General features: G+C 37.1%; 4 protein-coding genes across 7 annotated transcripts; 2 read left to right on the top strand and 2 right to left on the bottom strand.

Annotated features, from left to right (window-relative positions):
- The first annotated feature begins 14,099 nt into the window (after nucleotides 1–14,099).
- LOC114454972 (uncharacterized) lies at nucleotides 14,100–16,758 on the top strand. Its single transcript, XM_028435948.1, has 2 exons — nucleotides 14,100–14,314; nucleotides 16,051–16,758. Exons 1-2 carry the CDS (start codon nucleotides 14,286–14,288, stop codon nucleotides 16,736–16,738), a joined length of 717 nt encoding a protein of 238 aa, XP_028291749.1. The 5' UTR covers nucleotides 14,100–14,285; the 3' UTR covers nucleotides 16,739–16,758.
- A 21,322-nt stretch (nucleotides 16,759–38,080) lies between these two features.
- LOC114455697 (protein BTG3-like) lies at nucleotides 38,081–40,475 on the top strand. Its single transcript, XM_028437076.1, has 5 exons — nucleotides 38,081–38,142; nucleotides 38,764–38,949; nucleotides 39,294–39,431; nucleotides 40,063–40,210; nucleotides 40,311–40,475. The coding sequence occupies exons 2-5, from the start codon at nucleotides 38,774–38,776 to the stop codon at nucleotides 40,473–40,475; spliced, it is 627 nt and encodes a 208-aa protein (XP_028292877.1). The 5' UTR covers nucleotides 38,081–38,142; nucleotides 38,764–38,773.
- Nucleotides 40,476–65,124: 24,649 nt separating this feature from the next.
- LOC114454945 (signal transducer and activator of transcription 1-like) lies at nucleotides 65,125–95,001 on the bottom strand. 3 transcript variants are annotated; one of them, XM_028435897.1, is made up of 24 exons: nucleotides 94,943–95,001; nucleotides 94,484–94,676; nucleotides 91,280–91,424; nucleotides 90,408–90,503; nucleotides 90,099–90,176; nucleotides 89,927–90,005; nucleotides 89,756–89,847; nucleotides 84,627–84,778; nucleotides 84,403–84,543; nucleotides 84,224–84,316; nucleotides 72,500–72,559; nucleotides 72,382–72,411; nucleotides 72,200–72,290; nucleotides 72,064–72,105; nucleotides 70,682–70,765; nucleotides 70,490–70,591; nucleotides 70,277–70,412; nucleotides 68,976–69,019; nucleotides 68,417–68,493; nucleotides 68,186–68,325; nucleotides 67,308–67,484; nucleotides 67,144–67,204; nucleotides 67,001–67,070; nucleotides 65,125–66,271 (listed from the first exon to the last, which is right to left on the bottom strand). In XM_028435897.1, exons 2-24 carry the CDS (start codon nucleotides 94,612–94,614, stop codon nucleotides 66,149–66,151), a joined length of 2,244 nt encoding a protein of 747 aa, XP_028291698.1. In that variant the 5' UTR covers nucleotides 94,615–94,676; nucleotides 94,943–95,001; the 3' UTR covers nucleotides 65,125–66,148. The 3 variants fall into 3 exon arrangements, with proteins under 3 accessions (XP_028291698.1, XP_028291700.1, XP_028291699.1); XM_028435899.1 differs by having other exon boundaries at nucleotides 90,408–90,500; XM_028435898.1 differs by having other exon boundaries at nucleotides 94,484–94,673; nucleotides 94,943–94,988.
- Nucleotides 95,002–98,715: 3,714 nt separating this feature from the next.
- On the bottom strand, nucleotides 98,716–123,768 carry stat4 (signal transducer and activator of transcription 4). Of its 2 annotated transcripts, none has more exons than XM_028435904.1 (23): nucleotides 123,389–123,768; nucleotides 122,044–122,179; nucleotides 118,536–118,634; nucleotides 114,607–114,699; nucleotides 113,982–114,060; nucleotides 113,403–113,488; nucleotides 113,177–113,328; nucleotides 111,536–111,694; nucleotides 111,273–111,365; nucleotides 111,125–111,184; nucleotides 111,025–111,045; nucleotides 109,732–109,825; nucleotides 109,604–109,645; nucleotides 109,417–109,500; nucleotides 109,237–109,335; nucleotides 107,226–107,361; nucleotides 107,109–107,161; nucleotides 105,904–105,998; nucleotides 104,618–104,754; nucleotides 102,059–102,250; nucleotides 101,908–101,953; nucleotides 100,331–100,439; nucleotides 98,716–99,598 (listed from the first exon to the last, which is right to left on the bottom strand). In XM_028435904.1, the coding sequence occupies exons 1-23, from the start codon at nucleotides 123,514–123,516 to the stop codon at nucleotides 99,575–99,577; spliced, it is 2,217 nt and encodes a 738-aa protein (XP_028291705.1). In that variant the 5' UTR covers nucleotides 123,517–123,768; the 3' UTR covers nucleotides 98,716–99,574. The 2 variants fall into 2 exon arrangements, with proteins under 2 accessions (XP_028291705.1, XP_028291703.1); XM_028435902.1 differs by having other exon boundaries at nucleotides 109,604–109,648; nucleotides 123,389–123,767.
- Nucleotides 123,769–123,978: the final 210 nt, after the last annotated feature.

Here is a 123,978-nt window from a genome sequence, read left to right as displayed (position 1 = left end):
TATAATTAAGGAGACAAAATGTGGGATTAAAAATTTTAAAAAATGTTCAGTACGTTGCTAACAGAGTTTACATGAGACCAGAATTCAGAAATGATTTGACAATCCCAAAACATGTGTAAGAATCTCCCAAGTGACGCAGTTCCACATATATGGCAGTTTTTTGTAGATTGTAATTTCATTTGGAATCTCTTATAGGGTGTAATGTAAGCTCTATGTATGGCATGAAGTGAATTAGTTAGGGCGCTAGATTTTTGGAAGTCAAAGTGAGGTTGCACCAGATCTTCCTCCAATCTAAACTGCCCAGTTCCTTATTCCACACGGATTCAGTTGGTAGAACTTTAGCGCTATGCTCTGTCAGTTCATGGTATATTAAGAAACAGAGGGTCTATCCAGTAACTTAGAGATCAATTTTAGCATGGGATGTGCCTAAAGGGGAGAGTTCCAGGGAACTCCATAAGCTTTTAGGGCTGATCTTAGCTGAAATAAACAAAGTAAGTGAAAGCAGTAAGTGAGAAATGTGTTTTTAAATCCTGTATCGGTCGAAGACCGTGAATGTTGTAAATATCACCCAGTGTGTGTACTCCTCGTGATGACCAAGATGGTGGATTAAATGGTTTGTGACCACATAATAACCTTGGATTGTGCCATAATGGTGTGTTCTTAAAAGGGCCGCCCATCCAACGTTCTACTTTCTTCCACACCTGTATGGAATTTGCAATGATGGGCCCGAAGTTATTTTTGATTGTTTTGTTCGATAAGCTGGAGAACAGAATATCTTGTAGCCTGTGTGGTAATATTTTAACAGATTCTATCATTTTACAAGCAGTATTGGATTGTGTATCAACCCATCTGCTTAATGCTCTGATCTGAAATGACCAATAGTAAAGTTCGAAGTTTGGGACCACCAGACCGCCTAGCAGTTTGGGTCGTTGCAATGTCTTCAGACGAATCCTAGGCTGTCTTCCTTCCCAAATAAACCTTGAAACCATGGAGTGGATGTCTTTAAAGTAATTTGGAGGAGGGCAGAGTGGTAACAGAAAAAAGGAAGTTGAGAGTACATTCATTTTTACTGTGTTAATCCTACCTTGAAGAGAGGTTCTTAAACTCTCTCATCTTTGAATATCTGACTTTATGTTGCTAGCATAGCGTTGAAATTGTCTTGATTACGTTTATGAAGTTTTTCTGAATTGTAATGCCCAGATAGTTAAATATTTTTCAGGTTGAATACCTACTGGAATAACAGCGTTCCATCTATATTATTTAAAGGCATGAGCGCAGATTTTGTCCAATTATATTTGTAAGTTGCTAAATGATCAAATACCTTAATAAGTGGTTGGATAGAAGTGGCACAGTTATTTAAGAACAAGATTATATCATCTGCATACAATGATATTATATTTATGGTCGCCTATTTTAATAGGGGATGCTGTAGATTGTCTAATGGCTCGTTCTAGATGTTCCCGAGAGAGACAAAATAAAAGTGGCGAAAGTGGACCACCCTGTCTTGTTCCCCGCTGTAAGGTAATAGGGGAAGAGATTATGTCACCTGTTAAACGCATACTAAGGGAGAATGGTAATGCTTCATCATGTTATAAAATATTTATAAATCCAAAACGTTGCAGTACCACCCACATATATTCCCACTCTCTCGATCAAAGGCCTTCTCTGCATTAAGCGAGAATAAAGCACAGGGGGTGATGTGTTCGGCCATATCTATGATGTGTAGTAGTCTCCTCATGCTAACCGATGCATAGCGCCCCCTTTATGAAGCCTGTTTGATCTTCGTGACTAAAGATTGAATAACGTTCTCAAGGCAAAGAGCAAGTGCTTTAGCATATATCTTAGATCACTTTATAGTAAGGATATTGGTTTAAAACTGGAGCATTCCAAAGGATCTTTTCCTTTTTTCAAGAGGAAGGTTATGATGCTGTTTATTGATCTCTATGAAAGGTACCCACCTCTTAATCACAATGTTAAATGACTTAAGTGTTAGGGTGCCCACTATATCCCAGAGTTCCAAATACAGCTCTGGTGGGGAGACCATCCAGGCAGGTGATTTACCTTTGTTGAGACCTTTCAAAGCCCTATGCAACTCATCCAACTTTAACTCAGTCTACAAATCAGCTTGAACTTCTTGCTGTAGAGTGGGAAGCTCTAAATGTTAAGAAATTGTGTACATGTAGTATCATCATGAATAATCTCAGATTTATATAACTTTTCATAAAAGGATAAAAATGTTGTACTAATGACCTATGGATTTGTTGAGGTTTTGCCATCAGGTTTATTTATTGCTGAGATATTAGTTTTTATTTCACATTCCTGCAGCATAAGCGCCTGCAGGTGACGAGGTCTCTCTGATTCAAAGTAGTATTTTGGCATACTTCTATGCAGGATAAATTCTGCCCTTGACAGGGACAGAGTGTTGTATTCATTTTTAAAGATGTCAGTAGTTTGGCCTGAACCTCTGTGAAGTTATTTTTTTGTAAAGTCTCTACTGATTGTATTTTGTTTTCAAGATTTGTTATTTGTCGAACTCTTGTCTTTGCTAGACTTGAAGAGAATGAGATACAGAAACACGGATAAAATACTTTGTGGCCTCCCATAATATCTGTGGGTTAGATCACTCTTGTGCATTAATGACCAAAAACTCTTTTAATTGGGTTTTAAGTGAAATGATGAGTTAATTAGTAAGGACGTATTTAGTCGCCACCTTGGTGCTTTTATTTTAATATTGGGTAAATCAATGTTGCACAGTAGTGCAGAGTGATCGGACAGTGGTCTCGGTAAAATAGTGATGAATATATTTGTGTTAATTTGTATTATTCTGTAATTAAAGCTGGGCTGAGAAAAATATAATCTATCCGGGAGAATGTCTTGTGTCTAGCAGAGAAAAATGTATAATCTCTTGCATTAGCATTTTGTATATGCCAAAGATCATGCAAAGCAAGATCTTTAATAAGTGTATTCAGCAGGTTAGATAATAGATTGGCAGTAGCATCTGAATTTGATCTATCAAGAGATGGATTAAGGACTGCATTCAAATCGCCCCCCACTACAAGGGAACAATCATTTTGTTCTAATAGTGTGTCTCCAATGAAATTAAAAGGTCTCTATCAGGCTCATTTGGACAATATATGGATGTAAAAGCTAATTTATGATTAAGAATGTTAACACGGGCAAAAGCAAGTCTTTCTTTCCCATCATTTCCAGTGACGTGTCTTTCAATGATGTAAGTACTCAAGAACACGAGTTTTTCACATTAAGTGATAATATATTTAATACACGAGTACACAAATTATTCAGCAACCAAGATGTATTAGTGCTAACGTAAGATGAAGCTTAACTGCATAATCGCCCTGCCAAATGCTGTATATTTGTCCAAATACTGCTGCAATATAGAGTAAAAATATGTCTGTAAAGAAGAGGGGGTGGGGAAAACTATATACAAAAACTAACAGACCGTACAAGAACATAAACTCAACAAATTGTGCCAGATAGCCACACAGTTATTTAAACACAAAAAATAAATACATTCGATAATACAAGAACCAGCAAAGTCAATCTGGATTGTACGTTAATGCTAACCCATCAATAGAGCCTGTTTAGAAGAACAGAAGTACTGGACTGGCAAATATATATTTAATATTGCCATTAAAATAATACAATTATTATTATTTATTATTTATTCAGTTCATTTCCGACATGGTTGCATTCACAGAAATTCATTTGACATTCAGAGCAAAATCACATCATTGTTTTTTTTTTTTTTTTGTCCTTTTGCATGCCGGAAAGGCCAATGTTACCCGCTCACCAAAAAAATGAAAATAAAAAATTGCTTAAACACTAACTGCTTAAACTTGAAGAACTTGTTTATGTCAGGTAAGATTCGAAGACTCATCCGTCCATGTCCGTCAGGTTACCCTCTCTGTCATCCTGGAGATCTGCGTGGGCCACTGTTAAAAGGCCTGGGGTTGTAACCATGGTGACCACTTCACTCTCTTCAGGACAGAGCTGCAGCTCTTCCTCCTGGCTGTCATTGCTGGGCTGAAGTCGGTTGTTTTCGGGGTGGCTCCGTTGGATTTATACTTCACTGGGAGGACATTCCGTGCGCCGTTAAGGATTGCCGCTCTGTCCTGCCAACAGAGCAGTCTGAAGATGAGAGTTCGTGGTTTGTTGGAATTAGCCTGGCCTCCGTCATACACCCGATGCGCCCGTTCAATATCGATGTCACGGCCATCCAACGAAGGGATCCATTTAGATAGATTCTTTTTCAGGTAGCCAACTGCATCTGAACACTCCATTGATTCTGGTAAGCCCACCAGCCTTATGTTATTCCTTCGCCCCCTGTCCTCCAGGTCCGTCAACTTTGTGGTAAGGAGGTCAAGCTGTGACTTTAGCTCGCTAAGCGAACGCCTATATTCCCATGCCGCGGCCTGCACAGCATCCATTCGGTCCTGGATCCTCTTAGCAGACTTGCTCAATTTATCGAGTTCATTGGTAATGCCATTCACGGCTTCAGCATTCTTTTGTATTTCTGTTCGCATGTCATGTAAAGCTGGTACCAGGATCGAATCCATAGCGTCCCTAATGGCGGAGGCAACAGCTGAATCCAGTACACCGCGTTGTTCTTTGAGCGCTAGCTTAATGCCGTTAGCAATGGCTGCATCCAGTTCTTCCTTCGAGATGGCAGATTCTTTAGTTTTTCTTTATAGGCAACTGTTCAGCCTCCCTTTTCCAAGCGTCTTTGGTTGAGGAAGTACTCATGATGAGATGGACGTTGAAGTATTTGTTGTATAATATCGGATTATTGAAAAAAAATGACTATGCTAGGCAGAGATAGACACTACGCTGGCATCGCAGTCGAGGGATCACGTGATCCCAGCAGGAATGTCTCTTGTTTAATAAATTTACTGGTAATGTCTTGGAAACTCATGGCAAAAAATGGCAGATGGATTATAACTGTATTCAAACTAGACAATTCTCTTTTCATACTATGCAATGTATATGGTCACAATGGAGTAACTCAAGCTAAAAATATGTTTCATCAGATTTATTCCAAAATTGAGTATCGACAAGGAAAACATAAAGATGCACAACTAATTATTGGAGGTGACTATAATGATGCTCCAAATGATTCAATAGATAGAATCCTGGAAAAAAAACTCCCAAAACTTCTGTTTTAAAGCTACATCTTACCTCACTGAAAAACTTCTTGTGACAGACATCGCGAATGACATTGAGTTTTTTAACCCTCGCTGTAAGGAATTTACCTGGTGTAATGCTAGACGCACTCAACACTCTAGAATAGACTCATGGTTAACATCTTCATCTTGTATACAATTTATATCTGAGGTTTCACATTTACATGCTCCATTATCTGATCACAAAATGATTTTGATTCTCGTTTCTGGTTCCAAAGACAATAATAATCTAAGAGGATACTGGAAGCTAAATAAAAACTTACTTAAAGATACAATCTTTCAACACTTTGTGAAACAAAATGCACTAAATATTTTCAATAATGAAAAGGAAAATAATATTCAAAAATGGGAGTATTTCAAATTCAAAATGAGAGAAACTGCTATTCATCGTAGCAAATAAATAAAGAAAATTAACATTGCAAAAGAAAGAGGAGTTATGAATAGTTTAAAGCCCTTATTAAATAAAGAGAATCTTTCTATAAGTGAGCAAACAAAAATAATACAACTCTAAAAAGAAATAGATAAATTATATAATGATGCAGTCAAATTATAAACGATCTAGAGCTAAATGGCTGGAAAATGGAGAACAAAATTTGACTTATTTTTTTGCACTTGAAAAACGTAATAAAAAAGAATGAATATGTCGGCACTAAAAATAAACGACAACTTAAACACTAATCCTAAAGAAATTTCAGAATATGTTTGTTCATTATATAAAAAAAATATATGAATCTAAATTCAATTCAGAACACTGTGAGGAATTTTTTAATACAATCAAAGAATTTATCCCTACTATTTCAGATCATTTCAAGAAGAATTGTGATAAACCTCTCTCAAACATTGAACTTATTGAAGCCCTAAAACATTAGAAAAAAGGTAAATATCCTGGAATTGATGGTTTAGTCACAGAGTTTTATCTATTTTTCTGGGAGATTATTGAATTCCCATTAATAAATATGTACACAGATTGCATTGCTAATCAAGAAATGACAGCCACTCTGAAACAAGGATTAATAAGCTTGATTCCCAAACCAAACAATGATTCTTTATGCATAGAACATTGGAGGCCAATTACTCTCCTAAATATTGATTATACATAATTCTCACTTGTTTTCGCCAGACACATAAAAAGAGATCTTGGCGAAATCATGAATGAAACACAGACAGGTTTTATGTCAAATCAACACATAAGTAATAACATTAGACTAATCTTGGATTTGCTTGATAATTCTGAACATTTGGACTCAGAGGTAGTTATAATTTTTCTAGACTTCTACAAAGCATTTGACACTCTGGAACATCCATTTATATACAAGATTTTAGATCTCATGGGTTTTGGGGGAAGTTTCATTTCAATTGTTAAAATGCTTTACAAAGATAACAATAATAACTTAATGATTTACCCGAGCACTTCCAAAAGATTCCCTGTTAATAGATCTGTTTGTCAAGGTTGTCCAATTTCACCAATTCTTTTTCTAATCGCTACAGAATTCCTGTCATTACAAATTTTAAACAGCTCTAAAATTAAAGGTTTATCGATAATTCAAAGAGAAATTTCAATTACGCAATTGGCGGATGATACGGTTTTGTTTTTAAAAGATAAACACCACATTGAACCAGCAATACAATTAATTAAAACATGTTCTAAAGCATCAGGCTTACAACTCAACGTAGGTAAATGTGAAATATTATCCATACATGATACAGATAGTGAGAATGTATGTAATATACCATTCAAGAAAACTGTCAATCACATAAAACGTCATAACTAGACAACAACAAAACTTTCTTCCCCGACTTAAGAAAACACAAAATATTATGAACATGTGACTCCAACGTGATTTGACAATGTTTGGAAGAATTCTCTTAATGAAAGCTGAAGGTATCTCTAGACTAATATATCCTGCTTTATCTCTATTTGTTCAGGTATCAACGTCTAAAGAAATTAACAAAATATTTATCAACTTTACTCGGAAAAATAAAAAACACAAATTAAAAAAAGATAAACATGAATCATCAAACATCAAAACCTCTACTACCATCTCGATAAGCAAAAATCCCAATTTAAATCAAGGACATCACTCATATCCATTGACTGAGTCCAGTGGTCCCATTGGTAACTGGGGTCACCAATAGCCAGAAGAATAGTGGAACCATGGTTAGAACCACCCCACTTGATTGGCGGCATCATGAGTGAAATGACTTTAATTTTAGTTTATTTTAAATACATTTGACGGACAAAAATGGTGCCTGCAAAAAATTAACTAAAATATTAAAACTACTACTGCTACTGATAAATTCACAATTATTCTACATATTTGAAAACAAGATGTTTATGTCAGCTGAATGTGTTTAAAAGCATTTCTGCCAAGAAATAATGATTCTTGATTCTGATTCTTGAGTTGTGCAGGTCAACAGGTCAGAGATTTCACAAGATCATTTTTTAGTTTGAAAAACAGGCCATTTTTATTAATTCACTTAGTTGATATAGTTTAATTTGATTGCTGTAATGTAACTAGGATATTCAATTAACAAAGGTTTCCAGCTGTAACTGTAAAAGTGAAACTTTCTGAAATAAAACTACAAACAAGTTGTCATCAGTGTAAAAAACATAGAGCTATATTAGATATATTAGTAGATGTGAAACTAAATAAAACAAACTCAAACCCTGGAAAAGTCATGTGACAAATCGATCAATAGTTATTGTTGAGAATTATCATGCACCACCTAAGATCTATGAGGATAATCAAGGTGCTATTGCGTTAGCAAAATAATCCAGTGAGCAGGCAAAGGTGTAAGCACGTTGACATAAAATACCATTTTGTTAGGTCAACTGTGAACGATGGAAAAGTGACATTACACTATTGCCCTACAGAGGAGATGTTAGCAGACGTGATGACAAAACCAGCATCACAACACAAGTTGTTCAAGTTTTCAAAACTTATTTTTGGAGTTTAAAATGTTATTTGTGCATTTTTGTTTTGTTTATCCTAGCAAAGGAAGCTGACAATATGAGAGCAAGTGGGGGTGTTAATATATTGTTAACACATGTATGTAAATAATTAATATGCTCTCAATTGTATTTTTACTTTATTATGTTTGACTCCTGACCCCACCTGTTGGCACCGTGTGATGCGATGTATAACTCCGCCTGTTAATAAAAAGTAGTTCCGGTCATGCAACGAGCTTGTACGGTTGTTGATGACTTTTCAAGCCATTTTGTATCATCCCCTCTTTAACCCAATAGTGTACAGGTTGAAGATGAAGGAAATATCCAAACACTTAAAAAGGTTGTTCTGTCAAGTCAAAGTCATTTAATGCATTTAAAACCTTTGTATTGCAGTATGTTTGGTGGCAATAATCAACTCTAGATGCACTGAATGTTGGGATGTATTGAAACAGTTATTGTGTCTATATGAGGTTAGGGTCTTTTTTACATGAGGTTTTATTTCAATCCTTTTTCTTGTTGAAGAGTGTCACCTTTACACGAAAGCTCCAGTTATTTGCTTAATTGCATTTGTCATTAAAATTGTACAACATTAAGATGTGCTTATATTTACCATTTTGTTAAAACATATTTATATTTTGTGTTTATTAATGCCAAAGCCAGTTAGAATTGCTCATCTTTTTTTTTCTTCTTTTTTTTTACAGTCATGGCTATTTGTGTGTAACTGTAATGTAAATGTAATTTTTGAGTTTCTATTAAATGGAAAACCTTGAACACCAGCATGTACACATTGTTGATATTCATTAATGTTCTTTCTTGAATGCACATGAGCTCATCCACAACCTAAATTCTCTGTTAGAATTTCAGCAATACATTTTCTTTTTGCACCTAATTCTATGTAAGATGCTGTCCATAATTTGCCAAATGTACTCTTTATGAAGCTCAACGCTTTAAAGACAGTGGAGATGATAGCAGACTTCAGGAAGAACCCAGCCCCCCTCATCCCCTCACCCTGGGAGACTCTACAGTGAGCTCTGTGGAGTACTTCTGCTTCCTGGGGACCATCATCACCCAGGATCTCAAGTGGGAGCTGAACATCAGCTCCCTTATCAAAAAAGCTCAGCAGAGGATGTACTTCCTGCGGCAGCTGAAGAAGTTCAGTCTGCCAACAAAGATGATGGTGAACTTCTACATCTCCATCATCCAGTCCATCCTCGGCTCCTCCATCACCATCTGGTACGCTGCAGCTACGGCCAAGGACAAGGCCAGACTGCAGCGTATCATCCACTCTTCAGAGAAGCTGCAATCTGCTCTCCCTCCAGGACCTGTACACCTCCAGGATTTTGAGGCGTGCAGGAAAGATTGTGGCCGACCCCTCCCACCCCGGTCATAAACTGTTTCAATTATCATTATTATTATTATTATTATTGTTGCTGGGTTGTTCTTTGTTTTTTTATTTTTTTTGTTGTTTGTTTTGTGCACCAACTACCAACACAAATTCCTTGTACTGTTCTTAAAACTGTACATGGCCATTAAAAACATTTCTGATTCTGATTCTGATGAAATAAACAAGCTACACGCTTTACAACCTCTTTGAAATGAAACATCTCAGCCCTACACTACAAAGCTGGATCTACAGATCCAGGCTGTCTGTTAGTTCACGGGTTTGACCACACCAAACATTTACACTCCCAGAGCGGCTATACAAAGACGTTTACTTTAGCCTGGGGTTTCCAACCTGGATCAGTGAGATGATAAAGGAGAAACCATGCAGAGCAGCCTACTTCACCATCAACAAACAGACAAATATTCTTAAAGAATATGAAGAATTAAACTCCATAATCTGTTGTCACAGCTAAAGCCAGAAAAGAAGGATCACTGACAGAAAATTGCTGACTCTATTAAAGCATAAACTTGTAATATTATACAATAATAATGCATTTGACAATAAATGGACAGATTTACTTTAATACTAAACAGATAATTCCACACCTTGATGACATGAGTAGTTGATTGTTAAATTAATCCATGTTTCAGCAGTTTGTAGTCAAACTCATTTAAGGATTTTAAGCATTGTACATCATATGTACATATATGCATAGACATTATATACATCAATGGTCCCCAATCCTGGTCCTCAATGGCCACTATCCAGCATGTTTTAGATGTTTCCCTCTTCCAACACACCTGATTCAAATGAAAAACTCATCATCAACCTCTGCAGAAGCCTGATAATGATCCTGGTCATTTCAATCAGATGTGTTGGAAGAGGGAAACATCTAAAACATGCTGGACAGTGGCCCTTGAGGACCAGGATTAAGGATCTCTGATATACGTAGACGCTGCATCGCCTGCTGCAGCCCACTAGAGCGGTGCATTAACAGGGTGTGGAAAACTGGGAGCAGGGAACAAAACCTGCAGGACACGAGGAGGTTGACATAAGACATGTAAGACAATGATCTAGCAATCACACTGTGTCCAAGAACTCAGCTAAATAGTGAGGGAAGCTTGATATAGAATGGGCCACACCTGGGTGGAAAACATGAAGTCAGAACCCAAACACACTGACATCACCAGGAGGTGGAGACATGAGCAGGAATACCTGGAAACACAAAGACAAGAGTAAACACAGGAGATACTCGAAAATCAGAATAAACTAAGACTAAATAACTAAAAGAACCACAAGGGCTAAACACAAAGAAAACTAAACAGAACCTGACAGGGTGACCATTTTGGAACGGTGGCAATTTCTCGTACAGTACATTACATCTATAGAGGAATGATGTGCTTACACAAGATGGATAGATAGATAGATAGATAGATAGATAGATAGATAGATAGATAGACTTAAATAAAACAAAAGGAACCCAGAAAACGTTCAAACGTGGTCAGGTTTTTATTGATAACATTGCATACATTGCATTTGACAATTATCATTATTGTATAGATGTACTACTACTGTATTATTGTTGTTATTGCTTTTCTTATAATTATCATTATATTCTCATATTATTGTATTGTTATTTTAATTAATTTTTTAAATTATAGTGACTGGTATTCTCATTGTATCATTATTATTTTTATTGCTATTATTATTATTATTATTATTATTATTATTATTATTATTATTATTATTATTATTATTATAACCATTACTATTAGTATTTTTATTATTATTATTATTATTATTGTCACTAATAATATTATGTCTCTATCATCATCATCTTTATTATTATTGTTGCCAAAGAACTCAAACATTCAAGGAACAAGAACATAAACAATCAAACTATCTACAAGAGTATTTAGTATTTGACTCCCTGTCTCAGCTGAACAGTTTGCCCTGTCCTGTCAAGGTCATCTGTGTTGAAATGCTCACTGCAAAGCATGGACCTCTCAGTTGCCACAAAATCTTCCCGTTTCACTGCCCGTTCCCATTGTCTCCTTAAACCACTGTCTTTGGGAAACTTTAAACATGTGAGCAATGTAGCCAGAGATAAAGAATTGTCAACAACAAAAATAATCCCATCATTATAATTAGGCCTATTATTAGCTTTATTAGATAGCTCAAATACGTTCATCATGTTTTTTTTATTACTATAGACTTATTTTGGTTCTTTTTTCAGACATTAAATTCAAGAGTAGATGTTGCTCTTTACCTTTTTTAGCTTTACAGTTTCGGCAAAAAGTCGCATACGAGTCGACGTCAACTAGTCGATGATGTCACCAAGAGCTGAAGCCGATGCTCACAGGGTGGTGGCCAAGTGGCAGCCGAGTGCCGGCTTTGGTGGAGGAAGCCAAAGCTACCGTAAAAAGAGCCCAAACGCTCTGGCTCTGAGGAAGCCTTAATGTTAAACCCAAATGTTAAATCGGTCGTCACCCCACCACTGACTGAGGCTCAGTCAGTGGTGGGGTGTGTGAAGTGTGGGTTTTAGATTCAGATTTAACATTAGGATTTAATATTTACATTCAGATTTAATATTTACATTTAGATTAGTTTTCCATCAGTACACTTTTTAACAATGATATAGAACATGCTGTTTTTCATGAATTTCTGTCTCAAATAAAAGAAAAAAAATTGCTAAATGTGAGGAAAGTCAGCTAAATGTTCAAAATATGTTGGCTATGAAAAAGTGATCGAGTCTTTACATTCGGCACCCCATACCTAACTGGGGTGAATAGTTGGATGTGTGGGGTGCACACACTGCACCCCACTCAGTGTCTCATCCTCTTGACAACTGTACATGCTGAATTCCCTGGAAATGACAGAAGAGATAAGGTGTGAAACAGCATTAAATTACTGGCCACTGGATACAAGTAGTTAGGATTGGCACATCTGATGGAGCTTTTATGTTCACTGATTCTCTTGACAATAAACCAACAATCATTCTGTGTACAAGCAGTCAGATAGTGGGGAAGGCTTGATTAGGAACGGACCACACCTGAGTGCAAAACATGAGGAAGCTAATGACTCAAAACCCAAACACACTGGCATTACTGGGAGGTGGAGACACGAGCAGGAATACCTGTTAACACAAAGACGAATGTTACGAAATGTTAACAAAACATTTAACAAGAACTAGAATTGAAACTAAACAGAATAAACAAAGACTCACAGAAAAACTAAGAGGACCACAAGAGCTAAAAACAACTAAAACCAAACAGAACCTGACACAAATCCCCCCTTAAGGAGGGGGTCCAACACTCTCCAAACTCTCACCAGGAGCTCAGAACAAACTAAATTTGATAATTTCCAAATCTTGAAAAAGTCCATATTTTGTAAATGAGGTCTTAAATGATATATGTTCATTTTCCGCTTCCTTTGTCACTCCCTTTTTATTTAATTAGTTAGTTAAACAAACTAACTTAAAAAAAATAAAAAAAATCTGAAAAACTAAAAACAAATTACATTTCAAAAAGTATAATGACCCTGACACACACTCATTCACTACATTGTATATACTACATTTGTTCTGCCTTGTTTATGGGTTCTGGGACTGTTTACACACTTCTTAAAGAGACAACGTTCTGAATGTGGTTTAGCAACACTACAGTATTAAATCATACATTTCAGCCTTAATAAAGGAAAAAATCAAAAGTGACACAAAATGTTGATAATGTGCTGCTAGTGGTTAATAAAAGGCTTTTTGTGACATTTTTATCCACTGACTTTCACCCATTATTCTTTCTCTTGTAAAACTATATTGAAAAATAAAATAAAAATAAGTTTATATCATCTATCACCATTTTGAGGAAAAATATAGAGATATGAATATCGGTCTATGTCACCCAGACCTAATGTAAACAAAGCAGTAATGTTTTATCTTGTAAAGCATGTAATTGTCCAAACTGTGGGAAATGAGGGGTCCGAAACACGGCTTAAAGTAGGATTTTATTAACATGAGTGTTACCTCAACAAAAAAATAAAAATAAAAAAATCACTGATATGCTGCCTTGTTATGTAGCAAGTGTTGCTAATGCTACACTTCTTTAGTTAAATTATGTAAAAAGGCTGTGTCACTAAAAATAACTTGTCGACATTTTTGTTTGATGTAAATTGTACATAGAACCAGTTTGATAAATTGCTTACATGATTTTTTATTATCTTGTATCCAATTTTTCCATTTAGGGCAATATTTAAAGTTGGTGAAATAGTTTGTTTAATTGATAAATAACTTTAAAATAGTCTTAATGGTCTGAAAGAAAAAAAAAAAAACAGTGATTGCGATTTTACAAAGAAAAAATTGTGATTTTATTTTTTTTTTCCTTATTGCCCCCCTCCAAAAAAAATTTTTTTATTTGTAAAATCGCAATAACTGCTTTGTTTGTTTGTTTAGAATGAATTATTTGTCATTTTGTTTTCTGAAATGTTTTGTTTTCCTTTAAACGCAATTGTTGAGCTGAAAAAACTGTGTTGACCAATCAGATGAGAGGTTGGGTTGCCTGGGGAACAAGCCTAACTGTCCATTACTAACAGTCCACTTTTATATTCAGTTGCTCATCATCTCTGTGAGTAACAGCACCATTTTTGTGGAGCTCTTCAAACAAATTTTCTACAACTGTGTTGATCAGACGACATCTTGTGGTGAAACCACATTTCTACCAGTGGAAACAGGAAACTGGACGAACTGGATGAAAAAATGACGGCCCAGCAGCCTCAGCTTGAAAGGTAAGACATTTTTAATGAATTCGTTTTTTTAAATTTATATTTATTTCTTGGGAGGGGCTAAAATCAAATATTTATAGCTATTTCCTTCTTAATTTTGTAAATATTTATTTATAAAATGGTCCTGCCTCACTTCCAAATGTTTTGTAGTTTTATGTCAATCAGAAAGACTCCACATGTTGGAGAAATAATGAAAACGTATGGTTTATACCAGTGTTTCTCAAATGGGGGTACGTGTACCCCTAGGGGGGAGGCAATGGCACTACAGGGAGTACTTGAGAGAGATAGAGTAAAATTAACAATAGAAACCATTGAAAATATGGGGTTTTATGAGGTTTATTTCTAGTTAAAAATGATCATACTAAATTTTACCGGAAACTCACAAAACGACATTAAAAACACACAAAATATGAGAAAAATATACAAAAGGACAAACAAACACACACTAAGAGAGAAAATGACTTACTATTACCAGCTAACACACAAAACAACAACAAATACACCAGTGTTTGAAATAACGGCGTTTAAAATAACGGCGTTTGTTTTTCAGTTACAGGGTAATCTAACTAATAACCTTTTTACGCCATTACAACTCCGTTAATGTTAATGAACATTAAATGCGGTGAGTTACATGTATTGATTGAATAAACTGTGATCAGAAAGTTCCCCTGGCTTCATATGCAGCTATAGTGAGGTGGCGATACAAACACTACTTTAATTTAATTGTGGTCAAAGGCAAGAACGTGCATGTGAAGTGTACTTTATATCCAGGAGTGAAGACTTTGTCCACATCCGTTGTAAGTAACTAGAATTTAATGAAGTACCTCACAATGACACACGATTCTTTTTTTTTTTTTTTTTTTTTTTTTTTTAAGTATCGCAAATAGTTACTTTCCTTGTTAATGAGTTACTTTTATTATCGAGTAATTAAGTTACTAACTCCGTTACTTTTTGGATCAAGTAGTGAGTACCTATAACTAATATTAATAGTTATAATTACTATATAATATTACTTTTTTAAAGTAACGTTACCAACACTGAAAGGCACACAAAATAAGAGAAAAATATAGTGTATAATAAAAAAGAACAGACAAACAACAACAAAATAGACACTAAAAAGGCACAAAATGATGTAAGAAATGATATTGAATGGTTATTATTAGTTATTAATATTAATTATTATTATTATTTTCAGTTCATGTTCTAATCTTTAGAACATGAACTGAAAATACAAGGGTCAGTCTTGGTCCCACATGATGAGGGAGATGATCGTAAGTGGTAAAATCTATAGAAATAAATCTATTCAGGAGGCACTAAATACTGTTTCATTCTATTTATTTACAAAATGAGATTCTTTAAAATGTGTGTTATCACTCATTATTTCCATCATTGTGCTTTATAGTTGTTTTTTCACAGACTTCTGAATAAAATGTTATAGTCGGAAAAAAGGGAGTACTTGGATTCAGAAATAAGAGAAAAGGGTACTTGAGTCAAAAAAGTTTGAGAACCACTGGTTTATACTGTATGAAGTAATGACCTGTAGCCATTGGAGAGAAAAAGAATCTCAGAGCTGACTTTTAATTAGAATCTTCAATCTGAAGTGAGGCTTAACTCGTAACTGAAACTACACACTTCCAGCTAATATGATGATAAAACCTGGACAGGCTAAACGACAATGATGAGTACTTTTTTGTATTTATTTTCATGAATCCTAACCTGATTCCATGTCTATGTTACAGATCACAGAAAAAGGACAAAGTGTGGATAATCGGCTCCAGTTACATCCGGCGGGGCGAGGAGGCTGCACTAAAGTTTTTTGGAGATAATTTGGGACTGGATGCCAACGTGCACTGGTTTGGAAAAGGAGGGATGAGGTGGGAAGGAGTTCTGCCTTGTTTTTATGGTCAGCTTTCCACCCAGGGACCCCCTGACATCCTCCTGGTTCACGCTGGAGGAAACACCCTGGGCATAAACAGTGCAAATAGTCTGGCCTACACTATTAAAGAGGACTTTACCAAATTGCACATTAAATTCCCTGTAATGAAGATCATCTTCTCCTCCATTAATGAACGCAGATCCTGGAGGTACGGGAAGCTGTCCCAGATCATCAGGGACAGAAAAACCATCAATCATTTTGTCAAGAGGACGTCTGTCTGTTTCAAAGGAGACGTTGTTGAACATCCTCTCCTGCGATTCTACAAACGATCACTGTTTATTTCAGACGGAGTTCATTTCTCTGATGAGGGAAACCACTTATTCTTGTCAAGCATCCGCTCCACCCTCCAGAACTTTCTAAAGGAGTCAAAAATACCAACAAGGACCATCTCTGGGGCAACGATGCCAATAAGGACATTCTCAGCAACAAAAAGCAGCACAACAACCGTCTCTGGACATAAAAAGAACATTACACCAATCAGCTGGCCTTAAGCATGAGGAGGAGGAGGAGGAGGAGGAGGGGCTGGTTGTGGTCACCTGGTGGCATCCCCCACCCCTTTTCTACAATACTGCTTATCTACTGCCCACCCAAATCTATGAGGTGCCAAGTGTAAAAAATACCCATTATTGTTTTTCTTGTAAAACTATTGAAAAAAAAATAATAATAATGGAATTTATATCACCTATTGCCATATTGAGGAAAAAAATAGAGAGATGAATATTGGTCCATATCACACAGGCCTAATGTAACCAAAGCAGTAACATTTTATCTTGTAAAGAATATGATTGTCTAAACTGTGTGAAATGAGGCGTTCAAACACTGCTTAAAGTAGGATTTTATTAATATGATTGTGTTACCTCAATAACAAATATAAATCACTAGACTGATATGCTGCCTTGTTATGTAGCAAGTGTTGCTAATGCTAATGCTACACCACTTTAGTTAAACAAAGTAAAAACACTGGGACTAAAATAACTTGTTTTGTAATTACCTTGTCCTAAATTATCTTTTATTCCTATTTTTCATTTAGGGCGATGATTTTAGGAAGGTTTTATTAAAATAACTTTAAAATAGTCTAAATGATTTGAGTGAAAAAAATCGTGATAAAATCGCGAGCGTGATTTCACAAAAACAAAAATCGTGATATATTTTTCCCATATCGCCCACCCCTATGTTAAATCTAAATGTTTAAATGTAAATTTAAATGTTATATATCATATCTATATGCTTAATCTTATATCTAAATATTAAATCTAAATCTAAATGTTGAACCTAAATATTTCGCACATATGCTAATTTACCCCACCCCTTGTAACCTCAACCATTACACAAGCAGAGAGACACACAGCCGCTCCCACACACCCTTTCACCAATGCCTGTCTGGGTGATATGCACTCGATCTCCACCGCCGGGAGAGAACCAGCCATACATATCACCCAGGCAGGCATCGGTGAAGAGGTGGGTGGGAGCGGCTGTGTGTGTCTCTGCTTGTGTATTGGTTGAGGTTCCAAGGGGTGTGGTCAATTAGCATATGTGTGAAACATTTAGGTTAAGGTTAGAGTAGTAGTTAGAGCGGGCGGTGTTCAGGGCAGTTTTGTATAGTTGAAGGTGATCGGAGTAGGCTTGGAGATGGACTGGTAAACCGTTTTTTTATGTGGAGACGTTCAAGTTGGCGTTTGTGGGTTGTTAGTTTTCTGAGGTCGGGTGTGTACCAGGGGGCGGTGTGTGTAAATGAGACTAATTTGGTTTTGGAGGGGGCAAGTTGGTCGAGGCAGGAGGAGAGGCAATTATTGTAATGATTAACAAGGTCCGTGGGGTCGTCAGAGAGCGGGGGGGAGGCAGACAGAAGGTTAAGAAGAGAAGTGGAAAAATCATGAGGAGAGATGGATTTCAGGTTTCTAAAACAAATGGTTTGCTTGTCGTTCGAGTGGAGGGTGGGGAGGGGGAGGTGGAGGTCCATGGTGATAGCCAGATGATCGAAGATGCAGAGGTCAGTACTGGAAAGTTACTGGATGGTGAGACCGGTGGAGCAGACTAAATCTAGGGTGTGGCCATGGGTGTGTAAGGGGAAGTTGACTTGCTGAGTGAAGTTGTGGCAGTCCAGTAAAGCAAGGGATTCAGAATGACTGAAAGGATGTTGTGGATATGGTGCTGATGTTGAGGGCTTTTTTATGGACTGAGGCTACGCCACCGCCCCGGCCAGTGAGATGGGGCTGTTCAATGTAAGTGTAACCGGGGGAGTGGCTTGGTTTAGTGAGAAATAGTCCAGAGGTTTATGCCAGGTTTTAGTGATGCAGAGGAAGTCCAGGTTATTGTCTGTTATGAATTAATGTAGGGTAATTGCTTCATTGTTCAGTGAACGGGTGTTAAGGAGAGCCAGTTTCAGTATTTTCAGCGTTGAGGGTGGCTGTGAGGAACGAGGGAGTGGACGGAGGATGGGATTGGGCCGTTTTAGTTTAGCGTTTAGTGTCATTTTTGTAGGGTTTAGGGGGCCTGGCTGTGATTATGGACTGAATGGGAAAGGTGTGAGCAGAGGAATGTAGTAACGGGTGGAGCCTGTAGGGGGAGCTGTGGCTGGAAGAGGCGCTTTGGTGTGACAAAGTAGAGTAAGGTGAAGGAGACGGTGTGTGTTTTGTAAATAGTCAGTCATGTGGGAAATGCTGGACGGCGTGCTGAAGATTGGCTGTTAAAATACTACTGACCAGTTAGTTGGATTTAACATATACTATTTACATTTAGATTTAATATTTGGATTTAGATTTAATATTTAAATTTAGATTTAATATTTATGTTAAATATTTATATTTAATATTTAAATTTATATTTAATATTTGGATTTAATATTTAAATTTAGATTTAATATTTATATTAAATATTTAGATTTAATATTTAATAGTTAGATTTAATATTTAGATTTAATATTTAATATTTAGATTTAATATTTAGATTTAATATTTAGATTTAATATTTAGATTTAAATTTAATATTTAGATTTAAATTTAATATTTAGATTTAAATTTAATATTTAGATTGAGATTGAAATTTAATATTTAGATTGAAATTTAATATTTAAATTTAGATTTAATATTTAGATTTAAATTTAGTATTTAGATTTAATATTTAAATTTAGATTTAATATTTAAATTTAGATTTAATATTTAGATTTAGAATTAATATTTAGATTTAACATTTAGATATAAGATTTTGCGAGTCAACTAGTCTGGAACACTCGGATGGACTATCCTTCTATCCTATTCTGTTTGTGCCTCTGTTCACTAACCCAACCAGTTGAAGCGGATGGCTGCCACCTCTGAACCTGGTTCCGCTGGAGATTTCTTCCTATAAAAAAAGGGAGTTTTTTCTTCCCACTGTCGCTAAATGCTTGTTCATGTGGATCTTGTTGGGTTCTTTCTTCTTTTTTACTATGGACTTTATATTTTGTTCGGCGCTTTGAGATGACTTTGTTGTATTTTGCGCTATATAAATAAAGTTAAGGTTGAGTTGAATTGAATTTAACATTTAGATATAACATATACCATCTATAGATTTAAATATTTAGATTTAATGCTTTTTTTTTTACCTCTAAGTGGTTAAATGTAGGAACATGCTAAATATGAGAAAAGTGAGATAAATGATGAAAATGTGTTAGCTACAACTTTTATACTACATTTTTACACTTGGTACCCCCATACAAATCTACATAACTTTCATCCCTGAGATACAAGACCTCCATTCCATCTTTTGCTCAACATCTGCAGAGGGAACTAAACAGAGGGATGACTCTGATGATGAAATCTCTGAGAAAACTTTATTTACATCTCCTTCATTCTCATTCTTGTGTAAAAAGTTGATTTTCTAATTAGAATTGTTGTTAATAAATATTGTGTAATAAATACAGTGTCTTGCTGGTTTTTTTCAGGTCAGTTTTATCTTTTCAATGAATCTTCTAAACCCCTTCACCACTTTGTTACTGCAATCATTTTAAAAGGTTGTAAATCTAGTGCATGTAAACTTTAGCTTGAATCAGGGTTGGAGTCAATTACATTTTAAAAATACAATTACGCATTCAATTATCCATGTTCAATTACAACACAATTATGATTACATTGATGGGCATTTTTTCCAATTACAATTAAAATTAGAAGCATATTTTCCGCTGAAATTCAATTACATTTATGTTCTGAATTACTAAAGTTAAATTACAATTAATCACAATTACTGAGTCTTTGATAAATAACCCCATAAAACTTCAGTTTTCTGTAACAATCGGTTATGATACCAGGTCGGTTTTGACCCATGTCTTAAGTCAGCTGTAGAATACAGTAAAAAATATTATCTTTTATCTAATTTTCTGTCTCAATACTTGGTTACCTTGTTAGGCTTTGTTATTCATGAAAATATTAGCATTAATATTTTTGGTGTGGGCGTCTGAACATTTTTTGTGTCAGTATATAGCCCTAGATTTTCTTTTTCTTTTAATGGTAAAATGATCCTTAAGAGGACAAGTTATGATATGAAACCTATTTTAACTACATATGTGTAAGCCACACAACTTACTTCCCCAGTTTTGCATTTAGTTAAATTGTAAATGACAGTTTTTATACGCCAATTTTATTTTAATTACAATATTACAACTTTAACAGAGATTGCCCTATCAGAAGATTGTTTAATAATGGCTTTACAGATGATTATCTAAATCCAATCCATATGTGGATTTAAAATGAAGGCGATTTCTAATCACCAAGCTTTTCTGCAGAGTTTAACGCAATAACTATGTTATGTCAAAATACAATTATATTTCCAAAAGTCAACATGGGTACTATATTATTACCTATAAAATTATTAAAAACTGAAAAAAGAAAGCTTTTAAATTGTTTTGGAGGACAATATTTTTTACATGGCCTATTTATATTGATCATATTTATTTATATCAAAGAACATATAGAATAGATGGTCATTTGTCCTGATCGATTTGGTTTCTTCTTATGCAGGTCAGTCTACATTGTATCAAAAGACATTTTCCTAGCTCAGTAAGATGTGTGCTTAGACTGCCACCATGTGGTAAGAAAGGAGAAAGCAGCTTTGTAAGTGTTTTTTTTTTTTTTGTCATTTAGTTTTTCTGCAATCGAACTAGAGAACAACTAAACTTTTTTAACTTGATTAAAACATGTTCAAAGTACCTACCGAGATAATCAGGGCCATTTCTTTCAAATAACAGTACTTCTACTTGAGTAGGATATATCAGTACTCTTTATACCTCTGGTGGCTACATAAGATAAACCTGCCAGATTAAAGAGGAGAAAAGGGAAGCAGGTGGTGTTTTTACAGAAAAAGCTGATCCAGCCATTTCACAACATGGACAAACACGGTGAAAACTCAGCACAATGCTAATATAATATTGTTATTAGTTATTTGTTGACTTATCACTTATTTATATTTTTAAAGAAGCTTTTATCTTATATCTATTTTTTCATTTAAATGTTATTTTTCATGTCCACGTTAATGCCCTGAGACTTCAGTTATTAAAAGGCTCCAACTTTGAATTTGGTTCATGTGGATTTTATTTAGAACTTGTAATTTATGTACTATTAAGACACAGATTGATAAATAGATCTATATATAAATATCACCCATGTTTTTGTCCCATATTTGTATGACAGACTGACAGCAGGTCATTAAGGGGAGAAATGGTACTTGTGTGAGAAGCGTGTTGTTTTGTTATGTCAGTAAAATGCTTTGACCTCATCTTTGCCTCCTTGAGTCCAATTGCACGATACCTACGGTACCCCGCGGTACCACATTATAACGGTTCCTACTATACTAGAAATTCTACACAACGGTTACAGTCACAAACACGAGACAACACATGGCAGAAGCACCAGGCCCCAGCGGCGAGTCTGCCACGGCATCATTAATTTTACTAAAAAATCCAAACTCCAAAAGTCCCATTTGGAACTAATTTGGCTTTAAAAGAAGCAGAGACGATAAAACAATAGGAGATCCACTGTGCAGGCGCTGTCACCGACTATAGGAGCCAAAGGACTTACGCACGGACTCAGAGCGAACTTTTTTCTTCATTTTTTCATTTAATTTACAGAGATATTAACAATGTACAAACAATATTTACAGTTTACATACACACAAAAGAGGGATCACATCTAATGTGACGTCAATAGTTTTTAGTTTGTTTTTTTCTTAAAGAGTGTGGATTTGTTATCATAAGTTGATTATTTATATTAGTTAAACATACATTGATGTGCAAAGGAAACCAAATGGTTATTTTTTAAATTTCAACCATATAAATTCTAATTTCATTTATTAGTTGTTTTTTTTAATTGCTTTTATGCTTTTGTTCATGTACTCTCATCATCCACCAAACAACACTATAAGTAATTAATTACACTGGCTCCAAGTCAGCCTCAGAATAGACTTTAAAGTTCTGCTGCTGGTGTATAAATCTGTGAATGGATTTGGTCCAGAATACATCAGTGACATGTTAGTCAGGTATGAACCCAGCAGGTCTCTCAGATCTATGGACACAGGTCAGATAGTGGAGCCCAGAGCTCACAGTAAACATGGTGATGCTGCGTTTAGTTGTTATGTTGAAAAGAAGTGGAACAAACTGAAGTCAGCATCTAATGTGAACATTTTTAAATCAAAGTTAAAGACACTCTTTTTCTCTACTGCATATGATTGAGAGAGAGATTTTTGGTCATGTTGTTGATGTCATGTGTTTGTTGATGATTTGAATGCCATTTTTTGTAACAATTCTCATTATAATCTATACATTTTTGCAATGGTGATGATTGCTCTTTTCCCTGTGTTCTTCATACTTTTCACATACACCAGGATACTCATAATATCTTATCGAAGCTGCAGAGAAGTCAGGAAAAAAGCTGCACACACACGTTTACCCCACCTGCTAGTGTTGGTCAGTTTCTCTCTTCTGTGCACATATGATGTCGTTATAGTTCAACTCGGGACTGACCTTTCAAAGCTTGTACGGTTGTTGATGACTTTTCAAGCCATTTTGTATCATCCCCTCTTTAACCCAATAGTGTACGGGTTGAAGATGAAGGAAATATCCAAACACTTAAAAAGGTTGTTCTGCCAAGTCAAAGTCATTTAATGCATTTAAAACCTTTGTATTGCAGTATGTTTGGTGGCAATAATCAACTCTAGATGCACTGAATGTTGGGATGTATTGAAACAGTTATTGTGTCTATATGAGGTTAGGGTCTTTTTTACATGAGATTTTATTTCAATCCTTTTTCTTGTTGAAGAGTGTCACCTTTACACAAAAGCTCCAGTTATTTGCTTAATTGCATTTGTCATTAAAATTGTACAACATTAAAATGTGCTTATATTTACCATTTTGTTAAAACATATTTTTATTTTGTGTTTATTAATGCCAAAGCCAGTTAGAATTGCCATATTTTATTTTTATTTTTACAGTCATGGCTTTTTGTGTGTAGTTGAAATGTAAATGTAATTTTTGAGTTTCTATTAAATGGAAAACCTTGAACACCAGCATGTACACATTGTTGATATTCATTAATGTTCTTTCTTGAATGCACATGAGCTCATCCACAACCTAAATTTTCTTTTTGCACTTAATTCTATGTAAGATGCTGTCCATAATTTGCCAAATGTACTCTTTATGAAATAAACAAGCTACACGCTTGACAACCTCTTTGAAATGAAACATCTCAGCCCTACACTACAAAGCTGGATCTACAGATCCAGGCTGTCTGTTAGTTCACGGGTTTGACCAAACCAAACATTTACACTCCCAGAGCGGCTATACAAAGACGTTTACTTTAGCCTGGGGTTTCCAACCTGGATCAGTGAGATGATAAAGGAGAAACCATGCAGAGCAGCCTACTTCACCATCAACAAACAGACAAATATTCTTAAAGAATATGAAGAATTAAACTCCATAATCTGTTGTCACAGCTAAAGCCAGAAAAGAAGGATCACTGACAGAAAATTGCTGACTCTATTAAAGCATAAACTTGTAATATTATACAATAATAATGCATTTGACAATAAATGGACAGCACTCTGATTAGTCAGATTTACTTTAATACTGAACACCTTGATGACATGAGTCGTTGATGGTTACATTAATCCATGTTTCAGCAGTTTGTAGTCAAGTGTATTTAAGGATTTTAAGCATTGTACATTATAAACAAGTATGTACATATATGCATAAACATTATATACATCAATGGTCCCCAATCCTGGTCCTCAGTGGCCACTATCCAGCATGTTTTAGATGTTTCCCTCTTCCAACACACCTGATTCAAATGAAAAACTCATCATCAAGCTCTGCAGAAGCCTGATAATGATCCTGGTCATTTCAATCAGATGTGTTGGAAGAGGGAAACATCTAAAACATGCTGGACAGTGGCCCTTGAGGACCAGGATTAAGGACCTCTGATATACGTAGACGCTGCATCGCCTGCTGCAGCCCACTAGAGCGGTGCATTAACAGGGTGTGGAAAACTGTGAGCAGGGAACAAAACCTGCAGGACACGAGGAGGTTGACATAAGACATGTAAGACAATGATCTAGCAATCACACTGTGTCCAAGAACTCAGATAAATAGTGAGGGAAGCTTGATATAGAATGGGCCACACCTGGGTGGAAAACATGAAGTCAGAACCCAAACACACTGACATCACCAGGAGGTGGAGACATGAGCAGGAATACCTGGAAACACAAAGACAAGAGTAAACACAGGAGATACTCGAAAATCAGGATAAACTAAGACTAAATAACACAAAGAACCACAAGGGCTAAACACAAAGAAAACTAAACAGAACCTGACAGGGTGACCATTTTGGAACGGTGGCAATTTGTCCGATAGTACATTACATCTATAGAGGAATGATGTGCTTACACAAGATAGATGGATGGATGGATGGGTAAGGCAAGGCAAGGCAAGGCCAATTTATTTGTATAGCGCATTTCATACACAAGGCAACTCAATGTGCTTTACATTATAAAACATTCAATTGTTTAAAATGAATTAAAACATTTAAAATCATCAGTAAAATCAATTAAAATCATCAGTAAAATCAATTAAAATCATCAGTAAAATCATCATGACATCAACAACAAGACAAAAAATCTCTCTCAATCATATGCAGTAGAGAAAAAAAGTGCCTTTAACTTTGATTTAAAAATGTTCACATTGGATGCTGACTTCAGCTCTGCTGGCAGTTTGTTCCACTTCTTTGCAGCATAACAACTAAAAGCAGCATCATCATGTTTACTGTGAGCTCTGGGCTCCACTATCTGACCTGTGTCCATAGATCTGAGAGACCTGTGGGTTCATACCTGACTAACATGTCACTGATGTATTTTGGACCAAACCCATTCACAGATTTATACACCAGCAGCAGAACTTTAAAGTCTATTCTGAGGCTGACTGGGAGCCAGTGTAAAGACTTTAAAATTGGAGTAATGTGTTCTGACCTCTTTGTTCTGGTTAAGACCCGAGCAGCAGCGTTCTGAACCAGCTGTAGCTGTTTGATGCTCTTTTGGTGGATTCCTGTCAGAAGACCATTACAATAGTCCAGTCTGCTGGAGATAAAAGTATGGACCAGTTTCTCCTGATCGTTCTGAGCCATTAAACCTTTCACTCTGGAGATGTTCTTTAGGTGGTAGAAGATGTTTTTGTGATAGATTTGATCTGACTGCTGAATGTAAGATCTGAGTCAATCAGAACACCAAGGTTTTTGACTTGGTCTTTAGCTTTTAAAGATCGAGACTCAAGATAATTGCTGACAGCAGTCCTCTTTTCCTTGTTACCAAAGACAATCACCTCCATCTTGTCATGGTTTAGTTGACGGAAGTTTTCACTCATCCAGCAGTTTACTTTTTCTAAGCAGTCACACAACATCTCAATGGGACCATAGTCATCTGGGTTCAGTGATAGATATAGTTGTGTGTCATCTGCATAGCTCTGATAATCAACCTTACAGTTCTGTAAAATTTGTCCTAAAGGAAGCATATAAAGGCTAAACAGAAGGGGTCCAAGAACAGAGCCCTGAGGAACCCCACAGGACATTGGTAATGTCAGATTCAAAGTTTCCAATGCCTACAAAATAACTTCGCTCCTCCAAGTATGACTTAAACCATTGCATTACTTTTCCATTTAGTCCAACCCATGTTTGCAATCTGTGCAACAAAATTGTATGATCTACAGTGTCAAATGCAGCACTTAGATCCACACACACACACACACACACACACACACACACACACACACACACACACACACACACACACACACACACACACACACACACACACACACACACACACACACACACTAAACAAATTTAAGTAGATGTGATAAGTCACTTTAACCCCAGTCTAAATGTAATTAATCCAGCCTCACTCCATTACAGACCAGACTTTATCTTTAAACTATTACCACCATTATGTACATGTCTATATATAACCAATGGGAAGGCAGGGGTTCCCTTTTTGGTGAAGTAAATATCACCGCATTAGTCTGGCAAGAATATGAACAGAGGCCAAGGTGGTAGCAAAATATGTTATTTTATTTATCATCAACAATCGTAATAAAAATACTTCTTTTATTTCATGATGTGGTTTAAAAGCTTGACATAAAAAAAAATATAATGAACTTTCAACACCAACAAAACTTTATCAAACAAGGTTAAGTTTAGAAAATGAAAATATTAACTTAAGGTTAGTAACTCAACCAAAAACAACCCAAACGTTAGACAAAAATGAACAAAATCAAACTAATCAGCTAAACCTCACTTCATTCAGTTAAAGTGCATGGTGCCAAGTTTAGTAAACATGATTTGAGAGCTTATTTAAACATGATTTGAAATTTTAATTAAACATGATTTGAGAGCTTATTTATACATGATTTGTGAGCTTATTTAAACATGATTTGAGAGCTTATTAAAACATGATTTGAGAGCTTATTTAAACATGATTTGAGAGCTTATTTAAACACCAGCGGCCAACTTCCACACTTGGAAGCCCGGTTCCCACAGGGGCTCAGGGCGCCTCACAAGAGCAGCATTTCCCCCTCAATGCAAACTCCATCGATAGCATTTAGCACCTGACAGTACAACCTAGGAGCCCCGAACACGCAGACGCTACGGCGTGCACACCTGCTTATAATCCTTCTAATCAGAGGGTGTGATTAAGAAAGCGTCCGATAAACAGGGATGATGCGTTCACGGGATATATGATGGTGGGAAACGACCACACTTTAACCGCCTGGTTACATATATATAAAGCACATTTAAACCCTGCTTAAGATGATATAATAAAATAAAAAAGTATCACACACACAATCACAGGCGTGAGCGCGCACACACTAACATACACAAACACGCACTTAAACATTCGTGAGCACACACACTAGCATCAGGTTAGCTACCAGAGAGGCTAACGATACGTTTTGTCTCTTCCGAACAGAATAATATTAGGATGTTGCAGTGATTTACCTGCTGCACGTCACAGTCAGTGAAACATAATCACACGACACAGCCAGTTTGTCTGCATGAGAAGAACGTGCTCACAAGAAATTCTCGTGGTGACGTGACTAAAACACATTTAATACGTATCTAATCTGAATTTAGGACAATTTAAGACTTTTTAAAGCTTTTGATTTGTAAAAAAATATTTAACTCTTTTTAAGGACCCGCGGTCACCCTGGGTTTTCTTTGACAAAGTCTTTTGTACTTTAGACTGTTATAGTTTGTATCATCTGTATTTAATTGATGTCCTTTGTGATGAATTGACCTAATTATTTCTAGTAAAGAATGTGATGGAATAAACTTTTTTGAAAATTCCAAGCATTCTATCATTTTGTTCTAGTGTTTTCTTTACTACTACATCTTTGTTTTTTGTGTATTTTTTAGTCTTTTAACTTGTTGGACATTGAAGCAAAACATAAAAAAGGCATAAATTATGATAAAACTTAAGCATAAAACACATGTCTAAAGGTGAATCATAAAACTTAGTTACTAATTTGTTTAAGAAATGTCTTTGGAGTCATTAATCATTATCAACTTTTAGCCCCAAGCAGGTGAAATAATTCATTTACATTTGAACGTCCCCATTTTGAACTAAAAAATCAAAGTAAAGTGCCAGTAACGTAATAATAATAATAATAATAATAATAATAATAATAATAATAATAATAATAATAATTAAAGCCGCGAGCGGCGTCATAGGGTCCGATGAAGCGGCCGGGGGCGGTAACCCACGGTCACGTATACCACTGTTGGGGATTTGAGAATTGGCCTGAGAAAATTTGGTGTAAATTGGTGTAAAAACAACTGAGATATTGCATTTACCAAGAAATGGTGAAAGATTTTCCTGTCATTTTAGGCCCCTCCCACTGATGACGCTAGTGTTTTGAAGTCAACACGACATGTCGTCTTGCCGCTAGAGCTGCTGGCGTAGGACGGCCCAAGAAGCGGCGCCCTCTGAGAGCGCAAGGCATTGTGGGTGTTTTTGGTTATCGTTTGTTGTTTGGGGCTGTACGGTCATCATGTGTATCAAAAATGAAGCACTTTGAACTTTGCATTCTGGAGTTGCAAGCGTTTTCGTATAACGGCGTAGTTATGGCGAAGGATTTTCATGTGTGATTACAGGCCCCTCCCACTGGCCATGATGGGTAATTTGGTCATCGAGCGTTGTTCATGGATGGACAATCATCGTGTGTATCAAATATGAAGCAGTTTGAACTTTGCATTGGAGCGGTATAAGCATTTTCCTATTACAGCGTGTTGATGGCGAAGAATTTTCCAGTGACATTTTAGGCCCCTCCCACTGACCACAGTCTGTTGTTTCTTCAATAGGAATTTGCTCCCCTCTGTGTAGGTTCATCCTACAGTGTTTTGAAGTCAACACGACATATCGTCTGTCCGCTACAGCTGCTCGTGTAGGACGACCACAGAAGCGGCGCCCTCTGAGAACGCAAGGCATTATGGGTAAATTGGTTCTCGAGTTTTGTTTATGGCTGTACGGTCATCATGTGTATCAAATATGAAGCAGTTTGAACTTTGCATTCTAGAGTTAAAAGCTTTTTCCTAGAACGGCGTCCTGTAAATGCTAACCGTGTACATGACCTTAAATGACACCGGTCGAAAACACAAGGCATGATGGGAAATGTTTCAAAGCAGTCATGACCAAGCTTGGGCACATGTCCTTTGTGTGAAATTTGAAGCTGATCATAGTTTGTGTGTCAGAGTTATGGAGATTTGGACATTTCTGCGTGCTAACAAAAATTAGCATTGCATTTTTGTGGCGGCGCCACGACCAAACCGTGACAGATACGCAAATTCTTTCGATAACTTTTTATCTTCAATGGGTCCTAAGTGGTGTTGCCAAGTTTTAAGCGAATCGGATGAATCCCCTCAGACTAGTTCGCACAGATGCGTTTCGAGGGCGAAACGCCATTTTTGACCTTTGACCCAAGATGGCTGACTTCCTGTTTGATTTTGGGCGGGGTCACAATGTAACTTTTTGCTCATTCTGGGCCGAAGACTACATGTGGCGATTTTCGTACATATCGGTCAAACCTGGCGGTCGTGCGGTTCCATCGTTTTCTTGGCGGCGGAAACGCACGCTATGCGTGCGTTTTCTGTCCGTTTTTTTTCACGCCACCAAATTATCAAATTTTTTGCCAGGCAATTTTCTGTGAGTTTTTGGGCGTTTTTAGGGGGTCGAATTAGCGTTCAAAGTGGGGAGGTACATAATAATAATAAATAAAAGCGAAAACAATAGGTTCCTCTGTCCCATTCTGGGACATCGGACCCTAATGATAATAATAATATTATTATTACATTCACAGACATAATAACTACAATATATGATAAATGCTGCCCTTTGAAACAAATAACAATCAACCGTAAGACAAACACAATACCCTGGATTAATAAAAAAATTAGCAAACGCATGCAAAAAAAAAAAAAATACACTATATAAAAAATATCTTAAAGATAAAACATTGAAAACAGAACCACGATACAAAAACTACAGACACAAAGTCAACACTCTCCTAAGAGAAAAGAAAAGAGAATATTATGAAAAACAATTAAAAGAGAACAAAAACAAAAACCAAAAACTTTGGGAAATTATAAATTCCATAACTTTGCGTAAAAGCAAAGAAGAAGCCACAGATCACTTTATAATAAACAACTTAAAGGAATACAATAAGAAAAAAAAATCACAGAAGAAGTTAATAATTTCTTTATAAATATTGGAATGGAGACTGGGAGAGGAATCTATCAACATCCAACACTTAAATGGAACCATTTTGACAGTGAGAATATAGAGAAGGTTAACTATTTAACACTTGAAGAACTAACGGAAGCAGAGGTGAAAGCAATCATTACAAACTGTAACTCAAAAAAATCCAGAGACGTTAATAATCTAACTATGAGTCTACTAAAAACTATAACAGCTGAAATAACACCACCGCTAACATGTATCAGCAATCTCTCATTCAAAAATGGTATTTTCCCAGACCAAATGAAAATCGCAAAAATCAGACCGATCCACAAGAGTGGAGACAAACGAGATTTCACCAACTATCGACCTATTTCAATATTACTGCAATTATCAAAAATTCTAGAAAAATTGTTCATGAAAAGGCTGGACAAATTCATAGAAGAGAATAATATATTACACGAAGGCCAATATGGGTTCAGAAAGGGACGTTCAACAGCAATGGCTATAATTGATACCACGGAAAATATAAGAGATGCATTAGAAAATAATTTATTTGTATTCGGCATTTTTTTGGACCTTAAAAAAAGCATTTCACACAATAAACCATGATATTCTGGAGGAAAAACTTCAAAACTACGGCATTAGGCACGCCCTAAACTGGGTTAAAAGTTGTATAAGAAATAGGAGACAATATGTGGACTTTGAACAAAACATATCAATATGCCAAACCATACAATGTGGTGTGCCACAGGGTTCGATTTTAGGGCCAAAACTGTTCATTCTATATATAAACGACATTTTCAAAGTCTCAAATTGCCTTAAACTAACGCTGTTTGCGGATGACACAACCATCCTATGCTCAGGTAAAGACATTAAAACGCTAATAGAAACGACGAATGAGGAACTATCAAAAATCCAAACATGACTCAATGTAAAGACTGAAACTAGACATGGATATAATTGAACAAGTAAAAGAATATAGAGCACGAGGAGTGTGGATAGATGAGAAACTGACTTGGAAAAAACACATACAAGTAGTTAAAAACAAAGTTGCTGAAAGCAGCTACATCCTATGGAAATTACAACAAATACTACAAACCAAATCACTGAAGACAATCTATTCTTCCCTTGTTGGGTCACATTTAAATTACTGCTCAGAAATCTGGGGAAACACCTACAAAACGTATCTTGAACCTTTATTTAAACTACAAAAAAAGCAATTAGGATTTTATATAAGGCACCACACAACGCACACACAAATGAACTATTTGAAAAGGCCAAATACCTAAAACTGCAAGAAATAATACACTACAACACACAAATTCTCGCATATAGGGCATCACTAAAAACACTCCCATATCAAATACAAAAACGTTTCACATACAAACACACTGCTTATGAACTAAGACATAATAATGTGTTTATACAAGAAAGGGTTAAATCTAACATTGGAAAATACAGCACTGTCAACAGAGCTATTACCAGCTGGAATAGCCTTGATGCAAAGACAAAACAAGCTGCAAACTTGGCTAGATATAAAGAAAAAACTCGGAAGACATTTTTGCAAGAATACGAGATCAACACATCAATGAGAAAGAAGATGAACTTTTCTTTTGAACTGGAACAACACAAACAACGTTTGGGAATGAAATCCACTGGGAAGAAGGATGACACGAACAACGATGGAGAGGAAGAATAAAAAAAAAAAAAAGAAGACAACACTGACTACAGATGAGAATAAACACAAAAAAGGACAAAAAAAAAAGAAAAAAAAGAAAAAAAATGAAATTGTGTTCAGAACCAAAGAATGTTTGACCAGAGAGACGAGCTCTGATGTAAATTTTCTGTGTTCAAAATAGGGGACAGGACTCGGATAAGCAACCTGCTTCTCTCGTCTCCTTTTTCGGCATGTACAAAAAAAAAAAAAAAAAAAAAAAAAAGAGAAAAAGAAAACTGTGAATGCAACCATGTCGGAAATGAACTGAATAAATAAATTAATAAAAAAATAATAATAATAATAATAATATTAATAATAATACATCCTTACGGGAACAATAGGGCCGAAAAAACCCCACCTCATTATTGTATGAAGATTTATGTATAAACTAATAATGATTTGTCATTACTATTTACTTTTAGTTTAGTGTAAGTTTATTCATTGGTTGATAAAAACATTTATTACAAAATTATATCAAGAAACAAAACAATAAAAGAAGAGGAAAATAACTATCAATATTTGTTTACAGTAATTCAAAGAGATACAATCAGTGTTATGATGGATGGTGAGAGAAGACATAATGTGTAATGTTAATCAACAAGTTCGGATTAACTATGGCTGGGCCCGCGGAACATCTCAGTGCAGAATAGCACGTACCACGTTCCTGAGAATTCAGTCAAATGACTTAGTTCCACCGATTAAAACAATTCAAATTGTGCAACATAAAATCATAATCTATGTTCAATTGCCTTTGAATCGATATATCAAAACTATTTCCCCATACTAGGGATGTAACGATTCACTCAACTCCCGATACGATTCGATTCACGATACTGGGTTCACGATACGATTCTCTCACGATTTTTTCATTTACAAAATGGGACTGTAGACAATTTTTTTTTTGGGAAAAAAACTAGAAAATACTGTATTATTTTCCTTTTATTTTTCATTGTCAAAAGAATTCCTTGATAAACTATTCAAAACAATGCAATTTAACTAAAAATAAATCTTGAATTAAATAAATAAAGGAATAATACAAATGAAAATGAAGCCTATTAATTTAAATTCTGGTTCTATAATAAACTATGCAAAACTGCATAATAGTTCTTTTTCTTTTAAAAGTGCAACTGAAAATGTATTTTGTGCCTTAACAATTGGACTTTAAAAAAAAAAAAAAACGTGATTACACTGATTTACGTCATATTTGTTTGGACCAGCAGAGGGCGCTGGTAACACAGTGGTCGGTTGGCATGCAGATATCTTGCAGTGAAGAAGAGAAGCTATGCTAGCAGACAGAGCTAATAGAAAACCGTGACTTTTACAGATATTCAAGTAATATTACAGATATTCTTTCGGTGCTAAAGGGGCAATGAATCATTTATTAACATATTTAAGAGTAGAAGGCAGCCAGAAAGAAAGTATTAGCAGACTCCGCCCGCCGCCAACAATTCCGGATAGCGCCCTCTGCTGGTTAAAAAAAGTACTGCGATTCAATTGTCAGAAAATCGATATCAACCGTGATACCTATGAATCGATTTTTAACTGCCTTACGATTAATCGTTACATCCCTACCCCATACATTTGGAAATTTACAGAAATAGAGGTGGGCCCCCGGGCTCCATTTCAAAAAAAGGGCTCTGAGCGTCTCAAGAAGAAGAAGAAGAACAAAGTGAGTGGCGTTTTGAGTCCGGCCTAATAAATATCAGTCTTTCGGTCAGTTTTGTAACCAGTGGATGGCGGTAATGCACCTGAGTGCAAACTGCCAATAAATCCCAAAAAGAAGAAGAATCTTCAATTCACACATGTCATATCCTGACTGTAAACTTGTTTTACAACAACACAAAACAAGGGGGGGAAGCCAAGATAGCGTCCGGTGAGCATCGTTTCACCTGAGCTCCGTAATGTTTTGGGCACTGATGCTGTATACTCAATAGAAGATACGACAAACTGACGTCTTAAACAGGCCAGTATTTCTATAATGCCATACAAGAATGTGACAAAGTCAACTAATGACAAAATGCATGTGATGAATCAACACCTCCTGGAGCAAAATAAAAAAAATTGAAGAAACTGAACAGTACAGTCGACGTTGGAACCTGAAGCTTTTGAACCTCCCAGAATCCCTCAATGAAACCAATGAAGATGTGAGAAAAGAAGTTTTTAGTACCTTATGTGCCCAGAGCCAGCAGGGACCGGACCCCAGGCCAGAAGGACCCGGAACAGAAGCAGCCGAGACAGCAGCCGCCCCCCCCCAGGGACGACGACCATGGCCATAGCTGCCTAGGGCACCAAGTCGCACCTCTGGCCCCCAGGTGCACCGACTGAGCACCCGAGAGTGTGCCAGATCGCCTTTTCTCGATACTGCCCACGCAATGAGCCCTAGCCCCTGGGCCAAGCCCCCGTTGGGGGTGCCACCCCATCACAGCCCACGAACCGGCTACAGCCCAGCAGGACCGCACAGCCCCAGCCGGCGCAAGAACAGCAGCCCAGCCCCGCCCCCCACCAGACAGCGCAGGCCACGGGGCAATGCCCCCCCACCGGTGCACGGGCGACCGTCAACATCCACCTCAGATAGTGAGAATGTATGTAATATACCATTCAAGAAAACTGTCAATCACAAAAAACGTCATAACTAGACAACAACAAAACTTTCTTCCACGACTTAAGAAAACACAAAATATTATGAACATGTGGCTCCAACGCGATTTGACAATGTTTGGAAGAATTTTCCTAACGAAAGCTGAAGGTATCTCTAGACTAATATATTCTGCTTTATCTCAATTTGTTCAGGAATCAACGTCTAAAGAAATGAACAAAATATTTATCAACTTTACTTGAAAAAAAAAAGAAGCACGATATAAAAAAAAGATAAACTTTCAGGATCCAGGAAAGAAGGTGGTTTTGAACTGTTACATTTTGTTGATTTGAACTATATTTTTAAAATTAAATAGATAAAGGAATGTCTCAAAGCTCCTAATTATATCTGGTATTTTATTCCAAATAATATATTTAACAACCTTGGTGGTCTTCATTTTCTACACACTTGTAATTACAATATAGCCAAAATTAACTTTACAATTATGTAAATTTTATCAACAGGCTATTCTGGCTTGGAAAATATGTTACTCTCACAATTTCTCCCCACACAAATCTATAATTTGGAATAATGAAAACATTACGATCAGAAGAAAAACAATATTTAGACAAAACTGGGTTGATTGAGGTGTTATTTCTATAAGTGATCTCTTTGACTCTGAAGGAGCATTACTAAGCTATAAGCGTTTCCTCCTAATCAAATCATTCCCTGTTACTAGCAAAGAATTTAACATTGTAACCAAAGTTATTCCTGGTGATTTATTCCTTTTAATGAAAAGTCATCTTTAGTTTCAAGAAACCCTAAAAGTGGAACGTCTTCTAATGGTAAATGGTTTAAATATCATGGACTGAAAGTGCACAAACAAACATATACGGAATACATTTCATGAAAAGAGGAAAATATCTCCAGGAAAAAAGGCCTTTTGGGGAAACATTTTTACAAACATTAATTGAGAAAAGGCTTGGACACTGCCTTACAAATTTTGTTTTAATAACAGGATTAAAGAAAATCTTATACAATATTTTTCCATCCAATTTGTATTTCTCCAAACTTTTAGACACCGACAAAAAATGCAGCTTTTGTAATAATGAACCAGAATCCCTCTCACATTTATTTTATTACATCATGGACCGCTACGTGGTTAAAACCAGACAACCATCCAATAAAGGAAACCCATTCAAGTTCCTCTGTCATGTCCACCCAAAGTTCCACAAACACTGGGACAGAGATGAACCTGTAGCAATGATTATGAACTGGAAACTCAACTAACGCTAACTATGCTAAGCTAACACACCGACACACAGACTGGGCTAAGAGCTAATGCTAACCACTCCAAATAAGGAACAGACCAAATAAAAAAACATTTCTTACTGTCATAAAACCACAGACAGCCACCGATTTGTTGATGGTCAGATTTAACACTTGTAAGTGTAGCGGGTCCCGGTCTGGTCTCCGCTAGCAGATGTATAGATAATTCTCCTGAGCGGAGTGCTGTAAGTGTAGGGAAGACACAGCAAAGCCAGACACATGTGACTCTTTCTCCATTCAGTTGGATTATGAGGCACGTCCGGTGCGCACCGCTTACGTTTCAGGTTAGTGTCGCCATCTAGTGTACGTTTCACAGCATGACATGGTAAAGTAAAATGAAACATTGCAACTACAATAAACTTAAATTGACTTTGCATGGGAAGGAAACCAAAATAAAAAAACATCTCAACAAAACACTCATTTTGTGAGTATCACATATGGAAGGATAAAAACTAACATGTCATGTTGTGTGAAATAAATGTTAGCATGAATACTAATGTCACTATTAATCCATCCCAATTTGTGAAACGCAATATTTTTAATTATATTTCACGTGTTCACAGACAAAGCTGGTCCCATTAGATTAATGTAACTATTGAGATTATTACACCTAAATATACTGAATGATTAAATCATCAGCTTGATCTGGTTCAATTATAGGAAATCAGAGAAATATTTATCAATCATAACTTTATGTAACTCATTATCAGATAAATGAAACAAGATTCAGCAACAGTAAAAACACTAATGGAGTTATTTTTGCTTTTCATGTGCTATTTTTTTTAGAAAATAATTTAATTTCAAATGACGAAATGAATGAATTGCATATAATAACACTAATAGTGACCCACATGCACTAATATATTCCATAAAATATCAGCATATGAATTCTTTGAGTCAGCAGCTATTATAGCCTTTTTAAATGTGTCTAATGTTGATGTATTCACATTTATTTGTGTTTGTAAAAAACCTGTTTACACTAAGTTATGATTTTTTATTATGATTTTTTATTTATAGTTTTCATTTAGCGTGATTTTCATTATCATAATTAATACCAGAAATTATCGGGATAATTTTTTTTTGTCAATATCGCCCATCCCTATTGTAAACTTATTCATTTTATATGGTAAATTCTATATTCACAAATGTGAATGTGTTCAACCAATTTGCTCCCCTCTTTGTAAGCTTTCTGTGTGAATTTAAAGAATATATCAAAACCATATCCTTTATTCATACAAAAAAAAAAACAAAAAAAAACATCCAAACCGTGACAATATACAATGGTATTTTTGAAATGGAAAGATTATGATTTACCCTTATTTAATTTATCTTTATTTTTTTCAATTTTGTATATGTGATTTTTATAATGTGCACTTCTGACCTGTTGTATATTTAAAAATAAATGAATAAATGAATATTATAACAATATTTTTTCCATATATATATTGTTTATCATTATACAACACAAAACAATAACTCACAACTATATTATTTAAAAAACATATGAACCAACTTAACACTAACTTCAGGCGCTAACTCACCCCAGCATCTTTAGATAAATTACGTCAGTTCCTAAAGCTCGCTTGCAGTTATTTCTGTCTTTAACATTCCCTCTCTGACGAGAAAATATTAATGAACTATTCATCATCATTTTGAACCGTACAAATAACACTTTAATACCTACAGACCTGTCCGTGGCTGTTCGTGCAGCAGTTAAATCTGTAGATGGTTTTATTATGTTTAGCCACCTCCCCCTCTTTCCTTTCTGTTTGCTCTACGTCAGGCTAGAACGCTGCGCATGCGCAAAGTGAAGAAGGCGGTTGCCATGGTTCTCGACTGTTGTAAACAGGTTATCATAAGATGAAAGCAGCTCCTAAAATAGTTCCAAAACGAAATTAGCTGAGAAACCACATCATTTATTCTGTCCATCAGAGTGAGATAAACTAAAAACGTACACAAACAACTAAAGTAAGTTTAATATTTTAAATTTGCATTTTACATTGTGACCACCAGAGTCTCCCCGTGAGCAATGTGTGAGTTTTTACAGCAGTAGAGGGATTTTATACCAGCATTGAACTACTTGAGTTTTGTCAGATGAAGTTTGGTTTCAAAACAAAATATGAAAGTAATTGACTTTAGTGTAAATCAGTTTTATTTTTGGCATAATTTTACATTCATAAGTGTATATATTTAAAATTGTAGCCATGTTATTCACAACTTGTAGTTAATTCTTTAATGGATAAAAATAAATTCAACAAGCAAGCATGAAATTAAATTTAGTTTCTATTTTTTTGAAAATAAATTATATTCTTAAATGTATCTCACCTGAAATATATAAAAACATATTTTAGAGTTTGCTGATCAACAAAAGGCTAAAGAAATGTTAAATAATATCTATCTGTGTAATGATTTCTTACATCAAGCGTTTGATATTGATTTCATTAACTGTTCAGTTTGTGATATTCACAGTCTGTCCACTCAGCAATCTTTTTCTATTTATTTATTTACATGTAAGCAAACGAAAGTGTTTTGGATTTTATTATAGGGTTGGGATTTTGGGTCAGGATTCTGGTTTTCCATCTCTTGAGTTTGTTAGATTAAGTTTGGTTTTATGTGTTTTATGTATATATTAATATAAGTTTTTATTATTGAAGGTGCAGCTTCATGATGAGGGCAGAGATTGCAGAGGTGGTGTCCTTCCTGAAAAGCCTTGTAAAATTAAAAAACAATGTGAAGGCGGAGAAAATTGATTTGTTTGGAAAGCGTCTGGCAGTGGTGCTGCAGGAGAAGTTTGAAGGACACTGGTACCCTGAAAACCCCAGCAAAGGCCAGGCATACAGGTACTGCTCAGTGGGACACACAATGGTTTGTGGGTCATTCCATGTCATTAAAGTGTGGCAATTGAATAATTAAAGAACAATTGATAAACATTTCAGATTTTTTTTAAGACCAAAGTACATGGGATGTCCTGAAAATGTGTAAAAATGACTTGGAGTGACCCTTGTAGCTGTCCTCTGGTCAGCCTCAGCAGCTAAACACGCTGATCCTTTTAGTGCTGTTCTCCTCTTTCTATCCACTAAGCCCAACCAGTCAAAGCAGAGGGCGGCTACCTCTGAGCCTAGTTCTGCTTAATTTTTGCGATGTAAATAAAGTTGAATTGAAATTGAATGTTTGTGTTTTTCAGGTGCATCAGAGTGAATAATTTACATCAACAGGACCCAGAGTTGCTGCGTGCCTGCAGGGAAAGTGGGATTAAATACAGCGACCTGGGGCTGCCATGGGAAATCACTCTGTGGGTTGATCCTGGAGAGGTTTGTGGAAGGTGAGTAACAAAAACACACAATTATTCTTCACTCTTTTTTTTAGATTTTCTACTCCTCTGATTATCCATGATCGTGGAATTCATGTTCTGAATCTGAAAATGCAATCTAAACTTTTTAGTTTTTTCTCTTTATTCAAAATCTGGTCCTAATGGGCCAAATTGCTCAGTGAGACGTCACTAAACTTAAAACAAGAGGAGCAACTCTGAATAAACAGGAAAAACTGTTTGTCAGTGAAAGGCCAGTAGCTTATGCAAATGTATAATATGTCCTGTGCTATTTATTGCTATTGTTGAGTTTCGTGAGATTATTATGAAAACTATAGTCATTTGTCATCGTGGAAGTGAAGTGTGCATATTACCCATATGACATGGAAATGCATCACATGCATGTTTTGGGACAACATCACACACATAAAAGGTCAAATTACATACATAATGCGTGGGATTTCGTGTAAAACTTGAGGGTGAGTCCAAAAGAAAACGGCTAAATAACAGAGACTAAACCCTCATGTTTTACGACCATATCAAAGGTTTCAAAGGTATTTTTCTCGTAAAATGGGATGCTGAAAAACAGTTTTTTTTTTTTTGTTTTTAATGTGTGTGTGTGTGTGTGTGTGTTATTGTTGCACAGATACGGAGAAAATAATTTCGACTTCCCAGTTGCCACATTGTGCAAAGACACGGGTAAAATGGTGTCGGAATACCACTCAGATTCTTCTGATGAGGAGAGCAAACGTTCCTCCCCCCTCACCATCCCCAACAGGAAGTGCTCTAACCAGGTAACCCATGGAGCAGAAATCACCTCCTTCCCCACTCACCTGTTCTTAAACCACTGTTGTTTCTGTGTTTGAACTTATCTTTAACTTTTTCCTTCCCCAGACTTTAAATGCAGCAGCTCCATCATGGAATCCTGAAAATATGAGGTCAGGAATGGGTGCCAGCAATCCACAGCCCCACAACAGAACCCCCATTCCTTGGAGAAACAAACTATGGGTACCTCCTAATGGGACTCCAACCATAAATAACAATTTTTTTTATCAATAAATACAATTTAAAAATGACTTACCTATATATTTTCTTTTTTAACAAGTGTTTTATAGCTTGGATACTGATTGCAGGGTGACTACAAGTAGGAAGAAGTTATATTTAAAACTTTAAGACCTTTTTAATACCACGTTAAAAAAAATTTAAGACCAAACTTACGATGGAAATACAGACCAAAGGAAAAATATATTATTTTACAATTAAAGGCATTGATGTCAGTTAATAATATACAATAAGGAAAAAATGAAAGTAATCAGTTGTTCAAGAACATTTTTCAAATGTGTTTATTAATGTGGAAAGAGAACAAAAATATTGACATTGTCCTAAATTATATTTATTGTAACACAATTCTCACAACATTTAATATCAGTGGACAATAAACTAGAAATCAAAATTGACTGGAACCTGTGAGCAAACCAAACACCAAAGTGCTTTTATCAGATTCTTCACTGTGTAATGCTATATGTGCAACTTTGATCAAAAATTAGGCCTTCTAAGAAAATGTAACCAACCCACATTAGCAGCCTAATTTCTGTCCTGGCTAATGAAACTTTATGTTTCTATTATGGGCCCACCTTAGACATAACAATGTGAACACACTATTTTCATTTGAAATGTTGTGAAAACAGAAATTCTGGGATGAGGTAAAAGAGGTAGGTGAGAAGGTAAGGGAAAGAGAAAATGTCTGACTGGACATCAAGGCATGTGTCTGAGTTCTGTTGATTTGTCTTCCAGCTCCCTCTCAACTAGAGCTGCAACAAATTATTATTTTCATAATCGATTAATCGGGCGATAAATTATTTGATGAATCGGATAAAAAAAAAACACATTTCTAATTTCAGCCTGTTTATTCGTCCCATTGTGAATGTAGTGGTAGGTCACCCTAAGGTAGACTTCATTAGCTACACGTGTCCATATATCAGCAGTGAGACACAGTTTGCTGTTTGTGTTCATTGCATTCTTCACTTCCTTTAAAGTCTCTTCATATTTTCTCTCCATGAGCTTTGTAAAATGTAAAACATAAATTGTGTCGTTGAGGGCAGAATGTGACCTGGATTAAAGGTGAGGATGATTGTAGTGAAGCTTCATCTTCAACCATGGACACAGACCTCATGTCAGTGATCATCATGTAGAGGATGTTCTCAGTCACAGCTTCTCTCTGTGGTTACATCATGTGTTCATCACCATGACGCCTGTCATTGTTTGATCTTTTCTGATGAAATGAGAAAGATAGTATAGCATTAGTATGTATTATAGCACAATTTACTACAACTAAAGTATTAACTTGTTTTATATGCAGTATTAGGTTAAGACATGTTCATAGTCCAAAGACCAAAACACACACACACACACACACACACACACACACACACACACACACTAACACATAAAGTACAAGTACCTTAAAAAAATTAAACAAATTTAAGTAGATGTGATAAGTCACTTTAACCCCAGTCTAAATGTAATTAATCCAGCCTCACTCCATTACAGACCAGACTTTATCTTTAATCTTCTACCACCATTATGTACAAGTATATAAATAAAGCACATTTAAACCCTGCTTAAGATGATAAAATTAAATAAAAAAGTATCTCAAACACACAATGTGATGGAATAAACTTTTTTAAAAAGTCCAAGCATTCTATCATTTTGTTCCAGTGTTTTCTTTACTACTACATATTTGTTTTTTTGTGTATTTTTTAGTCTTTTAACTTGATGGGCATTGAAGCAAAACATAAAAAAGGTAAAAATTATGATCAAACTTAAGCATAAAACACACGTGAATCATAAAACTTAGTTACTAATTTGTTCAAGAAATGTCTTTGGAGTCATTAATATCAACTTTTAGCCTCAAACAGGTGAAATAAATCATTTACATTTGAATGTCCACATTTTGGACTAAAAAATCCAAGTAAAGTGCCAGTAACCGTAATAATAATAATAATAATAATAATAATAACAATAATAATAATAATAATAATAATAATAATAATAATAATAATAATAATAATAATAATAATAATAATAAAAAATCCTTACGGGAACACTAGGGCCAAAAACCCCACCTCATTATTGTATGAAGATTTATGTATAAACTAATAATGATTTGTCATTACTATTTACTTTTAGTTCAGTTTAAGTTCATTTATTGTTGATAAAAACATTTAATTATAAAATTATATCAAGAAACAAAACAATAAAAGAAAAGGAAAATAACTATCAATATTTGTTTACAGTAATTCAAAGAGATACAATCAGTGTTATGATGGATGGTGAGAGAAGACATAATGTGTAATGTTGATGAACAAGTTCGGATTAACTATGGCTGGGCCCGCGGATCATCTCAGTGCAGAATAGCACGTACCACGTTCCTGAGAATTCAATCAAATGACTCAGTTCCACCGAATAAAACAAATGAAATTGTGCAACATTGAATTGCCTTTGAAACGATATATCACACAACTATTTCCCCATAAAGTTGGAAATTTACAGAAATAGAGGTGGGCCCCTGGGCTACATTTAAAAAAAAAAAAAAAAAGGGCTCTGAGCGTCTCATCAGAAGAACAACAAAGTGAGTAGCGTTTGAGTTCGGTAGTCCGGCCTTATAAAAATCAGTCTTTCGGTCAGTTTTGTAACCAGTGGATGGCGGTAATGCACCTTAATCAGATAAAGTTCAGTGATAGCCTAATCATTGTCTCTGGTCCAAGAGATGAACTTGGATGAAATAGAGTTCCATGCTTGAACAGTCGCTGGTCGAGCCTTGTTAAGACGTGCAGTCGTATGTTCGAGGTTGATAATATTGATCAGGCTTTGAGACCAAAATTATTTCATGCTCATACCTGGAGTAAACCTATGTTTTAATGTAGTTTTTTTTTCTTTTTTTCGCAGAGGTAAAACCTGCAAACACCAACTTGAGCTTAATTTGTGTTAAAGTTACATCAGAATGATAATTAAGGAGACAAAATGTGGGATTAAAAATTTAAAAAATGTTCAGTACGTTTGCTAACAGAGTTTACATGAGACCAGAATTCAGAAATGATTTGACAATCCCAAAACATGTGTAAGAATCTCCCAAGTGACGCAGTTCCACATATATGGCAGTTTTTTGTAGATTGTAATTTCATTTGGAATCTCTTATAGGGTGTAATGTAAGCTCTATGTATGGCATTGAAGTGAATTAGTTAGGGCGCTAGATTTTTGGAAGTCAAAGTGAGGTTGCACCAGATCTTCCTCCAATCTAAACTGCCCAGTTCCTTATTCCACACGGATTCAGTTGGTAGAACTTTAGCGCTATGCTCTGTCAGTTCATGGTATATTAAAGAAACAGAGGGTCTATCCAGTAACTTAGAGATCAATTTTAGCATGGGATGTGCCTAAAGGGGAGAGTTCCAGGGAACTCCATAAGCTTTTAGGGCTGATCTTAGCTGAAAATAAACAAAGTAAGTGAAAGCAGTAAGTGAGAAATGTGTTTTTAAATCCTGTATCGGTCGAAGACCGTGAATGTTGTAAATATCACCCAGTGTGTGTACTCCTCGTGATGACCAAGATGGTGGATTAAATGGTTTGTGACCACATAATAACCTTGGATTGTGCCATAATGGTGTGTTCTTAAAAGGGCCGCCCATCCAACGTTCTACTTTCTTCCACACCTGTATGGAATTTGCAATGATGGGCCCGAAGTTATTTTTGATTGTTTTGTTCGATAAGCTGGAGAACAGAATATCTTGTAGCCTGTGTGGTAATATTTTAACAGATTCTATCATTTTACAAGCAGTATTGGATTGTGTATCAACCCATCTGCTTAATGCTCTGATCTGAAATGACCAATAGTAAAGTTCGAAGTTTGGGACCACCAGACCGCCTAGCAGTTTGGGTCGTTGCAATGTCTTCAGACGAATCCTAGGCTGTCTTCCTTCCCAAATAAACCTTGAAACCATGGAGTGGATGTCTTTAAAGTAATTTGGAGGAGGGCAGAGTGGTAACAGAAAAAAGGAAGTTGAGAGTACATTCATTTTTACTGTGTTAATCCTACCTTGAAGAGAGGTTCTTAAACTCTCTCATCTTTGAATATCTGACTTTATGTTGCTTAGCATAGCGTTGAAATTGTCTTGATTACGTTTATGCAAGTTTTTCTGAATTGTAATGCCCAGATACGTTAAATAATTTTCAGGTTGAATACCTACTGGAATAACAGCGTTTCCATCTATATTATTTAAAGGCATGAGCGCAGATTTTGTCCAATTATATTTGTAAGTTGCTGAAATGATCAAATACCTTAATAAGTGGTTGGATAGAAGTGACACAGTTATTTAAGAACAAGATTATATCATCTGCATACAATGATATTATATTTTATGGTCGCCTATTTTAATAGGGGATGCTGTAGATTGTCTAATGGCTTGTTCTAGAGGTTCCAGAGAGAGACAAAATAAAAGTGGCGAAAGTGGACACCCCTGTCTTGTTCCCCGCTGTAAGGTAATAGGGGAAGAGATTATGTCACCTGTTAAAACGCATGCTAAGGGAGAATGGTAATGCTTTCATCATTGTTATAAAATATTTATAAATCCAAAACGTTGCAGTACCACCCACATATATTCCCACTCTATCCGATCAAAGGCCTTCTCTGCATTAAGCGAGAATAAAGCACAGGGGGTTGGATGTGTTTCGGCCATATCTATGATGTGTAGTAGTCTCCTCATGCTAACCGATGCATAGCGCCCCTTTATGAAGCCTGTTTGATCTTCGTTGACTAAAGATTGAATAGCGTTCTCAAGGCAAAGAGCAAGTGCTTTAGCATATATCTTCAGATCACTTGATAGTAAGGGTATTGGTTTAAAACTGGAGCATTCCAAAGGATCTTTTCCTTTTTTCAAGAGGAAGGTTATGAATGCTGTTTATTGATCTCTATGAAAGGTACCACTCTTAATCACAATGTTAAATGACTTAAGTGTTAGGGTGCCCACTATATCCCAGAGTTCCAAATACAGCTCTGGTGGGAGACCATCCAGGCCAGGTGATTTACCTTTGTTGAGACCTTTCAAAGCCCTATGCAACTCATCCAACTTTAACTCAGTCTACAAATCAGCTTGAACTTCTTGCTGTAGAGTGGGAAGCTCTAAATTGTTAAGAAATTGTGTACATGTAGTATCATCATGAATAATCTCAGATTTATATAACTTTTCATAAAAGGATAAAAATGTTGTACTAATGACCTATCGATTTGTTGAGGTTTTGCCATCAGGTTTAGTTATTGCTGAGATATTAGTTTTTATTTCACATTCCTGCAGCATAAGCGCCTGCAGGTGACGAGGTCTCTCTGATTCAAAGTAGTATTTTGGCATACTTCTATGCAGGATAAATTCTGCCCTTGACAGGGACAGAGTGTTGTATTCATTTTTAAAGATGTCAGTAGTTTGGCCTGAACCTCTGTGAAGTTATTTTTTTGTAAAGTCTCTATTGATTGTATTTTGTTTTCAAGATTTGTTATTTGTCGAACTCTTGTCTTTGCTAGACTTGAAGAGAATGAGATACAGAAACACGGATAAAATACTTTGTGGCCTCCCATAATATCTGTGGGTTAGATCACTCTTGTGCATTAATGACCAAAAACTCTTTTAATTGGGTTTTAAGTGAACTGATAAATCCTGAGTTAATTAGTATGGACGTATTTAGTCGCCACCTTGGTGCTTTTATTTTAATATTGGGTAAATCAATGTTGCACAGTAGTGCAGAGTGATCGGACAGTGGTCTCGGTAAAATAGTGATGAATATATTTGTGTTAATTTGTATTATTCTGTAATTAAAGCTGGGCTGAGAAAAATATAATCTATCCGGGAGAATGTCTTGTGTCTAGCAGAGAAAAATGTATAATCTCTTGCATTAGCATTTTGTATATGCCAAAGATCATGCAAAGCAAGATCTTTAATAAGTGTATTCAGCAGGTTAGATAATAGATTGGCAGTAGCATCTGAATTTGATCTATCAAGAGATGGATTAAGGACTGCATTCAAATCGCCCCCCACTACAAGGGAACAATCATTTTGTTCTAATAGTTTGTTTCCAATGAAATTAAAAGGTCTCTATCAGGCTCATTTGGACAATATATGGATGTAAAAGCTAATTTATGATTAAGATTGTTAACACGGGCAAAAGCAAGTCTTTCTTTCCCATCATTTCCAGTGACGTGTCTTTCTATGGTGTAAGTACTCAAGAACACGAGTTTTTCACATTAAGTGATAATATATTTAATACACGAGTACACAAATTATTCAGCTACCAAGATGTACGTATTAGTGCTAACGTAAGATGAAGCTTAACTGCGTAATCGCCCTGCCAAATGCTGTATATTTGTCCAAATACTGCTGCAATATAGAGTAAAAATATGTCTGTAAAGAGGAGGGGGTGGGGAAAACTATATACAAAAACTAACAGACTGTACAAAAAAAAAAAACTGTTGGTCTGCAAGAACATAAACTCAACAAATTGTGCCAGATAGCCACACAGTTATTTAAACACAAAAAATAAATACATTCGATAATACGAGAACCAGCAAAGTCAATCTGGATTGTACGTTAATGCTAACCCATCAATAGAGCCTGTTTAGAAGAACAGAAGTACTGGACTGGCAAATATATATTTAATATTGCCATTAAAATAATACAATTATTATTATTTATTATTTATTCAGTTCATTTCCGACATGGTTGCATTCACAGAAATTTATTTGACATTCAGAGCAAAATCACATCATTGGTTTTTTTTTTTTTTTGTCCTTTTGCATGCCGGAAAGGCCAATGTTACCCGCTCACCAAAAAAATAAAAATAAAAAATTGCTTAAACACTAACTGCTTAAACGTTAAGAACTTGTTTATGTCAGGTAAGATTCGAAGACTCATCAGTCCATGTCCGTCAGGTTACCCTCTCTGTCATCCTGGAGATCTGCGTGGGCCACTGTTAAAAGGCCTGGGGTTGTAACCATGGCGACCACTTCACTCTCTTCAGGACAGAGCTGCAGCTCTTCCTCCTGGCTGTCATTGCTGGGCTGAAGTCGGTTGTTTTCGGGGTGGCTCCATTGGATTTATACTTCACTGGGAGGACATTCCGTGCGCCGTTAAGGATTGCCGCTCTGTCCTGCCAACAGAGCAGTCTGAAGATGAGAGTTCGTGGTTTGTTGGAATTAGCCTGGCCTCCGTCATACAACCGATGCGCCCGTTCAATATCGATGTCACGGCCATCCAACGAAGGGATCCATTTAGATAGATTCTTTTTCAGGTAGCCAACTGCATCTGAACACTCCATTGATTCTGGTAAGCCCACCAGCCTTATGTTATTCCTTCGCCCCCTGTCCTCCAGGTCCGTCAACTTTGTGGTAAGGAGGTCAAGCTGTGACTTTAGCTCGCTAAGCGAACGCCTATATTCCCATGCAGCGGCCTGCACAGCATCCATTCGGTCCTGGATCCTCTTAGCAGACTTGCTCAATTTATCGAGTTCATTGGTAATGCCATTCACGGCTTCAGCATTCTTTTGTATTTCTGTTCGCATGTCATGTAAAGCTGGTACCAGGATCGAATCCATAGCGTCCCTAATGGCGGAGGCAACAGCTGAATCCAGTACACCGCGTTGTTCTTTGAGCGCTAGCTTAATGCCGTTAGCAATGGCTGCATCCAGTTCTTCCTTCGAGATGGCAGATTCTTTAGTTTTTCTTTATAGGCAACTGTTCAGCCTCCCTTTTCCAAGCGTCTTTGGTTGAGGAAGTACTCATGATGAGATGGACGTTGAAGTATTTGTTGTATAATATCGGATTATTGAAAAAAAATTACTATGCTAGCCAGAGATAGACACTACGCTGGCATCGCAGTCGAGGGATCACGTGATCCCAGCAGGAATGTCTCTTGTTTAATAAATTTACTGGTAATGTCTTGGAAACTCATGGCAAAAAATGGCAGATGGATTATAACTGTATTCAAACTAGACAATTCTCTTTTCATACTATGCAATGTATATGGTCACAATGGAGTAACTCAAGCTAAAAATATGTTTCATCAGATTTATTCCAAAATTGAGTATCGACAAGGAAAACATAAAGATGCACAACTAATTATTGGAGGTGACTATAATGATGCTCCAAATGATTCAATAGATAGAATCCTGGAAAAAAACTCCCAAAACTTCTGTTTTAAAGCTACATCTTACCTCACTGAAAAACTTCTTGTGACAGACATCGCGAATGACATTGAGTTTTTTAACCCTCGCTGTAAGGAATTTACCTGGTGTAATGCTAGACGCACTCAACACTCTAGAATAGACTCATGGTTAACATCTTCATCTTGTATACAATTTATATGTGAGGTTTCACATTTACATGCTCCATTATCTGATCACAAAATGATTTTGATTCTCGTTTCTGGTTCCAAAGATAACAATAATAATCTAAGAGGATACTGGAAGCTAAATAAAAACTTACTTAAAGATGCAATCTTTCAACACTTTGTGAAACAAAATGCACTAAATATTTTCAATAATGAAAAGGAAAATAATATTCAAAAATGGGAGTATTTCAAATTCAAAATGAGAGAAACTGCTATTCATCGTAGCAAATAAATAAAGAAAATTAACATTGCAAAAGAAAGAGGAGTTATGAATAGTTTAAAGCCCTTATTAAATAAAGAGAATCTTTCTATAAGTGAGCAAACAAAAATAATACAACTCTAAAAAGAAATAGATAAATTATATAATGATGCAGTCAAATTATAAACGATCTAGAGCTAAATGGCTGGAAAATGGAGAACAAAATTTGACTTATTTTTTTGCACTTGAAAAACGTAATAAAAAAGAATGAATATGTCGGCACTAAAAATAAACGACAACTTAAACACTAATCCTAAAGAAATTTCAGAATATGTTTGTTCATTATATAAAAAAAATATATGAATCTAAATTCAATTCAGAACACTGTGAGGAATTTTTTAATGCAATCAAAGAATTTATCCCTACTATTTCAGATCATTTCAAGAAGAATTGTGATAAACCTCTCTCGAACTTTGAACTTATTGAAGCCCTAAAACATTAGAAAAAAGGCAAATATCCTGGAATTGATGGTTTAGTCACAGAGTTTTATGTATTTTTCTGGGAGATTATTGAATTCCCATTAATGAATATGTACAAAGATTGCATTGCTAATCAAGAAATGACAGCCACTCTGAAACAAGGATTAATAAGCTTGATTCCCAAACCAAACAATGATTCTTTATGCATAGAACATTGGAGGTCAATTACTCTCCTAAATATTGATTACACATAATTCTCACTTGTTTTCGCCAGACACATAAAAAGAGATCTTGGCAAAATCATGAATGAAACACAGACAGGTTTTATGTCAAATCAACACATAAATAATAACATTAGACTAATCTTGGATTTGCTTGATAATTCTGAACATTTGGACTCAGAGTTAGTTATAATTTTTCTAGACTTCTACAAAGCATTTGACACTCTGGAACATCCATTTATATACAAGATTTTAGATCTCATGGGTTTTGGGGGAAGTTTCATTTCAATTGTTAAAATGCTTTACAAAGATAACAATAGTAACTTAATGATTTACCCGAGCACTTCCAAAAGATTCCCTGTTAATAGATCTGTTTGTCAAGGTTGTCCAATTTCACCAATTCTTTTACTAATCGCAACAGAATTCCTGTCATTACAAATTTTAAACAGCTCTAAAATTAAAGGTTTATCGATAATTCAAAGAGAAATTTCAATTACGCAATTGGCGGATGATACGGTTTTGTTTTTAAAAGATAAACACCACATTGAACCAGCAATACAATGAATTAAAACATTTTCCAAAGTATCTGGCTTACAACTCAACGTAGGTAAATGTGAAATATTATCCATACATGATACAGATAGTGAGAATGTATGTAATATACCATTCAAGAAAACTGTCAATCACATAAAACGTCATAACTAGACAACAACAAAACTTTCTTCCCCGACTTAAGAAAACACAAAATATTATGAACATGTGGCTCCAACGTGATTTGACAATGTTTGGAAGAATTCTCTTAATGAAAGCTGAAGGTATCTGGAGACTAATATATCCTGCTTTATCTCTATTTGTTCAGGTATCAACATCTAAAGAAATTAACAAAATATTTATCAACTTTACTCGGAAAAATAAAAAACACAATTTAAAAAAAGATAAACATGAATCATCAAACATCAAAACCTCTACTACCATCTCGATAAGCAAAAATCCCAATTTATATCAAGGACATCACTCATATTCATTGACTGAGTCCAGTGGTCCCATTGGTAACTGGGGTCACCAATAGCCAGAAGAATAGTGGAACCATGGTTAGAACCACCCCACTTGATTGGCGGCATCATGAGTGAAATGACTTTAATTTTAGTTTATTTTAAATACATTTGACGGACAAAAAAGGTGCCTGCAAAAAATTAACTAAAATATTAAAACTACTACTGCTACTGATAAATTCACAATTATTCTACATATTTGAAAACTAGTTCCGGTCTTGCAACGAGCTTGTACGGTTGTTGATGACTTTTCAAACCATTTTGTATCATCCCCTCTTTAACCCAATAGTGCACGGGTTGAAGATGAAGGAAATATCCAAACACTTAAAAAGGTTGTTCTGCCAAGTCAAAGTCATTTAATGCATTTAAAACCTTTGTATTGCAGTATGTTTGGTGGCAATAATCAACTCTAGATGCACTGAATGTTGGGATGTATTGAAACAGTTATTGTGTCTATATGAGGTTAGGGTCTTTTTTACATGAGGTTTTATTTCAATCCTTTTTCTTGTTGAAGAGTGTCACCTTTACACGAAAGCTCCAGTTATTTGCTTAATTGCATTTGTCATTAAAATTGTACAACATTAAGATGTGCTTATATTTACCATTTTGTTAAAACATATTTATATTTTGTGTTTATTAATGCCAAAGCCAGTTAGAATTGCTCATCTTTTTTTTTCTTCTTTTTTTTTACAGTCATGGCTATTTGTGTGTAACTGTAATGTAAATGTAATTTTTGAGTTTCTATTAAATGGAAAACCTTGAACACCAGCATGTACACATTGTTGATATTCATTAATGTTCTTTCTTGAATGCACATGAGCTCATCCACAACCTAAATTCTCTGTTAGAATTTCAGCAATACATTTTCTTTTTGCACTTAATTCTATGTAAGATGCTGTCCATAATTTGCCAAATGTACTCTTTATGAAGCTCAACGCTTTAAAGACAGTGGAGATGATAGCAGACTTCAGGAAGAACCCAGCCCCCCTCATCCCCTCACCCTGGGAGACTCTACAGTGAGCTCTGTGGAGTACTTCTGCTTCCTGGGGACCATCATCACCCAGGATCTCAAGTGGGAGCTGAACATCAGCTCCCTTATCAAAAAAGCTCAGCAGAGGATGTACTTACTGCGGCAGCTGAAGAAGTTCAGTCTGCCAACAAAGATGATGGTGAACTTCTACAGCTCCATCATCCAGTCCATCCTCTGCTCCTCCATCACCATCTAGTACGCTGCAGCTACGGCCAAGGACAAGGCCAGACTGCAGCGTATCATCCACTCTGCAGAGAAGGTCATCGGCTGCAATCTGCTCTCCCTCCAGGACCTGTACGCCTCCAGGATTTTGAGGCGTGCAGGAAAGATTGTGGCCGACCCCTCCCACCCCGGTCATAAACTGTTTCAATCTCTCCCTTCTGGAAGGAGGTTTCGGTCCATCAGGACCAGAACCTCCAGACACAAAAACAGCTTTTTTCCCTCTGCCACCATCCACATGAACACACCCCAAACACCCCAAGTCACCCACTGATGACATTATCTGCTGCACTATATATATATATATATACTGCATATATATTTATATTTATCCTATTTATCCTTTATTCACTATCTATCCTTTATTTATCCCTCATCCTTTATATTTATCATTATTATTATTATTATTATTATTATTGTTGCTGGGTTGTTCTTTGTTTTTTTTATTTTTTTTGTTGTTTGTTTTGTGCACCAACTACCAAGACAAATTCCTTGTACTGTCCTTAAAACTGTACATGGCCATTAAAAACATTTCTGATTCTGATTCTGATGAAATAAACAAGCTACACGCTTTACAACCTCTTTGAAATGAAACATCTCAGCCCTACACTATGAAGCTGGATCTACAGATCCAGGCTGTCTGTTAGTTCACGGGTTTGACCAAACCAAACATTTACACTCCCAGAGCGGCTATACAAAGACGTTAACTTTAGCCTGGGGTTTCCAACCTGGATCAGTGAGATGATAAAGGAGAAACCATGCAGAGCAGCCTACTTCACCATCAACAAACAGACAAATATTCTTAAAGAATATGTAGAATTAAACTCCATAATCTGTTGTCACAGCTAAAGCCAGAAAAGAAGGATCACTGACAGAAAATTGCTGACTCTATTAATGCATAAACTTGTAAAATTATACAATAATAATGCATTTGACAATAAATGGACAGCACTCTGATTAGTCAGATTTACTTTAATACTGAACAGATAATTCCACACCTTGATGACATGAGTAGTTGATGGTTACATTAATCCATGTTTCAGCAGTTTGAAGTCAAGTGTATTTAAGGATTTTAAGCATTGTACATTATAAACAAGTATATACATTTATGCATAAACATTATATACGTCAATGGTCCCCAATCCTGGTCCTCAATGGCCACTATCCAGCATGTTTTAGATGTTCCCCTCTTCCAACACACCTGATTCAAATAAATAACTCATCATCAAGCTCTGCAGAAGCCTGATAATGATCCTGGTCTTTTCAATCAGATGAGTTGGAAGAGGGAAACATCTAAAACATGCTGGACAGTGGCCCTTGAGGACCAGGATTAAGGACCTCTGATATACGTAGACACCGCATCGCCTGCTGCAGCCCACTAGAGCGGTGCATTAACAGGGTGTGGAAAACTGTGAGCAGGGAACAAAACCTGCAGGACACGAGGAGGTTGACATAAGACATGTAAGACAATGATCTAGCAATCACACTGTGTCCAAGAACTCAGCTAAATAGTGAGGGAAGCTTGGTTGAGAATGGGCCACACCTGGGTGGAAAACATGAAGTCAGAACCCAAACACAATGACATCACCGGGAGGTGGAGACATGAGCAGGAATACCTGGAAACACAAAGACAAGAGTAAACACAGGAGATACTCGAAAATCAGGATAAACTAAGACTAAATAACTAAAAGAACCACAAGGGCTAAACACAAAGAAAACTAAACAGAACCTGACAGGGTGACCATTTTGGAACGGTGGCAATTTGTCCGATAGTACATTACATCTATAGAGGAATGATGTGCTTACACAAGATAGATAGATGGATGGATGGGTAAGGCAAGGCAAGGCAAGGCAAATTTATTTGTATAGCGCATTTCATACTCAAGGCAACTCAATGTGCTTTACATTATAAAACATTCAATTGTTTAAAATCAATAAGATCAATTAAAATCATCAGTAAAATCAATTAAAATCATCAGTAAATTCAATTAAAATCATCAGTAAAAGCAATTAAAATCATCAGTAAAATCAATTAAAATCATCAGTAAAATCATCATGACATCAACAACATGACTAAAAATATCTCTCTCAATCATATGCAGTAGAGAAAAAAAGTGCCTTTAACTTTGATTTAAAAATGTTCACATTAGATGCTGACTTCAGCTCTGCTGGCAGTTTGTTCCACTTCTTTGCAGCATAACAACTAAAAGCAGCATCACCATTTTTACTGTGAGCTCTGGGCTCTACTATCTGACCTGTGTCCATAGATCTGAGAGACCTGCTGGGTTCATACCTGACTAACATGTCACTGATGTATTCTGGACCAAACCCATTCACAGATTTATACACCAGCAGCAGAACTTTAAAGTCTATTCTGAGGCTGACTGGGAGCCAGTGTAAAGACTTTAAAACTGGAGTAATGTGTTCTGACCTCTTTGTTCTGGTTAAGACCCGAGCTGCAGCGTTCTGAACCAGCTGTAGCTGTTTGATGCTCTTTTGGGGGATTCCTGTTAGAAGACCATTACAATAGTCCAGTCTGCTGGATATAAAAGCATGGACCAGTTTCTCCTGATCTTTCTGAGCCATTAAACCTTTCACTCTGGAGATGTTCTTGAGGTGGTAGAAGATGTTTTTGTGATAGATTTGATCTGACTGCTGAATGTAAGATCTGAGTCAATCAGAACACCAAGGTTTTTGACTTGGTCTTTAGCTTAGATCGAGACTCAAGATAATTGCTGACAGCAGTCCTCTTTTCCTTGTTACCAAAGACAATCACCTCCATCTTGTCATGGTTTAGTTGAAGGAAGTTTTCACTCATCCAGCAGTTTACTTTTTCTAAACAGTCACACAACACCTCAATGGGACCATAGTCATCTGGGTTCAGTGATAGATATAGTTGTGTGTCATCTGCATAGCTCTGATAATCAACCTTACAGTTCTGTAAAATTTGTCCTAAAGGAAGCATATAAAGGCTAAACAGAAGAGGTCCAAGAACAGAGCCCTGAGGAACCCCACAGGACATTGGAAATCTGTCAGATTCAAAGTTTCCAATGCTTACAAAATAGCTTCGCTCCTCCAAGTAGGACTTAAACCATTGCATTACTTTTCCATTTAGTCCAACCCATGTTTGCAATCTGTGCAACAAAATTGTATGATCTACAGTGTCAAATGCAGCACTTAGATCCAATAGAATGAGAACAGATACTTTTCCTGAATCAGTGTTCAACCTTATGTCATTGATCACTTTGATAAGAGCAGTTTCAGTGCTGTGATGAGAACGAAACCCTGAAATTTATCAAATATTTTGTTGAATGTTAAGAATTGACTCAGTTGGTTGAAGACCACCTTCTCAATGATCTTGGCCATGAATGGAAGGTTGCTGATTGGTCTATAGTCAGCCAGTATAGTATACTACAGTATACTCACATCCTTCTAATCGACCATATTAGGTTCAGGTGCAACTCTTCAACCAACTAACAAACTTTACCCATTTTCTTTTACCTTGATTTAATCCTCAAAGTAAGATCCTGCTCTGTGTAAGACGCTGAATAAATGTTCTCATTTAGCAAAATTTTTCTCAATCCCCCCAACACACACACACACACACACACACACACACACACACACACACACACACACACACACACACACACACACACACACACACACACACACACACACACACACACACACGTAAACTGAATTTGATCCATTCAAAGACAAACATCTGACCTGTACCTGTAGTTGTGCATTACACAATGTCCATTACACCATCTCCTCTATATAAATACACAGTTATATCTTCTGCACACTCTTCTACATACAGTTTGTTACCTAAAAGTGAACAATATGCTTCTCCGCGCATTGTCACTTTTGCAGTAATTCATGACAGTCAGTAAGCTTTGAGTTTGAAATTTGAGAGATGAGATTGCTACAATTGTTTCAAAGAGGGAGTGATGTGATGGTATTTTTTTTAGCATTTTCAAGGATAGAATATTTTATGCATAACAAAGAGGGTTGACTTTGGTTTCAGGAATTTGTCTTTGTTATGAAGAGAAAATATTTTGTTAAAAAAAAAACTTTCATATCTAAAACACAGGAAAACTACTTATGTTAAAGCTAGGGTAGGCGATTTCCTCCAGATACACTTTTTAAGTTTTTGGTTGAAATTGTCTTCATGTCCTGACAGAAATTAATACCTTATGTGCTCTGAAAAAGGAACAAAGAAAATCTGTCAAATGTAGCAGCTGTAAATCTGTAATAACTTTGGTTAAAAAATAACGGTTCATTTTTTTCTATTGGTCAATCACGTCTCTCTGCTCGTTCTCGACCCCTCGCATGCACAAGCTCACACTAGTGTGTATTATGTGGGCAATCAAATACATCATGACAATCAAAGAGGAGAAGGGGTTAACTTAGAGGTCGAAACAGATTTGTCACTTTATTTTGAAATGTGTAATGAGAGTTTAATGAGTTCCATAGAGAATGAAGCGACCTGATAAAAACAAGTTTGCACAAACTCCGAACAGCCTTACATCATCTGATGAGGGTCGAAGGCGTCCTACATTATTGTTTTGTATCATTTTGACATGGATCTGCACCAAGTGCAATTTGAGGTCAGCTGTTTATCACCAAGAATGCTTTTATGGTATTATTTTTTACGTGTCATGCATCTTTCAACTTTGTAAGTCATGCATTTTTCTGATCTGTTTGGATTTCACTCCTTTTTCACACAGCAATGAATCCTGAACTAAATACAACATACATTACTCTTGATGGACTCCTGGCAGTGCAAAAATACAGATATGTTTATTTTTTCCATTTATTGACTGTGTTAATATATTGTTAACACATGTATGTAAATAATTAATATGCTCTCAATTGTATTTTTACTTTATTATGTTTGACTCCTGACCCCACCTGTTTGCACTGTGTGATGAGATGTATAACTCCGCCTGTTAATAAAAAGTAGTTCCGGTCATGCAATGAGACTGATGGCCACGCAGTTTTTCTTTCCTCCACAAAGTGAAGATATTCAGGCGAGTATACGAGGAGGCTCACGCTGGGCTGCTGCGCATCACTCTGACAACAGGTTATGGGCCCAGGAAGCCGCGGAGGAAAAGATTGGCGAAGGTTAAGCTGCTGAGAAGTAAGTCGCAACAAACCGCGAGCTCAGTGAACCCAAAGGCTAACAGCTAACCTAGCTTGTTCACTACTTAGGCAAGGCAAGGCAAATTTATTTGTATAGCGCATTTCATACACAAGGCAACTCAATGTGCTTTACATGATAAAACATTCAATTGTTTAAAATCTATAAGAACATTTAAAAACATCAGTAAAATCAATTAAAATCATCAAGCGCTGAAGATTCTATGTACATAGTATGCAGGTGTAGGAAAGCTACGCATTATAAGCCTGTATACTGAACTGACCAATCTGCAAAAGGAAAGTAATGAAAGTGTGACTGAAAACGTTATTCGAGCAGAAACAATCATAACTGCGCTAAGAAATGCTGATGAAAAGATGAGCGATGATCTGCTCATTGCGATGGTGGTCAAAGGCCCACCGGAGCTAAGGTCCTTTGAAGACACAGAGAAAATGTGTATGCAGTCAGCTGGAGATAATGTTATGAAGACAAAAGACAAAACTTATTCCACATCTGCTAATGTGCAGAAAAACACTGCTGATATTGTCTGTTTTAAATGTGCCACAAAAGGACACAGAGCCAGAACATGTATGCGTAAGCAGTGGTGCAGTTTTTGCAAAAGTGCTACACACAGAGATGCAAACTGCAGACGGCGACAAAGACAGGACAACGCAAGACACGTATCTGAGGAGGAAAGTGGAAATACCGCTTATGCATTCCTGACCCAAGACAGAGACGTGGGCATCCACCCAGGAAGGAGCGTGAAGAAGAAAGGCCTGATGGTCGACGCTGGGGCAACATCCCATATCATCACGGATGAGACCATGTTTAAGAGCTTCGAGCTCAGGGAAGAGACGCATTGTGTGGAGCTCGCCGATGAAACCAAGTGTCAGGGAGTGGCCAAGCAACGAGGTGATGCAGAGGTGTTCCTGATTGACTGCAGGGGTCTGCGCCATGCTGGAAATCTTTTCTGTGAAGACAGCCACAGTCAGTGGGGCAACAGTGGTCTTCAAGGAGGGGAAAGACAACCTCATACACAAGGACGGTACTGTTTTCCCAATAAATGCGCAAAATAAACTTTACTACCTCTCCACAACAACAGAAGGAGGAAATGACGAATGTAATGGATGTTTTGACCTACAAACATGGCACGAAATACTAGGACATTGTAACCACGATGATGTACAAAAGTTGTCAAAAGTGGCTGAAGGTATGACAATTGAGGGCAAAATAGAGAAACCTTTTCCACCATGTGATGTGTGCATCCAGGGAAAGTTTGTTCAGACAAGAAACAAAGAGGCTGATGCACGTGCCAAAGAGGTTTTACAGTTGGTACATACAGATCTTGCCGGGCCAATAGATCCTATGTCCAAAGAGGGATACAGATATGCTGTATCATTCACTGATGATTTTTCCAGTGCAATTTTTGTTTACTTTCTGAAATGAAAGAGTGACACAGTTTGTGCAACAGAGAAGTTCCTAGCTGATACTGCCCCCTATGGGAAGGTTAAGTGTATCAGATCTGACAATGGTACAGAGTTTACATCAAAAGAGTATCAATCACTACTAAACAAAAATATGATTAGACATGAGACATCTGCGCCATATTCACCACACCAGAACGGCACCGCAGAGCGGAACTGGCGGACTCTATTTGACATGTCCAGGTGCATGTTTGTTGAGAGCAACCTGCCAAAAACATTGTGGCCTTACGCTGTACAGACAGCAGCAGTAATCAGGAACAGGTGTTTTAATAATCGCACAAAGCAAACACCTTACTTTATGCTGACAGGAAAGAAACCAGATGTTTCAAAAATGCAAAAGTTTGGGTCCGTGTGTTTTGCTTACAAACAAGACAAAAAGAAACTTGACACAAGATGTGAACAGGGAGTGTTCATAGGATATGACAAAAATAGTCCTGCTTATTTGGTCTATCGTCCAGATAGTGAAAAAGTCCAAAAGAACAGATTGCTGAAGTTTGTGTCAAAGAAAACATCAGAGCAGCAAACGCAAACAGTAACAACATCTGACGATGATGATGAGACAATCCAAACTAAACAGAGAACCATACCAGAACCAAATGTGTGCTCAGAGAACATTCAGGATGAGCCAGGAGAGCTAAACCCAGAAAGAAATGGTGAGGAACATGAGACAAGTGATAACAACACGAGGAGATATCCAACCAGAGACAGACACAAACCGAGTTATCTGAGTGAATACGTTACTGATGAAGACAATGATGATCAAATGCTCATTAACATTGATTATTGTTATAGACTTTCATGTGGAGTACTGCGATCTTTCAAGGAAGCAGTAACTTCATCTGAGTCTAACAGCTGGATCAGAGCCATGGACGATGTGATACAGTCGTTAAGGGAGAATCAAACATTCACCCTGACCAGCTTACCCAGAGGCAAGAGTTCAGTGGGGGGTGAGTGGGTGTACGCCATTAAGAAAAATGAAGATGGTACAGACAAGTACAAAGTTATGTCACAAAGGGCTATAGTCAGAAGTATGGAGTAGATTATGAAGAAACATTCTCTCCAACAGCAAATATGACCAGTGTGAGAGAGTTAATGCAGAAAGCAGCTCAGGAAAATTTAATCTTACACCAAATGGACGTCAAAACTGCCTACCTTCATGCACCACCTAAGATCTATGAGGATAATCAAGGTGCTATTGCGTTAGCAAAATAATCCAGTGAGCAGGCAAAGGTGTAAGCACGTTGACATAAAATACCATTTTGTTAGGTCAACAGTGAACGATGGAAAAGTGACATTACACTATTGCCCTACAGAGGAGATGTTAGCAGACGTGATGACAAAACCAGCATCACAGCACAAGTTGTTCAAGTTTTCAAAACTTATTTTTGGAGTTTAAAATGTTATTTGTGCATTTTTGTTTTGTTTATCCTAGCAAAGGAAGCTGACAATATGAGAGCAAGTGGGGGTGTTAATATATTGTTAACACATGTATGTAAATAATTAATATGCTCTCAATTGTATTTGTACTTTATTATGTTTGACTCCTGACCCCACCTGTTGGCACCGTGTGATGCGATGTATAACTCCGCCTGTAAATAAAAAGTAGTTCTGGTCATGCAACGAGACTGATGGCCACACAGTTTTTCTTTCCTCCACAAAGTGAAGATATTTAGGCGAGTATACGAGGAGGCTCACGCTGGGCTGCTGCGCATCACTCTGACAACAGACTGTGTACATTTTAATCCTCTGCTGCAATCTTATTGTCTTTTTTATTTGTAGACACAAAAACCTTCATGAGCCCATGTACTGTATATACTAGAGTTTCTCAAGTTGTGGTACGTGTACCCCTAGGGGTACGCGATGGCACTACAGGGGGTACTTAAGAGAGAGAGAGTGAAGGAAAATTAACAAATGACAGCATTAAAAATATGGGGTTTTCTAATGTTTATTTATTTAGTTCAAAATGATAATACTACTAAATATTACCTGCAATTCCCAAAACAACCATAAAAAAACACAAATTACGTGAAAAATATACTGAATAATAAAAAGAACAGACAATCAACAACAAAATCTGCAAAATGATACCAAAAACACACACTAAGAGAGAACAAAGATACATTGCTACAAATTACACAAACGTAACAGAGAAACATTCAAAATGACACAAGAAACAGACTGAGATAGAATAATTTAAATAATACCAACCACACACAAAAACAAAATACACAAAATGAAACCCAAAACACACACATTGACACAGAAAACCCACAAAATACAGATAGAAAGATAGAAATGACACTGATTAGAAGACTAACTGAAAAAACAACGATAATTCTCCGAGTTCCATCAGAAATGATAAAAACTATAGAAATAAATTTATTCATGAGGCACTAAATACTGCTTCTTTCCACTTATTTACAAAATGAGATTCTTTAAAGTGTGTGTTATCACTGATTCATTCCATCATTATGATTTATAGTGGTTTTTTTCATAGTATTCTGAGCAAAATGTGGTAGTTGGACATAAGGGGGTACATGGATTCAGAAATGAGAGAAAAGGGTACTTGAGCCGAAAAAGTTTGAGAACCACTGGTATATACTACTACTATATACTATATTTGTTCTTACTTGTTAATGGGTTTAATGACAATAAATATGGTTAGATTTAAAGCAGTTCTGTAAGTGCAATTGTTCTTACGTATTTGTTCAAAGCCACACAGAACCTGTTTTTGGTGTATATCTATTTTGGAGTTGTAGCCCCCCTGGAGAAAAATGCACCAGCCGCCACTGGTAGCTTCACTAATTGACAAAGCCAGTCACCTGTAGGCAAGACAACAGCTGTTAGCATTTAAAGAAAAAAATAAAAGAATAAGAAAAAACAAAAGCCCTATTTAATGAGATTAGTTTTACCTAGGGACCACATGTAATAAATAAATGACCCCCAACGTCTGCTTTTTATGTAGGGCATTCGCACGGGATAACCAAAGCCTGAGATTTTGCTGAAATTTACGGACATCTGAAAACGTGAAACAGTGTGTGAGTTGATGTTAAAAGAGGGGGGTGGGGTATTATGTAAAATCGACTTTTTTAAGATTTATATCATGTTTGTAGAGGGTTCGATACAAAAAAATGATATGGCTTAGTCAGACTCGAGTTTGGGTGAATTTATTGTGCAGGTCCACCCAAAAAGTGCAAAAGATGGCTTTGCCAACACCAGATCCAAATGCAATTCTTTGTACAATATTTACCATATTTACAGTCGGCTTCGTGTTTTCCCAGGAGCTGGTACCTGCCATGTATTCAGCTCCCCTTCAAGCACACACACACCTCCTGTAGTGCTGAAGCTCTCTTATATAGCCTCATTCCCTCATTAAAAACATGCCTGGAGTGTTGCCTTGGCTCATTCATGTATGTTTGAGTAATCTTTAAAAACTCTGACAGCATCCATTTTAGCTGTAAATACGCCTGAGTCCTCCTAGGAACGCCCTCACCTCCTAGAGACACCTCAGACGTTTTGTCACCAGCCGAGTTACCGCCCACTGCTCCACAGCAGAGCGGCCCTCCCTATGCCCTCTTCCTTAGTTCAGCCCACAGCACCTGCCTCTGCAGATTTAGCTTGTCATTTACTTATTTTAAATATTTTTATAAAAAACCCATGGCTTATGTTGTCTGTACTCATTAATGTACGCATTAATGAGTACAGCTGAGCAATAACTGCGTGTCGATCGGTCTACTCTTCTCATCGTAGTAGCTGCCTGCCTTTTCAGATGACTGCTTTTAAAACAAGAGTTTATTTGATTAACACAGACACAATGTGATCCCTATTCTGGACTATAGAGCCAACAGCAGCAGCACGGGTAAGTGTGTGTGTGTCGGTGACAGGGAAGAGATAGCTCCGTACGTACTTTAGCATTCCTCACTTTGATAATCATTCTAATGTATTGTAGCGATGTAAAAATGTAAAAAGTAGCCAAATACAGTGCACAGAAAAACAGAAGTAAACAAAATCCATGCATGTTTGTATGAGTACTGAAGAGGGAGTGTTCATGGACGCGTCAGACAAGCTTGGAGTTTCTTAAAGAGACAGAGGCGAAATCGAAGCATCATGAACCGTGTGCTACAGAGGGAAATTTCTTTTAAGTTTTTTTTTTAATATTTGCTGCATTTTCCCCAAAAAATTGGGCAGCATAGTTATTTGAGTATGTTATAGAATGGTACTATGTGCCTGAAAAAAAAAAACTTTAAAACAATTTTGCAGGTTTTTGACCACAGCTCGGTGCTGTGTCACTGCTAACCCTAGCCAGCTGTAATAAAAAGGCTACAAACAGAAAAAAAAAGATTCTTACCGCACAGTGCAAAGCATAACGCAATGCCGCGCATGCACAAATATGCTCATAATCGATCTCAGTATGAGGTAAACTCAGACTGTGACACCGGAAACAAAACAACGCGTAATTATGCATCAGAACCCGCCCATTTCCGTCCAAATCACAGAGAGGCCTATTCGGACTGGATTAGTATTATCACAGGACCTCGGAGTTCAGCAGAATATAGTAGGTAATTTGCAAGGGAATTTTTATTTTACAAATTAGTGACATGGCCGATTTGCATGGGATTAACATCACTGACATTCTCCGCAATTATTACAGATCGCATGTGGTCCCTAGGTAAAACTATTCCCGTGCAAATAGGGCTAAATACAAAAATAAACACATTGCATCCAGACAACATAGAGATGTTTTTAGGCCGAGCTACCGAACTCAAAACGCCACTCACGTTGTTGTTGTTGTTTACACTAGTTAAAATTGCTACTCCTCTGTTATTCGTGAACGGATCGTGCTGAAATTTGGTTGGTATAATTTATGGATGTGTACGCATTGACGCTTGGAGCCCAATTTTTGATTTGGGGCCAGGGGGGGCCCAAGGGGCCCTAAAAAAAAAAAGTTGATTTCTCATTTATTTGCCAGTCAAATATTCCGACAATTGGTAGTACCAAATTATTGGAACATACCAATATAAAAATGGGGCACATTACCCCTATACGTGTCACGGGGGCCCCAGGGGCCCCATTTTTCCAATGACTACTCTTCTGTTAGTTCTTGTTAGATCAAAATGCAGTTTGGTATGAATACTCTATGAATGAATATGAGATGCTCAGAGCCATTTCCAGTAATTTCCAAATTTTTGGGGACATAGTTGTGTGATATATCATTTCAAAGGTAATTCAACGTAGATTACGATTATGCCTCGCACAATTCGATTAGGGGCCATTACTCTGTATGTGCCACGGGTACGGGAGGGGCCCCCATTTTTTACTCAGTGGAACCGAGTCATTTCACTGAATTCTCGGGAACGTGGTACGTGCTATTTGGCACGGAGACGTTCCGCGGACCTGGCCGTAGTTCATCCTAAGTTTTTTTTTTTTTTGTTAATGATTTTTATTTGCTTCAGGAGTGGAAAACTGATGTTTAAAAATGTCATTTTTGCATTGAATCTTCCATGGTATAAGATCTATCTTTGGTTAAAGGATTGTCAAAATCCATTAAGTACTTTTGATGTAAACCTGCTAACAGACAAACAAACAAATAATATAATGATGTGAAAATGTTACTTCTTTGGCTTAAGGGCCAAGGTAACATACAATTCCATTACATTTTTACAGAGATTTTATCACAGATCAATACAAACTCAAATGCAATGCAGTGTGGCGTAAAGTAAAACTGAAATATCTTAATTAAACTGAATAAAAGGGCACCAAACAAAAACAAAGAAGGATAACTTTATTCTCCCAAACAGGACTTATTTATTATGAAGGCAGGAAAACAAACATATTACTTCACAATCAGAATCTCACAATATAATTTCACACAGCTTGAGTGTCTCTCTCGACAGGTTGACAATCTAGCAAGAGACTGAGTGAACTGAGGGAGTATATATAGCCTCCCCTGAACTGATTGAGGTAATGTGGAGAGCGGGAAAACTGAGCAAGCAGGAAAACATGAACCGTAATGAGCTCAGTCAAAAAGCAGGGAGTGAATGAGGATGTAAACAATGACAGAAAAAGCAGAATCATGACAGATTTAAATAAATCAAACAATTTCTCTGGGGACAAGGAAGTTTCTTCTAAAAATTGACATACACGGCCACAAAGAAAGTAGAAAAATGCAATGCTGTTCTTTTGACTTCAAAACATCACACACTAAAATTAAAAAAAAATGTTCCTTTCAATAAAAAAAAAATCATTCAGCGGTAAGTAAAAACTAAACTTTATCATTATAAATGTTAAAAAACGTGACTAAAAACTGTTTTAACACTGTCACCGGTGACGTGCTTTGAGTGTGGGCTAGTGCATGCAAGGGGGTCGAGAACGAGCAGGGAGACAGGGAGACATGATTGGTTAATAAAAAACAAACCGTCTTTTTTCATTGGTCGAAGCTTTTACAGGTTTATAGCTGCTACAGATGACAGATTTTCTTTGTTCCTTTTTCAGAGCACATACTGTAAGATCTTAATTTCTGTTAAGACATAAAGACATTTTCAACTAAAAACTTAAAAAGTGTATCTGGAGGAAATGACCTACCCTACATTTAAGGACCTTGCCCAATTAAAATCTCTTCAAGCTGCGGTGTGCGAGTTTTGGCATCATTTGTCAAAACATTTCAGCATATTGTAATTCTTCTAAGTGTTCTGAGAGGACACTGGACCTCTGTGCTTTCTCTTGGCTCTGTATTCATTGGCTCTTTTTCAGCCAATCAGAAAACTTTTTACAGACCAAGTGTTCCATGAGCTGTTTGGGGCGTTACTATAGGTTCTTAAGAACTCCCAGCCTGGTGGTAGAAGTAGTGAGCACAGCAAGAATATCTAATTTTGTGTATCAGGGACTTTGTGTGTGGAGTTTGCATGTTCTCTTTGTGCTTGTGTGCATTTGTTTCAAATACTCTGGTTTTCTCCCACAGGGGTGTCAAACTCATTTTAGTTAAGGGACCAAATATAGACCAGTTGGACCACAAATGGGCCGTAGATTTTAGGTGGGGAAAACGTTAACATTAATGTGCCCTAATTTATGATATCAGTTCAATTCACTTTAAAAAATATAAATGTTGTCATCAATGTTTGTGTAATTTAGAAGGATTTTGTGAAATTGTTGGTGAGAAATTTCAAGATTTGTAGAAAAATTTAAAGTTGTTTCCACAATTTGCAATTCAAAATGACTGCATTCATATATTAACAAAGGAAAAATGCAATCCACTAAAAATATTGTGGAGTTGGTGAATTAGAGATATCTGTAACTGGATTTTTGGTAATTTACACAAAAACTCATGTTTTCTCTAGGACTTTTACTTTCTCTTGCGGGCCGAATTGGATGCTCTAAAGGGCCGGATTTTGCCATTGGAGTGAGTAGGTCACTAATCTGACTGAATAATTCACTGGATCCTGTTTTCTTCTCTGGTGCAGCATGTTTAGTAGGATCTTCAGTCTTGGTTCAGAGACCACAGTGTGGGTGAATGAAAGGCATCCTGTGGCTGATTCCAGATGTTATTGTCTGCAAACATGTCCAGTAAAGCAGGGTCCTCAATGATCAGAGGGTTACCAGCCTACAAACAGACAGAACTAATCAATATCATCATCTTATTCACCAGAAGCAGGACATGAAATTGCACAAAGCCTGTTTCAGAACAAGAGCACTGTTGAACCTTGGTTCTCTTACTCAGGGGTTCTCAACCTTGGGGTCGGTTTTTGAACAATTTGAGCCCATTTTTGCTTAATTTTACCCTTTTTCTGCCACTCCACCAAACTTGCCATATTTTAACCTATTTTCATCACTTTTTCATGCCATATTTTTTCTCCTTTTAATGCATTTTTGCTACATTATTCCTGTTTCTGACTCTTCTACATCACATTTCAATGCCTTTTCTGCACATTTTCTTCACTTTGAAGACTTTTTCGGCACTTATAAATCCCTTTCACCACTTTACCCACCTATTGTCAAATATTCTGACCCATTATTGTAACTTTTTACCTCTTTTCACCATATACCATGCTTATTTTTGCCAATTTAATCACATTCACAATTTGTCATGCCCATTATTTGCCAGTTTAAACTAATTGTTCCTACTAATTGTTCCTATATTGACACTTTGAACCCTTTTGACCAACTTTAAAAAAAAATGAATAAAAAAACAACTGTTATCAATGTTTCACGGTATTTTCTGACAGAGGCTGCAATAAATCAATTGATCACTTTAATGTTCATTTCTTATTTCTAACTGCCTTAAAACACAAACTACATGACATTTGAGAGAGAACTATTAAATCTTACTTACAGTGATGTCCATGTCAAATTCAGTGTCCACATGACACAAATCAGATGGAGAGAGAGGGGGTGTGGGAGGACTAGGGATAAAAAACGTCATTTCAAACTTTTAGTTGTCAAAACATTTTTTGATGACTTTACAGTTTGACTTACAAGGAAATACTAGCACTTTTTCTGAGAAGATATCCATTCACCATGCCAGGTTCACCAGCACCTGCAATAATAAAATTAGTATGAGTGTTTAGCCTAGTGATTACTAAGATATGGTTTCCTATAAAAATTAAAATGTCTAATAAGCCACTAAACTAATACAGTACCAGAGTCTTTGCAGTAGAGCTTGAAGATTGTCTCTATGGGGATGTCAGGGTACAGAAAGCAAAGCGGATTCTTGATCTTTTCCTCACGCATCACAATGTATTGGTGAAGATGGTTTGCCAGAGACTTTGCATCCAGTTCTTTTTTGCTATAAGGGGCCACTGCGTGCACACAAACCTCTGCAGTAGAAATAGAGGAAGCAGGTGTAAAATACATGAGCACATTAGGGATGGACAATATAGACTAAAAAATGTATCCCAATAATTTCTGGTATTCATCACTGTAACGATAAATATACAATAAATAAATAAATAAAACAATTCCCAACTTAAAGTGTGAACAGGTTCCTTACAAACACAAATTAATGTGAATACATCGACACTAGAATCTGCTTCAGTCATAGCATTCACACAATAAAAAAGGCTACAACAGCTGCCGACTCAAACAGCTTATGGGCTGATATTTTATGGAATATATTTGTGCATGTGGGTCACTCTATTAGTGTTATTGTATGCAATTCATTTATTTCCTCATTTATAATGAAATGTATTCATTCATTAATGCACTGAGAGCAACACTAACAGGATATTTTGGTGTAATAATCAGAATTACTGTCTCATGGGACCAGCTGTGTCTTGTGAACATGTGAAATAAAATAAAAAAAATATTGCGTTTAACAAGTTGGGAAGGATGAATTGTGATTTATTTCACACGACGTGTGGGGCGGGATGGTGGGGTTGGGGTTCGGCAACAGTGTGCAACGCGGAGCTTGTTGACAAAAAACTTGGGGGTAATTTTGGTCAGTGGAACAAGGTTTTTAGGGGATTTTTAGGAACATATTTCACAATCTTAGAGCACATGCACAAACACACACACCCACCGCCATTGGACTGTTCCACCCAGCTGAATGTTATGGCTCCATCTAAGCTGCTCTCACTAAAACGGAGCACAAAGGTTCCCATTGGTTTCTCCTGCAACAAAGCACAAGCCTCCTCTCTGCTCACAAATCCCAGGATGAGCCTGCAGCAAACACAAAAAGCAAAAGCATTTGTCACAGGACTCAAAACATACAGTAATTGTTACTTTATTTAAGTAATTAAGGAAGTCTCACCCATCTCTCCAAAACGTCATCAAGTATTTTCTGATCAAATCCAGGATTCCATCGATCCACAACCAGGTGTTATTATTCTGACCCACGAGAGCACAAATCAGCATGTGACAGTAACACATAATATTACAGACTGTGTGGACCAGTGGTTCCCAACATTTTTCAGGTCGCGACCCCTGTTTTATATCACTAATTTCCGGCGACCCCAGACATTTTTTCACTAGAATTAGTTTTTCATCATGTTTGTTTTACTATTACAAATATAGAGTAGATAGAATTGTGCATAAAGTGACAAGTTGCCTAGCTAAGATATTTTTATACTTTTATTTGAACTATCTATATTTGAAAAAGTGAAAATATAAAACACAATTGTTTGAGATTGTGTGTGGTGTTTTAATTTGAAAAAAAATATATATATATATTTATATATTATTTTAATCTGTATATTTTTTCAAGCAATTACTAGACATTTCAGGTGTCCCCATTTAAATTCCAGGCGACTCAATATGGGGTCATAACCTCAAGGTTGAAAAACCCTGGTGTGGACCATCAGGGCTCTTACCTTGGAGAATGTGTTCCAGTCCACGAGATCACTTTCACTGCCACCTATGACCAAATACACATTTTATGACTTGATTACAAACGCTCAATAAGCAAAGATTAACCTCCTGGTAATCTATATTGACAGGAAAATTATTGTTTTCAACAAAAAAAGAAGCTCCGACATTGATAGAGAGGACAGGAGTTTCATTTATAAAACATTAAGTAGAATCTACACTAAAAGTGAACCAACAATATGTCAAAAATCTGAAAATGTGCTAGCAAAAAAAAAAAAAAGTGATTCATAAAACTGCAGAGCTCACCTGCACGCACTTTTTCCTTTATAAATTACAGCCCAGCTAGTGAATTAACAGGTGAATTAACTTCATGTTCCACCTTCGACGCACCAAAACATTCTACCATAAATGGTCAATGCAAAAGAGCTCATGAATGGTTTTTGCATCTAACTGAGCTGCTGACCAATTCTATAATCGTTAATATCAGAAGTGACGAGGAAAAGAAATTTCATAACGAGGAAGAGATGCATGTCAGTGATAAAGGGCAGAAAAAAGAAAATGTATTAGGTGGTCACAGTCGTCATGGCTTTATGAAGGGGGCTGTCCACGTTGGTTGCACGCTCGCTAGTGGCTGACGAGGCCGATTCTTGATAGGCAGAACCTGCCACAGGGGCTGCATGGAAAATGGTGGTTGCAGACGTGAACGTGTCCTACGATGCAGTGGAATTTTTAGGTGAAGTGCAGTGTGCACTGAACTGCCCCCACCCTTAACACACCCAAGGTTCATCTGCCAAGGCCTAGCAAGCATGGGGCAGTGACAGTGAGGTCCTCAGGACGTAGGCTTTACATCGAAGTGTCCTTCTCCTAGACAAACTGCCTGATAAGGCAAACGAGCTCCAACTACCCGGAGAGTTCTACCTCTCATGTGGTTACAGTGTAATGTCGTACCCAGGACAGGTGGTCACAATAATGGCGTAAATAAATGAAAAGTTGTTTATAGCAGTCGTTACTGCTGTGAAACAGTGTAAAATGTGACAGAGGTGAAAAGAAAACACAGACACTGCTGTGCGTCAGAATACATGGATCATGTGTTGATGCCACCGTGTGCCAAGTTTGTCAGATTGTGTTCACATTTAACGGTTCATGAAGTGGTTTAAAGTTAGCACACTACTGCGCAAATTCTCACACGACATTTATTTTTATAAATCACAACCTTTGCTTGGGACACAGCTTTCGAGCCACGTTTTTTGCATAAGCAATCGAGGCCCCAGGTCTTTCAAGTGTTGTGCAGGTAAAAAGTACTTACCCAGAATTTTGCCTTTTATCATCAAAAGCTGGTTTTCCTCGAGCTCCCGATGTCCATTGGACAAAAACTGCCAGCTCAGGGCTTGAGAGAGCTGCTCCCAGGGGATTGGAGGAGGATCAGCGAACAGGGACAGGTTCTGTGAACCAGTCCAAGACTTACACACAACTCTGTAGAATGACAGAGCACTATAGTGATGAGGTGCCAGGACTTTACCCAGGGTTCGCTCGTGGACAACATGTTCCACCACATGATGGAGGCCCAGGCCTTAGGGAACTGATTGGTGCTGGTGACAACAAGCACTGGCAGGGAGCTGGTCTGGATCAACAGCAGAGATGAGAAGTTAGTTCATCTGTGGAGTTTATAATTAGGACTTTAGGCTGAGATGTGAGGGTGAGAGTTACTCACTTGGATGTCATACTTGTATCTGCCATGCTGAAAGGTCATTACAAACGTGATCATGTGAAGTTCCTCAGTGACTCCCACACAACTCTGGCAGAAGATAGAGTGTATGTTAAGGTCTTCTTTTATTCAGACAACTTTTTGAGGAAATTTACTTTGATCTCCTGTCATGTTTCGACTGTCAACTGCCAGTCTTCCACAGAGGCGAAGAGAGTCCTAGGTGTGGGAGAGTGAAAATGTTCCCTCATCTCTGTTGATGTTGTAGCTCTGCTTCCTGATCTCGGTGACTTATTCGATCCAGCGTTTTCGTTGGTTTCCTTCTGTCCCAATTATTGTTGCTTGTCCCAGCCCCAATAAGGAAACAAACAAACGCTGGATCAAAGAAGTCATTGAGATCAGGAAGCAGAGCTACAACATCAGGTGAGGGAACATTTTTATCTCCCACACCTGGGACTCTCTTCTCCAGAGACCATTGAGTGACAGGGGGCATAGCCAGCCTGACAGAACTCTCATGGTGGCCACGCCCAGAAATAACTCATAAAAACACATCAAAGCGATCAGCAGACACCTCTAAGGAAGACTGGCAGTTGACCAGATGTGTCCAAAATGCTGCTGCCAGACTTTTGACTGGTGCACCCAGAACAGTCCACACTACCCCCATTTTATTTAATCTTCATTGCCTCCCGGTCAAATTTTGTATTGAGTTTAAAATTCTTGTCCTGACCTTCCGTGTGTTGCATGGTCAGGCTCCTCAGTATACCACTGACTTACTGTGGATTTTTAACTTTTATTATCCTTTTTATTCTTTCATGATGCTGTTGTTGTAAATTTACCTTTGTTTTACTTTCCTTTTATGATGTTGCTCCTGTTGTTTTAATTTATCATTTGTTCTGTACAGTTATTTTTATCTTACTTACTTACATGTCAGGAGATCAAACTAAATTTCCTGAAAAAAATGTCTGAATAAAAGAAAATAACATATTATTCAAAAAGAGGACAAAATGAACTTGCTGGAACTATATAGAGAGAGTGTAGTGGTGTCAGCAAAGACAGACAGAGAAAAAGTTAATATAACAAAATAAAAGAAGATAAAATACAAGTAATTGTAGTGTTTTGGAAGTTCCTGACAAACCTGATCATTATGAAGTCAGATGGTTTATATAAAAGTTATTATATTTATACAAATACTTTATTTTAAAGAAAGCCATTGCAATTTCAGACAATATTAAAAAAAAAAAAATGCTGCAAACTACTTTCCCATTTTAGTCCTAGTGTTTGATTTCAATGTGCGTACCTATTCCACTTTATTCAATTTCTCAAAGTGCTTTTACATAGTTAAAAATACACGCTCCCCGTTTTTATGTTTTAAAGTAAATGTGTTGTCTTACCTCACGTGATCCTTTAGTTCTTCCCTTTGTTTCTACGAGTGACTGAGGGCGTGAATGAAAAAACACGATTTATTTTATATAATGTACTTTTCAGTGTACAGATATTGAGAATGTTGTCCTTCATCAGATTTCCTACCAGATCTTCAAATTCTGCCATCAGAACTCCGCTCTGTGTGTTCATGTTCATCAGTGTACTCTTAGAGTTGACGAAGTCAAAGAGACGGAATCTGCAGCATACAGCAGAAGGTCAATTAGAGGTCAAGCTACTTTCTACATTTCATTACGATACGTGTCAGTGAGTAGTGAGCGTTTACACACCCTGGGGTTGTCTTGACTTCTTCAACATCCCTTATTAAGACAGATGGAAACAAAAGTTCTGAAGGTTTCACCCAACTGAATGTAAATACATCTCATTCACAACATTTTTTAGACTTACTTGTCAAATACAGGTTTAACCTTCAGCAGACCCATAAAACCTGGGAGGCATGCTAGAAACCTAAAAAAGGAACATACGTAGTAGTTAAATATTTTTATGAACATATAAAAATGCATATAAAAAAGGATGCACATAATTGGCAAGATAAGGGAGAGATAGAAAAAGGACTGAAACAGTTTATTGATTAAACCGATTCAGATAATGCGATATCTGAATAATGCAAATGATCTGAGTTTATACATCATTTGATTTGTGTTACGGGGGCTACTGTGTCTCATTTTCGCTCTTCAATAGGCTGTGCTCTGCCCTGACTAATTTTCGTGAAGCACCGTTGTACATTTTATGCCATTCTCAGCTCTCAGTTCTGAAGTATCAGGAAAACCTCATTTATCTCAGCAAAGCCTTCGTCAAATGAAACAGCGTCACTTCTTAAACCAAGCGCAGTCATCTGAAACAGCCTCAGGCTTCAAAGTCGTCAGACTCGATGGCCTCAGGCCGTAAAACACAACATAGCGTCTTATTTTGAAGAAACCGGAAGTGCACATGCATGACGAAGTAAGTTGAAAAGCCGTTCTTTCCTATTATTTTTTAAAAGTTAAGTATCAACATATTGTTTGATTAATAAATACATAGTTAAGTGAAACATTGATAAATCTTAACCTTTAAAAATAAATAGAAAATAACAGCTTTCAACTTACTCTCGTATCAGAAGCAGCACATATTGATGACATCATGTTTACTTCCGGTTTCTTTAAAAAACATCATGTTGTGTTATACTCATTAGGCGGTTTTATTTGAGGCTGTTTAGTCTGATGACTTTTAGTTTGAAGCCTGAGGCCGTTTCATCTGACGGCGTTTGGTCTGGCAAACCTTCCTGATACCTCACTCTGAGAACTGAGGATGTCCTAAAATGTGCCTCCCTGCACACTCAGGGGCGGATTCACTAAGATCTGAAATAAAGGGTGGTAAACCAGGTGTGTCCCTAAATCCTTTAGTGATGCAGTTTCCTCACCTGCTGCAATGAATTCACTAAGATTGCAGTTATGATTAGTGCTCATGCAGAAGAGGTGGAGACCGGCCTATTTAAATGAGCGTTTTGCTCATTCAATGTGGTGAGGTGAGGCACACAGAAGCACACAATTAAAACACACAAGTTAAATTGGAGGCAGATAGACTTCTCCGTCTGCTGCACAAACATTTAATAATGTAGAAAACTAAATAAACAAATAAAAGTGTTTTTTTTTTTGGTGTTTTTTTAAACAACTTTAAAACCTAATGATATTTTTCCCCTAATTTAATGTGGCTGCTCTTTTAGGTCCTATAACTTTGCTCATCAATGAAAAATAGGCAGATTTGGACAGAAACCATCCTATTGATCTACCATTGATCCGAGTTAATACAGCAACACAGTCTTTCAATCAGTCTGCACCATTTGAAGATGGTCTACTGACCATCATTCAACAGGTCTGTGTGATACACATTTCATATCACACAGGCTGCACAAACAACCTGAACAGACCTATGAGAGCAATCCATCCATCAGTGACAGTAACTGGACCTTTGTTATTATATACAGTAATTTACTGATGTGTAGCTCTAAATACAGTGGGGCAAAAAAGTATCTAGTCAGCCGCCAATTGTGCAAGTTCACCCACTTAAAAAGATGAGAGAGGCCTGTAAATTTTCATCGTAGGTAAACCTCAACTATGACAGACAAAATGAAAAAAATTCTAGAAAATGACATTGTAGGATTTTTAATGAATTTTTTTGCATATTATGGTGGAAAATATGTATTTGGTCAATAACAAAAGTGGTGGATCATTGTTGTGCTGAAAAACCCAGTCACGTTTCATCTTCAATGCCCTTGTTGATGGAAGGAGGTTTTCACTCAAAATCTCACGATACATGTCCCCATTTATTCTTTCCTTTACACGAATCAGTCGTCCTGTCCCTTTGCAGAGAAACAACCCCAAAGCATGATGCTACTACCCCCATGCTTTACAGTAGGGATGGTGTTCTTTATCCTCCAAACACGACAATTTGAGTTTTATTTTGGTTTCATCTGACCATATGACATTCGCCCAGTCCTCTTCTGGATCATCCAAATGCTCTCTAGCAGACTTCAGACGGGCCCGGACATGTACTGGCTTAAGCAGGGAGAAACGTCTGGCACTGCAGGATTTGAGTCCCTGGTGGCGTAGTGTGTTACTGATGGTAGTCTTTGTTACTTTGGCCCCTGCTCTCTGCAGGTCATTCACTAGGTCCCCCTGTGTGGTTCCGGATTTTTGCTCATCGTTCTTGTGATCATTTTGACCCCACGGGGTGAGATCTTGCGTGCAGCCCCAGATCAAGGGAGATTATCAGTGGTCTTGTAAGTCTTCCATTTTCTAGTAATTGCTCCCACAGTTGATTTCTTCACACTAAGCTGCTTACCTATTGCAGATTCAGTCTTCCCAGCCTGGTGCAGGTCTACACTTTTGTTTCTGGTGTCCTTTGACAGCTCTTTGGTCTTGGTCATTGTGGAGTTTGGAGTGTGACTGTTTGAGGTTGTGGACAGGTGTCTTTTATACTGATAACGAGTTCAAACAGATGCCATTAACACAGGTAACGAGTGGAGGACAAAGGAGCCTCTTAAAGAAGAAGTTACAGGTCTATGAGAACCAGAAATCTTGCTTGTTCGTAGGTGACCAAATACTTATTTTACCGAGAGATTTACCAATAAATTCATTAAAAATCCAACAATGTGATTTTCTGGATTTTTTTTCTCATTTTGTCTCTCATAGTTGAGGAATACCTATGATGAAAATTACAGGCCTCTCACATCTTTTTAAGTGGCAGTACTTGCACAATTGGTGGCTGACTAAATACTTTTTTGCCCCACTGTAAATACTTGATATAGTCTATGTTTTAAAGGGGAATTATCATGCTAAATCCACTTTTTTAGCCCTTAAATGCATTTTGTTGTATATTTAGAGTGCTTAGAAGTCCAGAAAAAATCAAATTAGTCTCGTCAGGTGCTCCGTAGTTATCTTTATATTCTGTTTTGCTCATATTTTTCAATCTGTTTCGATTTTTCTATTCTCTATTACGTTTTTTGAACTATTACATCACAGTATTTGCAGCGGAACAACCAAATTAGTACATCAACTCCAGGTCCAACACTTCGAGGAATCCGGTATGAAGTGTCTCATTTGCATTTAAAGAGACTGCACCAAAACGAGTTGCTCTCAGAAGCACATCAGAAAAGGGGTAGAAAAGGGGCCTGTGGAGCTATAATAATGAGGAATTCAGACCCAAGCATTGCAGTTCCGCTTTATATAGACCACAACTGTATGATTTATATGTAAAAAGGAAGGATTTAAAACCATGATATGTCCCCTTTAATTTTCTTTTAAATAGTATCTTATTCAAGCTATTTTGTGTTAAAATAATGATAATGGCTTAGATTTATATCGCCCATTTTTTCAAGGAGACTTGAAGGAGAAAGCGCCTACAGAAACCATTATTCATTCACACCAGTCACTCACATCAGTCATACCGGTGGTGGTAAGCTAAAATGTAGCCACAACTGCCTTTGGGCTGCCATTTCGCACCTACGGCTCTCCTGTCCACCACCAACATTCATGCCAATTCATACAAATTCATACAAGGCAATGTGGAAAAAGTGCCTTGCCCAAGGATACAATGACAATGACTTGGATAGAGCGAGATTCAAACCCTCAAGCCCCATTCTACCACTGAGTCACGGTCGCCCAAAATATTTAGTTTTTGATCATTTCATGAGATTTAAAGAACAAACATGTAAATGTGCTGTTTCTATTAATTTTCAGTTTCAATTTAAACATTATCCAAGACATAAAACTAGAAATGCGCATTGTTAACCGGTTTTGTTTCGGAACCGGTTCTTAATGATACGATACCTCGTAATCGCTAACAAAAACCCTTTACAATTCTGCTATCGGTTGTTCCCAAGCTGTACCACCACTATAAACAAACGCACCCCACTCGCAAATTTGCAATGACGTCACACACACGCTATGGGGGGTGGATCCATTCTAAATTCATGCGCACCAGTCTGCTCGTCTGCTCTACATTTTCCATTGACATAGAATGGGTACACGGGCACAATGCACAAGTCACGTCTGCATGTGTGCTTGCAGACGTGTTAACTAGTGTTGTCAAAAAACTCGATACCGATTAAAGTATCGATACCAAAAAGTTAGTATCGGATACGATACTCATTTGCAAAAGTATCACTACTAACAGCACTGTGTTCATCTCTTAATATATCTATGGTTCCTCTCCAGTTTTTTTTTCTCTCGCCTGTTTCAATTGATATGTTTATTTGCTACTGCAGACACAAACAGCTAAATACTAACAGGGTCCTATAAATCACGGAATCGACCAATGAAAATGGTTAAACGCGGAAACGCCATCACCGTGAGGCAAGGAATTTTTTTTTATGTGGAAATGTTTTGGGGACCACTGATAAGGTGCACCGCCCTACCCCTTCCTGTCCTGGCTGCATTAAACACTGCCTAAAACACATCAAACAATGTCTAAAATTGCCAAATCATCACTGCCTCTTAAATACAGAGCCATTAGTGCCCATTTAACTTTGCTGTGCCTTTGAAATTCCGTTTCTCGTCACGCACAGCAGCGCTCCGTGAAAACATGAGTCAGGTTTAATCAGCTTCACCTGCTCAGAGCATTTAAACAACATCTTATCAGAGTTACAGAACATCTGTGGATACAGTTGTTCGGTTGTTATGGACAAGACCATTGATGCCAGGGATTGTAGTCTGAAACATTGTAGGTTAATAATAACTTCTGATACTATAAAATATTCTGGCCCCGAGTGGTGAAATAACTGATGCATCCTTGTGTCCATTTATTTTAGTGTAATCATTATGGTCTGGAATGATGTCATCAAGATCATTTAAATGAAGTTTTGATAAATTTCATTTAAATGAACTTAAACAATAAACCTGCTCAGATTTAGTAAACCATTGATCCCTGAGGGGAAATTGGGTGACTGACATTCATGCTGTTCCCATACATTTTTATATGACATACATAATTAAAAAGCAGTCAAAATAATCAATGTCATTACACCTTAAATCTACCCTTTAATTGTATCTTACTTTATTTTTGACATACGTTTTTGTTTAATTTAGTTTTTATTTATTTATTAGTTGTTTTTTTTTTTTATTAGATTTTTTTTTTCCTGAAAAAAAAAAAATTCTAAAAATTTTAAAAAATAAAGTGGAAAACATGGAACTTGGAAAAAAGAAAACGAAATTTGAAAAAAAATAAAAGGAATTTTATAGGGCCCTCATTATAACACAAGTTAGCTGACAAGTTAGTTTAAGTCAAAAATGAGAAGAGAAAATATGTTAAATTTTGTTATACTTTCTCAAAAACTATTGTTAATAGTTTTTATTGTTTACAGGTGCTGCTAAACTTTGTTTTACTTTCTCAAAAAAGTGTAATAGTTTTTGTTGTTTACAAGTAGGGATGTAACGATTAATCGTAAGGCAGTTAAAATCGATTCATAGGTATCACGATTCACATCGATACTGTGAAAACTGAATCGCAGTACTTTTTTTAACCAGAAGTGTTAGCGGCGGGCGGAATCTGCTAATACTTTCTTTCTGGCCGCCTTCTGCTTTTAAACATGTTCATAAATGATTCCTTACCCCTTTAGCACCAAAAAATATCTGTAATATTACGTGAATATCTGTAAAAGTCACGTTTTTCTATTAGCTCTGTCTGCTAGCGCATAGCATCTCTTCTTCACTGCCAGATATCTGCATGCCAACCAACCACTGGGTAACCAGCGCCCTCTGCTGGTCCAAACAAATATCTGACCTAAATATAGTGAAATGACTGGTTTTTTTTTAAGTCCAATTGTTAAGGCACAAAATACATTTTCAGTTGCACTTTTAAAAAGAACTGTTATGCAGTTTTGTACTGTTTACTATAGAACCAAAATTTAAATTAATAGGCTTCTTCTTCATTTGTATTATTCCTTTATTTATTTCATTCAAGATTTATTTTTAGTTAAATTGCATTGTTTTGAATAGTTTATCAAGGGATTCTTTAGACAATGAAAAATAAAAGGAAAACAGTATAGTTTTTTATAGTTTTTTCCCCCAAAAAAAATAAAGGAATATTTTTCAGTCATCATTTTTCTACAGTCCCATTTTGTAAAATAAATCGTGAGAGAATCATATCGTGAACCCAGTATCGTCCAATCGTATCGGGAGTTGAGTGAATCGTTACATCCCTATTTACAAGTGTTGTTAAATGCTGCACTACAATTCACTTAATTTAAAAATACTTTGTATACTGTTCATAGTTTGTATTCTCAACTCAAAAGGAAAATATGCTTCTAAAATCTTTTCTTTGCCCAGTGGTATTGAAAATGGTATCGAGTTTTTTCCTGAGTATCAATAGAGTTTGAAATTCTAGTATCGTGACAACCCTCGTGTTAACACGTTTGCAGACGTTTTAATGTGTATGCATACCTACTCTACACCTGGATGTGCACCGAACAAACATAAATATATCAGTCACACGTAGACGCAGGTGTAATGTGAGTGAAGCCATAGTGATCAGGTGACCTTCACTATCGATCACCATCTACGTGACATGTAAACACGTAGATGGTGATTGACACTTGCGCGCTGAGGTGCGCAGGCATGTACAAGTGTGCAGGTATGTAAGCGTGTGTGTGAGTGTTGAGTGCATAACGGACCACCATTTAGTCTAGCTACAGTCTGTGTCACAACACTTGTCCTTAGAGTGGTAGTGACTGTAGTGTTACGCTGAGTCAGATCATTGCTGTGATTGGACAGGATACAACACTCAACACTCACACACACTTACTGACTTGCACGTATGTGTGTGCCTGCATGCATAAGCGCCTAACAATTATTTCTAAGTATTTACATGTCACGTAGACGGTGCACTCACGCCACACCTGCCACTACACCTAGCTACTTAAATTAGGTAAGGTTAGGCAGGCAGGTACACGTGTGATAGACTGGTGCACATGAATTTAGAATGGATTCACCACCCACGTGTGCACGTGCACACACACACACAAGCTGTTGTTTATGGATGTCTCCTTTATCTACATATGTCTGAAGTGTGAGGAATACGTTATTCACTGCTGTTAACACCAGAGGTGAGTTTACTCACGTGAGATCAGTATGATATTCCAAATGGGTGTTACGCAGAAAGCTGTTGACGAGCCCACTAGTCGGCTCGTCAACAGCTTTATAACTTAATTATAACTTAACTAGAAGTTATGTGTGTGTAAATGAAAGCGTGATTACCCAGCTCTTGCATAGTTTGTCATGTTGTTGGTGTTTACTCATGCTGATGTAGTTTGGTTAGTTATTGTAAATGAAAGTCAGAGCCTGCGTTCTCGCGGTATGTGTGCGTTCATGATAGCGCACCTGACTCAGTACGTCAGTTTTACATACATCATGTCTAGTTAAAAGCATGTTTCTTGGGGGGCACTAGAGAGCAGGGAATGGAGTAGGACGCGTGGGTAGAAGCTCCCGCAGACTTTGTTTAAAATCCTTATTTGTTGGCCTTTTATTTTAAATATTTTTGAAGCCACAGTGAGTTTTGGAACTGACTTTTGTAGTTTGCAACTTTTAACCAAGTCAATATGCAGAAAGACTCTACTGAGCCTCGGAAAACTACCCGGCAGACGCGGCCTGCTGTGCACACTAAGACCTCGAGCTCTGGTGCGCCTGCTTCATCTGAGGACTCCGCCTCCTCGACTGGAACTCGCAACATGGATGCACTGAAACTGGAGATATTAACGTCTTTGAGACAAGACATTGCGGCTATCTTTAAAAGCGAACTGCGAGCTGCATTGGGTGACGACCTGGCTATGATAAAAACTGACTTACAATCAGTGAAAATGCAACTTGAAAATGATAAAGCTGCTACGCATGCAGAGCTAGCCACGCAACATGGAGGTGTCACTCTCTGGCTGCACGGATGATGTTGTTGAGTTGAACACTAACCTAGCGAGTTTAGCAGCTCAGGTTTCCAGGCTGGAGAGTAAGTGCGAGGAGCTGGAGTCTAGGTCACGTCGGAAAAATATCAGGCTCGTGGGCGTTGCGGAGAAAGTGGTTGCGGATACCACCACCGTTGCTGCTCTCCTCATGGAGGCATTCAAGTTGGATAAGGAGCCACTTCTGGACCATGCACACCGAACCACTCAGCCTCAGCCAAGTCCGGGGGATAGACCACGTCCTATCATTGCTAGGTTTCATTACTACGGTGCAAGGATCTCCGTCTTCCTCGACCATACTGCAAAGGTAGCCTGGGCCCGGGCTGCCTTTAACGATGTTTGGAGGCAGCTGCGCGGGATGGAGGGGGTGAGATATGGCCTGTTCTTTCCAGCCCGTCTTCGGATCAGTCACGGTGGGGTGGTGAAGAACTTTGTTTCAGCAGAAACAACTACGCCAAGAAGATAAACACTGCCTGATGTATTCAATAATTACAGTGCAGTACTCTCAGTAGAGCCATAGAGCTCCATGCTACTGGTTTTGTTATGTATATTGTTGACTTGATGGTTTTGTTATGTTTATATTTTAAGCTTTATAACCAAATTTGTCCATGTTCGTTATTAATGGGGCTCTTTTGCACACAGTTATTTTGCCTACAAGTACTAAGTTTTGAAATATTTGTTATCTTGTACTGATAACACGTACCTCTAACTTTAATTAAGCTAGATCATGCTAGGCTGCAATATTGTTCAAGTTCCTGCTTTGTTTATTTTATATACGTACATTATTAGGTCTTGTAGGTTGATTTATAGGATGTTAGCACACTTTACTTATTTAACTGTGGTTATTGGCTATTGCTAATGTTTTGGTTCTTATAGTCTGCGGGAGACTATCTGATGAGGTTTACCTCAGTTTTTCTCCGAGTTGTTGTCATGGCTGTGTGGCAACAATGGTTATTCTGTTTTTTGTTTACACTGTACTCTCCCTTCTGGAGGTACCATTTTATGTGTATATACGTGTGTGTGTGTGGGGGGGGGGGGTTGTTGGTCTGTCCTGGCTCTTTTCATTTAACGTTGGAGATTCCCCTTTTCCTTTTCATTCACACTTAAATGTTATCTGCTAACTTAAATCCCAGCACTCCTGGCATGGGCAAGCCAATTCATTTTCTTAGTTGGAATATACGTGGCATGGGCAGTCCAACCAAAGGGCAAGGGTTTTTAGTCATTTAATTCTGACATATTTTTTTTACAGGAAACCCATCTTAGACTTAAAGATCATTACTGGCTCCGGTCTCCCTGGACAGGACAGACCTACCACTCAAATTTCAACTCTAAAGCTAGAGGTGTTGCAATTATGTTTAATAAAATCTACTGAGATCATTGCTGATAAGGATGGTAGATATATTATAGTAGCAGGCATACGTATGCAAACAAAAGTGGTATTAGTTCATGTTTATGCGCCAAACTTTGATGATGTCAATTTTTCTAACCGATTACTTAGTAATATTCCTCATTTAAACACTCATTTGTTGATTTTTGGGAGTGATTTGAATTGTGTTTGACTCTGCACTGGATCGCTCTAGTCCCAGTTCTACACCCCTGTTGGCCATGGCTAAATCTTTTTCTGACTTTATGACCCAAAATGATCTGGCTGACCCTTGGAGATCCCGTCATCCCTTGGTGAATAAGTTTTCCTTCTTTTCCCCAGTGCATCAGTCATATTCAAGAATAGACCATATTTTTTGTAGACAATAGACTCAACTTGCATGTCGTTTCCTCTGATTATTCAAAAATTTTAATATCTGATCATGTTCCTTTGCATCTAGATATTCAGTTTTCAATGTATAAACCTACACCCCCTCTTGGGAGGTTTAACTCTTTATTATTGGCAGACAATACATTTTGTGAATTCATTTCAAAATCTATTAGTGACTTCCTGGCCTTTAATCAAAATGAATCCACTTCTAATTCATTACTCTGGGAGTCACTAAAGGCTTTTCTTAGAGGGCAGACCCTGCTGAGATTAATAAAACATTTAAATCTTTTTATTCATCCTTATACAAATCTCAGTTTCCCACCGACACTACTGAAATGAATGAGTTTCTGGCTAACCTTCAGATTCCAACTATTAAACCTGACCAAGCAAAATATTTGGATACTCCTCTTTCCCTTGAAGAATTAAAATCTTCAATCAAAGCAATGCAGTCCAATAAGGCCCCAGGTCCCGACGGATTCCCGATTGAGTTCTTAAAGAAATGTATTGATAAATTGTCACCTTTAATTTTGTCAATGATTAATGAATCTTTGGAGAAGGACTTGTTACCACCCACTTTATCCCAAGCCTCAATAATTCTTCTCTTAAAAAGTGAGAAAGACTAAAACTGGCTAAAACTATCGTCACTCGCTTAGAGAATGTCTTGCCCAATATTATCTCTGAGGAGTAAACAGGATTTATTAAGGGACGCCATATATTTTTTAATACCCGCACTCTTTTTGATATAATTTATTCCTTTTTTTTTTTTTCCTTTTGTCTGCACGTGGTGTCAAAGGTCAACACTACAAGAAGTGCAATCTTTTTTAGACAGCAATGCATTTTTTTTTTGTTTTTGTTATTGCAATTAAATAAATTGCATTATTTTATTGCATAATTGTGACCATCACCAGCCCTCCCTAAGGAAGGGTAAGAAACACTTTATTAAAGGGAGAATATAAAAAGAGAGGGCAGTGTTACACCTAGGTGAGGGGGTGGGGGAGAGGTGGAGGTGGAGGGGGAAGAGAGCAGAGAGGAGTGATTCAAGGTAGAGAAATGGAAGGTGGGGAGGAGTTGATTACAGTAAAGTGAGAGTGAGATGTGAAGTTGTAGGTGTGAGGCTTAACTATAATGGTGGTGGCTGTGGGCAGACGGAAGGAGTGAGTGGTAATACCTGAAACAGGTATTTGGGATCAACGTGTCTAAAGTTAAGCCCACTACAAGTTTTATCCCACAGTCTAAGGCATGCTAGTGCATCGAAGACCGATGTATGTGCAAGAAACCGCCACTGCAAACCCAAGCGCTGCCCCGGACTCAAGGACGCAGCCAGAATAGCAGAAAGAGCAGGGGCCAGGAAGCCCAGGCAACCCCCCCTCATGGCCGAGCAGCCCCTCAGACGCCCCCAAGACACCAAGCCAAGAGGTAGCCACCGCCCCCACATACACACCCGAGAAAGCACCTATATATTTCACAATAAAAGTAGCCTGCTGGTTTCGGCAGTTAAGAGATTTATATACTGGCTAACTGATAATGATACAAATGAGGTTAATTTATTATCCTAAGCCAATATCCACTTGACTTGTGTACTAATTTTACTACTTTGAGTATTGTTTATTGAGGACTCATTTGAGTATTATATACTTATATTAATAAACCTGATATTTATTCTAATACACCTGATATTTATTCTAATAAACCAGGTTGTATTCTTTCTGTACTAATGTACTACTTGTTTTTCAGCCTATTTAAGAATCGATAAGAGAATCGATCAAAAACCGGATAGATAAGCAAGAATCAATAAAGAATTAAAATCGCTAAATCCTTATCAATTTACATTTCGACACTCAACAGGTTCTGCTTGGATTAAAATGGGTGCTATAATTTGTGTGCTATAATCCATCAGTGCAGCCATCAGCAGCTGTTTCATTGGCAGCCTTACCTTAAAGTCACTTTGAAGCGCGCCTTAGTCTTCAGTATCAGAGGTCGATGTGGAAAATTATGCATAGTTGGCTGTGTCTCAACCACCAGAGCCCTGTAGTACAAGCCAACAACATATTGTGAGTGTATTTTCCAGCACAAGTGCATGATAAGCACAACAACCAGGATGCAATGTCTCACTTGGAAAGTAGTCTTGTGAGCAGAGATTGAGCTAATTCATGAAGGCCTGCCGTGGAGGCCTCACTGCTTCTGTATTTTAGGTTCTGAAGTTTCTCTAACTGCTCACACACTTCAAACAGATCCTTGGCTACATCAGTAAACCTGTAAACACATCATAAAGCTCCCAGTGTTTACACTGACAGGGTGGAATACGTGGGGTAGGGTTAGTTAGATGATAATCTGACCATTTCTGAAGGTGGTCTAGCTTGTTGTTGACTGGGCTTCCAATGCATGCCATCTGCTGAGAGCGCTTCCATGAAGACACTTCCTCATCTGTAATAGCCTTCACAATCTGCTTTGCCTGCTCAATAATGTTATCTACCAGCTCCAGAGCAGCCTACAAAACACACCAAACACTTAAAGGGTGTACATGTAAAACATATGTAGAGCCATTAATCAAATTACAATATAGAGCATTAAGAATAATACATAACATGGAATTCCGGGCACCTTCTAACAAACTGTTTAAAAAAATCTAGAACAATAAAACAAATGAATATAGCAAGGTTAAAAGTGTTAAAAGTACATTTATAACAAATGATGAAAGAAGATAAATTTTTGTTTACAGTGTTAAAAGTTTAGAATAATCTTGATGACCACTTTAAAAAGTAACTAATCCCCTGCTTTCTGAAGACCTGCCACAAGGAGGGAAATTCAAAAAATGCTTTAATTAAAGGTGCAGTCTGCAACTCTTATAAAGTGACTTTTTATCTTATTTGCTAAAGCTGTCACAATGTAAGGACAGCTGTACATGAAACTAGTAGTTTGTGTGAAAAAAACAGGCTCATTGAGTCCCGCCCCCTGCTGCTCCTGCAGCCTTTAGCAGATTGCCAGAATGCACCGCGACCGAGCAAAAAGAACCAATCAGAGCCAGGATTGCGTTTGATGGACTGTCTGACTGCTGTTGCTCACAGGCCCCGCCCCTTTCCCGGGGCTGTAGCGCCATCTTTTTTACAGTGTATGGTCTAGAGGAGTAGAAGATGGAATTAGCGACTTTTCTGCTTGCAAGGTAATTACTGCTGCTTGATTTACATTATGTTTGATTTGTAATTGTTACACTAGAACTCTGTGGTGGATGTGTTGTTTGTATGCGCGCAGCAGCCTCCTTTTGGGTTGCTGTAAGTGACACTGTGTTGTTGCTGCTGCTGCTGCTGAGGTGTGTGCACATTGAGAGAGAGAAGAGCTGCAGTAATATGCTTTTAACAGTGCATGTTATATTACTGTGATGTTGCTGTCAGACTAACGTTAGCTTGTTAGCTCCTCTGAGGGAGGAACTGTGGAAAGTTTGGAGGCAGGGCAAGAGAGCAGCTGGGAGGGAGGGGGAGAGAGGGATCTGAGAATCGTGGACTGCACCTTTAAGGACGGGGCTCTTGGAGTAGTTAAAGCACACCCAGTCTATACTATAAAATCTATACTTTGTTAATTAGCTACTCATTACTCAACATACCTCCCTATTCACTCTTCTCTCAATCCAACCTAATCCCCACAGATTATAGAGCTCACAGGGGCTAGTTTTTTTTTTTTATAAAAGGGACAGGGCTAATAGTGCTCAGCCAATAGCAAAAACCAATTGTAATAGCCGGGTATCAACCCATAGAGGGCAGTCACTCTGACATTTTCCAAAAAGATTTTACTCTTTAAGTTAATGAGTTCAATGTCTACGTTCAAAAATTCTTTAAAAACAAAATATTTTGCTCCTATTGAAACATAGGTTGAAAAGCTGATGAATACCGCTGTTATACAGTTGCTGTTTAGAGTTGGGTTCCGATAAGCAGTTACTGCTTCAGCTCATTCCATTTTTGGTTGTTAAAATGAATGTTTATTTGTTGTATTGTATCTATCTATCTATCTAAACCCTAAAAACACTTTTTTACAAATGTATTTGGGGATGAAGTAGAGCTGTTGATTGATCCTGGCCCAACCCTCAACATTTTAGTATTTCAATTTGGCGTGTTTTGTTGTAAAATGTAAGAGTAACTGCCCTCTATGGGTTAAAACCCGGCTAATACAATTGAATGTTGCTATTGGCTGAGAGTGACATTCTGTGACATCATTGGACCATTGTGCATCACTGTTAGCCCCACCCCTCCAGTAAAAACTAGCACCTCTGGACTCTGCAATCCGTGGTGAGATAAATGTGAATAGAAATGTATAGTGATGTTGGTGGTTCTAGCGGGCATATTTATTTTGTATGGGTTGCCATGTTGGATGTTTCCGTGTGTGTGTTTGCTGCCCTGGGTTAGTGGGTGTGACTGTAGTGTTTGTTCTGTGTTGTAAACTGTGTCATCACTTGCGCGTTAGTTCGTGGTTGATGGGTGTAGAACGAGAGTTAGTTCAAGTTCTGACAGTTTTGAATTTTTGTGACAGCACTGTCTGCGATTGTCCTGCTGCTCTGAATCCTGCTATTAAAAGTGACTTCTAACAAAACTTCTGCATTCCTTACTCCACATCTCATCCTCACTATAGTATATTGAGTTTTAAGTAGCTAGTTAGCATAGCTTAGATTGTTATTTGGAGATTTTATAGTACAGACTGGGAGTGTCTTAACTACTCCAGGAGCCCCGCCCATAATCAAGGCATTTTTTTTTAATTTCCCCCTAGTGGCAGGTCAGCCAACACCCAGGGTTTAGGCTGACCTTTAGTCAAAATGAGTATGTATTTTGTTCACATTACATAGTGTGAAAAGATTGAGTACACAAGAAATACATGGATGTATAATATATGGGGACATTTTTTAAGTGTACACGGTGGGCACACTCGTCATACTCAACCCACCTATGATGCATTGCGAGCATAATGTAAAATAGTCCTGGGACCGGCTTCAAGCTAAAAATCAAACATCCCCTTTTAAAACAAAAGCATATATTCTTGTCTTCCATTAGTTTTTTAACACTTTTGTAAATAGGGCTCTTGTTTTGAGGTTAGCCGGAAATTTGTCTGTAGTACAATGGCGGGAAATATGTCGGCATGAAATGTGTATATGTGAGTTTTATGGATCAAATGATCACATGTTGATATTCTACTTGGTCACTTTCTTGCTTAAAGGAGACATATCATGCTTTTAAATCCTTCCTTTTTAGATATAAATCATACAGTTGTGGTCAATATAAAGCGGAACTGCACTGCTTGGGTCTGAATTCCTCATTATTATAGCTCCTTAGACCCCTTTTCTACCCTTTTCTGACGTGCTTCTAAGAGCAACTCGTTTTGGTGCGGCCTCTTTAAAAGCAAATGAGACACTTCATACCCCGCCCCCTCTCCAGGTTGCAGAGGTGACACTCGGTTCAACTCCACCCTGTTCGGCCATTTTTGTAGTTTGATAGAAGAGATACGATTATTTAGCGGTGCATAAAATGTTTATTCACAGGTTATTTACAAAATGTCAACAACGGAAGACTTGTCCATCCAGCCTTACATGTTCGAGCCAGAGTCTGACCCGGCGGAGCGAGATGAAAATGAAGATGATAAACCTGCAGAACCCTAACAAGTGAGCTAACACAAGCACCAAGCTAACGCTAGCGCCAAGCTAACGTCACGAAATGCATTTTAATACAGTCTTTTCGGAGAAAAAAACGGCAAAATGAAATGACTAATGAAAATTTTAGACTTAAATTAAATCACGTAGGCCATATCATCAAGGATCTAAAACGAGCACACAGCGCTAACATATGAAGACGGTGAAACTGCTAATGCTAACAAAACAATGACAGGGACGTCTTATCATCACACTTTTTAGCGTTATTTACAGCTTACCGAAGTGCTCTGTTCGTCGTCTCCAAAGATAGAAGGAATTGAACCCTCAATCAGACAAAGTCTTTCGGCAAATCCTTCTTTATACTGGCGGAGGTTGCAGAAGCAGTCATCCTTGAAGTGCTGCGTGCACACAAAAATGACCTTACCCACAGATGTGGGTACATTTCCGTGAAAAATAAAACTCAACCAGGCACTTTGAAAAGGTTCTGATGCTGGGAGACGGTGTAATGAAGCGTGTGGGTTACTACATCCAACAACCAAACATTTTGACATATCCTCTCGTAACTTCGGCATCCTTGAGCTTGGACTACAAAATAAAAGCGAGAAATAAAAATGGCGGATTGCTCGAAGTGTTGGGCCTGGAGTCGATGTTCTAATTTGGCAGTTCCGCTGACGTTTTTGTTCAAAAAACGTAATAGAGCATAGAAAAATCAAAACAGATTGCAAAATATGAACAAAACAAAATATAAAGATATCAACGGAGCACCTGAAGAGACTAATTTGAACTTTTCTGTGCTTCTAAACAATCTAAATATACATCAAAATGCATTTAAGGGCTAAAAAAGTGGATTTAGCATGATAGGTCCCCTTTAAAATGCTTTCAGAACTTTCAAAGGTTGCAAAAATAATTAGGTTTTTGTCGTTTGTCGTTCCAAATGCATCATGGGAAACTTGGAAGTATACTTCAGTGTGAATGGTCGTTCCTCCTAATCATACTTATAGTTTATAATTTACTTATTCTCGCAAGTTAAAAAACAATGAAATAAATTGTATTTCATACCATTTTGTACTTGTAGAGGTGAAATTTGTAATCATTGATTTTGCCCACCACAAATTCAAACAGCATGTTACGGTATAAAATAAAAACATCCTATTAACCAAAAATTTGTCAATAATCAAGTTTTAATCAAAACAGTTCTATTAACACTTTAACTCTTCAAGCATATATATATATATATATATATATATATATATATATATATAGTAGACCAGTAGATCTCAAACGTTTTTGGCTTAAGTATCCCCTTTTTCTTATTTCTTAATCCAAGTGCCCCCTTTGTCTAATGAACGAGCGATAACACACATTTTAAAGAACCTCATTTTGTCTGTAATCTTTAATTTAATGTCATCATTTTCACTTTCGCCCATTATCCAGTTAAGGGATTACTGTCATCTACTTTCTACTCTTGCTGGCTTCCCTTTTTTGTAATTTCCTATAAAATTTAAATCAACAAAGACAAATATGACTTTCTTAATAGAAACTGATGACAACAATAAGCAAAAAATCTATTTAAAAAAAAAAAAAACCATGGATGTTCTTTAGTCACAATTTGCTCATATTTAAATATTCATTTATTATGAACACTGGATCATATGCTATTTTAGTACAATGGATAGATTACACAATAAAGTAATTAAATTTTCTTGCACTTTGTCCATGATACACCATAATTTAAATGTATATACCAGTATATAGTATGTATATCCTTGAACCCCAAACACCAGCTGTATGGCCAAGCTGTAACGTGTATACAGCTATAAAATATGCTGGCTGTAGTACCTGAATCTTTCCTTGTGAAAAGACGCTTGCATTGTTCAAACATTGCTCTTGGCTGACTGCATGGGACTGGGCCAAGCCAATTTGATGTTGCACTGGTAATGACAAATAAACACACAAATATTCAACACAAATGTCACACAAAACTTTGTTCACTGCACAACTCTGTCATACCTTTGCTTTTGAAGCTCTTCAGCATCAAGTCCAGGTTTTTATTCAGTTCCTCCGCAGTCTGAATTTCATTTTTCAGCCTCTGCAGAAGATTTCAGGTCCACACATTTATTAATAATAAGTAAACACCTTTTTTTTTTTTTTTTTACATAATTACAGTCTGTGTGTGTTTTACCAAAGTCTGATGTTTCATTTGGTCGATCTGTAAGTCTAACTCATTATTGCTGTGTCCCACATTTGGATCACTCAAACTCTGTCAAGAACAAGCACATTTCTGGTAAGTACTGGATTGGAAGGATGGTTGGGGTTATGCTTAATGTTTAAATGAGCATGCATTACTTAGGATTCAAGAAGATCTGGACAGAGAGAGAGAGAGAGAGAGAGAGAGAGAGAGAGAGAGAGAGAGAGAGAGAGAGAGAGAGAGAGAGAGAGAAAGAGAGAGAGGGATATTAATAGTTTAAAATAATATTTTCAGTCTTCTCACCTGAGCTTCCAAAGCTGAATCAAGGATTTTCTTTTCTTCTTTGAGACACTCAGACAGAAGCATGGCCAGTTTCAGAGGATCATGTTGGAAGTTCTGCTACAAAAACAGAGTAACAGGAAGGAATCATTCCTTTAACACATGTAAAGTTCTCTACATACTATGCGATTGCTAACAAGCATTGATCAAAACTGAAGTCACATGTTTAAAACTCTTAACACAGCCTGCAAGCCCATCATGCATCTCAGCTCAACAGTTACTCTCGTCCCCTAAAGTGTCTCTCACCAACAAAACACTTCAAAAGAAGCTCATTCAACCACAACACTAGCAAATAGTCTCACGTTGGAAACGCACACTGTCACTTTGAGCACACTGAACTACAAAATACTAACAACAAAGAGCATTACATAAAATACATCTTATCTTTCAAGTTCGAATGATTTTTTCAGGTAAATCAGTATTTTATTATAAAATGATATCTTTGCTCTTAAATGGTTCTAAACTATTGTATATGCTGTAATGTATTGCAAGAAGACTGACTCAGGAATGCAGTAATTTACAGTACGTACTTCAAGACCTTACAAAAACATATAAAGATGATTGTAAACAGAAAATGTTAGCATGCGACAAATATGCTGTAAAAGTAGTGTTTCTCAAGTGGTTTCTAGTGACTGAGAAAAGAGTAGATGAATTTTGGAGACTGTGGTCACTGAAGGCATTTTGTGTGAGAGCAATGAAAAGTGATTCACAGTTTAGTCCACATGGACTTTTGTTTTGCGGGCTGTGCTAATAGTAAACATGTGACTTCAGTTTCGACCAATGCTCGTTAGCAATAAAAAACAAAAAACAAAACTATAATGTCTCCTGCGACCTACCAGGAAGTAGTCTCTCATTTTTGAAAAATTTGGCCCCTGCAAAATGTTTTTTGCCTGGATTGACAATATCTCCTGTTGGTCCAAATAGTTCAGGGCATCGTAGAAGCATCTCGCAGCTGCCGATTCATCTTGAGCAGCTTCATCCCTGATGCACAGAGTATTAAACATTAGTGAACTGTGTTTGCTCATCATGGTGTTCTCAATAAAAACACATACAATTTTTACATATCCCAAATTACACGCAAAAAAACAGAAGCATAATGAGTCTAACCTGGATTAAGCTGCATTTAAAAACCTTGACCTTATTCCTTGATTCCCCTCAAATTTAATATGGGTTTATTGGTTTAATTGAATGACTTTACATGGGCATCCAATTATCCAAACAGCTCTTGCCATATTTGCTCTTCGTGGAAGTTTTTTTTACCCCCTAAACATTAAAGATGAGGCAGAACCCCACATGATTTACTGATGGTGTGCTGTGATGTAATCGTGGGCCTATACCTGTATATGTTTCTTTTCCCTTCATTTTTAATCATAATGTTTTTTTCGGTATTGAGTATTCAGCGTAAACTGACCAGGTTCCAGAAAAGAAATCCAGGGATATTTCCAGCTCGGAGATAAAAACGAAGGAATTAAATCTCATAAAGATGAAATTAAGAAACTGAGACAATTACAATTTCATTCATGTTGACATATTTACTAATATCAAAAAATAACAAAATGGAACAGCAAGAATGTGTCTAGTGTCAACACTGTTGTTAGCATTTCCTAATAGTAATAAAAGGAATGAAGTAGTAATAGTAGTAGTAAACTGTGTGTGTGTGTGGGGGGGTGGGGGGGGTGGGGGGATTCCAAGTCCACATTCTAATTATTGATATTTACAATTATATTTTCACTAGTTACACTATTAATTGTAGATATCTACAACTCAATTCTCACTAGTGGAAATCGCCATTGTAGATATCTGAAACTTCATTAGCACTAGTCAAAATGTCCCACTGACTTCCATTCAAATTTAATTGCAGATATCTACAATTTAATTTCAACATGTTACAATTCCAAGGCCACATATCTTCACTGCAAGATATCTGCATGCCAATCGACCACTGGGTTACCAGCGCCCTCTGCTGGTCCAAATAAACATCTGACCGACAGTGAAATTACTTTTTGTTTGTTTTTTTTTTCAATTCAATTGTTAAGGCACAAAATACATTTTCAGTTGCACTTTTAAAAAGAACTATTATGCAGTTTTGCAAGGTTTACTATAGAACCAGAATTTAAATTAATAGGCTTTTCTTCATTTGTATTATTCCTTTATTTATTTCATTCAAGATTTATTTTGAGTTAAATTGCATTGTTTTGAATAGTTTATCAAGTGATTCTTTTGACAATGAAAAATAAAAGGAAAACAGTATAGTTTTTTCCCCCAAAAAAATAAAGGAATATTTTTCAGTCATCTTTTTAAAATAAATCGTGAGAGAATCGTATCGTGAACCCAGTATCTTGAATCGAATCATAATGGGAGTTGAGTGAATCGTTACATCCCTACTGACTAGTCAGAATTAAATTACTAATATGTCCGTTTGCGAATGTAACTCGTAAGAAAGTAATTTCAGATATCTGGCATGGGCATACTAAACTAAACAGCCACTTTTTGCAACAAGCTACATTTGAAAAACTTTTGTGATTTATATATATATATATATATATATTTCCTTTGACCAGATTTTTAGTAATGTCAATGTTTAAATTTAAATGTTAAATCTAAATCTAAATGTAAAATGTTAAACCTAAATGTCACAGGTAAAACTAAATATTTAGCTAATATGCAAACTCATTGGAAGTGCCAAAATAAAATCTCATTGACGCGACAAGCATTAACCGCGGTCTATGCAGAGAGCAAGATTGCTCTCCACATTTAGATTTAACATTTAATATCGAGATGAGACGGCTGCAGCGGAGGCTGTACACTTTCTCAACTTACTGTGGCGAAATTAAAGAGGTTAACTTCTTGAATAAATATATATTCTACTGCTGTAACGCCATTCAGGCTTCCCATTTCTTTTGTCACGCTATCCGAGCTTCAAAATAATGCTGCGCGTCTATTCTAGCATAACGGTAGCGGCTCGTTGGAGACGGTGTTGGATTCAGGAACAACTCGTAAAACTCATACAATACAATTCAATGTTGTAACTAGAATACCATCATGTTCTTGTGTGTTTAGTTTTCGATTAAACTTTACTGTTGTAAAAAATAAAGTTTTTAAAAGTGTCAATAGTTAAACAAATTGCAGTAATGAACACGCATCAACTTAAACAATTGCAGTTCGCAGAGGTATTGCACAAATAGACGGTTTAGTAAAAATAGAGTCATTTTCTGATTCATATTTTGTTGAACTTAGTTCTTCCTAGACTACTCATGGAAAATTATCTTTTTATTCCACGTCAAAGTTAAGTGAAATATTCTTAAATTTGTGATCTGGACAGGATTTTGAAAGAGGATTACTCAAAAAGTACACAATAAAAGTACTCAATATTATTCATGCAAGTAGTCTAGGAAGTACTAAGTTCATCAAAATATGAATCATGGACTACAGATGGAAAAAACGTTTTTTTTTTATTAATTTTACGTCAAAGTTGGGTGAAATATTATTAAATGTTTTTTTCTCTCTTCCAGCAGCTCTTCAGGGCGGTCTCATTGTGATTACCGTAAGTGTCAGTATATTTTCGCACAAGAAAACAACGTGCGGCTGATTTGACCAGGCTAACGCGAACCACGGCAGGCTTGACCGCAGTCGTTTCCCCCCTCGGTCCACCGTCAAATCCGTATTCGTGTATATTCATTCAGGACGTTCACCGGACCTTTATAGGCACCATATGGGCAGAGCAAGGTGTTTCCTCACGTACGACAACAAATAAGCACGCACTTCCTAGTTTTAGCGGAAGTGTGTGCTTGTCTAGCCACACTTTTATAAATGAAGCTCCAGGTCTTTACGTCACTGGAGCGATGAAGTGACCAAAAAGCACCACTATGTAAAAGCGACTCAACACGGGTGGTTAAAGTGACTTGCTACAGTCGTGTTCGGTTACATATAAGCTGTCCACTTAATGCCCTACTTTGTGTTTCTCATCATGCACTTTTTAAGTCTTTCCAGTAAAAGACAAGCAATTATGAGTAAAAGCTGCAGTGTTCGTGGTTACCTACCAGTTCTGGCTCTCTATCCATCCACTGAGCGAGTAACGGATCTCCCTGTTGAAGGACTTGTTCTCATAGAGCTGGACGACCCGGGTCTGTGAAGCCGAGTCCAGCTTCATCAGAGCCTCCCATTGAGCCATCCGAACAGCCGACACCCCGAAACACCATAGAACACTTCACTTAATCCATAACCACGCCTCTTCTATGTAGAAAACAATTCGTTACTGATAAGCGAAAAAAATACTGAACTTTTTTTTCCTTTTTTTTTTAAATGATACAAAGGCTGAAATGTATTTAAATGATACAAAGGCTGAAATGTATTTAAATGATACAAAGGCTGAAATGTATTTAAATGATACAAAGGCTGAAATGTATTTAAATGATACAAAGGCTGAAATGTATTTCAGCCATTGTAGGTTCTAAAATATAATCTCAGTCGTCTAAAATAAGCTGTTTAACTGTACCAACCTCCAGTGTGCTGCCTGTCTGCGAAGAGTTACAGTGAAAACAAGGACGTGACGTTAAGGTACAGGACTGCGCTCTATTCCATAACTGGATAGTGCAATGGCCTATAGCAGTGAAGCCACCCGACGCCATATTGGTGTACCGCGAATATCCTGGACAATCAGCTCAAATCTGTGGCGCATTTGGATGTTAAAAGTCATCATCAGCTGTAAAAATATATATATATATATATATTAGTTATTTTACTGATGAAAACACACATGTTCATAAAAGGTAAACTCAGAATGTATCACATTGGAAAACACACACTAGCAATCACAAGGATTATGAATTACTCAAAAGTGTTTTTTTTATATAAAGGTTAGATAACAATCAAAAATTGTACCGCATACTAATTGTAACTATTTGTGTAGTATGTTTACAGGTAAAGGTGACAACAGCAGAGTGTATTTGGATTGGAATCAAACATTGAAAATACAGATACAGTGAATTTAGGTTGTATCTATAGACATAGAATAGAATAAAATAGAACAAAATAAAGTTTATTGCCCTGTTTACATGCCAAAAAATAACAGATACAACAGAATTATTGTGCATGTCCCAGAGTCAGATTAAATTAACAAATACAAACATCAACAAAGAAAACCAAAAAAGTGGTACATGCCAGTGTTTTATAGTAAAATTGTAATTTTTGTTGTTTTCCGTTACATTAGAATAAATATATCAAATTCTGAAAGTGGGAGTTATATGGATTAAGTCAAATTGTTGTTTAAGTTGCCTTTCGAGCGGTTGTTCAGAATACCAAGATGGCGGCCGGTGACTTCAATATCGTACATAGAGATCAGTTTCACGCCCAGCTGCAGCAGCATCACGTGATTCACGATAAATTTTCTCAAGTAGCCGTACATTTGATATAACCTTCCCCCACTAATATATCAAAATATCATGTCAAGGATAATTATTATTTTTTTTATTATTCTCACTGTTAATAATACCAATAATACTAAAAACAGTAATAATATTTTATTAAATATTACTATGGTGATGGATGGCATGAAGCAAGCAACTGATTTTTATTAGATTTATTTGACAGTTGTGACAAGACCTGCAGGATGTCACAGACACCCTGGAAACACGCAGGAATGTTTGAATAATCTTTAAAAAAACAGAAAAGAAAAAAAGAAACAGCATTTAAACTAGTTACACCAATACACAGGCAAGGCAAGGCAAATTTATTTGTATAGCGCATTTCATACACAAGGCAACTCAATGTGCTTTACATGATGAAACTTTCAACTGTTTAAAATCAATAAGAACATTTAAGATCATCAGTAAAATCAATTCAAATCATCAAAAACATTACATCAACAACATGACCAAAAATCTCTCTCTCAATCATATGCAGCAGAGAAAAAAAGTGCCTTTAACTTTGATTTAAAAATGTTCACATTAGATGCTGACTTCAGCTCTGCTGGCAGTTTGTTCCACTTCTTTGCAGCATAACAACTAAACACAGCATCACCATGTTTACTGTGAGCTCTGGGCTCCACTATCTGACCTGTGTCCATAGATCTGTGAGACCTGCTGGGTTCATACCTGACTAACATGTCACTGATGTATTCTGGACCAAACCCATTCACAGATTTATACACCAGCAGCAGAACTTTAAAGTCTATTCTGAGGCTGACTGGGAGCCAGTGTAAAGACTTTAAAACCTGACTAATGTGTTCTGACCTCTTTGTTCTGGTTAAGACCCGAGCTGCAGCGTTCTGAACCAGCTGTAGCTGTTTGATGCTCTTTTGGTGGATTCCTGTTAGAAGACCATTACAATAGTCCAGTCTGCTGCAGATAAAAACATGGACCAGTTTCTCCTGATCTTTCTGAGTCATTAAACCTTTCACTCTGGAGATGTTCTTTAGGTGGTAGAAGGCTGTTTTTGTGATAGATTTGATCTGACTGCTGAATGTAAGATCTGAGTCAATCAGAACACCAAGGTTTTTGACTTGGTCTTTAGCTTTTAAAGATCGAGACTCAAGATAATTGCTGACAGCAGTCCTCTTTTCCTTGTTACCAAAGACAATCACCTCCATCTTGTCAAGGTTTAGTTGAAGGAAGTTTTCACTCATCCAGCAGTTTACTTTTTCTAAACAGTCACACAACACCTCAATGGGCCCATGGTCATCTGGGTTCAGTGATAGATATAGTTGTGTGTCATCTGCATAGCTCTGATAATCAACCTTACAGTTCTGTAAAATTTGTCCTAAAAGAAGCATATAAAGGCTAAACATAAGGGGTCCAAGAACAGATCCCTGAGGAACCCAACAGGACATTGGTAATCTGTCAGATTCAAAGTTTCCAATGCTTACAAAATAACTTCGCTCCTCCAAGTAGGACTTAAACCATTGCATTACTTTTCCGTTTAGTCCAACCCACGTTTGCAATCTGTGCAACAAAATTGTATGATCTACAGTGTCAAATGCAGCACTTAGATCCAATAGAATGAGAACAGATACTTTTCCTGAATCAGTGTTCAACCTTATGTCATTGATCACTTTGATCAGAGCAGTTTCAGTGCTGTGATGAGAACGAAACCCTGAAATTTATCAAATATTTTGTTGAATGTTAAGAATTGACTCAGTTGGTTGAAGACCACCTTCTCCATGATCTTGGCCATGAATGGAAGGTTGCTGATTGGTCTATAGTTAGCCAGTATAGAGGCATCCAGTGTTCTCTTTTTTAACAGAGGTTTCACAGCAGCTACTTTCAGGGATTTTGGTACGGTGCCTGATTGGAATGATCAGTTAATTATTTGACACAAATCAGTGACAATTGACTTTATAACAGTTTTAAACAAGTTTGAGGGTATTGTGTCAAGGCAACACGTTGATGAATTCAGCTGCTGAACAGTTTCCTTTATTGTTTTTGGGTTCACTGTAATAAACTCTAACATTGTAGTTGACTCATCCCTAAGTGGTGGAAGCTGTTCAAGCTTTTTGTTAATTTGCTGGTTTGTTCTTATTGATTGTATTTTTTCATTGAAATATACAGCAAATTCATTGCATTTTCCAGCTGACAGTAATTCAGGGGCTATCTGATCTGAGGGGGTTGTGAGCTTTTCAATTACAGAAAACAACGTGCGAGAGTTGTTGACATTTTGGGCAATAATTTCAGAAAAGTATTGCTGCCTTGCTTTGAACAAGCCATCATTGAATTTTCGCAGATTTATTTTGTATAGTTCTAGATTAATTTGGAGTTTTGTTGATCTCCATTTAAGCTCAGCTCTTCTACAGTCAGATTTCAAATTCTGTATTATCTCAGTCCTCCTTCAAGGTGTTTTCTGTGTGTTTGGTTTTCACTTAGTTTTGATTGGAGCCACCACATCTATGACATTACAGACTTTTGTATTAAACTCATCCAGAAGATCATCAACTGTCTCAGCACTCAATGTGCTCAATGCTTGACAGAATCCATCCATCCATCATTGAACCCCAAAGCTGTAAAAACTATTGACAAATTACATTTATTTAACTGTTTCATCTGACACATGTATTAATTGATTCATGCATTTTGTACCCCTGGCAATTTTTTCTCTCTTTAATCTTTTTGTTAAATGTTTCCAGTTATTGTTTGCTACTGAATTTCAGTAAAAAAAAAAAAAAGTGACATAAAAAAAGAAGTTAATAATCTATTAAATCTTTCTGGCTTTTAAGTTTTTATACAATCCAAGACAGAATATTGTGTAATAGTAGATATGTGGTGAATAAACAACACTTTAATGCTTTCTGAAATATTCTTTTATTAATAATCATACATTCATTTATGTGACACTCTATTGAGACATTTGGGAAAAATACATGTCAGGAAGTTATCGGTTTAACAGCATTAATGACCATGAAGGTTTATGATACATTGTGTCTTTTCTGCTGAATGTCTTTGTAATGTTTTTTCATAGTTCTAAATTCTTGTTTTGTTCTAATGTCATTTTTCAGGCTGACATGAGCCTGTAGTTTGATTCTACAGCTTTATATGATTTATATGATGAGAAATATCACATTGAAACTTTACATAAATCCATTATAAGTGCACAGCTCTCTACATTCTGATGATAAACAGGGCTAAGATCTAATCGTTGATGTTTTGTCTCGTTTTTTTATGAACTACACCCTTACCACACCATAAAAGGAGTTGCCAGGAAGCAGGTGAATCATCTGTGGTCGCGTATGTCACATAAACAGCAGCTATTTGTGGACATTTTGCCTCTGTCTTCCAAGTGAAGGCTCTTGTCCTTTGTTGTACCTCAGAATCACACAAACAAACCTTACACGTGGACTAGTTAGTGACAAATATGGAACCCTAATGCCATTAAGTTTGTACATTATACACAGTGGGTAAAAAGTACATAATGGGTAAATGTACTTGTTCTAATTCATGTATGATACAAACACAGACAAATATCAGGATGGATTTAAACACAGTAACATACCAAATTCACAGACCAAGAACAGACATGAAAATAATAATGAAAAAAGACACTGAAAAAAAAATGTACATTTCAAAGAAATCAGTTTTAAGCTAAAACCTGAGCAGGAGTGGTCCGTGTTTTCTAAAGTCGTAAAAATATTGGATCCTCTTGTGTTACACTGAGTACGGAGAACGCATCTGCAAGGAAAGAGGATAAAATATTTTGCAAGCATATTCTAAAAACTTGTGAATATTTATAAAAAGATCGTTAGTTTAAAACAGAAACAGATTGAAATGTTAAATCATTTGTGTTAGCAGAGGTTTTAATTGGACCATAGGTGCCATCAACAGTCCCACTATGTAGGACCATACTTATTTCCAATGTCAAACTGGCTCAAATAATCACATTTGCCCATTTTTCTCAATCCAAATATTCTGTATTGTGGAAAAAGTACAATACACACCTACTGAATAAGGTTTTCCAGCAATTACTTGTATCAGTAGTTGGGATTTTCTAATTGATTCCAATGACTAAGGCTGTGTTCGAAATAGCATACACCATCATGGGGCGGTTGAGTATGAGTAGTGTGTCCACCTCACATACCTAAAAAATGTCCCAATATCGTATACATCCAGGTATTTCTCACGTACTCAGTCTTTTCATGTCATCCAATGTGAACGCACTACTTACATCAGACTTAGTATGAGTAGTACATTAGTATGACATTAACAACACAGCCCATGAGTATGGTTGTTTGCGCTATGATACAAATATATTTTTTTTTCCCCCTGTGATGTTAAGATATTATACAATAATATATTTAAATAAATGTACATAAAAACAGCAAATATTACATTTGATTACATTACATTACCTATAGCAAAATTGACCATGTGCAGCAACATGTTAAAATACTGTGACTAACTTACAATGTCGAGGTCAAAGGCGGGCAGGTGTTCGCTCAGCATGTCAAAGTCCTCGGGGCTCATCAGGGGCTCAGGAGACTGACACGGAGGGGGGCTAATGTTAGCATTAGACCTGGAGCAAGGACAAGACATTAATAAGCAAATTAAATCCAATTCTCTACTTGATTTGATAACAAATAATGATTTGTACACACATTTTAACAGTTCATCACTGAGCTTGTGAAGCATCTAACAAAGGTGTTAATTTGTTTATATAGTCAGTGTAATGTTGTCACTGAGCGTGTGAGAAATGTTTATTGATGAAACACAATGAAGTGGTGCATTTATTTAGTAACAGACAGAAATAGTTTTTTTTAGAAACATTGTAAACCTAGAACAAACTGGTGTCTCAGCAGATTAGTGATCTTGCCTGTTTTAACTGAAGAATGACTGTTTAATAGGGGTGTGCACTGCCATGAATCTGACGATACGATATGAGTTGCATGTCACGAGACAATATATCCCGGTACTAACCACTACAAGATACATTGCAATATATCAATTATTATAAATGTCCCCTTTACTACAACTGAGCAGACCGACGTTGAAAAAAAGTTGAAATGACGTGATGGCGTGACGTTGAGAAGACGTCTCTGGCGGGTGCAGAGTGGAAGTTTTGACGTCTTTTTCAAACGTTGTCTGGATGTCCGAAAACGATGTATTCTAGACATCCCAAAAAAAACGGAATAAGAAAGGTGGTCCTTAGTGGGTTCGATCCCCTGACCTTATGCTTTCAAGTGCACTTCCTTAATAACTGTTTTGCACTGTAGGAGCATACAATAGCAATATTTTGGAGGTATTGTAATGTTTATATGTAATTTTGACATTCTTGTTGTGTGTGCGTTTGTTAAATTAACCTGACCCGACATGCGAAAAAGACGTCTTCTCAACGTTGACTTGCTCAACGGGAGCTCCACCATAATTATTTCTTAAAGAGATCGCAGAGCATAATAAATGTTAATGAAGTACACCAGGATATATATTTAGTGACTATGGATAATACTGAATAATGATTTTTAATAAACAGAAGCACATACACACGAACGCATGTGTCTGTGACTGTGTGTGGAATTGCAAGGCTGTTTAAATTTCATATGAGAAGTGAAATCGCTTCAAACATTGAACGTCATATCAAGGTCCAGATGAGGTCGTGGTCATGACGTTTAGATGCCGACCTATTTTGGACGTCATATAGACGTGCAGATGTGGTCCAGACCGACCAACAAGTTATGAACGTGATCCGGAGGTCCGTGGACGTCGGATGTTTAGTGGGCAAGTATAAAATGGTTTGAAATAAAATGTATTTATTTATTTATTTTAACTTGCGAGAACAAGTAAATAAATGGTAACTAACTAATTCCAGTGTACCAATATCAAAAACAAGTGACAGTTGTTTATCAAACTGTCTAAACTTTTGCTTCTACAACAGATTGTGATTCTGTTAAGTTTTTCAATTATTTTTTTAAAAAGTAACCACAACCTAGAATAAACTTTTCCTGTTTTAAACCTATAATTAAAAATAAGTGAATAAATAAACTTACCGCATTTCAGAAACAGGGATCAGGGTGAACGGTAGGTATGGAAAGACTGAAAATTAATCAGAGGTATGGGAAAAGTTAGTGCATTCATACCTTCTGCTCTGATCATTTAATAATCATCATTAAATATTCCATATCAGTGTCATGCTCTTGCCTTTGCTGCGCTGGCTGTTGTAAAGGGAACCAAAGGCCTCATCTTTGGGTATGTCTGGGTAGAGGAACTTGAGTGGGTTTTCAGGAACCACTCCATCAGAGATCACCTTGTAATCTCGAATGACGTCGGCAAATGGAACAGCGCTGAGTCGGTTCTTAGTGTATGGTTCCACAGAGTTTAACTGGACCTCACCTACGGTAGAAAGTTAAAGCAAAGGATCAGAAACACAAAAGTAAGCATCAAACAAGCAACTTTCCACATAACCTCAAAGTGATGGCTTTATTAAACCATTATGATGCTGTTTTCCTTTGAGAGCTACGTTAGCATTCCCTGTGTGATGATCGCAGAACAACAATTGCACGGCTATTAGGTTGATCCATACAACACTTGATTTTACAGAATCTACGTTCACTGCGTGCTGAAAGCATAGAGAAAATTGACATCTTCTCAAAAGCTGACATAAGTGATGAAGCCATTGCTAAGACCATTACACAAGAGTTGGGATTATATGGCTGAGGGCTGCAATCCCATGTAGGAGATTAGACAAAGTTCAGGAACTTGCGCTGAAGGCTATCAATGAACACTGATGAAATGCTGGTTTCGTTATGGAGGAGCCAAACATCGTCTTTCCTACAGTTTCCGGATTAATGGCCTGATATTTCTCCACCAGACCTGTACATTACTTAAAAACACCTGGCAACCCAGAGTGGCAGAAGGATTTGGCAATAACTCTGAGAGAGAATGCTTGAGTATGATGTAGTTGTCAGTTGGCAGTGATGAAAAGTCATAGGAAAGTTATCGCCTGATGTCACTAATCAGTACAGGCACGAGCAAACAATTATCACAGAACACAGTGATAGCAATAAAACTGAATAAAACTTGAAAAAAATATTACACATTTTTTAATTCCAACTACTGTATTTCTTACATTTTGCATGATTGAAATGTCATTTCAACTAAAATAAATGAATGTTGTCCACATGCAAATATAGATTTGAGGGGCCGTGTGGTGACTCTTGAGAATCTTTATGATGAATCTGAAAAAAGAAAACCATTTCACCCAGGGAGGGTGTTTTTTTTTTAATCTGCTGTTTTTGTTGTGAAAGGTTGTTTGTGCTAAACTAACTATTCACTTATTTTACCTTAATTAAATTACAATATAGAGGCATGGGGAAACACCAACAAAACTTCTCTCCAACCGCTTTTCAGTCTGCAGAAAAGAGCAATCAGAATTGTTCACACAAATGACTTGTTTTTTTAAATTCAAAATTCTGACATTTTTTGACTTGGAGCATAAAACAACAAGTGTTATATAAAGCAAGGAATTTTCTGTTATCAAAAATATTCAGGAAGAATTTCATGAAAAAGAGGGAGGTAATCATTTAAGAGGGAAATCAAATCAAAAAGTTTTCATTGTTCATACAACAATGAAAAGCTTCTTATTCTGGTATAAAAAAAACAATTATTGCATGGTTTTGTTATTACCTCCGTAAAGCGCGAAGAGCAGAGTGGAAGGTTATGTTTTACCCTGCGTTTACCTGTCTGTCTGTCTGTTAGCAAAATAGCTTGAAAGGTTATGAACGGATTTGGATGAAATTTTCAGGAAATGTTGATAGTGGGACAAGGAACAGGTGATTACATTTTGGTGATGTTCTGGCTTACCAAAAATGAGAAAATACCACTCGTGGATCTCTTGTTGATGATGTCATAGGTTTTCTCAGAGTCAACAGCTCAATGTTGACAGATAGTCATGATAACACAGCTCAATGTTGACAGGATGTCATGGTAACCCTGAGATTCCCATGTTACCGTGACCGGAGCGTGTCCGGAGCTGAACACGCTCCGGTCATGGCTGAGGAGCCTCAGCTGAGCTTGAGCTGCTTGGCAGAGGTCTCCACTCTCTGATTGCTTTTCTAGTTTATATTGCAGTGATTGTTTATTCACATTGTTGTTTGTAAATTGTTTGTGTATCCAGACTAAAAAAATCTAGAAATCAAAAAAAAATAAAAGGGGTTAGGGTTAGATGAATGTATTCTTCTTCCTCCTTCATGTAAACTAAGATGCGTAAGAATTTGAAGAAGCACGATACTGTTTTGTTGTCATTTACATGATCGAAATAAATAAAATAAAATAAACTTGTAGAGCTTCTGTATATCTTTAGTTGTATTTGTTTTTCTGTGTTTTTACCACAGGACACAGGAATGATCTGAGGAATAATTAGACTTTGACAACAACACGTTACAATTTTTATTAAGCTCGAGGGCCACGAGCTGGCGATCATGATTGTAATTCATTACCGATTATGCGATTACAATTATAATTGAGTCCAACCCTGCCTTGCTCACTACTTCAGGAGAGGTCAGTGGGTTAAACCAGCTGCTTTAACATTGGCTGAAGATATTTGTTTATATCACAAGTTTTTTCCTACTCTGCAAAGAGCAAATTATGTATGGAACAATCATCACTGTGTACATTGCATTATACACAAAAATCTGTGGCTCTCAAACAATTGTTCCAAACCAACAAAGCCTCAACATGATGAAGTGAAGGATTTCTCACCATTGTCACTGTGCTGCACCCAGGTGAAGGTGATTCCTCCAAGATGGCTCTCACTGAAACGCAGAAGGAAGGTTCCTGGCTCTCTGTCCTTCAGCAAAGCTCGCTCCATCCCTTTACTCACAAAGCCCATGATGTAGCTGCACATACAGAGGTGCAGGATTAGAGTTAGAACTGCTTTATAATGCATTTTTTCACAGTAGTAGTTTCCCCGACACTAACCTGGATTTCTTTTCTATGAGGATGATGATCCCATTTTAAAATGAAAGCAATTTTCCAACAGTAGGAGATGTTATTAATGCAGGTGTGTGGGATTTTATCCTATTTATCTTTTTGATCATTAACAACAACACTAACTAAATAACTGCAACCAAGATGAATCAATTATGAATCGAGAAATGACAGGGTTTAACAAACGATTTGTCATATATATATATACTGTATATATACAGTATATATATAAGCACTATTCTAGATAATCAATGCATGTTTATTTTCACATGAATGCCTTACCTTTTTTAAAAAACAAATTACATTAATTTAGGTGAAAACTCAAAACAGAAAGCGTTCTTCTTTTACAACCTTAAGTGTATATGTGTATGTGTTCAGAGTATTGATATAATATACTCAAGTAGAAATTGTACTCAAGTACAAGTAGGTCATACATAAAATACTCAAGTGCGAGTAGAAAGTAGCTCAATTAAATAGTACTCAAAGTAAAAGTTACTAGTTCCTTTCACCCCTCACATATATTTTTGGTGATAAATCTTGCCATGGTTCCTTTGCATACAGTAAACATCTCATGTATAACTTAAAAAAGAAGAGATGAAATCTAGCACAATAGGAACTTCATTTATTTTCCACAAAAGCATCTGTATAAAATAAAAGGTTTGTCAAAATGTACAATTGTTTTTTTTAAATAAGATAAGATTCAATGCTGTTTTGGCACCGTGTATTACGTTTAATCTGGTTGGTCGGCTAAAATGTGTGATGCATTACATTCTTTGTAGTTCCACAATGTCCGTTGATCATTTTCAAACTAAAAAAGATTTTCTCAGTAATGGCTGGGTACAGAAATGTAATCAGTTACTTTACTTCTTTTAAAACGGACTTAAGTACAACTTGTCTCATTATGTGTGCGTGTGTGTTTTATTGCCATTTTAATCTTAGAGAGAAAATGCTAAATATAATCCAAACTCGACTCAAAGCTTAAAACTCTTGTGCAGGAAAGATACTTAGGAGACTGCAGAGATGATGCAGTGGAGTCGACAGCTGGTTTATTAACTTACTTCTCGTTCCAAACAGGCAGAAGGTGACGCTTGATGAGCTCCAGTATCGAGTCCAGCCACATCCAGAAAGTGAAATTTTTTCCTTGAATATTCTCCTGTAATGGTACAACACACTGATCAACATGTTTCATATGTTATTCACAATGCAAACATGAACATAAGGAGAAACGTTGCCTCCAAGTTTTCAGGTTCACGCAGCGGCTGAAAACAATGGAAACCATTGACTATAGGATATAGGGTTGGAAACCTTTAGCAACAAAAACACCATTTAGGCCCTTCTATCACTATTAATTAGTTATTAATTAATTAATTAATTTATATTGTGGATACAATATTTTTAGAAAGGAAAACAAACCAACTAAATAGCAGTTGGAAAAATAATCATGCTTTTATTTGACTTTAACTCAATAGGAATACAATAATACAACCCCATAACAATCTAGTGTGTATTTGAGAGTGTGGATTTTCTTTTTATCTGACCCCCATCGCGATACCACTCCTACCTTTGACGATACATCTTGTGAGGTTTTATGATTACAATCTTGTCATACTATTTATCTTCCCACCTTTACTATTAATAAATAAATAATATTAACACACACAATGACTGCAAGGAACTAACAATACTGTATATTGTGTGTTGAGTGTCCTATGCACAATTATGTAAATAATCATTATTAATTATAAACTGAATAAAATATATATTATAATGATATATAACCTTTAACGATATAGGTGCATTGTAGCATTGCTGGATGCTGTTCAGCAGTCTGGTGGTTTTAGAAGTGCGTAATGAATCACTGAAGCCTGGTTTCACTAAGCTTAATGTCTGAATGAGTTACTGAGGAATATCACTGCTAAAGACTATGAATGTTTGGTTAATAATATCTCAGATGAAAGGAGGGGAAAATCATACACACAGTGGGAAATTTTAGAGTGAATTATAATGAGCGGTTAAAGCTTAATGGTACTGGAACTGGTACCCACTGGCACCAATTGAATGGTTTATCTCTGACAAGATGCAAAAAGGATCGTCTCTATTTTAAGCGTGAGATTTCTTGGAAAAAGCGCACAACTTAGTTTGTATAACAACAAATGAGCCTAATGATGTTCTGACATGATGTCATGATGCAGCAGGGTACGGTGTTGATGTTCTATCTGGAGTCACTAGGACACACCATTACTTCAAGCACATCACATTGTACCTTTGAAAACTTGGACCAGGACACTTGACGGTCACTACAGGAGACATGCTGACCTATGGAAACATGCAGAGCATCAATTAGAAAAGGCCTCAGTCTAGAATTTAATGTCCGACATACCAAAAATCTTTTCTTCTAGCATTCCGAGCTGATCCTTGTTCAGACCTCGTCCAGCTAGTGTGGAGAACTGCCAGCTGAGGACCTCAGAGAGCTGCTTCCAGCTGGCACGAGGAGGGTTCCCGAAAAAGGCCAGGTTCTGAGGACGGAAAGTAGAAGGTATGAGATGATGATAAAGATTCTGCTTAACAGAGAAGAAAATGTGCCACCCAGGAGGTCTTTGTGATTGCTACACTGCTCATCCATAATATTAGGAATCTATAATATAATTGTTGTAGTACATGTCCTGGTTCTGTAGGAAGCTAGAACAAAATCAAAATATTAGCAGTGGTCGGAAGTCCATAGATCTAAACAGTTTGTCCTAGACATTCCACAAAAGCTCAATATGATTGAAAGCAAAATAATTTAAAGATCAGTCAACACCTTAAACATATTTTATTTATTTATTTGGTTATCAAACATTTGGTGAAGTTTATGGCAGGGTGCATATATCTGTTGAAAGGCCTTTTTAACTCTGAACACAGGTGGTATTAAAGGGTATATATTGTGGCACGAGTCAGATATCAGAAGAAAAACTGCATTAAAACAACTAATTTATTTTAATAGAGCACAAACTGTGATGATAAAAGAACAGAATCATAAATCTGTACCACCCTAAATAATACACAAATACACATCACCGAGTGTTGTGGGGGTTTGGATGAATGAGACGGAGCTCTCCCTGCTATGTATGTTGCTGATAGTGGTAGTCAAAACTTGGCTGAGTTTCCTTTAGACAGAGACCTTGGTGTGTGCTACCATTGTTTGACGGTATCTGGCCTGCTTATATCAGTCTGACCAAAACCAATCAGGAGAGAGAGTTCTGTAATTACATTTCAAACCCCTCCTTTGTTAAAAATGTGATTCCTCAAACAGCCGCTCCTTTATTCTTTCAACTGTCATATAGATTTGATTTTTATTTTCTGATCTGTAGTGGACAGGAGAAAACATGGCCCTTTTCTGATCTTCTAGTAGTCCCATGCACAATAACAACTTCCTCTCAGAACCTCTGCAGCAGTTTGTCATCTCATGGCACTTATCAAATTGAAAAAGCCAAACTTTATTAACACTCCTATTACCCTTAGGGTCAATTTGACCCCAATCAATGTTTATCATTCAAAAAAATAATAGTTGACTTTTTTCTTTTTGCATCATATTTCATGACTTTTCCTAATTTGATGGGGACAATTGATTAAGCATAAAATGATCATGATGATATTTTTTCAATGTGCTGAACACACATTGCACGCATTGCTGTTAGTCTGGGGTCAATTTGACCCCAAGTTGTTTTAGCTGTGCCTGTTGTGCTCTGTGTGTATTGAAATTTGGACGCGCTTTCTCTGTCTAATGTCCTCTTGGAAAAGGTTTACTGTCAATGATGTTTTGGAACAGCTCTTTCACAGTGAAAGTGACATAGAGAAGAATGCGTGTGAGACAGAGGACTTTATAGTGAGTAACCTAATAGAAATAAGTAAATCAGTATGTTTATGAGAAGAAAGGGGGGGGGGGGGTCACCATCATCAATCAATTCTGTGAGTGCCATGAAGATGCGCTCCAAATTAGAAAAGAGTTGGATGAAAGATTTTCAATATAAATTAACTCTAAATCTGAAAATTTGACCTGATGGTGACGCTGCAGGAAAGGTCGTATCATAACCACAACCAACAGGGTTCATGTTCTTGTGGTCATTAATGTTGTCAGTAAATTTAAGAAGATTTGGATCAATTAATTCTAATTTAAAACTTTGGCCTGGTGGTGGTGCTAGAGACCAGGTCAATGTTTCGTCAAAGGGTTAGTTATGTATTCAACAGATAAATAAAGTGCCTGACATAAAAACTTGGTCAACAATTGTCTGAAATTAATTTCCTGGAGGTAAATATCCCTGGGGTTAGATTGTGTTATTTGTTTTAGTAATATTTGAGGATAATAGGAGGGTTAAAAAGGTGCACATAGGCAGCACGTTATGTTTGCTCACCCTTGGTTCATCAGTCAGGAGGTTATACCACAGCACAGAGGCCCAGCCTCCAGGCAGCTGGCATACATTGGAAATCACCACCAGTGGCAGTGAGCATGTCTGCAGAGAAAATAATCACACATTGTGAATGACAAACAGCAAAGAAGACAAAGCTGTAGATGAACGAGGGCTGCAGCTGACCTCCAGGTCGATGGTGAGGCCTTGCACTGTGAAATTAGCCTCAAAACTGAGTGAGTGCAGTTCCTCTGTCACGGAGAGCAGGGCCTGAGAACACACACAGTACATGCACAGCTCAGACAAGTACATACATTAACAGGTGGTGACTTTCAATAATATTATCATAGTGAGCGCCGATTCACCACTTTACCTCATTTCCCTTTGTGCCATTAATGTACTTCTTCTCTTTCAGCTGCTGTGAGACAGAAACTTATCAGGTCACTCAAGACATTCCCATTAAATCATTACTAACACTTTACTCAGGGTTGTTTTTCTTACCAGATGTCTAAACTCCACAGAGAGACATCCATTGGAGAAGTCTTCAATGTCCATTGCCTTAGTGTTGCTGGTGAGGATGTAAAACTGACGACTTCTGTGGAAATGAACAGTAAAACTAGTATTTACAGTATCTGTCAAAGGGTTACATAGTAATAAACATCAGTTTGTCTTTTCTTCCCTGTGTGTATCAATGTGTTTCTGTCTCAGATATTAAATAATACAGAACGTCTCTAAAGGGGCTTTTTTATTACCAACGTGTTGGATGACAAACCTTGTATGATGGTCATGAGTTCAAGCCCCAGATGGGTTATTTTTCTGTTATGGCTGTGTTTTGTACAAGATCATGATGGCTGTTTGTTTCTCTATTCTCTCTGTCTGTCTTCTTGTGTATTGTGCCCGATGTCTTATTTGTGTATAAGTGCATAGAGCGTAAAGATATCTCTCTGTCTTTCCCTCTGGTTTCTCACAGGTAAAACCAATATCCATAATTACTCTCACTCTTTAAGAAGTGTTTTCATTTATCTATTCATTTCATTTATTTGATTTTTTTTTCTTCTTTTTTTCGAGCAGGGACAACAAAACAAAAAACAAAATGAAGAAAATAGCTCTATGTGTACAAGGAAACCCAACAGAGAAAAACAATCAGAGTTGTTCAAAATAATAGATAATATCTATGTGCACTTATAACTGTAATAATAGTTCTGCTCAAAGGGAGAGGGAAGAAGAAAGACTTATTTAATCCCGCCCCCATTTCTTAATCATATAAGTTTCATCATATTGCTTCTGTCTGTTTGGACTTCTAGTAATGCACAATAAAAACAACAGACTAGGAAAAAAAAAAGATATACAAGAATACAAAGCAAAATACCAACAATGGTATTAAATTAAATTCAGTTCAATTCACATTTAAATACAACACTAGGCACAGATGTAATCAGTCTATTAGTTGCTTTAACCCCCATCTTCATCCTGAACACTGAATGGCTGCTGGTGTGTTGTCATGCAAGTTCTGCCTTTGTGATCCTGCCTATACATTCTAGTCCATTATAGTTAAATATATGGTGAAAACATCTTTTTCTATAATCAAAATAAATGGCATTGATAGATTTCCTTAAAATATATGTACATTTCTTTTATCTCTGTTGAATCATACAAAAGGGAAGTTTTTGTTCTGCGTTTCTGTGGTGAGAGCATTATGGTGATAAACAGAAGTGTAACTGTGTGTGGTTTACTGCTGTGTTTATCCATGCTGACATTTAAAAGCCTTTCCTGTGTTGAGGGTATTGTACTCACACTCTGCCTGGAGGGAGGTCCCTGAAAACATACAACACACACATTAAAAACAATGTTTTTAAATGAGCTTTTTTTGGCCTTAAATATTATTTGATCATACTTGTCAAATGTTGTTTTCACTTTTAGCTGATAATCCACTTCTGGTAGTTTAACCAGGAGTCTGCAAGATGGAAAAAAGGTTTGATCAAATCAAGATCAGATTTAACAGGATTTGATGGTGAGAAAAGTTGCCACATGGTCATTAATACCTGACTTTGGTGGTGAACTGGACTCCAGTCTTGATAATGAGGGGTCTCTGTGGCTGTGCTGGCATACATGGCTGCTTCTCCACCACAAAGGAACTAACAACAAACCATAACTCACATTATTTAAAGATATCCCTCATTTTAAAGCACCTTTCTGCAAAACCTTGAAAAACTCCACTAATGTGTACATTTTCAGCTTCCTAATAATCCAAAATGTTTCTGTGAAGCCTTTGGGGGGGTTATGATGCACTGCGGGGAGTCACTACCTCTTGATGAGATGGTAGATGAGGAATCTGACTCTCTCCTCCATCTGAGGTTTTTGCAGTGGTATGGGGTCGCTTTCATAAGTGACCTTTACCACCAGGTCTCCCAGTTTGTCCAACTGACGCTTCATCTGGAACAGACTCTGGGCTGTCAGGGTGAACCTGAGAGGGGACAGGTGAGAGGAAGAGGAGGGATAAAGAGAGGAAGGAGCACAAATAACAAGTGTGTACTGAGAATGACCAAATTAATAAATGAACAATGACTACTACTTCCAAAACAAAAAATAGACTGATATATATCTTGATGTGTGGCTGATATACATGTGGCCCTCTATAGAGCCAGCTTGGGGTCCCTCGACTTGTCTGTCAAGCCCTAAACTGGTGTACAATCCAGGGGGGGGGGGGTTACACTGCCTTTCGCCAAAATCTGCTGGGATAGGCTTCAGCCAGGGTTGGGGTCATTTTTCAATTACATACATGTCTTAAATGATCCATGTTCAATTACAACTCAATTACGATTATGGTGACCGGCAATTTTTCCAATTACAATTACAATTAAAACTACCATTATTATTTTTCTTTCTAAAGTCAATAACAATAATGTTCTCAATTAGTAAAGCTCAAATTCAATTAAATACAATTACTGAATCTGAAATAAATAAGAGCATAAAACTGTTGTAGCCCACAATTTCAATTTTTTTAAAATGGTAAAATAACTGACATGGTAGTGGGAAAACTTGATATGAAACACATTTTAATAATTGTTAACTACGTATGTGTTAGACATAGAACTGTAACACAGTTCCAGAGTTTTGTGTTTAATTGAATTGTAATCAACAGTTTTTATAGAATTTTCATGAAATTACAATTACAAAGTAAACTATCTAAACTCAATTACAATTAAATTATGATTACAACAGCAACATATTTTATGATTAAATATTACAATTATATCTTAGGTTCCCAAAGTGGGGTACACAAATTTTCACAGGGGGTACTTGAATAAAAATTAAAACAGCATGACAGCATTGGAAACAAGACTATAAACAGAGCAGCAGTCAGGAGCCTCCATGCATTGTCACAAATTATTGGCCTCTGTATGACTGCCCTCTAGTAGTGACAGAAAAATCTTATCAAGTGCAAATGTGATGAAAGATACATTGCTTTGCGCTAACCAACGTGCTATTAAGACCTTGATGCCCCTTGCCACCACATACCGTACTTGTGTGAAAGTGGATTTTCGGCTTTGGCGAAAATGACAACACAATACAAGAACAAGTACTTTTGAATAACATGTTTTCTTGTGTGCTTACTTATTATTATTTGCTTATATATACTGTATATTATTCCTCGCCAGGATAGATACAATTCAGGGACAAATTTCACTGTAGGGTTACATTGTATATGTCAATATTATGTTTTTTTTATTTTTTATGTGTGCAGGAGTAGGGGTACATGGCATCAGGTTAAATGTCTGAAGGGGTACGGGACTGTGAAAAGTTTGGGAAACACTTAATTACATCATAGCTGTAATTAATTAATAAATGTGATTACAATACAGTTGTCACCAACTATGGCTCCAGCTAGCAACCCCTGTACAGGAAAAAGCAAGGCTAGAAGACGAGAAGAGACGAAGGCCGTTACCAGCTCTGTAGCAGCTCCAGTCCAGTGAGCAAAGGCCCACCAATGGCAGCAATCTGTTGCCTGCGTTTCCAGTCCTGTAGCTCAGGGTTGAGCTGGGATGTCATTAGATCCTCAATGTCATTGATTACTGCGTCCATCTTTGACAGAATCTCCTAAAAGAGACAAACAACACAAAGTTGATGTCTAGTGGGTGTGATATGTATCAGACGATGGATGTTGTTCTTACCTTTCTTTTGAAGTCAAGCCTGTTCAGCATTTCTTGCAGTCTCGTCACTTCATGTTTCATGGATTCAGAGTTTTTATCTGTTGAATCTGACATTGCAAACAGATGCACTCAAATATATCTGATGCTTGTCTGCTGCTTACATATCAGTGAGAATGAACGGATTAGAGGGGTATGATTAGGGTCGGGCATCGTTTGAATTTGAATGATTCTGGTTCCGATTTCGATTCCAATTCTTACCGATTCCCGATTTCAATTCTTTTAAGAGGTATGGTCAAAACTGTTACCAATGTTTTAAATGAGCTAGCTAACTAGAGGTCTTTCTGGAGGGAATAGTATAGAAATAGAAATAGAATTTCTCACAGGGCTGTTTTCAACTAGTATATAAACATAAAATCTATGAACTATATATATATATATAAAATTATAAATGTTCTTGGGTACCCATGGCGAGACGTGTCGCTTGGCGGGGCGGCCAACTGCCCAAGGGACGCAGAGCGGCTTGGGCCAACCTTTGCTCGATGCCCAACTCTAGGTATGATTGTATCAAAATTTTAAACCCAACTGTCAAACAGGTCTCACCTCGGGACTGCAGGGTCTTATAACGAAAATCAAAGTCATCCTGCAGGTCCTCGATGTATTTCACAGCCTGATCCAACATCTGTTGACAGACACACATTTATTTTCTACTTATCTTTGTGAACACTACAGGGTCATGGAGGTTTTGCTGAAAACTGTCCGCTCTGACATCGCATACAAGGCGGTGAACACCCTGAACTGGTCCATCATAGATATTTAGATACAGACCCTTATTCGCTTCATCAGTAACACGAGGGACTCCAATGAACCTGACATTATTCGACTGTGGGATGGGAGCAAAGTCCCCTAAGAAAACCCAAGTCAGCATGTGGCCATACCAGCCTGTCATTAGCCAATCTCGTTAGCTCTCGGAAGCTAAGCAGGTCTGCGCCTGGTTAGTAGTTGGATGGAGACCACTGAGAATTCCAGGCGCCACAGTGGGGACAGTCGCTCCAGCTATATAAAATCCAATGCATTATTATTATGGGGAGAACATGAAAACTCCACACAGAAAGGTTGAAAATTCCCTTTTTGATTTGAAGTCCAGAGTCCTAAGTGCTAACAGAGAGGACTAGTACTACACCACAGTTCTGTGCTGAAAACACAATAGGTTTGTGAAATGGCTTACCTGCACATTGCCTCTAATCATGCCCACTCTGTTGTCCATATTCTTCTGTCGCTCAAAGGCCACTGAATTTTGCAGGGATTTTTCCAACGGACCCTGTCAAAATACATTACTTCATTAGATCCAGGCACATTTTGTTCTACAATGTCTAGTTTTAATGAATAAGTCAGAAGATTTCCTGATGGATATATGTTTGATTCTTTGATTGTGTGAATGTGTTAATAGACTAGAACCCTGCAGGTCCCTTATATCTAGGTGAATATTTGAACAGGCAGCAGCACATACAAGTTAAACTCACCAACAGTGTGCGTAAATATAACAAAAGCCCAGCAACTCAATGTCTGGAGGGGTTTTGGGTGGATGGATATACAACTGATTTCACTGCTAGGTTTTCATGTGGTCAGTGTGTAGCAACAAACTCACAAAAACATCCTGTTAAAAATCAGTAGATTTGATCCCTTAATACAACCTAGGTGCAAAGAAAGAATAGATCCCAGATATAATTAAATACAGATACATATTTCAGAGAACCTCCTAGAAACTGTTGTCTTTTATAATGCACTTTTGTTGCACAGTTAGATTGTTTTCAATGTGTGGATCATGTGTAAGTAAAATAATTGCAAAAAGAAATAGTGAAAATACACATGCTGAAATGCCTATACTGAACACTGCTGCAAAATTAAAGAAGGAGATTAAAAATAAATGCTAAAAAACATTAAAAAGCTGAAAAACATGAAAGTGGGCTGAAAAAGGTGAAAAAATCTGTGAAAGTTTATAAAATGTTCAAAACATTGGGGGGTAAAAGCAGACAGTAGTAGTAGTAGAATTAGCTCCAGGAGGAATGTGGAAAGTTTGAGCTGCCAATTTTCAAGATTAGGCCAATTTCCTATTAACACAAAATGGCGAGTGTCTCGATACAAAATAACACCATAAAAAAAAAGCATGCGTCTCATTGACTTTTTTGATCAAGAGGCCAAAACATTTTTGATTTTTTTTCCCCCCCATATTAAATTGTCGTCACTCTGTAGGGGGCACTAATGCACCAATTTCCATATTTTCATATTGAGCTGGTTCAGGGGAAAGAGTTTCACAACTGATTTAGATTTGACGCAAATCAAAGTTTGTATGCGCAAATGAGAGCATTTTCAAAAAAAATTAATTTTCAAAAGGTTTTTGCCAAAATGCAAGTTATCAAAAATATATTGCTAACTTTTGATGTCCCACTTCTCTAGATGATTTCCAGCAATTTTGAACCCCGTCAGTGAAATTCCCTAGGAGAAATGTATTAAAATACAACGTGAGCGAAATAGCAATTTTGAAATTTTCAATTTTCTATTGAAGATTCTTGACTTCCTGTGTGTTTTTTGGCGTGGTCTGAATAATATTTTTGCTTGTCTTGTCATGGTCTACTTCTGAGTCAATTTTTTTGGCAATTGGCGCGTCAAACTTTTGCATTTTTAAAATCGGAAATAGCCAGAAAGAAGAGAAGCGCGCGATTGAATTTTGTTTGAATTTTTGAGACTCTACATAATGGTTCAGTGGGTGAAAAGTAGGCGAGTTGGTCCCGACACCGGGAAAGAAAGAAGAAAGAAAGAAAGAAAGAAAGAGAAAGAAAGAAAGAAAGAAAGAAAGAAAGAAAGAAGAAAAGAAAGAAAGAAAGAAAGAAAGAATATAATCCAACCCAATAACAATGGTTCCCCTTTTTGAGTACCATGAACTATACATTTTCAGAAAGTGCAGGGGCATGCCAACAACATGACAATGGTCCCTGGTCACTGACGGGCATGTGGCGTTCGCATAGGCTCCACCCCTTCGCCAGCTCGTGGCGCTCGGGCCTAAATATTTAACAAATATTAAAAACAGGTGAACAAGAACAAGTAAAAATATTTCTGCTCTCTGTAAATAATGGCGAACGCAGCAGCCCGTATCGGCCGATGACGATACATGTAAAAAAATGCAAAAATCGGCCGATGTATCGGTTTATCACTACCGTGAACAGAGGGAGTGATTGAGTGCTTACACCTGTTATAGAGCTATTTGTTGTAATCCAACACATATCTCAAGTTGTGTCCCAACAAGAGCTTTCCTGAAGCCCCAGACATTAGAGGTTAGATCGGGCCCAAAAAATCCAGCCCTACCCGACCCGGGCCCGCGGGCATATAGCCCGACCCGACCCAAGCCCGACCCATTAACTTAAATTGTAGACCCGAGCCCAAAGCAAATCCGACGTAAATTATAATTTTGTTGAACGTATTGCTGCCAGTAGATTATTAGCGCGGTGCCTCGCGCAGCGAGGGGGGAGAAAAGGGGGTGCACACACTCACTGCAGCCCAAAAGGTATTGTAATGACGTGACTCGAGCAGTTATCACAGTTTTACAGGCTTTTAATGGAGGTCGTAGTAACACGTCAAAAATAAACAATCAAACAGACAAAGAACCGTCTTACATCGTCATACACTCACACTACCGTGGGAACGGAATTGTTCACAAGTCAAAACTGCTGTGTGTAGGAGTACCTTTGAGAACCATCGTGCCATACTGGACCTGCAAGACCAGCCAGGTAGGTGCCCTCCAAGGGGAACCAAGGAGGCCCGAATCCCCCACCCCAGCAGATCTTATTTCATGGTCATTCTATTATAGCTGTGTGTGGGACCCCGCAAATAAAGAATTACATTACATAGTGTAACCCAGTGCTGTGCATAAGACAATAATATTGTTGAATATTGAATACAATCATTGAGAATGGTGGCAACATGGAGACAAGTCTAGTTTGTTTCCAGATTTTTGAAGGGGTAGGACTTTCACCATTATTATTAGGTTTGATAATGTAGCAGATTTAAATGATACATTCAATAAAATTTGTAGTTTAAATCCCCATAACTAATCCTGTCATTAATAAACAATCAATCAATCAATCAATCTTTATTTGTATAGCGCCAAATCATAACCAATGGTATCTCAAGGCACTTTACAGTAGAGCAGTCTTAAGGACGGACTCTTCATTTTATGGATACACACATATGCATATATACGTATATACACATACATATGTATCCCACACCCAACATGAATTCATCATGGCGGCAAGGAAAACCTTCTGTTAAGCAGCAGGAACCTTGTGTGGATCCCATTCCTATGATGAACAGCCATCCACGTTATGCTGTGTTGGGTGTGTGCAGAGGAAAGGGTGGAGACAGAGCCCCTGAGTCTCTGTAACTCCACACTGAGGATCCCACGGACCTGCAAGACAAAAGCCAGAAGGAGTACAGGAGCAAACACACAAGGGAAGAAGCAGACATAGAGGGAGTGTTTGAAAGAGGAATGGGACCCTCTCCGGTCCCTCTCTAACCTAAATGACCTCTCTCTTAATGCCCTCTCCAACCTCTCTCCAACCGAGCATGCCAGACCCCCCCCCCCCCCGGCAGTCTATGCCTATTGCATCTTAATTATGAGCTATGAGCTGGTTCCTAACTAAAAGCTTTATCAAAGAGGAATGTTTTGAGCCTAACCTTAAAGGTAGAGAGGGTGTCTGCCCCCCGAACCGTGGTTGGTAGATGGTTCCAGAGAAGTGGGGCCTGATAACTGAAAGCTCTTCCTCCTATACTACTTTTAGAGACGAATGGAACAACGAGTAGTCCACAACTTATCACACGATAATGATTGATTATTCTGCAGTAAAGAAAGTGGAAATGTTAAAGACGATTATGATTCGCTTCCTATTGTACTTTATGTAATGAAGCTGAACTGACTTTGGGCGTTTTGCCATGTGACTGTTTCCTGGGACTAAAAACGAAAGCTTGTGCAGACTGGGTGTGTGCGGGTGTGCACATTTCCCTTTCCTGATAAAGGTGGAGGTGTGATTTACCAGAAGCCGCTGTCATTAAGTCACTGAGGGACTTTCCCTGTGAGCTGAGCTCGACAAAGACACATACCTGTTCCTGCATGCAGGCGCTGGAGAGAATACGACGCTCTTCCTTCAGACAACTGGAGATCACTGTGGCCATTGACACGGGGTTACTGGAATACTTAAGCTGAAACACACACACACACACGCACGCGCGCACACACACGCAAACACAAAATAATCAATATAAAGACACCAGAGAAGGGGTTCATCTTTATTCTGAATAATATTTCTATTCTGTTTTTTTCCACATTTTCACAGTGTCTCTTTAACTTGGCATGCCCAGTGCAAACAGTCTGTGCTACGAGAATGAGAAATACTTTTACTGGAAGTATCTCAATCACCAGAAAGGAATGAGGCTTTACCTGACTTACAGTAGATATTGGATCCTCTGTTTACAGTTTTATGTTAAATGCGATCCAATGTATAGTGCCATCTAAATACAATGTATCTTTCTGTAATAGTTTTTCCAAATAGCTGGGGTAATCCCATGTTTATTATTCATTTTAAAATATTTTCTTTGTATTGTTCATTAAACAGTTAGCATTTACAATCGTTCACCTGAAAAAAAAAAACAATGATTGTAAAAGAAGATATCTTGATGGGTTCTAAAGAATTGAAGATTCATTTAACACATTATTTAAATCAGCAATTCTCAACTGGTGGGTTGAGACCCAAAAGTGAGTGAAAAGTATTTTCTTTTGACAGGCATGCTGTGTTTATGTTTTAAAAAAGATCATATATATATATATATATATATGTGTGTGTGTGTTTTCAACAGCTATTTTTTAAAACAAAATTTGGTTGATTGAATTTTAAAAAAAAAAAAGTGCGTGGCAATTTAATGATCGTGGCAAAATGTGGGTCCCAGGATGAGACCATTTGAGAACCCCTGATTTAAATAACATAATAGAACACAAATAAAGTACAACCTTCTAATTTCTCAACAGCTTTTGTCAAAGGGTTACATCTATCTTCTAAATCCACCTGTCATTGCCCTTTAGGAAAGTCCAACTACAGCAGGTTACAGACATTTTCTTAAGTGTGGGGGGAAACCAGAGCACCTGTAAACCCTATGTCCAATCAAAGAGAACCTGCTAGCAACACTCCAAACCAAACGTCTAGCTAAGAGACGGCGCAGCGAAGCACTGTTTCACCGAGGGTCCTCACTGAGGCGGAGAAACAAAGAACTTCCACTTTGTGGTTTCTGCCCTGTCTCTACCAATGTAACTGCAAAAGTCAAACAGGTTAGAATGATTATTCATCTCCTCGTTCCAACAACCAAGCATGTGGAAAGTACAAAAACTTTTTGTCGAGTAATGGCAAAAACCTTTATTCCACCTTTGGATGTGAATAAGTTTCACCAAACAACCAGTCATAAATGCAGCTATGGGCCGTTAATTGTAAAGTTTTGCATGCTAAAATAAACAGCAACTTTTTGCAACATTTAGTAACAAACTACACTTCAAAACAAATTTTTGTCATGTTACTTTGGACCAGATTTACAGCAGTGATTGTGAAATTTGTGATCTTTACTTTTCTTGTAAAAATATAATGTCAAAGTTAATTCTAAATGCTAAATGCTAAATCTTAATATTATATGTTAAATCTAAATATTTAGCTAAAATGCTAATTCACCGGAAGTACCAAAAAAAAATCTCATTGACGCAAAACGAGAGCTAGCCACAGTCTATTCAGATGGAGTGATTGCACTCCACATTTAGATTTAACAATTAGCATTTAGATTTAAATGCAACATTTAGATATACCATTTAGATGTAGATTTAATATTTAACATTTAGCTTTAACATTGACATATTTTTATGAGAAAAGTAAATATTACAATTTCTCAAACATTGCTGTAAATCTGGTCAAAAGAAACCCTTTTTAAACATGGTTTGTTACTAAATGTTGCAAAAAGTTGCTGTTTATTTTAGCATGCGCAACTTTACAATCGGCGCCCCATATACAGCACATCTTCTTGCTTCTTATATTTCTTTCATCATCACCAGGACTGACAGTAAGCAGAAACACTCTATCGTGAGGCTCTTACACACACAGCGGTGGTGGACTTAGTCTTTTATAATATACCAATGAAAAAAACAACATCAATTGTAAAGAATTTTTCTCCGAATAAAAATCTGCATATTTATGTTAGTTAAGTCAAATATTCTGTGAATTGTTAGGAACAAAGGTGACACCACAAACAATGTGAGAAGTGACTGTTTCCTCTCAGAATGAGGTGACTGTGACTTACATTCATAGCACATACAGGAAACCGTGGTTGGTTCTGAAAGTGTTTTGTCTTTGCCAGAATAAAATGCACGTATGATGAGTGCATTCTAACTTCTGATGAACATAACACATAGACCATCAGAAATATTGCACTAAGCCTCAGTAGAGCTTATTATGTCAGCATGATGATGATGATGATGATGATGATGATGATGATGATGATGATGATGATGACGATGATGATGACGATGATGATGATGATGATGATGAACACCAATCAACAAAGGGTGGTAAGAGTAATATCTCCCAAAGTCAATGAATATATTTACTTTAAGGTTTGCTCCTGCTGTAGATAATTCAAATAGATGCAACACAACAAACAACGGCACACAGAGAAGTGCCCTACACACATGGCCTCAGTTCAAACAGCATCTATCTGTTAGTTCCTTCTTACAGAACAAACTGTGACACTACTTCTCCCTTCTCACTCTGCACTTGGTGTGTTTGGTTGAATAGTTCGATTAATGTGAAGTGAATTTTTTAATGTTTGTGTAAGGTTTAAAATAAACAGCTAGCACTGGGCGTGTAGCGAGCAAAAACCAGAATTACATCTTACAAATATCGTTTTTTTTTTATTAAGAACCCAATCCAAATGAATGGAGAGGGACAGAAAAACAAACAAATTAATAACATAAAATGGGTATAGGGATGAAAACATTTTTCTCCAGCTTAGGGAGACTATGACACAGGGTGCATGGATATTTATACATACAGTAGTTCTTAGATTAATGCATTGTTTGGGTCATTTGATATATAGATGTGCCTATAGTGTGCCTTTAGTTTTGTTTGTGCTTTTGATTGTTGATAAGATTCTCAAAGGGTGGGTACAGAATGAGGTGGGTGAGGTGGACCTAAATGTATAGATGGGGAAACAGGAGTAGCATTAGAAACCTAACGTTAACTCAAAAAACAATAGATCTATCTATCTATCTATCTATCTATCTATCTATCTATCTATCTATCTATCTATCTATCTATCTATCTATCTATCTAACATTACCTTCCAGTTACTGAGCCAAAGTTATTATTTTTTATATTTTTGCACCTTGTCTTTCATTTGCACATTTTCTTTGTGTTGTCTTTCTCCTTTTTTCTGTGTGTATAATTACTGTTATTAGTGTTGTTTTAATATGCCACTCTTTGCCATTCTAATTACCCCTCAGAAATGAATCAAGTTTTTTCTGATTCTCATAACCTTCTTGTTAGTGATGGAGGGGGAGGGTAAATAGAGGATGTTGTACCTGCAGGTGCTGCTGGATCATCTTCATGTTGTGTCTTTGGAGGAAGACCTGCTCCTGTAAACGTACCCTCTCCAATTGGCTCAGCAGGTTTTTAAACAGCATCGCTGCCATGGGCTCATCACTGACTGCTGTGTCCCTGCAAACAAACAACAAACAGTTGGAAGGTAACAGAAGATGAATAACATGGTGTTAGTTTTAACTTTAATCACAGGAGTTTAGAATGAAAGTGATAAATTCACTTTGTAGTTACATGATTCTCCTAAACCCATGACACACACTTACGCTGTCACTATACCAGACGTCTGATGAATACAAACTCATATTTTGGTGTACTTCTTTATCTGCTTAAAAAAAAAAACTAAAATAAAACTAAATAAAAACAATAACAAAGGATAAAGAAGAGAAAAGAATAAATGGTTTAAAGCCATACTGAACCCATCATCTGAATGCTAGATGATTGGTTTAAAGCTGAATAAAAAATAACTTCATTATCAGTATGTGTATGAAATATCTTTGGAGTCATTTATATGAACTTTTAGCCTCAAACAATATCCATTTATATGTGGGAGTAGCTATTTTGGAGATTTCAGCCAATCAGCGTTCACAGCGTTCACGGACTTTTGGCATTAATTTTCTGCCTCTCTCATCCCACACAAATGCACTCAGATTCACACAAAAGCCAATAAGAAGGATATTTTTTGTACTTGAAAATTGTTGACAGAGGAAATAAAGGCAGGGCCATTTGCTGTTGTTTGTTATCTCAATGTGTAGTTCCTGTTGTCTGTGGCCTTAACGTGTGTGCTTCTGATTATATTTGTATGTTTTTAATGGTACCATAAGCCTGTCCAGGAACAACAGAGAGAAATTAGCTAAACCTGACATAATTACATATCTCATATATGTTCATTAAAATGTACTCTTCCTTTCAAAAAAATAAATAATAATAATAATAATGAAATAAAACCAAAAAAACAACAACAATTCTAGCCATTTTGATGTCCGAGGCAAAATCAGATTTTGAAGACCCCCCACCTAGAAACAATGGCTTTTTCATATTGTAAATAAGTGTTTGTGTTGTGGAAATAAACTATTTCGGACTTAAAGTGCATTTTTGCATTTTATTTCAATTTGATTACTTTTTTTTTTTTTTTTTTTACATCAGACTAACAACTGATATGAATCCGAGCGATAAACTTCGGCGAATAACTTTGTCACCATTTGTTTATAACTAAAATGTAACTTACTTACAAACGTATGTATAAAAAGTATAGTGCACATTGACAACAAATATTTCAAATATTTGTGGTCAATGGATGGATGGATGGATGGATGGATGCAGACTCACCAGTCCTGTGCCTCTATCCAGTCGGCCAGTCCCTGGCGAATATCCATGGGGAAGTTATCATCATAGAGATAATCCACGTGTTCCAGGAGCCTGGTCTCCAGCTGTTGGATCTGTTTCCACTGACTCATGCTGATCTACTGTTTATTACTCTGACAGTGGCAAACCACCAAGTAAATAAACACTATTAAAAAATGTAGATGTAATCTTTGATGAGTGCTAAAATGTGCTGTCGAGTCCGTGTAAAAACAAGCCTAAAGGTTGTTGAGGCTTTGTTTAGTCCTTCCTACCTGACACCTGAGACCTGAAGCGTGCGTGTGCGCAGCCCCGTCGCTCTGACAGCATGTGCGTCTGTTTCTGAGACTTTTAGTTTTAAAGGAAGTCATGCAATAACCGTGACACGTGACAGGGCGAGCAGGTTTGTGCCAGGAATATCCGTGTGAAGCAACTCAGCTCAATTCACATTTACAACTTTGGACGTTTGGTCTAATCTTTTCAACAATTTTAGACTATTTTTGCTTATTTTTTACCTTTTTACTGCAACTACACCAAACTTGTCATATTTTAATCTATTTTCACCACTTTTTTGCAAT

The sequence above is a fragment of the Gouania willdenowi genome, chromosome 21 (assembly GCF_900634775.1).
Source record: "Gouania willdenowi chromosome 21, fGouWil2.1, whole genome shotgun sequence".
NCBI lineage: Eukaryota > Metazoa > Chordata > Actinopteri > Blenniiformes > Gobiesocidae > Gouania > Gouania willdenowi.
Note: the sequence above shows the minus strand (reverse complement) of the source record. Positions and strands in the feature narration are given on the sequence as shown.

Excerpts from the sequence above, each read along its gene's own strand:
- stat4 (XM_028435902.1), bottom strand. The coding sequence starts at position 123,516 with ATGAGTCAGTGGAAACAGATCCAACAGCTGGAGACCAGGCTCCTGGAA. Across the intron at positions 122,180-123,388 it reads TGGATAGAGGCACAGGACTG|GGACACAGCAGTCAGTGATG; the intron begins GTGAGTCTGCAT and ends GTTTGTTTGCAG. Across the intron at positions 104,755-105,903 it reads CTGCCTGTTTGGAACGAGAA|CTACATCATGGGCTTTGTGA; the intron begins GTAAGTTAATAA and ends CTGTATGTGCAG.
- LOC114455697 (XM_028437076.1), top strand. The coding sequence starts at position 38,774 with ATGATGAGGGCAGAGATTGCAGAGGTGGTGTCCTTCCTGAAAAGCCTT. Across the intron at positions 38,950-39,293 it reads AGCAAAGGCCAGGCATACAG|GTGCATCAGAGTGAATAATT; the intron begins GTACTGCTCAGT and ends TGTGTTTTTCAG. Across the intron at positions 39,432-40,062 it reads CCTGGAGAGGTTTGTGGAAG|ATACGGAGAAAATAATTTCG; the intron begins GTGAGTAACAAA and ends ATTGTTGCACAG.
- LOC114454945 (XM_028435897.1), bottom strand. The coding sequence starts at position 94,614 with ATGGCTCAATGGGAGGCTCTGATGAAGCTGGACTCGGCTTCACAGACC. Across the intron at positions 90,504-91,279 it reads AAATGAGAGACTACTTCCTG|CAGAACTTCCAACATGATCC; the intron begins GTAGGTCGCAGG and ends CTGTTTTTGTAG. Across the intron at positions 70,592-70,681 it reads GATACAAGTATGACATCCAA|ACCAGCTCCCTGCCAGTGCT; the intron begins GTGAGTAACTCT and ends CTGTTGATCCAG.
- LOC114454972 (XM_028435948.1), top strand. The coding sequence starts at position 14,286 with ATGACGGCCCAGCAGCCTCAGCTTGAAAG. Across the intron at positions 14,315-16,050 it reads CAGCAGCCTCAGCTTGAAAG|ATCACAGAAAAAGGACAAAG; the intron begins GTAAGACATTTT and ends TCTATGTTACAG.